The sequence below is a fragment of the Onychomys torridus genome, chromosome 6 (genome assembly GCF_903995425.1).
Source record: "Onychomys torridus chromosome 6, mOncTor1.1, whole genome shotgun sequence".
Classification (NCBI taxonomy): Eukaryota; Metazoa; Chordata; class Mammalia; order Rodentia; family Cricetidae; genus Onychomys; species Onychomys torridus.
In genome coordinates this window covers 15282777-15426955 of record NC_050448.1, presented here as the reverse complement: position 1 = coordinate 15426955, position 144179 = coordinate 15282777, and the positions used below count along the sequence as shown (strand labels likewise).

Sequence of the window (144179 nt, the reverse complement as noted above, 5' to 3'; positions counted from 1 at the left end):
GATTTCAATGAGGAATTTTCAGAATGATGAGGCCAGATTTAGCTGGGAGCAATTATTGGCACATTTCACATGAGCTCAGCATGAAGAATAACACTGAAGTAAGATTAAGTCTCAAATAGTAAGGGAGAGGGAGAAAGATGAAAAGAGAGGCCAAAAGGGTTTGAAAAGCAGGAAAGGCCCAGTTATCTGCAGGAAGCTGGTGTTCTTGTGTGAGATGTGTGCCACCTAGCCTGGGTTAGAATGTTATCACTATGTGATCTGCAGAATTTTCCTCTTGACTGTGGCAACTGCAGAAGCGTGAATTAAAGTCTTAAGGAAAAAAATCAATAAGAGGAAAGAAAAGATAAAAAGCAATAAGACTAGAGAGCATTTCAAAAACCAAGTAGAAGTCTCAGAAATGGCCGTGGAGGACCAACCAGGATTTATAAGGGTTTAACAGGAATCCCAATGGGAACAGATTTGTGGGTCACCCTAGGGGAACTGAAAGGCTTCTGTGTGGTTTATGGCATTACCTGGCTTTTCACTCCAGTGTGTGGCAGACGGGAACAGAGACTGACAGAAGAACTGTATGAAGCCAAATCTGGTTGCCAGGAACCTTGATGGCAAGAATTTTATTGGAAAGGAATTTTGAGAGCACCGGGGCAGTGCCGTGGGTGAAGCTGAGTCTGGGAGGGTGCCCCACGCTACTGCTTCTCTTTTATTTCTAAACTGGAAATTTCTTTGAACCTTAAGTTAGAAATAGGTGACACAGTCATTTAGTCTCAATAACAACAATGCTTCCTTTACTGTAGATGTAAAAACCTGTAAATGCTATCTTCTTGGATTATCACATATGAAATTCATTCCAAAGCCAGCCATCTTCTATTTAAATGAGAAGGCAGAGGAAATAAGAGTGAAAACATCAGTGAAAAGGGAGTGAGGCCTTTGGAGAAAATGGATGGAGGGTGTTCCTACCGGTCCTGCCATGTTAAGTAAATTCCAGAGTTGAGGAATCTAGATTTCAGGATGTTAACAGTAAAGGAAGTATTCTATGGGATAATGCTCTTGTACACTGTAAAGATTCATCGCTTAGACTGACCAGTAGCCAGGCAGGAAGTAGAGGCAGGGCGACCAGACTAGAAGAATGCTGGGAAGAGGAAGGGCAACGTCAGGAGTCACCAGCCAGGTGCAGAGGAAGCGAGATGAGAATGCTGCCATGCAGCTAAGCATAGGTAAGAATTGTGGGTTAATTTAAGTGTAAGAGCTAGTTACTAATAAGTCTGAGCTGCTTACATTTTTAAGTAATAGTAAGCCTCCGAGTCAATTATTTAAGAGACAGCTGCTGGGTATTTGGGAAGAGGCAGGTGGGAGAGAAACTTCCACTTAAAGAAGTAGCTATGACCTTCCCCTACAGGATCCATGCTGGGAGAACATTTGACACCACATGCATCTAACCAGGAGTTGATACATCTGTGAGTTCTGTCTTGAGTTTTCATCATGCCATATGTGCTCTTACTATGGAGAAACACTCAACGTGAAAATCTGCTAATACAACCATGAATATTCCTAAGCAGGAAGGAAAATGAAGTGTGTGTTATGAGGAAAGTTTAGTGTGAAGCTCGGCAGACTCCAGAGTCTAGACATCTACTCACGTGTTAGAAAATCATGCACCCATCACACCGCTAAAGAACAGCTGAGAAGCCCAAGCCTAGGGGAGGGAGAACATGATCAGGGAAGGGGGCTTTGGTTCTGACAGGTTGAGTAAGGTTGGCTCCCTCTGATGCTGCAGGAAGAACTGTGGGTGCCAGTTCCAGGGCTGCTGATAAGGGGGCTCTTGAGTGTCTGACTGTGCCCAGTAGAAGTGGGGAGGTACATAGATAATGCATTCTTCTCACACTTTCATCCCAGCACACTGTGCATTGTGTACTCAGACCCTCACCTCAAGGCTATTCCTACTCCAGGCATTCAGTGACCACAACTGGCCATCTGTGTAGTCTGTCTATTGAGCCAGTGCCCTTCTGGTGGCCTCTGAGCCCCTGTCTTCTTCTCTGCATGAAATCTTGTGTCAACAACCCATCTGTCCAGAATGAGCATCTGCACTGCTTTGACCAGCCCCACCTCCAGAGCAATGAGCATTCTACTCTTTGTTGGCTCCTCAGGGCAAAACCCTTCATTTATATTGCCTCCAATTTTCCCCACCACCTAAAAGGCTGTTATTCTCACTCACAAAGGAGGAATCCAGGGCTCAGTGGAATGAGCTGTACAATGAATCCAAAGCCATGAAACTCATGAAGATGAGATAAAATACAAACTCATCTCTATTTCTCCTTCCCTTCCTTCTAGTCCCACAGTTCTTCACTAGGAAACATGGATAACAGATAGCAAAGTATTCCTTCCGGGCTTTGGATCAGCACAGGTTCCTCCTTGCTCCTGGGAGGTGGCACACCTGAGCTCACACAAGTGATCATCTCACCTCTTTGCCAAGCACTTTGGCTAGGACACACTCCCCGTGACCTGACACACCTGAGAAGGCCTGCCCTCAGTATACATACACCCTTACCTAGAGGTTCCTCCACACATACCTGGTCTCCTCAGCTAGACTAATTTCACATGAAGACAACAGGCATGCCTACCCAGATTCTCTTAAAAATCCCCTAGAAAACTGAGATGTTCTTTTTGAATCATTTTTAAAAAATTGTGCTTTGGCCCAGATGACCACAGCTTAGGGAAAGTTTGTTGGTTTCTGATGTTTATGTGTGAACCTAATTCTGAGTCTTCATTTACTCATCTGAAAAAAAAAAAAATTAGGACCAGTAAGAAATCTTTTGGGGTTGCCGAAGGGGTTCAATGGGTTAACTGATGCTAATCCTTCAGAGAACATAGCATGAATCTGCTGGACACAGGGTGACTCCTGCCATTATCATGGTCGCCATTGTCATTTTCAGAACCATAGCATCAAGACAAGGAAAGTCTGCGGGGGAGGAGTGGTGAGAAGTCCCTCCTGACCTGGCCTGCAGCAGATGGTCTTCTTACGGGACCAGAGGAGGGGATGGGGCTGAGTGTTCAACAGGCCTGCATCATATTGCCTGCTCACTCACTAGCCCTTTTTCTCCCATTGTGTGTGCGCACACGCACTGGCATGTGCGAGCTTGTGTGTGCACGTGCACGTGCATATGGAGGATAAACAACAACCTCAGCTGCCATTTCTTAGGTGTCATTCACCGTGTTGTTTGAGACAGGGCCTCTCATTGGCCTGAAAGTCACTAAATAGGCTGAATCAGCAAGTTAGTAACCCCCAAGTCTGTCTCCACCTCCCCACTGCTAGAATTACAAGCACACACCACCACAACCTGCTTTTTCCTTTTCTGTGGTAAATTAATTACCTTTTTGTTGCTGGGACTAACTACCTAACAAAAAGACAACTTGCAGAAGAAAGGACTTATTTTGGCTCACAATTCATCATGGTTAGGGAGATGAGGCAGCTACTCATATTGCCTAGTGGAGAGATATGCATGCTTCTATTCAGCTAGGTTTTTTCTTTTTATCAGGTCTGAGCCCCAGACCATAGAATGATACTGTCTACATTTAAGGAGAGTCTTCCCTCCTCAATGGACCTAATCTAGGAACTCTCCCATGGACATGTCCATATTTGTTTCCATATTGTTCTAAATCCCTTCAAGTTGAAAATCGATATAACGTCTTGATTTCCTTGTGTTCTCTGGGCATAGATATGAGGGCTTTGTGTTTTATCAATCTCTTTGCCGTCTACAGTCTACAACTCAGCATGTTCACATTTGAAAACTCTGGGATGAATTACTGTCACTACTGCTTGGAGTTGGTGCTCACAGATCTCTGGACCCCTCCAATGTGTACTCTGTGATACTCAGGTGGAACAAGGAGAGAATGGAATTGGAGACATGGAGAGTAGCTTACCGAATTTGGGAATATGCATTTGCATCGGCTTTCCAAGGCTGACCCAACAAAGTTTGACAGTCAGGTGCCTTGTGCAAAAGAAATTGTTTCTCGTGGTCTAGAAACTGGGTATCTAAGACCCAGGAGACAGCAATATGGTTTCTCTTTGGTTGCCCTCCTTAGCTTACAGATACCACATTCACCATCTGTGTGTCCAGATTGCTTCTTATGCAGACACCCTTCAGATTGTCAGAAGCCATTCTAACCTCCTCTTTAACTTAATCACCTCTTGATTAGAACTGTCTCCAAACATCACCACTCTGAAATATTGTAGCTTGGCATTTGAACATTAAGAACCATAAGAATGTACACAGTCATATCTGGGAATGTATCCCAAGTGAACAGATGTGCTTAAGGTCCCCTAGCATGGCAGTCCTGTCTGAGCTTGAAGTATGTGTGAGGAGAAGAAAGCTCTCTGGACCACACTGTCAACACTCTCAGGCTGGGGAAGGGGCTTCTGGCAAAAGCTAAGGATATATTCTCGTGGCTTGGGAGCTTGTGGGTTAAGAAGCAAGATGTCTGAATGTATGGAACAAAGTAATACAAAATGTAAGTCACGAGTTAGGATTCTTCCAAATATAAATGAGAGTGCAGACTTCTTGTTAGGGTCACTGTCAGTTTCTGGAAGACATCATTGTGCTGAGAGAAAACTGGTAAGAAAAGCTGTGTCCTCCAACAGGAACCAGATCATTAGTGGATGATGGAAGCACCTGCCCCTGAGATGGTGTGAGGTTGAGAATCAGTATTAATGTGAAAGATGACAGAAATCACATTACTGCTCTTGACTAGATCTTGTCTATGCCTTAAGCTAGAGTCCTTGTCTATACCACAGGCTAGAGGCCCAAGGACATGCAAGTACTGTTTACATTGGGAAAGAGAAAAAAGAAAAAAAATAACAACTTCACACAAAGCAACCTGGTGGTCAATAATTAGAAGATAGATTTAGGAAAAGTATTCTATTTTTTTACAAATATACTACTAATAGTCTTAAGATTTTTATTATACAAGTCTTTCACTTGCTTGGTTGGAGTTATCCCAAGATATACATTTTAAATTATTGTAAAAGGTATTGTTTCTCTGATTTCTTTCTCAGCCTGCCATTTGTATATAGGAAGGGTACTGATTTTTGGGTGGTAATTTTGTATCCTGCTACTTTGATAAAAACATTTTTATCAGCTATAGACATTTCTTAGTGAAAAATTTTGGGTCATTTATGTATAAAATTGTATCATCTGCAAATCAACATACTTTGACTTATTCCTTTCCAATGTGTATCCTCTGGTCTCCTTCAATTGTCTTACTGATCCAGCTAAGACTTCAAGCACTACATTGAATAGGTGTGGAGAGAGTGAGCATCCTTGTCTTATTCCTCATTTAACTTTTATCATGAAGGGACATTGGATTCTTTTAAAGGCCTTTTCTACATCTAAAGAAAAAATCTTATAGGTTTTTTTTGTTGTTGTTGTTGTTTTGGGGTTGTTTTTGCTTTTTGTTGTTGTTTTTTTGGTCTTCAAGTCTGTTTATGTAGTAGATTATATTTATCAGTTTATGTATGTTGAACAATCCTTGCATCTCTGAGATGACGCCTACTTGATCATGGTGAATGATCTTCTTAATGTGTTCTTGAATATGGTTTGCAGGTATTTTATTGAGAATTTCTGTACTTATGTTCATAAGAGATATTGGTCTGTAACTTTCTTTGTTGGGTCTCTGTGTGCTTTAAGGCATTGAAGAAATTGAAAGGACATCAGAAGATGGAGAGATTTCCTATGCTCATAGATCAGTAACATTAATATAGGGAAAATGATTCAACACAATTCCCATGAAAACTCCAGCACAATATTTCATAGAACTTGAAAGGACAATTTTTAGTTTCATATGGAAACATGAAAAACTCAGGATAGCTAAAACAAACCAATCAACCAATAACACCCCCCCCAAAAAAAGCATAAATACAAAAATAATTGCTAGAAGTATCACCATGCCTAATTTCAAGCTGTACTACAGAGCTATAGTAATAAAAACAGCATGATATGGCATAAAAACAGACATACTGACCAATAAAATGAAATTGAAGATCTGGACATAAGCACTGGAACAACTGGTTTTTTGACAAAGACTCCAAGAAGAGATACTGCAACAAAGGCAGCATCTTCAACAAATGATGCTGGTCATACTAGATGGCCGCATGTAGCAGAATGTAAATAAATCCATACTAATCACCCTGCATAAAACTCAACTCCAGATGGATCAAAGACCTCAACATAAGGCCAGATACCCTGCATCTATTAGAAAAGCAAGTGAGGAATAGTCTTGAACTCATTGGCACAGGAAGAGACTAGATAGGATACAAATAGCATAGGCATTAAGACCAGAAATTAATAAATGGGACCTCATGCAACTGAAAAGTTTTAGTATGCCAAAGGGCACCACCATTTGGGCAAAGCAGTAGCCTACAGAGTGGGTAAAGATCTTGACCAATGAAGAATTAAGAAAAACTGGACATCAAAAAAAAATTCAGTGAAAAAATGGGGTATAGAGATAAGCAAAAGGTTCTCAAAAGAGAAAACACAAATGGCTGAGAAACATTTTTAAAATATTCAGCATTCTTTGTCATCAAAGCAATACAAGTCAAAACTATTATGAGATTTCATCTTATGCCAGACAGATGGCCAACGTCTATAATATAAATGATAGTGTGTACTGGTGAGGATGTTGGGTAAGGGGAACACTCCTGCATTGCTGGTAGGTGTGAAAACTTGTATGACCACTATGGAAATCAGTGATAGTGGTTCCTCAGGAACCTAAGAACAGATCTATCTCAAAATCCAGCTGTACCACTCTTAGGTATATACCCAAGGGACTCCACATTTTACTACAGAGATACTTGCTCATTCGTGGACATTGCTGCTTTACTCATAGTAGCCAGAAATTGTTAACAACATAGGTGTCCATTAATAGATGAATGGATGATGAAAAATGGTACATTTACATAATGGAATATCATTCAGCTGTTAAGAAAACAAAACATGAAATCATGAAATCTGTAGGTAAATGGTGGAAATAGGAAAAAAAAATATCATTCTGAGTGAGGTAACCCAGACACCAAAAGACAAGTGTTGTATGTTTCACTTACACACGAATGTTAGCTTTAGCTTTTAAGCATTCAGTGGGTATGCTACAATGCATATAAGCACAGAGATTAGGTAAAGAGTGAGGGACTAGAGGCAAAGGGAGGGTCTCCCAAGCAAGAGAAAACAGAATAGATAGTTTTAGAGAAACAAGAGGGAAACTGAAAGGGGAGAATTAAATGGGAAGAGGGAAAGAAGGAAGGGAATATGGGTTGGGGGTGGGGACAGTTAAAACTAAGGGCCCTTTGAGGAGTCATATGGAAACCTACTGCAGTTGAAGCTTCTTAAAGTACAAATACATATGAAAGAAATATAAATGGAGTCACCAGGTAATGCGGATACAAAGCCCCAAATGGACTTTTCTTTTTCCATGAAATGACACCTTCAGGGCCAGGAATGGGTTACAATTAGTTGAGCTGTTGGCCAAAGGGGCCTCATGGAAACCCCCAAACATCTCAGACTATTGCCAGAGCTATTGCTTTTTTTATTTTCCACAAACTGATGGCAAGTCCCTATTGCTGAAAACAATACTATCATATCTCATTGAACATGTAACAGTTGAATTAGTGCCTAACTAGAGCTTTACCCCAACTGACTAGTGTTCCTGGTTCTGAAAAGTACTCTGCAAGAAACTAGAGGAGAAGGGTAATCATCAATCAACCCAGCTACAAATTCTACAATCTACAGTGTCCTGCCTGTAAGATATTCTGGTGCAACAGAGGCATGAACGTTTGGGAGTCACCAACCACTCTCTGATGGGAATGAAGACCCACTCCATGAGGTAGAACCCATGCCTGCCACTGCTCAGGTGGCCAAGAACCAGAGTCTGGATAGGACATGGGCCCAGGGGAGAATTAAATACTATTGTTCTATTAAAGACACATCACAATGAAATGACACCTTTTGACCTTCTGGTATACCCATAGATCAGTGCCTTGCTCAACCATCATCAAAGAAGCTTCTTTGGGAGGTAGATGGGAACTAACAGAAACCCACAACTGAGGATGTGCAGAGCCTGAGATATTTGGGGACATTCAGTTCTAAACGGGATGTCTTCATCAACTGCTACCCTTCAGACTTGGAGAGCTATGAAAAAGAGGTGGAAAGATTGTAAGTGCCAGGGAGGACAGATGGCTCGAAGGAAACTGGGCCCTCCAGACACAACAGGACTGATGCACATACAAACTCTCAGAGACGGTGGCAGCTTTCATAGGCCTGAACACATTAGAGTCAGACATAGTCTCAGCTCTGGGATGGGACAGTGGACATGGGCTCCATCCCTAACCAAGAAGCTCTCCCCAATTCATATCTACTTGCAGAGGAAAAATTAGTTCTCTCCAAAGGAGTCTTACTGGGTATGTTAACTAACCTTAAGGGTAGACCCTTTTCCCAGCAGCAGATTCCAACCCAGAACAAACTCAATGATATTTTTGTAGACTTTTTGTCTCATACTGTAGCTAGTTTTCCTGCCTGGCCCACAGTCAGAACAAATCTCTCTCACCTGCCAGGCCCACAGTCCCTCAGACCCAACCAAGTAAACACACAGAAACTTATATTGCTTGCAAACTGTATGGCCATGGCAGGCTTTTTGCCATCTAGTTCTTCTATCTTAAATTAACCCATTTCTGTTCATCTATAAGTTGCCACGTGGCTCATGGCTTACCAGGACCTTACCTCTCACTTGTCATGGCAGCAGCTGGCAGGTCTCTCTCACCCAACCTTCCACTTCCCACCATTCTCCTCCTCCTTGTCCTGCCTACCCTATCCTTCCTGCCTGACTACTGGCCAATCAGCACTTTATTTATTTTAACCAATCAGAGCAACACATTTGACATACAGAACATCCCACAGCATCATACTGCTTTGTTTGGACATTGGGGGAGGGGCATGTTGTCCTTTTGCTCATATATTATGGTTTCTGATTTTGTGTTTTATGGATTTGTGTGTGTGTGTTTAATCTGCTTTTTCTTTTTCATTGTGTTTTTGTTTGTTTATGAGGGGAGAGAAAAAGAAAGAAGGCATGGAGTTGGGTGGGTGGGAAGATGGAGAGGATCTGGTAGGAGTTTGAGAAAGGAAAATTGTGTTCAAAATATATTGTATGAAAATTTACTTTCAAGAAAAACCCTCAAATATACTACTTCTGTGTACTATTAAAATTATATTTTAGAAGGATATGCATATAACATTCTTGAGAAGTATTCATGATATAGAGCTAATAGATGAATTATAGAATAATAATTTTGTTAATAGAAGTTATCAATTACCCATTAAAATGGCACATTGCATACATGATAAGCTGTGGCTATCTTTAGATGAGAGATTCAAATTATTTTTTTCTTACTGATTTTCTGTGCTTCCCCCCAAGTTTTCTTATGCTGCACATGGGTTATTTATAAAATCTGAATTTTAAGAAAGTTTAATAAAAGAACCCTAGCTCTGTGAAGATGGGAACCAGAGTGATAGCTATCATTAGACTGTCTATATGACGAGAGAGGGACTGTTTTCTTTTTCTTTTTGAAATTATCTTTCTTTCATTAAAATATCATTTTGAATAAGATGACAAAGATAGCAGATAGTAATTTAAAGTGCATTTACTTGGGAAAAGAGAAATGTGGTAACCCTTTGTCAACGCTATTCTTTAAAACATTTTCTCACATGTCTCCAAGATCCGGAAGTCTAGAATCAACTGCAGTAAATATTTTATAATTTACCATGAAAGTCTCACACATGCATCTGAAAAAGCCATGCTCTGAGTCTTCCCTCTGCTCTGTTGTGTTTTGGCTGGAGTTTTGTCATTATTTCTGCCCACAGGATCACCACAGCATCATGGACCTCTGCAGTGCCTTTGGGTGGTATTCCTGCCTGCCTCTGTGGTCGGCTCCATTACTGCATGCAGTCTCCATGTACTACTTGCATATTTCTATTGGTATAAGCATGTGCACCTGGACATCTATACAAATATATACATACTGCTTTTTAAGTGATATTATCGGAGAAGCCATTATAGAATAGTCCCAGTGCTCCTCTTCTACATTTGCGTATGAACAAGCATGTATGTATGTTTTAGAATATTATTTTAAGGTGTGTTACTTTTGTTTATGTTGCGTTTGTTTAAATCTGTGAAGCTGTGTTGCTGTGCCTGTCTAACACACCTGATGGTCTAATAAAGAACTGAACGGCCAGTAGCAAGGCAGGAGAAAGGGTTGGTGGGGATAGCAGACAGAGAGATTATATAGAAGGAGAAATCTGGGAGAGGGGAGATCTGGAGAAAAAAGAAGGAGGATCCAGAGAAGGAGGGGGACTCCAGAGGCCAGCCACCCAACTACACAATAAGCCACAGAGTAAGAGTAAGATTTGCAGAAGTAAGAGAACAGGAAAAGCCCTGAGGTAAAACATAGATGGTATAATTTAAGTTAAGGAGAGCTGGCAAGAAATAAGTCAAGCTAAGACTGGACATTTATAATTAAGATTAAACCTCTGTGTGTGATTTACTTGGGAGCTGGGTGGCAGACCCCACAAAAAGAACAACAACAACAATAAAAACCCCTAACAACATATGTATTTGTGTATTATTCATGTGTGATAAGTGTATCACTCTCTTTTATACTTAACCGATTTGGCTTTCACATATCTCACTTGTTTTTAACCTTCAACAAGACCTTTGTTGCCTTGTAAAGCTTACTGGAATGATCATATTTAATTTGATTCTTGGGTTTGAACTATAGACAATATTTGATCCATGAAAGTACTATCATGTCTTCTTCTTTATGAAACATGACTTAGGTCTCATTTTCTTCATTTATTCATCTAAAGCTCTGTTTCTACTCTAACTCTTCAATGTGTACTCTTCATGTTTTCCTGAATCTTGCTTTGTTATTTTTTTAATGAAAAGAAAACAACACTAAACCTGAGATGATAAGTGGAGTGCAGTAGTGCAGGCCTGTAGTCACAGAGCATGGGAGGGAGAGACAGAAAGAAGTTCAGTGCCAGCTCGGGCAACATGAGACTTTGTCTGAGAGAGAGAGAGAGAGAGAGAGAGAGAGAGAGAGAGAGAGAGAGAGAGAGAGAGATGAATGATTAATTTAAGCTGAATTCTTTGGAGAAAAGTTACATTCTCTTTTAATATATTATGAAAGATAATCATAACCAGGGCTAATTAAAATGTTGGATAGGATCTATAATTATATCTGATATGACAGAAAGAATTTCAATTTAAAAACCACAATAATTGATATTCAAAATGTATATGTTAAATATGTAATAGAGCGTTTTAACACAGTGTACCGTGTGTTAATCAAATAATGTGACCCTGTAGAGGTAGTAGGGTCTAGCAGAGAGGAGGTCAGACTCTGGGAAAAGAGAATGTTTTGCACAAGGCTCAGTAAAGGCTGAGTGTTCTGAGGTTCATGGACACAAGTGCACTAACCTTAGAAATTTACCAAAGGATGGGGTCAAGTTCTACCATAAGATGTGAGAGGATTAAGATTTGTTCACTTATGCTTTGCATGTGTGTGTGTGTGTGTGTGTGTGTGTGTGTGCACTCATGTGAATGCAGAAGCCACTGCATGGCATCTAGTATATTCCCTTACTGATCTTCACCTTATTCTTTGAGACAGGCTAGCTTGCTGAGTTGGAGTTTACCCTCCTGGCTTGACTGACTGGCCGTCTGTCTATGCCGTACCAACACCAGGATTTTAGTTGTGTGCAGACGCCTGGAATATGAACTCTGGTTCTCATGCATGCACAGCTACCCCTCTTACTCACTGAGCCATTTCCCAGCCCTAGTTTCCCTCAGCCAGGAGATGGAAAATAAGAATCCCTAAGGGTTTATCAGTCTTGGCTCTGATAGTATTTGATGTTTTTAATGTGACCTGGCTGCATAAGAGGAGAATTTCTCTACTGGAAAAAAGCTGTCCTTATTTTTCTATTTCATTACACTCAAAATCTCCTTCAGATCCCTAGGGACTCTGCTTCTTGGTGCAGACCAGAACTTGTTCCCACTGTCCCTGCAGTTTTCTCTCCATTCCAAGCAACAAGAACACTTGCTACCAGGGCTTCCTGAGTGGCGTCACTGGGTTAGGGCACAGGGAGGCAATGTTCACTTTGTTTCCTGTCCTCCTATTCCATCTCTCCAGACTTCCTCACAGTTCTGCTGCAGCCCGCCTGCAGGAGCTCCTACCCCACCTCCATTCTCTGGGGACTGCTTTTGGTGTGGACCCACGTTCCCCTAGTTCTTTCTTACTGACCTTCTCAGCCCTTCTACCTAGCCCATTTCCATCCCTTTTTGTCCCCCACTGACCTGCAAAAAACGCTCTCTACCAGGGTCCTCCCAGCCACCACACTTCTAGAGTGAGCAACAGCAAACAATGAACACAACACCCACTCACCAAAGACAAGACAGATACCTGCACATCTACACCAAGAAACATCCTGAATTTCATGACTCTAGATGCCTAAATAAAGTGCAAAAAACATAAAAACACGAACAACCAAGACAATATGCCTGCTTCAGAAGCCAGCAACCATATTGTGTTAACCCCGAGAAAAGCAATTTAGCTGAGGCACAAGACAAGGAATTCAAAGCAGTAATTACAAATATGTTCAAGGACCTTAAAGAGGACATGAATAAATGTCTTGACAAAGAATAGAAACAATTAAAAATGGCAAAAAAAATGAAATATAAAAGTAGAATGTAACAAGAAATAGACCTGCTAAAGAAAACCCAAACTGAAATCAAACTAGAAATGGAAAAACTTAGAATGGTAAACAAAAACCTCAGAGGTAGGCCTTACTAAGATGGTAAGACATAGAAGAGAAAATTTCATATCTTGAAGACAAAGTGGAAGAAATGGTTTGCTTACTCAGAGAAAATGTTAAATCTAAAAACATACAGGCACAAAACAACCAGGAAATTTGGAACACTATGAAAAGACCAAACCTACAAATAATAGTTATAGAGGAAGGAGAAGAAACTCTGGTCAAAATCACAGAAAATATTTTTGACAAGAGCATGGAAGAAAATTTTCCCAATCTAAAGAAGAAGATGTCTATCAAGGTACAAGAGGCATGCAGAGCACCAAGTAGACAAGAACAGAAAAGAAATTCCCCATAACACATAATCAAAACACTAAATGTACAAAACAAAGGAAAGATATTAGAAAAGGCAAGGAAAAAAATCAAGTAACATATAAAGACAGACCCATCAGAATGGCATCTGACATTTCAATGGAGACTGAAATCCAGACGATTGTATAAATAGATGCTCTACAAACTTGGAGAGACCACAGATGTCCACCCACTCTCCCACCCCCACATCCCACTGCCTACTATACCCAGCAAAACTGTCAATCACAATGAATAAAGAAGGAAAAGCATTTCCATGGTAAAACTAAGCAATTTCTACCTACCTATCCAGCCCTACAGAAGGCATTAGAGGGAAAACTTCAGTATGAGGAGGTTAACTAGAAGAAGATACAAGAAATAAATAATCCCAGACCAGTAAATCAAAAAGGGGTAGGGAGACACCCATACCCAAATAACAGCAATCAATAAAAAACTGCTCATTAATAACTCTTGATATTAATGATCTCCGCTCCCCAATAAAAAGACTAACAGATTAGATTACAAAACAGAATCAATCTTTATGCTGTCTTCAAGAAACATACCTTACCATCAAGGACTTTTTCCCCTCTGCTGTGGGATGTCATTCTGTATGCTGTGAATATGTGTTGTTCTGATTGGTTGGTAAATAAAATACTGATTGGCCAGTAGCCAGGCAGAAAGTATAGGCAGGATAAGTAGACAAGGAGAATTCTGGGAAGAGGAAGGCTGAGTCAGGAGTCGACAGCCCGACACAGAGGAAGCAAGATGACAAGGCAGAACTGAGAAAAGGTACCAAGCTATGTGGCGAAACATAGATAAGAATTATGGGTTAATTTAACTGTAAGAGCTAGTCAGTAATAAGTCTGAGCTAATGTCTGAGCAGTTATAATTAATATAAGCTTCTGAGTGATTACTTTATAAGTGGGCCACAGGACTATGGGGACCTGGTGGAACTGTAGAAACATACAACTACATCCCTCAGGATAAAAGGGTAGAAAAGGTTATTCCAAGCAAATGAACCCAAGAAGCAAACAGATGTACTAGCGATTGTAATATCTGACAAATAGACTTCATCCCAAAACTAATTACAAAAGATATGGAAAGATACTACATACTCATTAATGAAAAATCCATAGAATATTAAAATTCTAAACATTTATGCACCAAATACAAAGACACAGGGCCCTACAGCTGAATAATGTGGAGGGTAAGAGATTGTGAAACATTCTGTCCTAAATGGAATGTCTTCATGAAACCACTTCCTTTGAGGCTCGGGGATCTGCATGGAAAAGGTGGCCAGAGTGTAAGGACATGAAGTAATAGATGGATCCAAGACAACAGGTGTCCTCCAGGCACAACAGGGCCAATACCCACATGAACCCCCAGAGACCATGGCAGCATGCACAAGACCTGCACAGGTTCAAGCCAGATCCCAGCACTGAGGAGGGAAGTTAGACAGGCCTCCTGCCCCTAGCACAGAAGCTATTTGTGATTAATACTTGCTGGCAAAGTTGTATTGAATGGTGTGCCATTAAGTACAACAACCACACTCCAGGGCAGGCCCCATGTCCGGATGAGGTAGCCACAGAAAACAAAGGACGTCTTATTGTGGACTTTTGCTTCATTTTGGGACTTTTTGTCAGTCTCTTGCTTGTTTGTCTTGATTTTTGTTTGTTTTTTTGTGGGTTTTGTTTTTGTTTTGACAGAGAAAAAAGAACATACAGGTGGGTTAGCAGGGATGTGGGGGAAATCCTGGAGTAGCTGCAGAGGGGAAAAACATAACAAAACATATTCTATGAAAATTTTAAATTAAGGAAAACCCAGAGATATCCTTCAGATTTATGTAGATTTGGCGTATTTTTCTGTTTCTTTTCAAGTCTTCAGTAGTTGTTCAATACATTTGACTGGGTTAACAACTAAAAATGAATGGTGTTTCAAACTTAAAATCTACTACAAAGAATTTCAAACATGGTAAGAGACTATTAAAGGAAATTCTCATGTGTGCCAATTGCTCAGTTTCAACATCTAGTCACTGTATTATTTTTCCAATTGCCAAGACAAAATAACTTGCAAGAGAAACATAAGGGAAGAGGGGTTTACTGTGGTGGATGGTTGGAGAAGATAAAGTACATCGTTACAGGGAAGGCATACTGCAACTGGTTACATTACTGATAGTCAGGACGCCAAGGAGATGCATGCTGGGATTCAACCCCCTTTTTATGCACCCTGAGATCCCAGCCCAAGAGATGGTGTCACTCACAGTTAAGCAGGGTCTTTCTTAGCTGCTTTTTTTGACCACCCTCCATAGTCCCCCAGAGGTATCTCTCCTGGGTGGTCACCTGGTTCCCTTGGTTATTTTGTTAAAGCAAATCCAGATATCCTATTATGTTATCTGTGGATATTTGAATATGTGTTTCAGGAAAAAATTAGGGCCATAACTGCCCAACATAATTGTCACTCTTGAACCTCTGGTCAAGGATGTCAGAGCTGTGGGATGTGTAAGGTAGAATCCTAATAGTGTCCACAAGCTGCAACTGAAAATCACTCAATCCACATTCGCCTTGAGCTTTTTTCTTTTCACGTTTTGTTGGTTAAAATTCTTTCTGTATAAATCTTCAGGCATGAATACAGCTGTTTGTGTGTCCTGAGTGTTAACTGGGATGGTTTCTGGTCCCTGTTTTCCTGTAAATTGATAGTTTGACAGACAGGCTTGATCAGATCCAGGTTTAATTCTCCTCTGTGAGATTGTTCCCTAAGTGGCACTGTGTGTGTCCATCAGGAGACACGAAATGCCTGGTTGTCTCTCTTTCTGAGATGTTAGCAAGAATCAATGATCCTTGCCAAGTCCCATTAATTAATTAAAAGCATCAGAATCCACTGTTCTATTTTTCCTTCTTTGTTTACCAGCTTGAATATATCTCTAAAGAAATATTCCTCATCAACTCTTATTTACTTTGGGGTAGTCCCTGTAATTAAGGTTGAACACACATTAACTCTTTCTCTTTTTAACCAGTTTCTAGAATAATGCACTGCATTTCTATTGTTCTCCAAAGGGAGTTGATGAGTTTCTTAAAGTGTCATTATTGACTGGAAGATTTACGTATAGCTGCTAAGTTTCAACACATCACATGTTTTCCTGTATTGCTGCTCTACCCTCAGCCAGTGGCCCCAAAGACCTCTGCCTGGGCAGCAGGGGTGGCTCTTGCTTCTGAACTGGACACTGCTTTTCAGTGGTCTGAGATGAGGAATGAGATTTTTTCCCCCACAGCAGTTCACTCTACTCACAGTTCAAAGTTAGGATGGCAAGGGTTGCTTGCTTGCTTTTTTAATTTAAACTCTCCTTATATTGTGTTTCTTTGTTTCACAAATACAAAAACAAGCCAAAAATACTTGTTCTTTGTAGTTTTCTTGATCATTCAAGTATATCTAGAAGAAATGAATATTCAAAATATTGCATTTTAAATGTATGAGTGAATTTTCTTTTCTGCAACAGGTACCTGGTAGTGTCTCTCATACACCCACGTGTGCGTGCGTGCGCGCGCGCACACACACACACACACACACACACACACACGAATACTCACACACTTCTATTACTATACATTTTCTTTCCCCCTTGCCCTTCTACCTAGCATTGTATACTGAACAGAACCCCACAATCCCTACGGCATATTTCACATTCCTTTCTACTGCTCCATTGTGTAACCATGTCATACTTTATTTACCTCTTCCAGGTTGGTCTTGGCTGTTGACAGTAGTTTGCATTTTCTAATGCTTTTACAAACCAAGCAAAAGAGTAGTTCTGTGCATTCTGTGTGTTTGAATGTCATATTTTGCTCACGTATACTTGTGATAGATATTTATGGGGAGGGGGCTTGTGTCAATGAGTAAATGCACTGGAATGCATATTGTTGAGATACTTGCCTGCAATCTTTCTTTCTCATGACTAAAGTATGAAAATACCTTAGCTTACTCTCAGCCAAAGGTTATGTTGTCCAACAACTCAGAGCAGATTTAACTGGCTTTTTGTGTATGAGTGTGTAATGAAGGAGGCTGAACATACTTTCATACAACTTAGGACCAATTATGTGTTGTTTTGGCAGAAACCAGCTAGTCTGTTTTTCCATAAAGTTGGAGCTTGCAACTTCTCAGGTGTTAGAAGTATTTTATATATTGGGTTACTAACTCTTTGTTAGGTTAGTGGCAACCTCTGTACTCAGTTTGCCACTGGAAACTTTATTTTTCCTGCTTTTATTTTCCAGACAGGGTCTCATATAGCCTAGACTGGCCTGGAACTGGCTGTGTAGCTGAGGATGACTTTGAACTTCTGCTATTCCTACCTTCACTTCCCAATCACTGGTGCTACAGGTTGTATCGATCAGCCTAGCTTAGTTTTGCTTGCTTGTTTGCTTGTTTTATTACTACTTTTCTGTCTTTTTAAAGATTTTTAAAAGTATATGTATGCATGAGTGTGTGTGTGTGTGTGTGTGTGTGTGTGTGTGAATAGACACTTAAGTGCAGGTACCCACAAGAGGGAGGGGTGGTCAGGGCAATTAGAGATGCTCAGCAGGAACACTAGAAGTCAAACTCAGGTCTCTAGTTCCAGATATTTTATTTTTCCTAAAGTGCTTATTTTGCTATAGAAATTTTGAAAATTTTATTCCTTTGTTTAAAAATTGAAAATAGATTTTTCTCTCATACAATTTATATTGACCACAATTCCCCCTCCCTATACTCCTCCCATCTCCTCCTCACCTTCCCTCTCCCCTAGATCCACTCTCCCCTGCAGGCCCCATACTTGCCAGTTCAGTCTCTGTGAGCCCATGGGAGCCCAGTTTAGTTGATTAGATAGATCATGTTCTCCTGGTGTCCTCCATCTCCTCTGACTCCTACAGGCTTTCCACCTCCCCTCCACAGGGATTCCCTGAGCTCTGAGGGGAGAGACCCAATGAAGACATCCAACTTAGACTATTTCTGCACATAATGTCTGCCATTTATCTGCTCCCATCTGCTGCCAGAGGAAGCCTCTCTGACAACAACTGAACAAGGCACCAATCTTGAGTATTGTAGAATATCATTAGGAGTCATTTCATTGATACTTATTTATTTATAGACCAGTCATGTTTGGTTCTACCCTAAATTTCTGGGATATTTAGTCTCCTGTTCTTGGCCAGCTGAGCAGTATTGGGTATGGACTCCCTCTCATGGAGTGGGCCTCAAGTTAAATCAGACATTGGTTGACTGATCCCACCAGTTCTGTGTTGCCATTGCTCCAGCACATCTTGAAGGCAGAACAGATTGTAGATCAAAGATTTTATGGCTAGATTGGTGTCCACATTTCTCTTTTGATAGCCTGCAGAGTATCTTTCTTATAGGAGGGCACATAGGCTTCCTAGTGAGAACTTACTCAGGGTCAGAGAATCTGAGCTTACTTTATCCAGAAGGGCTGCAAAAGAAGATGATCTGACCACAAGTGTGTTTACCAGGTGTTTGGAAGGGTCTACACTTGGCTGTACAGGTGCTTTGATCTTTCAAGGGAGGGGGGTGTCTTTTTCCTCTCCTCTTGGCATATTATAAAAAGCCCTTTTGAACAAATGAGGAGGCTGTTGGGTATTGATCCAGGCCCTCCCGAAGCTATCCTGTGTTTCTGTCTTTCTTCTCATTTGTCTAGGCCTATAATTCTACCTGATATTTTCTTATCCTCTCCTTCACCTAAGACCCCTTCAAAAGATAGGAGCTGGACTCTCACACTTAAGAGACTAGAACATAGGGGTGAAGGCTCCATGAAGGCACTAGCTCAACCTCTCCGTGTCAATGAGCTGTGCAGATGTTGTCCTCAGCGATGCCCCACCATCACTTTGTGAAGAGCAACTCTGATGTCCTATCATCAGCCTGGGATGTTAGGAAATCTATATGGTGATAGGATCTCTAGCCATGCCCCATGACCCCGTATTGACCGGCAAGGTGCTTAGTCATTTCCAGGGCCATATGTCCTAAGTAATCCGTGCACTGCGTGGTTGCATAATTTGCATGCAGCATGACCATGTAATCATAGCATGTGTGGCATAGCTATGTAAGCTCATATGCACATGTGCAGGTGAGTCCATAAAAGGCAGATCCCATATACCCTCCTCCTTTTCCTGCACATGTCTTCTAAACAGGCCTAAGCACATTCTTTTCTGTCCTTCCCTTCTCCTAATAAACTTTTATCGTGCTTCTGTTGTGCCTCATGACTTTTCTCACAGGGTAAACAGCACTGCACAAAACTAACACATGGGACACCCCACACCCTCTGCCAACAACTAAGCTGAGTGCAACAATGGCCCACCACTGGGAGCCTTGCCTGGCTAGAAGAGATGGCCCGTTGAGACTCCTGATAGCCCATTACTAGGAGTACTCACTAGGATCACCCCCATAGAATCGAGGAAGTTCCCACTGAACTAGGTTTCCATACCATCCCCTAAGCTCCCAGTCCTAGCTGTCTCTCTCTGCATTCTCTCTTCATCCCATCTCCATCCTACCTCCCACTTTACCTGATCCCTCCTGCTCCTGTCCCCATTCGACCTGAGTCTATCTGCAAAATCTATTCTATTTCCCATTCCCCTGGAGATCCATGCACCTTCCCTAGAACTCCTCCTTACCTAACTCTCTGGGTCTATGGATTTTGGCTTGGTTATCGTTTATTAACAGCTAATATGCACTAATAAGTGAATATATCCCATACTTATCTTTCTGGGTCTAGGTTACCTCACTCAGGATGATTTTTTTCTAGTTGCCTCCATTTGCCTGCAAATTTCATGACATCATTTTTAAACAGCTGAGTAAATACTCTATTGTGTAAATGTACCAATTTTTTTTTACCCATTCATTCCTCAGTTGAGGGACATCTATGTTTTTTCCAGGTCCTCGCTATTACAAATAATGCTGCTATGAACATAGTTGAGCAAGTGCCCTTGTGGTTGGATGGAATGTCCTTTGGGTATATGCCCAGGAGTGGTACAGCTGGGTCTTGAGATAGATCAATTCCCAGTTTTCTGAAGAACCACCATATTGATTTCCAAAGTAGCTGTACAAGTTTACACTTCCACCAGCAGTGGAGGAGTATTCTTGCTCTACATCCTTGCCAGCATGAGCTGTCACTTGTATTATTGTTCTTAGCCATTCTGACAGGTGTAAGATTACCGGGCCCCACCCAACTATTAAACAATCCTTTAAGGGAGGAGTGAGGACTGAGAAATAATAGATATGAAAAATAGAGAAGTAGACATAAAATAGAAAGACAGAGACACAGGATAGCATCAGGAGGGCTGTGGATCAATACCACAGTTGCCCCAAGTTTATTTCTCATGGGCTTTTTATACACCAGCAAGGGGAGAGGCAAAAGACTTCCCCCTCTCAAGGACAAAGTACAGACAAGTGTAAACACTTCCTTAGTTCTCAAAACATCTAGTAGCCACACCTTATGGCAAAATATCCCATAATTAGGCCTTGAAGTATAAGACACCTGGTAACCATGCCTTTGGCCCAAACATCTTATTATGCAGCCTTGTGGGGCAAAACAAGCTCGGATTCTCTGACCTTGAATCAAGATGGAATAAGGCCACACTATGGAGTCTCTGTGGGCCCCCACTTAAGATGAAATCTCAAAGTAGTTTTGATTTGCATTTCCCTGATGGCTAAGGATATTGAATATTTTAGTTTGTTTGTTTGCTTGTTTTTCTTTTTGTGTTTCAAGACAGAGTTTCTCTGTGTAACAGCCCTGGCAGTCCTGGATCTCACTTTGTATACCAGGTGACCTCAAACTCACAGAGATCTGCCTGCCTCTGTCTACCTCATCCCCACATTTGAATATTTTTTAACGTATTTCTCAACTATTTGAGATATCTCTATTTAGAAGTATGTATTCCTCGCCTGTCCTTCCCTGTCCCCAAGTACTACCACAATGGCAGCCATCACCCTATTACGAGCGACGCCCCGCTTCAGCGGTCTCTGCGCCAGCCTGACCCGGGCATTGCCCTTCTTGTGTTGCGGTCTAGCCGTTGAGGCCAAGACCTACGTGCGCAAGCCCCATGTGAATGTGGGCACCATCGGTCATGTGGACCACGGCAAGACCACCCTGACAGCGGCCATCACGAACATTCTAGCCAAGGGAGGTGGAGCTAAGTTCAAGAAGTACGAGGAGATAGACAATGCCCCTGAGGAGCGAGCTCGGGGTATCACCATCAATGCAGCTCACGTGGAGTATAGCACTGCTGCCCGCCACTATGCCCACACAGACTGCCCTGGTCATGCAGATTATGTTAAGAATATGATCACAGGCACTGCACCTCTGGATGGCTGCATCCTGGTGGTGGTGGCAGCTAATGATGGCCCCACGCCCCAGACCCGAGAGCACTTAGTACTGGCTAAACAGATAGGAGTGGAGCATGTTGTGATCCACGTGAACAAGGCAGATGCTGTCCGGGACTCAGAGATGGTGGAACTAGGGGAGCTGGAGATCCGGGAACTTCTCACTGAATTGCAACATAAAGGAGAGGAGGCCCTGGTCATCGTAGGCTCTGTTCTCTATGCCCTTGAGCAACGTGACCCTGAGCTAGGTGTGAAGTCAGTGCAGAAGCTCCTGGATGCTGTGGACACATCCCAGTGCCCACCCGGAACCTGGAGAAGCCCTTTCTGCTTCCTGTAGAGTCAGTTTATTCTATTCCTGGCCAGGGCACAGTGGTGACAGGTACACTGGAGCGTGTCATTTTGAAGAAGGCGATGAGTGTGAGTTGCTGGGACATAACAAGAACATTCGCATTGTGGTGACAGGCATCGAGATGTTCCACAAGAGCCTGGAGAGGGCTGAGGCAGGGGATAACCTGGGCGCTCTGGTCCCAGGCCTGAAGCAGGAGGTTTGAGGCGTGGCTTGGTCATGGTCAAGCCAGGCTCCATACAGCCCCACCAGAAGTTGGAGGCCCAGGTTGACATCCTCAGCAAGGAGGAGGGTGGCCTCCACAAACCATTTGTATCTCACTTCATGCCTGTCATGTTCTCCCTGACCTGGGACATGGCCTGCCGAGTCATCTTACCTCCAGGGAAGGAACTTGCCATGCCTGGAGAGGACTTGAAGCTCAGCCTCATCTTGCGGCAGCCCATAATCTTAGAGAAAAGCCAGCGTTTCACTTTGAGGGACGGTAACAACACCATTGGCTCTGGCATCGTCACTGACTTACCAGCCATGACCGAAGAGGACAAGAACATCAAGTGGAGCTGAGTCTGGACTTCTGCTCAGGTCATTGAGCTTAGAGCTGCCTTGGCCAGAGTCCCTCCTGTGGACACAGCTGCACCAAAGCAGAGTACAGCTATGAACACTTCTGTTCAGGAGTGGCCTGTCGGGAGAGGTAGGCAAATAAACTGTTCTGTCAATACAAAACAAAGTATGTATTCCTTTTAAAAATTATTATTAGTAGTTTGTTTTACATACTAACTGCAGTTTTCCCTCCTCTCCTCTCACCTCCCCCCTCTCACCTCCCACCCTGCTGCATTCATTCCTTCTCTGTTTCTATTCAGAAAAGGACAAGCCTCTAACAGGTATCAACCAAACATGGCACATAAAGTTGCAGTAAGACTGCATACCTCCCCTAGTGTTAAGGCTGGATAAAGCAACCCAGTATGAGGAATAGAGTGCTAAAAGCCTTCAAAAGAGTCAAAGACAGTTCCTGCTGCTGGGGATTTTTTGTATGATGTGAATGTGTTGCTCTAATTGATTGATAAATAAAATGCTGATTAGCCAGTAGCCAGGCAGGAAGTATAATATACATAGGACAAGAGAGAGGAGAATTCTGGGAAGTGTAAGGCTGAGTCAGGAGATGCTGCCAGCTGCCACTGCCATGAAAAGTAAGATGTAAAGTACTGGTAAGCCACGATCCACATGGCAACTTATAGATTAATAGAAATGGGTTAATTTAAAGTATAAGAACTAGATAGTAGCCAGGTGGTGGTGGTGCACACCTTTAATCCCAGCACTCAGGAGGCAGAGCCAGGCAGATCTCTGTGAGTTCGAGGCCAGCCTGGGCTACCAAGTGAGTTCCAGGAAAGGCTCAAAGCTACACAGAGAAACCCTGTCTCGAAAAACAAAAACAAACAAACAAACAATAAGAACTAGATAGCAAGAGGCCTGCCAAGTCCATACAGTTTATAAGTAATATGAGTCTCTGTATTTACTTGGGTCTGAGTGGCTACAGGAGCTGGGTGGACACAGAAAAACTCCAACTACACCCTGCTCCCACTGTTAGAGTCCCACAGGAGACCAAGTTAGACAACTGTAATATATATGCAGAAGACCTAGGTCAGTCCCATGCAGGCTCTCTAGTTGTAGGTTCAGTCTCCGTGAGCACCTATGAGTTCAGGTTTGTTGATTCTGTGAGTTTTCTTGTGGTGTCCTTGACCCCTCTGGTTCCTATAATCCTTCTTACCCCTCTTCCACAGGATTCCCTGATCTCTTCCTAATGTTTGGCTGTGGGTCTTTGCATCTGTTTCCATTGATTGCTGGATGAAGCCTCTCTGCTGACAAGAGGGTTATGTATTCTTAAGTTATGAGTTCCTTCTGGATAACAAGATTTTTTGGAGATGGGTGCCCTTCCAGATCTAAGGCATGTTTTCCCCTTTTCACGAACCTCACTTCTAGTGCTTGTGTAGCTCATTAAACAGCAATATTCAAATCTAACATATCAGAATTTTCCTCTGTGTGAGATATGAGGAAGGGGTCAAATGTTATCCTTTCCCATTTTGCCATTTGCTGATGCCAAACCCATGGCTAGGACAGTGTGCCTATCCCTGAAGGTCTGGAAGATTCTGTCCCTCATTGCTGTGTCAGAATGATTGGCTCCCTGCTGTGTTTTCTGTCTCACTGTCCCACCTGTCTAATTGCAGTGAGATGATTCATTCTCTTCAAGTCCATTGTCTTTCCATGTGGCTGTCGCAGGGATCTTCTCCATACCACCTGGTGTGATTGCACCCATGGAGTTTGTTGATCTCTGGATGATGATTTTATGATCTGATACTTTACTAAATTTAGTTATTGTTCTAAAAAGCTTTTTCATTTGTTACTTTGGATTTCTCCATGGATATAGTCATATAATTTCCATTTACTTATTTATTTAGAATCAAGATGCTTGAGGTTTTTTTTGCCTCTATTAGGGTAAGTTATATTTTTTTAGAAAATATGTTTTACCTGGGGCTAAAATGCTTTTTTAGTGTGTTGCACAAAATGGACTCATTTTCCAAAAGTTTGCTTAAATTTGATAACTATTTCCCACTTATTAACTTTGTGTATTTATGTTTTCTTAATTTTCTACTTAATAAATCATTTTTCATTATGCATATGTACATTATGCAGAAAGAACATGTGTTGTTCATATGCATCACAATGAATTCTCACTGTTAGCACATCTGTGTAGCCTTACAGACATCAAGAAACTGAGCACTTCTGGAAATGCTACATGCAGAAACCAAAATGTGTCCCTTGCTGGTCATCATAGTCATCTCTCTGTGATTAGCATGACTGTCCAAGCTTTTCACCTGTTGCTTAGATTCATTCACTTTCTTTCACTCAGTGTATTTGTGAGATTCTCTCATGTTCCTATACATAACAAGTTCATTAATTTTCACTGATGAATAAAACTCCCCTTATTAATATTCCCCAACAGAATAACTCTGTGGCTGTCAGTACACAGTTCCCAGCTGGGGCTCTTGATGACAGTACCACCCTGAGCGTTCTTATTAACAATCTGATACACGTGTGAGCGTGTGAGTGTTTCAGTGTGGTTCGGCCTGTGAGGTTCTGTGTGCCGATGTGACTGATGCTTTCAAGTTTTAGGAATGGTTATTGTAACTTGCACCCTGCCCCCAACAGCAAGGCAGTTGTATTAGAAACTTAGTTTTATCCATTGTACTAACTCTGACTACAATTGTTTAAAGACCCGTGTTTTGCGGTAAGGATCATTTTCTCATGTCTATTTGGATAAATTATCTTTGTAAAAATTCTGTTTGAGTTTTTTGTCCACATGCCGATTAGATTTTTCTTTCTTTTTCTGTTCTTACTGGCTGAAATCAGTTCTCTGTGTGTTCTACATCTTTGTCATATACAAAGATATGTAGATAGGGACTACTTTCTTGCATTTTGCCTTTTAACTCTCTGGGCCTTTTAAGGAGAGGGTCTTAATTTTCCTACAGTGTCATTTTCCAATTTCTCTGTATAACTGGTGATTTTTTGAAACAGTGAAAATGATTACCACATAAAATGTACATTACTTTAATCAATCTTCTGACCCTCTGTCTCCCTCTCTTCCATTCCTTCTTTCCCTCCTCTGTCTCTCCTTCTCTCTCTCCATCCTTCTCCTTCCTTTTATTTAGAAGTAGGTATAGGAGGAACTTGTTATGGATTAAAAATTTAACTAGGACAAAAATTTTAGAATTGGAATTTTCCTTCTTTGGAGGAAGTCTAGCAGGAGCTGGTTTTCTAATAAGACACACATACCTTATCATGTGCTGGGTGTATATGCGGAGAAACTGTGGCAGAAGATCCTGGTGTCCTGCTCAGATCTTCTCTCAGACAGTCCACCAAGAGCCCTCAACTCTTGAATTGGTGTAACACTCATTTGAAGTCTGCTCCTGGTGAATACATTATCCTGAGCCTTAGACACATCTTGTCTGGGACTATGAAGAGCTGAGAGTCACGGGTGTCATAAAAATAATTGTGTCTTCAACATGGCTATTGCCATCCTGGACTAGTCAATGCTTTCTACAGAAAAACTTGTGATAGTTTGAATGGAGTTGGCCCCATAAGCACATAGGGATAGTACTACTAGGAGGTGTGGCTTTGTTGGAGGAAGTGTGTCAGTGTGAGGGTGGGTTTTGAGGTTTCCTATGTTCAAGATACTGCCCAGTGTCTCACTCAACTTCCGGTTGCCTGCAAGATGTAAGACTCTCAGCTGTTCCACCAGCACCATGTCTGCCTGCAAACCACCATGCTCCCTGCCATGATGATAATGGACTGAACCTCTGAAACTATAAGCTACTACTTCAATTAAATGTTTTCCTTTACAAGAGTAGCCGTGGTCATGGTGTCTCTTCACAGCTGTTCATATGTGTGTGTGTGTGTGTGTGTGTGTGTGTGTGTGTGTGTGTGTGTATGTGTGTATGTATGTGTATATATATATATGTATATATATACATATATATATATATATCAGTATGTATATATGTATGTGTATATAGGTATGTCTATATATATACATACAAAACACTAAATGTAAAGAACAAAGAAAAGTATTAAAAACTGCAAGGGGAAAAGGCCAAGTAACATATAAAGGCAGATCCATTAGAAAAACATTTTACTTCTCAATGGAGACTAAAAGCCAGAAGGGTATGGACAGATATTCTGCAAACTCTAAGAAATCACAGATACCAGCCCAGACTACTATATTCAGCAAAACTATTAATTAAAATTGATGGAGAAAGAAAAATATTCCATGATAAAACTAAATTGAAGCAATTTCTATAAGTCACTAGAAGGAAAACTTCAGTCTAAAGAGGTTAACCACACCCAAAAAGACACAAGGAATAAATAAATCGAAAGGGAAGACCCACATAATAACAATAAAATACCAGGACTTATTATACACCAAATACAAGGCACTAAAGTTCATAAAAGAAACACTACTAGAGCTAAAAATAACTATACACAAAATAATATAATATACACACATAAAATAACATTGTAAGTCAAATAGATCTTGCAATTGTTAACAGAAACTTTCTCTGAAATACAAAAGAGTATACTTCCTTCTTAGCACCTCATAGAAATTTCTCCAAAATTGATCACATACTTGGACACAAAGCAAGTCTCAACAGATACACAAAAATTTGAAATACCTCATTGCACCTTATCTGACCTCTGTGGGTTAAAGTTGGATATGAATGGTTCAGCAGTTAAGAGTACTGCTCTTCCAGAGGACCTGGGTTCAACTCCCAGAACCCATATGGCAGCTCACAACTGTCTGTAACTCCAAGATTTGACACCCTCACACAGATGTACATGCAGGCAAAATACCAATGCATATAAAACAGTTGGATATCAATAATAACAAAAAAGTATAAAAGGTCATAGAAACTGGATAGCTCACTACTGAACAAAAAAAATGGTTCAAGGCAGAAATGAAAACTTTTAGAATTGAATGAAAACAAAAACACAATATACCCAAACCTATGGAGTTATTAGGGTAGTTCTACAAGGCAAGTTCATAGCACTAAGCACCTATACTTAAAAATATATATATTGGAAAGATCTCATACTAACAGGTTAGGCACATCTGAAACCTCTAGTGTAACAAGAAGAAATAATACCCCCCCAACAAAAAACAGATGATAAGAAATAATCAAACTCAGGGCTGAAGCCAATGAAATAGAAACAACATGAACAACAACAAAAAAGAAAAGTTGGTTCTTTTAGAAAATCTTAAAGATTGACAAATAAGCAGCCAAATTAACTAAAAGATGGAGAGAGAAAAATCCAAATTAATAAATGAAAAGGAGGGACTTTACAACAGACATGGAAGAATTTCAGAGAATCATGAGGACACACTTTGAAAATTTATACTCCACTAAACTTAAAAAATCTAAAATAAATAGAAGAATTTCTTTATAAATATAACCTACCAAAGTTAAATAAATACCAAATAAGCAATTTAAATAGACCATAACCCTTTGTGAATAAAAGCAGTAAGTAAGTAAGTAAGTAAGTAAATAAATAAATAAATAAATAAATAAATGTATAAATAAGAAACACAGGGTCAAGCATAGAAATTTACAGATCTTGAGATAACAACGAACATCAAATACTCATTAAATTTTCTACAAAATAGGAACTGTAGGATTGTTTTCTATTCTTTTATAAGGCCATAATCACCGTGACATTGAAACCAAACAAAGACCCAACACAAAAATAAAATTATAGACCAATATCCCTTATAAAAACATGCAGAAATTCTCAGTGAAATATTTGCAAACTGCATTCAAGAACACATTGAAAGATTATCCACCATGATCAAAATTGGCTACATCCCAGAGATGCAGGAAAATTGTTCAACACATCTAAATAGATAAACATAATCTACCACATAAACAGATTGGAAGACAAAAAACCACATGATCATTTCATTAGATGCAGAAAAATCCTTTAACAAAATCAACATCTCTTCATCATGTTTCAACTTCATATGGAAACACAAACTATCAGGACAGCTAAAGCAATCCTGGGTAATAAAAGAACTACTTGGAGGTATCATCATCCCTGATTTCAAGCTGTACTACAGAACATATAAGTAGTGAAAATTGTCATGGTATTAATGTAACCAACATTTTGACCAATGGAAATGGATTGAAGACCCAGACATAAGTCCACACACCATTGGACACCAGACTTTTGACAATTAAGACCTAAATATACACTGGAGAAAAGACAACCTCTTTCAACAAATGGTGCTGATCAAACAGAATGGTTGTATGTAGAAGAATGCAAATAGATCCAAATGCATCACTCTGCCAGAACCTCAACCCCAAATGGATCAAGAACCTTGACATAAAGCAGATAGACTAGAAATCTATTAGAATCTGAATAGCCTTGAACTCATTGCCACAGGAGACAACTTTCTGAACAGAATACTGATGGCAAGGCACTAAGAGCAACAACTAATAAGTGGAACCTCATGAAACTGAAAAGCTTCTGTAAAGCAAAGGACACCATTATTCAGGCAACATGGCAGCCTATAGAGTAGGAAAAGTTCTTTGCCAATAACGCATCCAATAGAGTGTTTATATCTAAAATGTATACAGAACTAAAAATACTGGAATCAAGAAAACAAATAACCCAATTAAAAAGTGGAGTAAAGTGCTAGATAGAAAGTTCTCAAAACACACACACACACACACACACACACACACACACACACACACACACACACACAATCACTGGGAAAACCTGAAAAATACATTCAACATCTTTAGTCATCAGGGAAATGCAAATCAAAACTACTTTGAGATTTCAACTTTTACCAGCCATAATGGCCAAGATCAATAAAGCAAATGACAGCTCATACTGGCTAGGATATGGACTAAAAGGAGCACTCATCCATTGCTGATGGGAGTGAAAACTTGTATAGCTACTATGGAAATCAATGTGGTGGTTCCTCAGGAAGCAAGGAATAGGTCTACCTCAAGATTCAGAGGTACCTCTTGGGCATATACCCAAAGTTCTATACATCCTTCTATGGAGACACTTGATCATTCATGGTCATTGCTGCTCTATTCATAGTAGTTAGAAATTGCTAACAGCTTCAATGTCCATCAATGGATGAAGAATATATGATGAGAATGTGGTATATTTGTACCCTGGAATATTATTCAGCTGTTAAAAAAGATGAAATTTGTAGGTAAGTGGATGAAGTTAGAATTTAAAAAAAAATGCTTAGTGAGTAAACTCAGACCTAAAATGACAAATATTGTATGTACCTCTTACATATGGATGTTAGCTTTTAAGTATTTGATAGTTTGCTACAATCCATACTAACACAGAGGTTAGATGTAGAGTAAGGGACTAGGAGAGAGTGGAGAATCTCATAAGGAAGGGGAAATAAATTATAAAGCTGCAGCAAGAGAGGGGGTGGTTAGAGCTGGAGGATTAAACGGGAAGGGAAATGGAAGAGGTGGGTAAGGGAGGGGATGCAGGAAAGGACAGCTAACACTAAGGGCCATCTGCAGGCTTAAATGGAAACTTAGTACTGTAGACGTTCTTAAAATATAGCCATATGTAAAAGGAATCTAGATGGAGCCACCAAATAATGGGGGATACAAAGGCCCAACAAAACATCTATCACCACCAAATAAAACCTCCAGTGCCAGGAATGGGATACAACTAGTTGAGTAGTTGGCCAAAGGGGCCCCATAGAACCCCCCTCCAAAAAGAAATCTCAGGCTATTTCCACTGCTGTTGGTTGCTCTCCACAAACTCATGGTAAGGACTATTGCTGAACACACACTAACATCTCATTAAATATGGCCACTACCACAAACAAGCAATTCTCAGCTACAAACCCAGTGATTCTTAGTGGTGACCTGCCTGCATGATATGCTGGTGCAATCATGGCACAAGTATTATGGAGACAACCAACCACTCTCTGATTGGATTTGAGGCCCGTGTTATGAGATGGAACCCATGCCCGACACTGCTTGGGTGGCCATAGGCCATGAGCCCAGGAGAAAATCAAATACTGTTATTCTGCAAAAGGATCATAGTAATAAAATTACTCCTAATGACATCCTGATGTTTGCATAGATAAGTGATGATAGCTCAGCCATCATCAGTGACATTTCCTTTTGCAGTATTTGGGAACTAAAACAGAGATCCACAGTAGGACAATATGCAGAGACTGAGAGGTTTTGGAGCACTCAGTCCTAGTGGGATATCAAACTCTTCCCCACAAGGCTCAGGAAACTATGCAGAAGAGGGGACAGAAATATTTTAAGAGCCCTAAGTGTTATATGACTTCAAGGAAACAGAGTCTTTCAGATACAATAGGACTGATGTAATATAAACTCACATAGATTATGGTAGCATGCACAGGTCCCACACAGGTTCAGATGGGGTCTCAGTGCTGAGAGAGGAAAGGGACCATGAGCTACCACTCCTAACCAAGAAGCTATCTCCAAATGACATTCACCTTGCAAAGGAAAAAATTATTTCTCTCCAATGACCATTTTGTTCATGGGCCCATTGGAATGTTTGGAGAAAGAGTCTGGCTATCCACAGAATGAGTGAAACTACCTGCTTAATTATTGAACTCCTCTTCTAATAAAGTCACATTTTGATGAGCATTTACATGGAACACAAGCATCTTCATATCTTTTACCCATTCAAACAGATATATCCACATACTTCTTCCTCAGATATCTTTCTCATCAATTTTATAATCATGCTCTTCCTAATTCCCTGATCAACCAGCTAGTATATTTGCTACAGTCCATTAACTGGTAACAATCACATATTTGGCCATTTCTCCTTTGAAGCAAAAATGTATTAGCAGGTGTACTACCCTAAGTTCTGCCCAAGAAGATTTCCCTTTTACCAGTGTCTTTCAGGGTTATCCAGAAAAGTGTTCCAATGCTGCAGCTATCCATTTCTTTATAGAATGCAGACCCATCAGTAAAACAAGCCCAATTTTTCTCTCCCTCAGTCAGCTGATCATTGGGCGTATCCCATGATGCTATAGGTGTATGTTTGGGAACAAACAACATTTTAGTGGGAGTATAAATCATAGACATTTGAGAAACCTCTTCATGTAACTTGACTATGCCTCAGGAAGAACCTGCTCAGGCCCAATCACATATATACTACTTCCATCTGATAGTGGATTACTTCTGTGCATGTCCTACTTTATGGCTTGGTGGGACAGATAATACCCACCTCATGATGAGCAGTTCATATTGCATGGTAACTTGATGGCCCATTGTGTAATATTCAGTTTCCACTAAGTCCCAATAGCTGTCTGTCAAAGGGAGAATAGTTGTCTCCACGTAATGGTAAGATCTTTCTCAAAATTCCAAGGGTCTCCTCTGTAACTCATCTATTGGGAACTGCCAAAGGATCCATACAACATCCCTTAAGTGCAATTGGGTCTGCTGGATTATATGGTCAATGTGGTAGAGCAGCCTGTACAGCAGCCCGGACCTGCTGAAAAGACTTTTCCTGTTTCAGACCCTACACAGAGCTAGCAGCTTTCCAAATCACCTGGTTTATGGGCCAGAGTACCACACCCAAGTGAGGAATGTGCCATCTCCAGAATCCAAATATTCCCACTAGGTGTTGTCTTTCTTTGTTAGTGGTGGGAGGAGCCAAGTGCAATAACTTATTCTTTAACTTTGAAAGAATATCTCTGCATGCCCCACACTACTGGACTCCTAGAAATTGCATTGAAGAAGAAGGGTCGCGTATTTTGGTTAGATTTATCTGCCATCCTCTGATGGCTATGTACATTACCAACAAGCCTAAAGTGGTTGCTAGCTCCAGCTCACTTAGTCCCATCATCACAATGTCATGGACGTAGTGGATTAATGTAATATTTTGTAGATTTATATGATTAAGATCCATTTGAACTAAGTTATGACAGGGCTGGAAAGTTAATATATCCCTGAGGTAAATCTCTAAAAGTATATTGCTGGCATTGCCAACTGAAAGCGAATTTCTTCTGGTGGTCCTTATAGATAGACAGCAAGAAAAAGGCATTTGCTAGATCAATAGCTGCATAGCATGTACCAGTAGATGTATTAATCTGCTCAAGCAAGGATAGCACATCTGGTCCAGTGGCTGCAATCAAAGTCAGTACTTGTTTAAGTTTATGATAGTTAACTGCCATTCTCCACCATTCAGCTATCTTTTAAACAGGCTGGAGAGGAGAGTTCATGGGAGATGTGGGGACCACCACCCCTGCATCTTTCAAGTCCTGGCACTAATTTCTGCAATTCTTCCCAGGATTTGATACTGGTTTTGGTTCCCAGATAAAGGCAACTTCAATGGCTTCCATTTGGTTTTTCCAACCATAACACCCCTGAATCCACAGGTCAGGGAACCAATGTACAAAGTCTGTCAACTTCCAAGTCTATCTATCCCAATTACACATTCAGAATTATGGAAATAACTACAGGATTAATTCAAGGACCCACTGGACCCATTGGATTTCAGCCAAAACTCCATTAATCACCTGACCTCCGCAAACCCCTACTTTAACTGGGGGCCACAGTGATTTGGGGAGTCTCCTAGAACCAGTGTTAGTTCAGAACTAGTATCCAATAGGTTCCAGAAAGTCTGATTGTTTCCTTTCCACACTGTACAGTTATCTTTGAATGCCAAAAGGCTAACAGTAAAACTGATGCATTTTAGGAAGGTCCTTCCTCATTCAAGGGGTTCTGGGTCTGTAAACTTGCTCAAGTCTGGAAATTGGTTCATTGGCCAAGATTTCCTGTTGCTGCTTTCCTTTCATCTGTTTGAGAATTTTTTTTCTGGTTTTCAAATGGAACAAAAACATAATAGCTTTCTTATCTATTTAATTGTCGGAAACCCATGACTGATTAGCTAGTACCAGAGATCTGTATCAGTCATGCCATCATCAAAATCACTCTGCCTGTGTTGCTCATTATGGGTTGGCCCATTATAGACGTTACTTTGCCTGCATTTCCTATGAAAGCTACAGTCGTCTTGCCTTTAACCATTCCGTGTGGCCACCTGGCCCCTGCTATTTCGGGGCCCTATTAAGCACATCAGATTTAATTCATCTGCAGTGTCTCGGTCCTGCTGGTGCAATGAGAAGAACAATAACAAGGATCTTTAAATGTGCTAGTACCTCCCTCATCATTTTGTGTCATACAGCGTTTGTGACTTAGCATGTCTTCTGGGCCTTCCAGTCGTGGAGGATTAGGTTTTACAATGTGCCCTCTCTTCCACTTCATTTTCCCTGAGCCTTAAAATCCCTTCATCAACACTAAGCCAAGGGATATCAGACATCTCCAGCTCCTTTTCAGTAGGCCTTATAACAAACACTTCAGCCAACCATTCACACCAACTTGACTCCTTAAGTGTATGAGCTTTCATATTCAACCTAGCATCTCCATTCCATAGGCCAATATTGATAAGCTCAACGTATTTATAAGACTTCAATTAAGGAATAGTAATACCCATGGGTAGACAAGACCCATGTACTATTTTTAATAGCATGGTTGAATCAAGTGCCTCCTTCTTGTACTTGCCTCTAACTGTCAATGTGCCCTTTGCTCCACCATCAGGGATGGGCTTGCCTATCAGAGTGAGCTTGCTCTTATAGTATCAAATGAACACACTTGTACTCTGTCAACACCAGAGATGTCCCTTCTGCTTCACACTTTATACAACTGCTGCTTTGAAGTGTTTGATTACTTAATGTTTACAAGCCAATGTTGCATGGTTCTAACTTTATTTCTCCATTTTTCACCAAAACCATCTTTTCTTTTGTTTCTAGGAAAAGATGCTTTTATTTGAGTCTGTGGAACAGATTCCCATGTACTTTCCTTTATGCAGTTTCCTGCTTAACTCACATTGTATCTGACTTTTAGGAAGGTATTTTTTTAAAAAGTCTAAAGATGAACTTGGCCTGCAATTTAGGTGTTTTTTTTTTTTATTGCCCTTGTTATTTCTTTTCATGCCAACATCTTCTTAGCAGAGAGGCCTGTCTCCCTTTCTGAAAGGACCTGGTAATTGGTTATTGAGATTATTAACAATTGATTCATTTCTTGCCATTGTTAAGATCCATTTAAAAGGTCAATAATTACTGCATTAGTTTGAGTCAGTTTTGGGGGGAGTGGTACATTTCTTTATAGTGAGTGCATATTTAGCCTGAAGAATTTAAACAAATATATGACCTGTGCAACACACATTCATAAAGACAGAACATTTCATGACTTTAGAAAGTTCTCCTGCAGAGGCCCTTCCCTTGACCTCTGAGAACCTTTGTTCTATTGTTATTGCTATACGTAGTCTTGCTAAGCTTGGATTTCATATAAACAAAATTATGTGGTATGTAAGTGTAGATTCTTAATCACTGTCTGATATTACTTCATAATGCTGCATTTATAAATAGTTTTGTTGCTGGGTAGTAGTCCATTGAATGCATGTTCTAGAATATTCTGTTTTTTTCTACTGTCACATGTTTTTGTTTCTTATTATTCCTTTTTTCTTGGGGATTATAACATAATTACATATTTCCCCCATACTCTCTCCCCTCCAAACCATCCTATAATGGCCCTTCTTGCTCTTTTTAAGATTCATTCCCTCTTTTTTTTATTACTCGTTGATACATATCATACCACATAACACTCAATATATGGATAATGAGACTATATATTGAATATAATATATATCTATTAACCAGGTGATGTGTTCATCACCCCTCATCAAAGAAGCTTCTCTTTGTAACAGAGACCATTTCAAAAAAGCACAACCAATCAAAATGCAGAGTTGTGGAGCTCAGCCCCATTGGATACACCTGCAACACAACTCTAGCTCCTAAGACTCAGGGACCATTGTAGAAGAGGGGGTGGAAAGACTGTAAGAGCCGGAGGGGCAGGAACTATGCTGTGAGTTTGTGGTTCCTAGCTATGTCAGAAGTCTCACCATCATGACTACCTAAACATGACCTCAACATGCCTGTATGGGGGGAAGCCAAAGAGGTCCCAACCCACACAGTGTCTCTATGTTCTGACAGTTACAAACTGTTGCCATGAAACTTTTTTTTTTACAAGTCTCTGTGTGTTTATGTAATTTTTAGTGAAAAAGTAGCTGAAAGCAGAATTGTTGGGTCATGGAGTAGGTGAGTAACAAACTTGGCAAAAGATGCTTGTGAACTTCTCCAAACTGGTTTTTATTACTTTAAATTTCACCAGAAATCTGTGAATTCTGTAAGCATTATCAAATGACACATCCATGTATTCTCAGCAGTGGGTCTGTATGGAGTTATCAAGCTTTTCAGCTTTAGCAGAATATACTAATAGCTCGTTTCCTGGTGATACCATCTTGTGTTTCTGGGCTGGTTAGTGTTTGTCCCTGTCACCAGTTAGTCACCCAGAGAGAGAGAATCTCAACTGAGGAACTGCCTAGATCAGGTTGGCCTGTAGGCACCAGTGTGGAACATTTTCTTAATTAATAATTGATGTGAGAGAGTCCAGCCCACGAGGGACAGCCGTGGGTAGGTGGTCTCGGTTGTAAAAGAAAGCAGGCTGAGCAAGCCGTGGGGAATCCAGTAAGCAGCATTGCAATGTGATCAGTTCTTCAGTTCCTGCCACCAAGTTTGTGCTGTGGATATCGCTCTGTGTAAATAAAGTTCTGATTGGCCAGTGGCCAGGCAGGAAGTATAGGCGGGACAAGAGAGTAGAGAATTCTGGGAAGTAGAAGGCTGGAGAGACACCGCCAGCCGCCGCCATGAGAAGCAACATGTAAAGACACTGGTAAGCCACAAGCCATGTGGCAAAGTATAGACTAACAGAAATGGGTTAATTTAAGATAGAAAAGGTAGATAACAAGCAGCGTGCCATGGCCATACAGTTTGTAAGCAATATAAGTTTCTGTGTGCTTTCTTGGTTGGGTCTGAGCGACTGTGGGACTGGCGGGTAAGAGAGATTTGTCCTGACTGTGGGCCAGGCAAGAAAACTCTAACTACAAGTTTGTGCCTGGAGCTCCTGCCCTGGCTTTGCTCAATGACAGACTATAGCCTGTAAGATGAATAAGCCCTTTCTCTCCCAAGTGTGTTTATCAGGGCTTTTTACCACAGCAACAGGAAGCAAACTAATACAGTATCCCTGATGATTAGTGACTTTATTGAGTACATTCTTGTGTGAGTGATTATCATTTGTTTATCTTTTATGGTATATCAATCTTTTTTATTTCAGCTTTACTTTAAAAAATTTTTTTATTCATTTTACATACTAACCACAGTTCCTCTCCCTTTCCTCCTCCCACTTACCCCACATCACCACCCTACCTACCCTTGCTGAGCAAGGCATCCCACCATAGGTATGGGCTCCAAAAAGCCAGCTTATGCACCAGGGATAGATCCTGGTACCACAGCTAGGGGCTCCACAAACAGAGCAAGCCACACAACTGTCACTCACATATAGAGGGTCTAGTTCAGTCCCATGCAGGCTCCCCAGCTGTTGGTCCAGAGTACATGAGGTCCCACAAGCATGGGTCAACTGTCTCTGTGGGTTTTTCCAGCATGATCTTGACCTCCCCTTGTTCATGTAATCCCTCCTCCCTCTCTTTGACTGGACTCCTGGAGCTGGGTCCAGTGCTTACCTGTGGATCTCTGCATCTGCTTCCCTCAGTTACTGGATGAAGATCCTACAATGACAATTAGGGTAGTCACCAATCTGATTACAGGGAAAGGCCAGTTCAGTTACCTTCTCCACTATTGCTAAAAGTTTTAGCTGAGGTCATCCTTGTGGATTCCTGTGAATTTCCCTAGAACCAGGTTTCTCCCTAACCCCATAATGGCTCCCCCATCAAGATATCTCTTTCCAGGCGGTGGTAGTGCACGCCTTTAATCCCAGCACTCGGGAGGCAGAGGCAGAGGCTGGCAGATCTCTGTGAGTTCGAGGCCAGCCTGGTCTACCAAGCGAGTTCCAGGCCAGGCACCAAAGCTACACAGAGAAACCCTGTCTGGAAAAACAAAAATAAATAAATAAATAAATAAATAAATAAATAGACAAACAAATAAATAAACAAATAAATAAATAAAATAAAAGATAGCTCTTTCCTTGCTCTCCCCCTCTCTCCTAACTCGACCATCCCATTCCCTCATGTTCTCATCCTCTACTCCCTTCTCTCTATCCCCTCCCCTCACCCCCAGTTTACCCAGGAAATCTCTTGTAGTTCTCCTTCCTAGGGTAATCCATGTATCCCTCTTAGGGTCCTCCTTGTTACCTAGCTTCTCTGGAGCTATGAATTGCAGCCAGGTTATCCTTTGCTTTTCATGTAATACCTACTTATGAGTGAGTATATACCTCATGTTTGTCTTTCTGGGTTTGGGTTACCTCACTCAGGATGATTTTTTTCTAGTTCATTCCATTTGCCTATGAATTTCATAATGTCATTGTTTTTTACAGCTGACTAATACTCCATTGCGTAAATGTACCATATTTTCTTTATCCATTCTTTGGTTGAGGGGTAACTAGGTTGTTTCTAGATCACCATCCCCAACTTCAAGCTCTACTATAGAGATATAATAATAAAAAAAAAAGCTTGGTATTGGCATAAAAACAGATAAGTGGATCAATGGAATCAATCAAACACCCTGAAATAAATCCACATACCTATTAACACCTGATTTTTGACAAAGAAGCCAAAAGTATACAATAAAAAAAGAAAGCGTCTTCAACAAATGGTGCTGGCATAATTGAATTGTGGCATGTAGAACAATGCAAGTAGATCTGTATCTCTCGCCCCACAAATGGATCAAAGACCTCAACATAAACCAAGTTACACTGAACTAGATAGAAGAAAATGTGGGAAGTAGCCTTGAATGCATTGGCACAGGAGACCACTTCCTAACTATAACACCAGTAGCACAGACACTGAGATTGACAATTAATAAATAGGACCTTCTGCAAGGCAAAGGACACTGTCAATAAGACAAAATGACAGCTTACACAATGGCAAAAGATCTTCAGCAACCCCACATCTGAAGAGGGCTGATCTCCAAAATATATAAAGAACTCAAGAAACTAGACATCAAAATGCTAAATAATTCAATTAAAAATAGGGTACAGCTCTAGACAGAAAATTCACAACCGAAGAATCTCAAATGGCTGAAAGTCATTTAAGGAATTGCTCAACAACCTTAGTCATCAGGGAAATGCAAATCAAAATGACTCTGAGATACCATCTTACTTACACCTGTCAGAATGGCTAAGATCAAAAACACTGATGACAGCTTATGTTGGAGAGGATATGGAGTAAGGGGAACACTCCTCCACTGCTGGTGGGAGTGCAAACTTGTACAGCCACTTTGGAAATCAGTATGATGATTTCTCAGAAAATAGAGAATCAATCTACCTCAAGACCCAGTGATAACATTCTTGGGCATATACCCAAAGGATGCTCAATCATACCACAAAGACACTTGCTCAAATGTGTTCATAGCAGCATTATTCATAATAGCCAGAACCTGGAAACAACCTAGATCCCCTTAACTTCAACTGAAGAATGGCATATCAATCTTTTACCCATTTCAAATTTTGGTTGTTTTTTTTTCTCTTGAGTTTAGTTCTTTGTATTTTATGTATGCACTCCTATGGTTAGAAATACATATTCTTTTGGCTTATGACTTGTTCTTTACTATGTTAGTTATGCCTTTTGATGTGCACAAGTTCTTAATTTAGCTGCTGTACAATTCATAAAATTTGTTATATTGGTGTTTTTGTGTTTTAAGGAACCCTTTCTGTCCCAAGACAGTCAATATATCCTCCACTGTGTTCTGTTAGATTTGTAATGTTGGCTTTTCCATCTGGGTATACTATCCATCTTGAATTGTATTACTGCTGGTTTTTCCTACACTGTTGGAAAATCATGGTTTTTTTTTTTTTTTTTCATGATACTTACTTAACAGTTGGAACAATCCTTCTCTAATGCAAATCTGGTCTGTTCCCATATTTATATCAAATCAGAATGAGACTCCAAATTCCTTGTGACAGTCTCACTGCTTAAGACACTCTGTCATCTGACTGTTGATCTCTTCCTCCACTTGTTTTTACCCTCATTTCTCACTTGTCTCTTGTTGGTGGGCAGCCAATAACATTGGTCTCATCCACATTTCCCAAGCCCTTTGTCCAGACTACTTCCTGAATCTGAACACTGATCTGATGTCCCATTAATTCAGTGGTTCTCAGCCTTTCTAATGCTGTGACCCTTTGCTACAGTTCCTCATGTTGTGGTGACTCCCTCCCTCTCACCATACAATTATTTTTCTGCTACTTCATAATAGTAACTTTGCTATTATGAATCATAATGTAAATATCTGATATGTAGCATACCTGATTTGTGACCCCTGTGGGGGTCATTACCCACAGATTGAGAACAACAGCCTTAGTTTATTTACTTCACTTAGACCTACATTTAGATGTTCTCACTGCAGGAAAATACTTCCACTGTCCACCTTAGAACAGCACCTTCACCCTGTCTTTCCTTTCTTGATGTCATAGTTAGCTTTAGCTGTCAAATACAAACCTAGAGTCACCTGAGAAGAGGGTACCTCAGCTGAAGCATTGTCCAGATCAGATTTGCCTCAGGACACGTCTGTGAGGCAGTTTCTTGATTCTAATTGACATAGAAGGGCCAGGCCACTGTGGGCAGTACCATCCCTAGGCAGGTAAGCCTGGGGTATATAAGAGAGACAGCTGAGCAACCCTGAGGTAGCAAATTCCTCAGTGTTTCTGCTTCAAGCTCCTGCTCAACTGTAGCTGCCCTCACTTCCCTCAATAATGGACTGTAACTGTAAGCTGGGGTAATCTCTCTCCTCCTTGCCGTTGGTCATGGTGTTCATCACAACAGCAGAAACCAAAGTAGGAGAGAGAATAGTACTGAGGAGTTGAGTAGTGCCAGGAAGAACCTGACCATGTTGTTTTCAGGATGAATGTGGAAGACTTTGGATTAGAAAAGCAGTTGAATGCAGTAGTAGAGCTTAATGGGATGTTCTGGTAGGAGCCCAGAAGACAGTGCTGAGAACAGTGTGTATCGTAGAGGCCTGGCTCAGGAGTCTCAGAGGGGAACATAGATTTTCTTAGTAACTGGGCTGGAAGTTCTTAATGTGCTGTTCTGGCAAAGGCTCAGGCTACTTTCTGCCTGTGTCCTAAGGACTTTCCCTAGCCTAAATTTAAAAAGTACAAACTAATTTCCTTAGTGGAGGCAATTCCAAGACAACATAACATTGAGTCTGCAGCATGGTTGTTACTGATCACCCTTATGCAATTTATGGTGAAAAGGAGCAAGCAGGGCAGGAAGAAATACAAAATGTACAGTTTAGAGGGAGAAAGAGAAATACCAGGACCTCAATGTTACAGTCAAAACATGTGCTGAGGCTGACTGTTAAAGAGAGCAGAGAGATGTCTCAGTGGTTAAGCAACTGACTGTTTTTGCAGAGGACCCAGATTCAGTTCCCAGCACCCACATGTGGCTCACAACCATCTGTGGTTCCAATTCCAGGGACTCCAACACCTGCTTCTGTTCTTCACATGTGGTATATATACAATCATATAGGTAAAATGCTCACACTCATTTAAAAAAAAAAAAAAACTTCAAAGGGAAGAGGCCTCCTGCTCTGCACTGGAATAATTGGCAGGATATCTCCAACTCAGGGAAGGACCCCCACCCAGTTAAGCTTCCAACTTGTGAAAAGAGAAATCCTAAGGGGTCACTCACCCCTAGAAAGCAATTGTTTCAACATAGAAAGGCTGCTGCTGTGGGAGGACAAGGGTCTATCCCGAGTACCCCAGCACCAAGTATGATACTAGCTTCAGAAGCATAAAGGATGAAAGAGTTGGGGAGTCGGGGATTCTTCCTCCACAGTGTTAGAGAAGTGCTGAGACAGAAAGCTGCTGTGAGAAAGCCTTTCAGAGTACTGGGTGGAAGCAAAATGGGTTGTGGTGGAAACTCCAATGAGTTAGAGATGCCAGAGCTGTGAGATTTATGCCAAGGAGAGATGCATGGAGTAGAACAAAGTTAAGCAAGATGATGTATGTTCCAGGCTCCAAAGCTGGAGGGCCACAGCTATCTAAGGCCCTTTAAACTAAGCCCCAAGGACCATACATGTAGCTAAAGGATTTAGTATTAGTCCTGCTGTGGTTTGTTCCTATAGGTCATCACTGTGCCCCCACTCCTCCCTTTTGGAGTGGGAATATTTATTCTGTGTTATTGTCTATTTATATGTAACACTGGTTTTAATTTTTTTAATTTTATGATTAATTTAATTTTACATATCAGCCACAGATTCCCCTGCCCTCCCTCCTCCTGCCCCCCAACCCTCCCCCCAGTCCTTCCCCCATTCCCACCTCCTCCAGGGCAAGGATTCCCCTGGGGATTCAGCTCAGCCTGGTAGATTCAGTGAGGCAGGTCCAGTCCCCTCCTCCCTTCACCTAGGCTGAGCAAAGTGTCCTTGCATATACCCCAGGTTCCAAAAAGCCAGCTCATGCACTAAGGACAGGTCCTGGTCTCACTGCCTGGGGGCCTCCCAAACAGTTCAAGCAAATCGACTGTCTCACTTGTCCAAAGAGCCTGATCCAGTTCCATGGGGATGTGGCATGGTTGTTACATGGTTGTTACAATAGCTGAGGAGCTATTGGTTCACAGTTCATGTGTTTCCACTAGTTTGGTTATTTGTCCCTGTGCTTTTTCCAATCATGGTCTCAACATTCTTGCTAATACAATCCCTCCTCTCTCTTGCTGTTTGGACTCCTGGAGCTCCACCTGGGGCCTGGCCATGGATCTCTGCATCTGCTTCCATCAGTCATTGGATGAGAGTTCTATCATGACAGTTAGGGTGTTTGACCATCTGATCACCAGAGGGGAGTCACACTTAAGAATTACCTTGAGTCTCAGAAGAGACTTTAGACCTTAGCCCTGAGAACAGTGTTGAAACTCCCCAAAACTATAAAGACAATTAAAATTTGACTAATTGCATTTTTTCTTTTTCTTTCTTTCTTTTTTTTTTTTTGTTTTTTGTTTTTTGTTTTTGTTTTTCGAGACAGGGTTTCTCTGTGTAGCTTTGCGCCTTTCCTGGAACTCACTCTGTAAACCAGGCTGGCCTCAAACTCACAAAGATCCACCTGGCTCTGCCTCCCGAGTCCTGGGATTAAAGGTGTGTGCCACCACCACCCGGCTTTAATTGCATTTTTCATCATGAGAGAGCCATGAGTCTGCAGGAGCAGGGAGAGGAATGTGTTATTTTGAATGAAAGGTGTTCCCCATGTGCACACTTGGTCCTGAGTTGGTGTTGCTGTTTGGGGAGATTTCAGAAGTTTTAGGACACAGAGGTTTGCTGAAGGAAGTATGCCGTTGGACAGGTACTGAGAATTTACAGCCTGGGTCTACTTTGAGTTCACTGTATGTAATCTAGATCGCAGCAGGTGTATGTAAGTATACTCATTTATGCTCAGACAACAACCAAATTACCTGACAATCATTCATCAGAATGAATCCCATGGAGAAATGACTTCACTTCTAGTCATGTGACTCTCAGCGTGTTACTTATCTTTACATTTGTAGAGGGGCTTCCATAACAGCCTCTGCATTGTGACAAGTTATGTGTATGAACACAACATGTACAAGATGGTGGGGAAGTAGCAGTTACAGGAACCACCTAAAATTTGTTTTTGAACCCACATCACCCAAATGCTAACAGACTTCTTAAGAAGTAGTTCTTTCTGAACTACTACATATACATATACATATACATATACATGTCCACTATCAACTTTTTAGGCACATACACAAAGGTTCACAACAAAATATGTCTCCAAACATAAAAAGATGTAGATTTCTCATCTCTCATTCCAGAGACAATGTGTTTTTGTTCTGTTAGTACCCTGCATGTCAGATAGTTTTTGTTTTTTGTTTTTTGAGACATCTCTGTATAGCTCAGGATGGCCTTGAACTTGTAATGTAGCTGAGAATGACCTTGAACTCCTGAGTCTCCTGCCTCAGCCTTCCTAGTTCTGGGAGGTGCATACCTCCCTCCCTGGTTTATGCTGAATGTAGAGCTCAAGGCTTCCCACATGCTAGGTAAACACTCTGCCAACCAAGCCACATCCCATCTCTAGCTAGAGTTTCATCATGTCTTTGGAGTTCTTTGCATTTTTGTTTGTTAGGACACCATCCTGTCAACTGATGCCCACATTCCCTCCCAGCTAAAACCTCCCTCTGTTTATAGTGATGGCAAGATTCAGATCCTGGGTTTTAGGAATTATGGATTCCCATTGCAAAGCTGCCACCTCAGATGCAAATCTGTGGCAGATGGTTGAAGACTGGACGTCTCAAGAGTGGAGATTTTCTATCTTCAGCAGGAAGCTCTGTTGAAATATTTACAAATATTTACAAACCCAAAGAATGCAGGACCTCTAAAGATGCCTCTGATCTGAAAACTAGGAAATATCTAAAGCCAGCTGTGGTGGCTCACACTTGCAACCTCACTCCTTGGGATACTGAGGCAGGAGGATTGCCATGAGTTTAAGAATAGCCTGAGTTAGAAAGACTGTGTCTCAAAAACAAAAATAAAAACAAAAAGAAAAAAGAAAATAAACACAGTTATGTGGTCATTGCCAGTGATTCTTTAGTTTCCTTTTCAAAACCCAACTACTGGAGACCACCAGCCTTTGCTCCTTGGCAATCTTTCCCACGTTGTAGGGGGTAGGGTTGAGGTGGAGGAGTAGGGGAGAATCCTGGTCTCAGTGAGCAACAGGCGGTGTCTACCACACAGATGGTCAGGATGGCACAGTTCATGCCACGGCAAGCCTTGGATCTGGAAAGGCCGAGGGGTGTGTTGGGAAAAGTTCAAATCTGCCACTTTAGAAGTGGCTTAGAGGGGACATGGGAGAACAAGCAGGACGGGACTCTGCAGCCTCTCAAGGTGGCATGCTCACCTCTGCTTCCCCAGTGGCTGTCACAAGCACACAAGGGGACACTGGACTGCAATTTGCCTTGAGTGAGCTGAGTACTTGCCTGGGTGCTCAACTTGATCTTGAGTCAGTATTTCACATTAATCATCTCATTTCCTTTTTAAATAGAAAGCCATGTGCACTACTTTGAGAGCTAGAGAGATTCCTCACCTGGTGAACAAGGTGATGTTCCCTGCATGCTTGCACGTCATCATCATCTGTTCCTCTGCTAAGTACCCAGGCCATTGTTTCTCCAAGGGTAGGATAGATAGGTTTCTTAACTTCTCTCAGCCTCAGTTTCCCTGTCTAAAGCATGTCTTCATTCTTGTGTAGAGGTGTTGCTGAGCTAGTCAAGACCAGCAATGATACAAACTCCATCCCTAGCACACTAAGAAGTACTGTCCTGTCATTCCTACCAACCTGTTGACTGCTAGAAAATCAAAACCTGTTGCTTGTTTCTCTATACAATTTAGATAGGTCTCTGCATCTGATTTTGGTTTAAGAATACCAACTTGGGTTTTTATAGTTATCTCCTGAAAGTAACACGTTTAATATCTCACCTCCATAGCTCCCCTTCCCAGGGCTCTCCCCCAGATCCCAAGCATTGCTCAGCCAGGCCCACTGGAGTCAGGAAAGCCAAGAGCAGGGTTCGATGCAGATCTGAAGGACTCATGTGTTCAGCTTTCTGGTCTTCAGCTAGGGAGGAGCTCAGCCAGCTCTGGAGGTGGAGGTGCTCCCAGCATAAGGGTGCAGGAAGGGGTGTGTGCCACCCTGGGGAGGAAAACAGCTCAGCCTCGGCCGGCCAGCAGCTCAATGAGGTACTGTGAGCAATTAGAGATTCATTACAGTCCCACAGTTTGTATCATGGCTCTGGGTCAGCACCGGGTCACTGCACATGGCAAACTTAGGAAGCTGCCTCTACAGCACTGACGCCAGCCTGTGGTGCTGTGGGGCAAGGCGGCCAGCATGAGGAGCCAGCATGGCGGGCAGGTGCACTGGGGGAGGGAGGGAAGGAGGGGACTGGCAGGTGGGGGCACGGGATGCAGATTGCTCCCTGGCCAGCTGCAAACAGAACACAGCCCTCAGGGCAACACCAGCTCCCCATTGCCTCCTAGCCACCTCCCAATCAGCCTTCCAGACCTGCAGGCCCTGGAGACTCCCACGTCACCCACCAGTCCAATCTCGAAACATAATTGGGGCCTGACATAGAGGAAGGCCACTGAAAACAAACAAAACTGGTGTCATCCTCGATCACATCATCGCAGAAGAGAAAGGAGATTTTTACACCAACTAACGCAAGAAGGACCAAATCGCAGGGTAAATGACAGTCATCTAAATTTAATTAATTTAGCTCACCAACTCGTGGTTGTTTTTTCTCATTACCACGAAGACTTGAGAAGACTCTCTCTGCCTGGCTTCAGGCTTTTCCCTGATGACTTTTTCTACAGTGGCAGAATGAAAAGCACAGTTATGTAGACAATATTTTTAAATTTTTTACTTTATTATTAAAAAATACTGGAAAGAAATAAAAACATCACACACCCAAATTAACCAGACCAAAGACCAGAAAACAGAGTGAACTTGCATACAGATAGAATTGCATTCAAGACAAAAGTTTTACATTAAGTTTTAGACTTTCAGTGGAGTATATTTTATGTGCTTATATACCAACAAAATCCATGACAGAGAAATGAGAGAAACGTTTAGCTTTGTGTATATAAACTTGAACCCACTGCCTATGTTTGCTCCCTCCTCATCCCCTTTACTTAGCCTTTCTTGTTCTCCTTTCTTTGTGGAATGCGGCACCTACATGTACCCTTGCTTACACAGATACACACATTGTTGGTTAGATTCTGCACGTGAATCTGCATATGCTTTACATCCTTCTATGGAGACTATTGGCAGAGATATAATAACACATGCTGTGCACTCGAGTAAGAAAATTAGTTTCCATTCTCTTATCCATTCCATAATCACCCCTTCCAGTCCTGTAGAAGAAGAGAAAAGACAGAAAGGGCAGGAAAGAGAAAGGGAAGCTCCCTGGAAAGCTGTGTGGTTAGGATGCTACTCCAAGCTGTGTGAGAACGTTCTGAGGCTTTAACGAGGGCTCATTCACTGAGTTTTCCTGGTAAAGTCATGTAGCTATGATGATTGTCTTACCTGCTCTTTATTTGTGAAGGACCTTAGCATTTATGACATCACTTAAACCATCCTGTCACTGCTCTACATTACCAGCATCGCCAGTAAACTGAAGGTAAGATGGTCCAGCTTTACACGAGCAGCAGACAGTGGAGAGAGGATGCAGGCTACACTGTCTTTTTGCCAGGTTCCAAGTTCTTTCACTTCATTGAAGAATAAGGGGAAATGGAAGCATCTTCACTGCTTCTCCCAGGCTCATTCCATTTCCCGAACCAAAATCATCACATTGTAGGAGAGCCCTCTAAAGAACCAGAAGTTAAATGAGGCTAGCCCCCAAATGAAAAGCCATATCATGCTTCAAGCCACTCTGGTTACCGAGCATGGGTCTTCTCCAACAGATACAGTTGAGGCCATGTGGTCATATTCAAAGAACCTGCTCTTCTGGGTGGCTGGGCTGTTCAAAGGGAGAACACCGAAAGCCTTCCCTTAACAGAACAAAAGTGCCAGTACCTTGCCTGTAGCCAACATTATATTTGTAACATTAGATTTTCTCCACTTTAAAGAGCATCTTTGTACTGCATTTTGTTCCACCAAATTAACTAATTTCACTGAACACTAATTTGTCTCATTCAAGCAGCTAGAAGTGGTGAGCAGGAGGCTGTGGGCCAAGGAGACTGTGGTTTGGGGGAGACAGGTGGCCTGCGTCACCCACGGCTGCAGGTGGCTCTGGTACCTGCAGAGGCTGAGGGGCACCAGGGGGACTTGCAACTTCCTGGGCACTGGAGACGCCTCCTGTCCATGACATCTGCCCCAGACCTGGCTGGGCCCTCATCTAGCACAGCCGAGGCTCTCCTTGAATTCTTTGTCAGCTCCCAGCACAGCCATGTGACCAACACAGTCTCGTCACCAGCAGGAAGGGAATTCCCGGCAAGACAAGCTTTGGTTTTAGGGGTTACCTTGCCTAGGAAACTGTGGAGGGCTTTGTGCCCTGCTTTGCCACAAAGAAAAGACCGGTTCTGAGTGGACTGGAACTGGTCGCTTCTTTCATCTTAAAAATTGTAGAAAATGGAAGGAATTGCTTAATTTACTATTTTCTGTGCTAAATATGCAAGTGGGTCTTGTTTGCCTGATTAATAGAGTGAAGATGTGATTCCAGTTAACTCTTAACTCTGGATTAAAAGCAATCTCTCATACAAATTCAAGTAAGTGTTGAGTCTGAGTTAATGGGAACACACCAGTGTTAATTCCTGGTTCTGACACAGACCACAGTCTTGTTCGGGGTCATTGGTGGAAACTAGTGAAGGTTACATGAAAATGCAGTTTTGGGGGATGCTTAAACTATTACAAAATCAAAGTGCTCTATTATTTTTAGCGTTTCATGTAGCTCTCTCCTGGTAAGCTAAGAAACAAGGAAGAAGTCCAAAACAGGAAAGGAATGGGTAAGTGACTCACAGTGTACCCCATCCTCAGAATCAGGGGAGGCTTTGGCTCTGTGTTGTTTTGGCTCTAGATAGTTCTGTAATCTTTATAAAAATGCCTCCTGCTTTGTTTCTATATTCCTCTTTCTTCAGATATCCTGTTTGTTGTGCATATTCATTCCACTAAACTTCATTCATTCCTCCATCCATTCATTCATGTCTCATTCATCCAGCAAACATTCACAGTGTCAAACCTGTGTGGGACCCCACAGACTACTGAGCTGAATCGCAAAGAATCATGTCCAGCCCCCATGGAGATATACACAAAAGTAGTCAAATGCTTTAAACATTAAAACAAGCTTTTTAAAGTAAGAAAATGGGCAGCTGGGGGCTGGAGGAGCAAGGGGAGGTGAGATGGGGAAGGAGAGGGCTATTTCTGCTGTGCTCTTAGGCACAGACAGAAAGAAGCACAGGGCACAGGCCTGAAGCTACAGGTGTGGTGCCCTGAGGGAGGGGTGCGGCAGGAGGGAGGAGGCACAGGTGGGAAAGACGTCCAGTGGGGCTGGTCAGGAGCTGGGTTTATATTAATCATGGTGAGAAGCCACTCCAAAACCACCCAGTCAGACTGACCTCTGAAAAGAATTACTCAGTCTAGAGACTGCCCATAGGGGCCAGGCTGAAGCTAAAAGATCATGAAGGCCAGGCTGGGGCTTGGAGGGAGACAAGAGTTTTCATATAACTTTGGCTCAAAGACCTATGACTTCCTGACAGCAATTTCTAATATTGGACACAATTGGGCTTAACAATGTAGGGATTCCAACTTGCCAAAACTGTGGCACAGAACAAACAACACATTTTGTATTCTGGGTGTCCCGGGGAACGGGGGAAAACATGCCAGACAGCAAGGATCAAAGGCTGTGGCAGTATTCTGCAATCAACTCTAAGTGGCAGTGAGCACTGCTTGCCCGGCCCCCTTAGCCCTGGGAGAGCTTTACATCATTGCAACTGGCTCTTCTGCACAGCCTCCTCTTAAGGAGATATGTCCTTTCTTTCTAGAAATGCTAGTGGCTCCCACAAGGAAAATTCTGTGTTGATAAGCCTAGAACCCGACTGCAACATAATGGATGTTTAAAATGCACTTTAGAAATGAGTTCATATTTTAAAAATTGAATAGAGGCAACGGAATATGGAATTTATTTAGTAAAGCTGAGAGTGAGGAAATGCCCAGGTTCCGGGGAGCATCTCCTGGTTTATTGCAGCTCTTTCAAAGGATACTCTGCAGCCAGTGTGCTGGAGGGTGTTAGAAAGTGTGACCTGAAAATAAGGCTTTGCTGTCTGATTTTTTCTGGCTTGGGGAGTCTGGGGAATGAAAGCCTTCTCCTTGTAGGATTTCTAGTGTTATCTCATGTTAATACCTGTTGCTAAGGGAAAAAAAGAGAGACACAATTTGCAGACTTTCCCCCTTCTCAGACCACAGAATCCCCCCCCCACACACACACCCCAACACCATCTGTTTCTATGTTTTAGAGACAAGAGCAGTTTAGACTCAGCCCTGTGTTCCAGGCTGGACTTGAACTTATGATCTTCCTGTCTCAGCCTTTTGAATCTGGGATTGCAATTGGACACCACCATACCTAGCCATTTCCCTTCCTTTCTTCCTTCCTTCCTTCCTTCCTTCCTTCCTTCCTTCCTTCCTTCCTTCTTCCCTCCCTCCCTCCTTCCCTCTCCCTCCTCCCTCCCTCTCTTCCTCCTCCCTCCCTCCTCCCCTTCCCTTTCTTTTCCTTCTTTCTTTCTTTCTTTCTTTCTTTCTTTCTTTCTTTCTTTCTTTCTTTCTTTTTCTTTCTTTCTTCTTTCCTTCCTTCCTTCCTTCCTTCCTCCCTCCCTTCCTCCTTTCTTTCTTTCTCTGTTCCTTTTTCATCATTAAGAGAAAATGTCTTAGACTACAGTTATGAAAACACATTATTTTCAAAAGCTTTCAGTGGAAATCCTGCAGAAGATACAGAGAATGGGCTTTTTTTCCTGATTGCTATAAATAAAACCAAAGCCTACAAGAGAGGTGGAGCAATCAGCAAAGGCTTGAGTTGTCCTTTTCAAATAGAACCTCCTTGGGAAGATGGTATTTAAATATACTTCCTTCTCTAATCTTAGTGAAATGCTGAGCTAGCTGTCCATCTGGAGAGAAATGCACAATTCACTCACTCCACAGTTTTGTATCTGAATCTATTGTGTATTTGTTGGTGTTGTAAGAAAGGGCTTCCTTCACTAATCATTCCCCCTATGAAATTTCATCAAAAGCCAAGTGTTTCTAAAAGGAAGACCCTATACCAGAGCTTGCTGTAGAAACTGAAATTTGCTAATTCATAGCTAATGTTATTTTCAAACTTGACCTTTTAGAGTGTCACCTGGACTTGGAAATAACCAGCCTGATCCAGTTTTGCTTGCCTTTGTGATCACATGACCAGAAAGCTGAGCAAGCAGACTGCATTCATTGCTCAGTGGTCACAGTGTCAGGGTGGGATGCTGGAAAGAATCCTTCTGGATCATTGTGGGCTGAGAGGTTTATCCAAGAATACCGCAGTTAGGAATCTGGTCTGTTCGGGAATCAAAAGCAACGAGGAATCATTTCTCACTAGAATTGATCTTGTGTTATAACCTGAGCTCAGACAGCCTGAGCCTGCTCTTCCATGACCTGCCATCAATGCCTGGATAAAATAGTGGGTGAATGGAAGGCACAGGGCTTCTCAGTCCTGTGAGGAGAGTTCCTGAGGAGAAGCTGGGTCTGACTAGAACTGCGGTGCTATGGAGAGTCTGGAACGGTTCAGGTCCAGAGGCCACTCACCTTAGCCTGAGCTAGCTTTGGTCCCATAGAAAGCCATTCCTTGCCTGTCTCCTGTCAGAACTAACAACCTGTGAATAGCAGGTAGAAAATCTTCTGGAATCCATTAACATAGAAGACCACTAGCTTCCTGCAACCCAAATGCTAAGAATGCCACCAGGAAGCATGGGAGACACAGAGCTTCCAGCTCTCTGGTGTATCCACCAGTGTGTTCTACACTTGCCCTGATTTATGTCTTTCTCTGCTCTGTACAACCATGGAACTACTTCCATGTTGGCACATGGAATTTGGGGTTATCCTAAATCTGTGTTCTCAGGCCATGGGCACTCAGAATGGCACCAGAAGAAACTGTCTTTTATTTCATTTAAGGTGAGAGCTTTTGGAGACTGAGGGAAGAGCAGTGCCTGGCAGCCCTCTGAGGTCTCTCTGAGGAGCCTGAGAGACTCAATGGAGCCTTCAAGGAGAGACACAGTGGCAGAGGACGAGCCTGCAGAGTTCACAGTATCCTCTGAACAACTGAAAAAAGACAGGTCTCTGGGGAGGTGCTTTTATAAAGTGGTTTCTTCAGGGAATTGGAATAGTTTAGTTTCTGGATTAAATCTCCTCAAAAGACTTCCATGGTCCATGGTGCTGTCAGAGGCCATGTTGATGTCTATGGTCTGTGTTGCCTCTAGAAACTGTGTTGATGTCTATGGTATGTGCTTCCTCTGGAAACCATGTTGTGGTCCCTGATCTGCTGCAACTGAAAGTGATGTCAATGTCCATGATCCGTGCTGCTGCCGGAAACCATATAGAAGTCCACGACCCCTGCGGCCACCAGCTGTTATGGGCAGGGAAGCTTCTTTTGCAGAGGTGTTGATGACGACAGACTCATAATTGAGAATAAGAGACATCGAAGGCTTCTGTGCCAACCCCTTCTCCCAAAAAAAGAAACAGACCAGAGAGAAGCTATTGTGATGAGGATGCTGAAGTGTAGCTCCCCACAGTTAAGGGCTTCTGGTGTGGTGCAGGTGGGCAAGGACTCGGTTTTCTTTTGGAGGCTGGCCACTGGGAGTCTGACCATGCTCCAATGAGTATATATGGGCAACAGAAATTGAACTTGGTGTTTTCTAATTTTTTTTTCTATTTCTTTTTTGGGGTGGCAGGGAGAGCCCAAGGGTGGAGGTGTAGATCTGGGAGGAATGGGAAGTGAGTGTGATGGAGATACATTGTATGAAATTCCCAAATAATTAATAAAGATATTATGTTGGGGAGAAAGATGAGAGCCGTGTCTCTTGCACAACAGGACTATCCTGAAGGAACTCAAGGAAGCCAGATAGCACAAGGGGAACTCAGGCCCCTCTTTGGGTTCCTGGTCTCATTTGTAAAAGAAGTTGAGAATGAATTCAGATGGAAGCTCAAGGACAGTTTCATCAGAGTTGAAAAGAAAAACCCAGGGCAGACAGGCTGTGAACCTCGGCAGTGCCCAGAGGACGGGATGAAGGAAAGAAGGGAAAACAGCATGTCAGCTGACATGGAGGACAGGCACGGACTGACAGACAAACAGCAACAGGGCAGGAGTGGAGGCTTTAGAGAAAGTAAGGAAGTCCAAAGTGTTGGGAATGCTTTCCTAAAAGGAGAAAAAGAAGAGGAAGTCGTAAGTGGGCAGACTTCCAGCCCTACCTGGCTGTTAGCTGCTGTATTAGGAGCAAGGATTCTGGGAAGGAGCAAGTTCAGTATCTCATTAAAGAACTAAATAGTCTGCCTAACTTTAGCATGGCCCAAAACCAGCCTGCCTTACTGGGGTAGGCTGAGGGGTGGGCTGGGGTGGGCTGAGTGAGCAACATCGCCTAAGTAAAATACCAGGTCTACAGGCAAAGCCAGAGAACCTGTTCTCTTCACCAGGAGTTGTTCTCTCTAACATTAGCAAAGAGGGCTTTCTTTATACCCTAAGAAGCCAAGAGGCAGATGAGTTTAATTTAGAAGACATAGACAATCTTTGGTGCCAGTTGCTAAAGCTTATTCTCATTATATCTCTATTAAGAAATGAGGGCTGTGGCTCACAGTTTGGCTATTATTGGGCTAACTTTAACACACGTTATTTGGAGAATATTAACTGCTAAGTTGGTGTTTATAAGTGTAGCATTTACTCTCTTGTAATAGATTAGTAATGTATTCTGTGGCTGTTTCTTTTTTCCTTTTGGTCAGTTGCACAATATCAGAGAATGGAACACGCGTTTGCCAGCAAAGCTTTGGGACAGAAAAGTCCTTGGTTCTCAGACCATTCTGGACATAGAGAAATCAAACTGCCAATGGGCAGAGGCCTCCTCATGCTGTGGTGACCCCCAACCATAAAATTATTCCCTTTGCTTCATCATAACTGTAATTTTGCTACTGTTACGAGTCATAATGAAAATATCTGATATGCAGGATTTCTGATATGTGACCCCTGTGAAAGGGTCTTTTTTCCCCAAAGGTTTGAGAGCCGTTGGCCTGGACTCTGCCTGGATGCACACCTGACTTTGGCTCCATTGAGTGACGCCTTACTGTCGACAGCATTCGGGGGTTCTGCTGTGACTGTGTCCACGGCCTCGTCTCCTCTGCTGTGTTTCCTGAGTTCCGACTGTCATGAAGTGCAAATTCTGGATCTGGCTTCTCTACGGCTTTCTGCTCCCCACTTTGGCACAGACTTCCTTCAGGGACTTCATGTGCCCAGGCTCGCCTCCTCACCTAACCTCGACCTTCCCACTGAGCTTCAACCACCCACCCCCTACTTTCTCTTGGTGCCTCTCTTCTTTTCCAAGGGTTTCCATAGCAATCTCTCTTGAAATCACTTATTCCCCTTAATTCATAACACTTATGACACGTGTATCACATTCAGATATACCACTCACATGTATACCTTACATACACATATGATACACATCTCTTATATACATCACCACACACATATATATATCACACAAATGTATGTCACTTATACATATCAAGTACATATATGTCACAAACATACAACATTCACATATAACACAGGTATCATATGCATACATTTCACACATATGCATTTTACCATATGCATATCACCACACACAAATAAATACATTTATGTCATACACATAGGTATCACACACACATATAGTATATATATATTATAAAGCACATGTACCCATGCACATCACACATGTATCACACACATATTATATAATACAAATTACAGACATGAATAGCATACCCAGACATCCACATATTCATCTTACACATTCATCTGTATCACGTGTATGCATAACACACATATGTATAATATAGATGCCCATCACCACACACATGTTACATGTAGCACACATATACTTCCTATGCATTCCATACACATATGTGTCTATAAACACATATCACATGTTACACACATGACACACACATACATGCATGCCCTTGGATAATTACTTCTGCCCACTGTGCACTGTTTAATGCTTGTCATCCGCAGCAGTCCCTGAGCTACTTGCAAACCTGCCTCCGATTGCTTCTTTGCTGCCTCGTCCTTTGTACCTGTCGCTGTACCAGGAAAACAGTCAGTTGATTAAGGAGCGTACGAAGGAGCACACAGTCTGTGACAGTCCAGATGCCTCTTGTCGGTTTTCCTCTGCCTTGATTAAAAGTGAACATACTAAGTTGATAAAAAAAGAAAAAGAAAAAGAAAATGAACAGTAACGGTTAGTAATTGGTCATACATATCAATAACAGGTAATCAGTCTAAGATTATGCACTGTCTGGCAATTTTTCTGAATCACAAATTTAATCGCATGATTTGTGCACTTTGGTTGTGGAAGTAGGTCACACTAAAGTTTTCTCTACCTATTATTTAACACAAGTCTAAAGAAGTCATTACAAGTAAATTTTGCTTCTGAGTGCAACAACCTCCAATAGAGATTAGACTTTCAGTGAGTGTAGCCAAGGCAGAGTTACTCAGTCTTGTGCTGGCTTCCCTGGGCTCCCTGCCCTGTGAGCTCTGCTGGAGGAGTCAGGCCAAATGCAGGCATCATGTAGAGGACATGCCATGTTCACGACAGAATGAGGTGGGACATCTCATGGTGACAGTGGACAATGGCCAAAGAGACCCTTGAGCAGGTTTACACTGTTTTAAAGTATTCAGAGCAGACAGCTCTCCCAGGATAGATTTCCTGTCAGGTGATTGACAGGCCCATTCGAAGGACCTTTTACAGAAGTGGAACAGGATGTCATTGTCCTGTGTCAGTTTCCTGCTAGATAGTAATCTTATAAGGTTCAGAGCTCCTGGAGTCAGGTCTAGATAGTTATCAATGGATGACCTTCTGGCCAGTTCAGAACGATATATCTCCTTCCAGGGCTAGAGATGTGACTCAGGTCCCATCCCTCTGACCAATAATTAGAGTTCTAAGTGCCAGACCTCAGCTTCACAGGCTGCCGCTGCTGAGGGAGGCCCAATCCCAGCATCCTCCAATCCTGCTAATGCTTGTTTAGTTGTCTAACAGCAGTAAATTCATGATTTTGAAATATCCAGGGCCATGTTCAAATGTTCACATTTCCTCATGGGAGTTTAGGAACTTGGGAGTATGATAAATATTGGAACTCTCACATAAACATATGTGTTAGCATTTTACTGTAACTTATTAGTTATATCAGCCATGGATGAATGTTACCACCACTCATTCATTAAATTAACACATCTGAATGTTCTGCTGTGCTTGAGCACATAACACACACACACACATACACACACACACACACACACACACACACACACACACACACACGGACTGGAAATGGCGTGGACAACAAGCTATGAGTTTGTGAAGAACATTTTGAATGTTCTAACAAACGCCTAGAATTAACCATTTGGTGAGAATAAGATGAGTACCAACTGGAATGACGTGCTGTACGTTTGTCCAGTACGTTTGTCCAGTTCCTTCTGGTAATACACCGCTCCAGTGGGTCTCTTGCTTCCCACTCAGTCTCTGAACTCATGTTTGTTAAGTGAATGCAATGCGGTGACAGGACTGGAGTGTGCACACAGGAAACGTGCACACTATCTGCAGTGTCTTCTCTTCCCACTCTCAAGAAGGATTTCTGATGCTCTAGAAGTCCGATCTTTTGGGGATCCCTCAGGGATATGAAGGGGCTCAGTGAACAGAATGAGAATCCCAACTGCCAAATAAAAGTCATGTTCTTCTGAGAAACAAAACTGAAAGATCCCCAGCTCAGTATTGAAGGGATGGTGGGAAGAGAAGGAAAAGAGGGGGTGACCCAGGACTCCCTTTTTTTCCTGTTCATCCTTGCTCATCAGCTGGCCAAAGGAAGTAGCAGAATGGGCTCACAGGAAAAAGCAAATGAAAAACAATTGGAACCAGTTTCTGTTCTTGTCAGAATAAAACACATGTATGAGTTTCAAAAGCCGAGTTGTGTCTTGTCAATGACACTATAGCTAAATTCAATGTCATTTTATGAAACACACTTTGCACAAAGCAAAGATGAATGGAAGTCTTTATGTTTTGAATTTTGTTCTCAAACTAGAAAGAGTAGTATGGTTGTGTGTGTGTGTGTGTGTGTGTGTGTGTGTGTGTGTGTGTGTAAATGTATGTGTTCAAGTGTGTGTGCATGTAGTGGAAGCCGGAGCTCACCTTGGGTGTTGTTCCATAGGTGCATACACATTTCATTTGAAACAGTGTCTCTCATTGACACTAAAAGTTGCCAACTAGGCTGGATGAACTAGTAAGCGAGTACCAAGGATCCACCAGTCTCCAGTTCCATGGTGCTGGCATTACAAATGCATCCCAGGCATGCTTTTTTAAATGTGGGATCTGAGGATCAAACTTAGGTCTCCTTGCTTGGATTCCAAGCACTTTACTGACTGAGCTATCCCCATACCTCTGGAAAGACTTTAAATAGCAATTTCAAGTCCCTAGAGCAAGTCAAGGGGAGTCATGGGGGGGTGCTTTGTTTTAACACTTTGAATTGCATATTTTTGATCAAATGAATCCACATTTCAGTTCTCTCTGCAAATGTGCTGCTTGCTCTAAACCCTGCCCAAGTCTCTCTGCTGAAAGCCACTGCGGCTGGTGGAATCTCAGATCATACTCCCATTCCCAGGCCCTTTGCCCTGTAGAGGATCCCTGATTAGGGCTTTATGTGCTCAGCTGGTGTGGAGGGGACCTCGCTGAGCCAGGGAGGCCAGGTGTATCCACTGCCGTGGTTTAAAAACCCCAAACAGCATGCTGGTGGTAAGTATGCTACTAGCCATTATTCTCGTGCTTTGCCTGAAATTACCAACACCTTGGAAACTGCTTAATGATACATAAAATTCTATTTTTTCTGTGTGGAATGGCACTGGGCAAGTGGGCATTGCTTATAGATGTATAAATATTGTGCATATTAGCATGAAGAGTCACTTACAAGTCAATAAGCTTTCTAACTATAAAAGAACAAAAGAGAAGAAAACCACAGAGAAACAATTTCACAGGATTTGGTTCATAATTTCTTAACCTTGGGAAAGCAAAACATTTCTATAAAAGAGTAACTTTAATTTTATTTTGAAGGTAATACAAAGGCAACATTAAATTAGTTTTCCACTTTACCATTTGGCCTTGAAAGAAGACAAAACAAACAAACAAACAAACAAACAAACAAACAAAAAACCCCTATCTTCTTTGTAGAGTCCCGAGCAGAGCAGTGGCTGAGAACAAAACGACACTGTCCCCTGTCAGGTCTCAGCATCCCTCACGTCGCTCCTCAGACCCGCTGTGTGCATCGTTCCTGCAACGATGGTATGGACACATTACAGGGCTGCCAGTGAGGAGTGGGGCTCCCTCCATAGCCCCCATTTGTTAGCTGCGGGGTCACCCTGGGCTAGCCTTGGCCTTCAGCTCCAGTGCCAGGGGTGAGCCTAGTGTGGCTTGCTTGATGGTGTTCTTTCTCTGCCTCTATGACAGTGTGCCACAGAAACGTGTACAGAGATTCTGAAACCTGAAAAGTTGGGGTGAATCTGTATATATGTAGCTTTTTGAATTTACAGTTATTTATGTTTTGTGCACATGTGCTTATGTGTGAGCACAAGTTACAGTGTGCATTTGGAGGTCAGAGGACAACTTGGAGGAACCAGTTTGCACAGCAGCCTTTAGTCACAGTTTCTGACTGTTAAATGTTCTACACCATCACATTGTAACTTTGTTGTTAATCAGCTTTTGGAGTTTCAGGTTTTTATTCCAAACATAGCATCGGTGCGAATACATGCACAGCCTTGTCCTCTAGTGGAGTATCCAGGAAGGTACATCCCCAAGCTGCTTTGCTGGTCTAGCATGTGGTTGTCTTTAACATTGGTTCTTTCCTTTATTATTGAATGGCTGTGGATTTATTATGCGGTGAGGGGCATGAGTGTGCCATGGAGTACATGGGGAGACCAGAGGACAACTTGGGCAAGTCTGTTTTCTCATACTGTGCCTGCTGAGCCATCTTACCAGGCCAACTTTAATTCTCTGTGTGTCGTCTAGCTCCTCTTCATTGATAAATCCCTCTAGTCTTTTCAAAAGTCCTAATCTAAATCATCTACAGCAGTCTTCAACTTGTGGGTTGCGAGCCCTTTGGGTGGGGGGGGTCTGATGACCCTATCACAGGAGTCACATATCAGGTATTTACATTATAATTCACAGAGTAGCAAAATTACAGTTATAAAATAGCAAAGAAATAATTTTATAGTTGGAGGCCACCACAACGTAAGGGACTGTATTAAAGGGTCACAGCATTAGGAAGGTTGAGAACCACTGGTCTACAGTAATGTTTTGATATGGTAGTAATAACAGTGTTTTTCTACCAGTTACTTTTTAGGGTTGTCGCAAAGAACTAACAGAATAAATGCTCTTGATGGAAGCTTATACTAGCTAGTTAATTTTGGAAATCAATATTAGAAGTAATGATTTTATTTATTTATTTTTTTTTTTTTTTTTTTTTTTGCATTTTCGAGACAGGGTTTCTCTGTATAGTTTTGTGCCTTTCCTGGACCTCTCTCTGAAGACCAGGCTGGCCTGGAATTCATAGAGATCTGCCTGCCTCTGCCTCCCAAATGCTGAGTGCTGGGATTAAAAACGTGCACAACCACTGCCTGGCAAGAAGTGATGATTTTCATTGTGGTATGTGTGTGTATGTGTATGTGTGTTTGTGTGTGTGGTGTGTATAATTTTGTATATGTGTGTGGAATGTGTATGTGTGTATAATATATGTATGTGTGTATGGTAGGTGTAAGCACGTGCGCAAGTGTGTGTGTGTGTGTGTGTGTGTGTGTGTGTGTGTGTGTATTGTGTGGTGTGTGTGTATATGCAGAGGCAAAATTACCAAGTAGCATCCACATCATTTTTATTTATTTGTTTGTTTGTTTGTTTTTGGGAGACAGGGTATCTGGGTAGCCCTGGCTGTCCTGAACTCGATCTGTAAGATCAGGCTGGCCTTGAACTCAGAGATCCACCTGTCTCTGCCTGGGATTAAAGGCATGTACCACCAATTCTAGCATTTTAAATTATTTATTTAAATTTTCTTTTATCCACCTTATTTTTTGAGATGAGGTTTCTCATTGGCTTGGGACTCATCAGGTATGGAGGCTAGCCTGCCAGCAAGCCTCCCCTTGTATGAGACCTGCCATCACACTGGATTTTTTTTTCTTACAGGTGTTCCAGCTTCATTTCTGTTGCTGTGCTGAGAAAATGCTTTGTTCATGTGTTCCATATCCCATCCTGTGTCCCTTTCCCATCCTGAGATCTCTCTTCTCTTTCATTCCCCTCCAGTTTCATCATACACACAAAAATTTGAATCTAGGTTCTCATATGAAGAAACATGTCATTTGTCTTTATGAATTTGATTTGTTTAGCTTAACATAGCGATATCCCAATAGTAATTTGTAGTTCCATTCATTTCTCTGAAAATGTCCCAATTTCATTTTTTTCACAGCTGAATAAAATTCTACAGCATTCCTGAACTGCATTTTCTTTGTTTACTCATCCATTGGTGAACATTTAAGGTGGTTCCATCTCCTTGCTGTTGTGAATAAACAGTGTATGTGCAAGTATCTCTGCGGTTGGAAGCATGGTGCTTTCAGGACACACAATGGCAGTAGGGAGTTCTGTTTTCACTTCACTAATACACTTCCACACTGATTTCCTGAGTGGTGGGACCAGCTTACATTCCCACCTGCCTTGAATAAACTTCTTTCTTAGCATCTTTTCTCATTGTCCTTTGTTTTCTTAATGATAGCCATTTTGACTGGAGCAAGATGGGGACAGAGTGCTTTAATTTGCATTTCCCTGATGGAATTGAGGACTTTGGAAACCTTTAGCCGAATATATTGGCCATGGTGTTTTTCTTTCAAGAACTTTCTAATCAGTTCATTAAAACATTCATTGATTGGATGATTTATTTTGGAGGAAAATGCTTAATTTTTTGAGTTTTTGAAAACTATATTCTAGATTTAAAACTCCCACTTGATATATAGTTGGCGAGATTTGTCCATTATGCACCTGTGTCTTCATTCTGGCTGTTACTTCCTTGGCTGTGCAGAATCTTTTAATTTTGTGTAATCCCATTTCCCAGTGGTATTTTTTGAAGCCATTGTTAATAGGCTATTCCAGAGTTTTCAAGTAGTTGTGTAGTTTTCTTGATGTGAATTCCACTGTCTTCTTTTTTTTCATTTTTTTATTATATTTGCGTTTTAATTTTACACATCAGCCATTAGTTCCCCTGTCCTCCCCCCTCCCGCCCCCACCCCCACCTTCCCCCCACCCCCTCCCCTCCATTCCCATCTCCTCTAGGGCCAAGACTCCCCTGGGGATTCATTTAAACCTGTCCACTGTCTTCTTATCAACACAAGAATTGGCTTCAACCCTTTTGCATTTGTTAAGACTTTGTGGGCTAGCATGTAGTCTATGTTATAGAATGAGGCAAAGGCATGTGTACTCTGCACCCAGTCAATGGAATCTTCTGTGGGTCTCTGTGAACTCCATCTGCTTTAAGGTCTAGCTGAACTTACTTTTGACAAATTATCTAAATGAAGGTGAGATATTGCAGTGCCCCACCTTTGTTGTGTTTGGAATTCTGTGACCTTTTGTGCTCACTAGTGCTTATATACGAAGTTGGGTGCCATTACTCAGGACATGCTATCTGTAAGTGTTTTGTCTCCTCATGGTTTGTTCCCATCGATATCAAATTGAGCACATCTCATTTATCTCTCATGACTAATTTTGGTTTGAAATTTACTTTATTCACTATTGATACTAAATAAGTTGTAACTTCATAATACATTTTATATTAATTTTGTCTTTTTGTTTTATAGTCATTGGTGATACAGTAATGGCTTTAGTTAATTTTAAGTGTATATCTTTGTCTTGTAGAGTTTCATGTTGTTACTGATACAAAATTGTTTTTTTCTTCTCTAATCATATTGAGGATTGAGCACTCAAGGGAAAGTTATGCAATAAGAGAATAAGACACAACATGAGATGTAAGAAACATGAAAAGTCAAGGCAGCATAACTCTTCCAAAAGACCATAATTCCTCAGCTGTTGAATTTGAGGATACAGAAAGAGGTTAAAACTATGGACAAAGATTTCAAAATTTTGCTAGCTAAATGATCGTTGACTTCAAAAGGGATGAAAACAAGCAGCTGAACTCCATCCGAGGCCTGGAGAGGACAGGCAGCTACACACACAGGCCACAGGGTAAGCAGAATGGGTTGTGGAAGACAAATTAAGCAAGGAGGTTGAGACTTGGGGGAGATTAAAAGTGAGAAGTTCAAACCTTAATGAATACGTAAAGCCAAGGAAAAGGATCACCAATAGACTTGATCAATTAGAATAAAGAAGGGCAGGAGTGAAGGACAAGGTCAAAGCATGTTCAAACATTACAAAGATGTTTCATGGCAAACACGTACATATATTACATGAATTTAAAATTTAAGATAAAGCCAAGGTGCATAGTAGAATGCAAACATGGACAAAAGAGGGTAAAAAGAAGAAAAAAGAGAGGAGAGGAAAAATGATTGCTCAATAATAAAGTGTGCATAAAGAAAATTAGAAAATTTTATGAAAGGGAATCACAAAAAATTGTTTTTTTTTTTTAGTTCAGTAATGTAAAAAAATAAAATATATGTAAAAATGGAGATACACAGGACAACAGAAAGGAATGAAGGAAGAAGGGAGAGAGGAGGGAGAAGGGAAGGAGAAGGAACACAGGATGAAGGAGGGGGAGGAAGGCGGTGAAGCTGGAGAGGAGCCTCCCTTGCCAGGTCTTTGAGATTGGAGGCGCAGTCATCACATGAGGAGGGGACTGGAGCTGGCCTTCAGGACTTTGGGTTTGAGTAGTGTTAAACCTACACTGGCCCCATGTCTGGCATCCCACCAGATCTGTCTTCTCTTTAGTAATGCCCCTTCTTGCACATCAGGGTGTTCTGTCGGCCACACTTAGCTTTGCAGTCTGTGAGCTGGTCGGTTCTCTCACCCTCTCAATTCCCTTAAACTGGCTAGTGTTCCAGTTGGGAAGCATCTCCCAGGTGTGATACAAGTATGAGGCAAAAGCATGGTACTGACATCTGTACAAGGACCCATTTTCACACCCTCAAGATCCCCGAGTAGTCTCCTGTAGGGATGCAGCCGTAGGCTCGTCCTTCAGAGTTGGGGCTCTCCAGCAGTGACTGGCACAGAGATGCTCCAGAGGATCCACCCTCTGACTCAGGCTGTGGGAGTCCAGAGTTATTCTCAGGGGATGAAATCTGTTCCTTGTCACTGAGGATAGGACTACCACTGCCCAAACCACCACCACCACCACCACCACTACCACCACCACCACCACCACCACCACCACCACCACCACCATCACTACCCACCATCACAATCATCACCACTACTACCACCACCTCATAATCACCACTACCACCACCACCACCACCACCACCACCACCATCACCACCACCACCACCACCACCACCACCACCACCACCACCACCACTGCTTTCAATTCTGAACCTGTCCTGTTGCTATCTATCTGTACTCTTTGACTTGTCAGCATCCAGCTTTCCTGCTCACACAGCTGCTCTCCTCGGGCATCTCATGCCTGAGACTGGAGTAGCTGCCTTCCCGCCTGTTGGTTGTCCCTGGTCCTCAGGTCTCCAGTGTGGTTTCCTTTAAGAATTGCGCCCAGCCACTGCCCTGTGATTCACAAACAAAGGTGGTGCTGGATCCCTTTCCACAGCTGCCTCATCCCTGGGAGGAATTTAAAGCAGGCTTGTGAGGACTGTAGGCTTGTCCTGAGGACAGGCTTGCAACTCTCCTCACCAGGGGTGCCTGGCTTACCTTTTGGATAAGCCTTCTGCATGGGCACCCTGCCTGTTAGGGCGCCACACAACCAGTGCTGTTTGGCTAGGCTTACTGTCTGTCTCCTGTATTTTTTAATTATCTCCCACTACCCTTGAGAAGTTCTCAAGCTCGCTTCTTTTTTCGTTCTTCGGAACAGTCTGGTTTTCTCTTCTGACTCCTCTTTACTGGTCCACAGAAGCAGCACCTAGTCTATGTTATCCAGAAATCCTTAGCGTTGGTTGTTTGCATAAAACTGTGTGTAGTTTAAAGTCAGGATAAGTGATAAGGAACCTTATCACTAGTTATCAAGTACAAGGTCATGAGTTGAGTTTTAGAAGTGTGGAGGGAGGTCCTAGAAGCTTAGAGGAGCTCTGAGGTCACCTGGCAAGTATGGACGCCTGCTCTTTCATTGCATGTTAGTGATGGGAGTCAGGCTTGACCTGCTAGGCCAGCACTGTATGACTGCACTATGCCTGGATGTCCACTGTTGAATGCTAAGGCCACACACTCTATTCCATCTCTTGGATCCTCATCATTGAACCTGTGCTGGGTCCTACACATACAAACCCGACTGAAGAGGCCAGAAGGAATTCCTTCCCTACCAGGCCTTCAGTAGCTTTATGCCACTTGTCACAAAGAGAGATACTCAATGTTTTTCTCAGACTTGGTAAACTTCCCTAAGTGGCATTAGATGCTCACAGCAGACAATTTCCTGATTGTCTCTAAGAGTCAGCCTTCCTAAGAGTGTTGTTACTGCAGATTGAGTCTTAGCCTTGTGTTTTACTGAATCTTTATAGGCACAGCCTAGATCCAAGGAAAATATAGAGGCATGGTCTAAGGCGGACCGGTCTTACCTGTAAGGAAATTCAGCCACTATTCACCTGCTGCTCAGAGAAACAAAGCAAGCCTTTTATCCCTCTGTCTCCCCAACAGTCTTCACTGTGTCTGCCTTGTCTCTAAATGGCTTCCTCCACACAGGAAGTACTGACATGGCACGGTGAGTTTCAGAATATTCCTTGTTTTCATTTGATTGGGTGACACCAAGTATCTGAGTCCATAGCAGGGAGAAGGTCATAATCACCCACACAATGACGTAGATGGCTTATTGATCCTCTCTTGAGTGAGCTCATGCAACTGTAATGATGTTACAAAGGTGGCCATGTGCCCTCAAGTCAAATTTACCTTAAGAGCTCTTTGGTGAGTGTTCATAAATAGGTAGGTAAAGAATGTCACCCCTAGCTGGGCAGTGGTGGAACATGCCTGTAATCCCAGCACTCGGGAGGTAGAGGCAGGTGGATCTCTGTGAGTTCAAGGCCAGCCTAGTCTACAGAGCTAGCCCAGGACAGGCTCAAAGCTACAGAGAAACCTTGTCTGGAAAAAAGCAAAAAACAAAAAAACAAAAAAACCAACAACAAAAAAGAATGTCACCCCTGTTTCTCCCAAATATCTTGGTCTCCTTGGTAAATAAAATAGCTGTAGTGTATTCCATGCTTGTAATGTGCCGACCTCTTTGTGTGCAGAATCTCCGAGTTCTTCAGGTCTCAAAGGTGAAGATTATCCCATCCATTTATAGACGAGGAAGCAGAAGATTGGGGGAGATTAGAGTCATATGCAAAGTTGTTTAGCAAGGTGAAACTCAAATTCCAGGGTTTTCCACCACAGAAGACCGTCTCTCAGATATGAAAGTACCTATGCCTGGCTAGAGATGCAGTTTTAATACTTACCGTTTGACCCCAGAGTAAACATTTTCTCTATAATCATTGATCTCAGGAAACTGGCTTCCTTTTCCCTCCATGTCCCACTAACCTCAAGAAATCATACTACATCACCCTGTGCCTTCACCATTTCATCAGAGGAAGCAGATGGGGAGATCCCCACACTGGAAGGAAGCATTGAGAACTACTGACTTGGGTCTTAGGCTACGGGCATGTGTGCATTCTTCTCTGCTAGCATAACCTCCAAACATAGGTAGAGGCCATCTGGGTCGATAGAAACCAAGCTGTGGAGTAAGGGCCTATGTGGATGCAGCAGACAGCAGTGAAAGAGAGATCCCAGAGGACAGAGGAAACTGGCCTTGTGTGTCACAACTGTCCCAAGCCTGAGGTCACACGCCATTGGGTGAGTGTGGCTTACAACCAAGTACACTGTGCCTTTGGGCCAATCCCCTGGCTTGGATGGCCACTGACACTCTGGTCTTCGGGGTATTTTACTAACAGTACTGTGTGTTCTCTGGTCACAAATCTTGGGTCACAGATCACTATTAGTCTACTCTAATTATCCTAACTACTAAGGTGTATTTGATGGGGATAATACCAGTATGGCAGCTGGCATCATATACAAATGTGATGCCATGTCTCAGCCAGGAAAGTTCCATTTAAATCTATCCATGCAAAGGTATGAACAGATGTTGGGGCTTCTCTCATTATGGTTACCGTGTTTTAGCTAATGTGAGTCTGCCAATCCCAATTGAATGGTAGGAGTTTTGATAGACAACGCTCAGCAGCTGCTCTCCAGCCTCAGTCTTCCCTTAAGGGGTTCTACCCTGGGAGTGCACACTAAGAGCCACTTCCCCAAAGCATCAACTATGGGGAGAGCTCTTGCTATATAGCTATCAGTTCCACCCCAATGGCTAACACTTGGTTGGCCATGAGTCATGCAAGGTCTATCCCTCACTGTAACCTATTAGGGGAGGCATTCCCTGGATGACGGAAATCCTATACTCCCCCATGCCTACCATTGCCGCTCTTCTATATGCAAAGCCCTCTTGACATGTGTGCCTCCCACCACCCCAGGTCTCAGCATCTGTCTCCATTTCTCAGCTTTATCTCTCTCCACATGGGATGGCAGAGACTGCTGGCCAGGACCCGTATATCTCCAGTTCCCTGATCTTAGACACTCATTTGTTTAGTGGGGTATCTTCATGCTGAAGCCATCCTCCCCTTCCAGCTGGTATAAGCAGCACTGGTCCTCCTCCTGCTAGGTGTTGCCCCTCATCTTGATCACACCCTAGCATGGAGTGACCCAATATAGATACTTAAAACGTGATGAAACACTCTGACACTCCTCAACAATGAATCTAATAAAGAAACATTTCTAAATTCCTTGAAAATTCGATTTCTTTGGATTTGACTGAAGACTGGTGGTATCTCTGGGAAAGCCACTGACTCGATGTTTACACATTCCTCGGGCAGGAAAGGGGACTGAGTGGAGAGCCTGCTCCCTCCACACAGAGTGGCTTTGTTTGCCATCTGGCTCTTTGCCACCTTGAAGCATCCTCTGAGCCCCAAGGAGACGGGATGGAGAATGAATGCGTGGCTGTGGGTTCCTGGAGGCCTGTGTCTGCCCTTTGCGCCGTGCCTCTCTGGATCTAGGATGTGGCAGGTGTCTGACGAACTTTCCTAACAGTGGAAAGAAAGGATTGGAGTGTCTGGCACTCCCTGAGCATTTTCTGTAGGGGATGGAACAGGATTTGGGGGGCTGGGGCATGGCAGCGTGAAGGGTTCATCGTGAGTGGCCCCTGGATGTACCTTTCGGGAAAACTAAAGCTTGCCAGAAACTTGTTTTTGTTCAGTGAAAGCAAAATTCCTACAGTGTCACTGGCTCACAGATGCCAAGGGCCTGATGCAAAGTGGTTTATTCCCTGCCCCACTCTGGTTGAAATGATTTCATTTCAGAAATATGTGGGTTTTTCCAAACCACCTGCTGCTTGTCTTGGCTCTCTTTGTTCCTGTTGCCTTTCTGATCTAGGAGATGCTGACTTCTCCAGGGCTCAGCACAGGGCCCTGGGATCCATCTCCTCACCTCACCTCCTTTCCTGTTCTTATCAGTGTGAGTATAGCTTTTTCCCACTGCCTACCACCATTCCTCTATCTCCGTAAACCAAGGACTTGATCTACTTCACACTGGCGCTCCTAAAATGTGCCAACACCTGCACACCCTGCTGGTCCTCAATAGAGGTTTGTGCAGCAGGCCGAATTGTGGCCGTCACACGGCTGAACTGCTAAGTGTTAACTATCAACCCAGTGCTCTGCAGCCTCCCTTGTTAGAGGCTGGATTTAGGCAGCTTCTTGTGAATATATTTATTTATAGTTAGAATGAAGATTTTCTGAAAAAAGAACACTTAATTTTAGTTTATTCAGCCTCCCTTTTCAGTCCCCCCTTAATTCAGCCCCCTGAATAGTTTTATGGAAGGGTGGCACCTCAGAGCTGAGATCAAAGATAATTGTACCTGTCTTAGAGACCAACAGGTTATTTTTAAATAAAACAAAATGGGATGATTAGAAAAGATTATGTTTGGAAATATAATGATTTCCTAACATCTGAGCACATGCCTTTGGAGCATCTCTCTGAACACATGCACTGACAAATACCCCATTAAAGGGTAGACGTGTTTATAACAGAAACACGGCAGTGCAGGAAGGTTCCCACACGGCAGTTTTCTTATGCTGTGTGATAATTATATACTATAACCCTAAAAATTTACAACTACAAAAAAAAATCCCACACATGAATTGTAGTTTCAAAAGCCTATATGTTAAAATGTCCAATTTAATATAATATGGACCAAAAATAGCATGTCAAAACTGTGAAGTTGCATTACTGACTTCTGGAGAAAGGGACCAATAGGATGAAAAAATTAGAAACATCAACAGTGTCGTCTCCAACCATGAAGGAATGGAGTTACATATGCTTTACCAGAGGCTTAGTTGCACAGCCACTGGCTAACTGCCAAAGAAGCCTCAAGTCTCATTTCAGAAATGTAAAAAAGATGACCCATCTTTCATGAGAATAAAGAGACAGGAAGATAGACTCACCCTGAGTCATGTCAAGGATGGTCGGTTATTTTTTTCCTCATCCTTCCAAAGGTAGGGATCTGTAGTAACTCCACATCACTACCTAAGCTCCATTCAGAGGCTGTCAGTAGCTGGAAGAGAAGACACACAGGTTGAAGGCTGCAAGGACCTGTCCAGAAAACCCATTAATTATGAACCGTGCCAACTGTATTCAAAAGTTCTAGAACAAGACTGGGGTTACAGCTCAGTTGGTAGAGTACATACCTAACATGCATAAGGTCCTGGGTTCAATCCTCAGCACTGCATAAAACTGTATGGTGATGTATGTCTGACACTCAGAGGGTGGAACCAGGACAATCAGAAGTTCATGATCATCCTTGACTACCTGGAGAATCCAAGGCCAAACTGTGAAACAGGAGAATCTGTCTCAAAATAAGTAAGTACATACATAAATAAATGTTCTAAAATAAAGAAATCGACAGCTGAGTTCCTCTGAGGTTCCCACCTTAACCTGCCTCTATGGGCTGTTAAAGGGATGTGAGAGGATCTGAGTTAATTCAATAAGCACCTCTTGGGCATCCATCTGGTCTTTACACTATGCAAGATGACTGCCTGGTTCTTGCCCTGTTCCAACTTGAGTGTTAATTTAGGAGACACTATTTATACATAAATTTTTATTTCAAGAAAAGAAAATGTAATGCATCCTCAAAAAGTGTCTTGGAGGTTTAGGAAGAATAAACCAAGAGGTTCTGGAGAAAGAAAAGAGGGGTCAGCTTTCCTGCCTGCTTGGGACGCATTTCCAGATCACAGGCATTGTGAGTACAGACTGCAGGATTCACATGTGCTCGGTGTTCTGATGAAACCCTTGATTTCAGAGGCAAACCTTCCTGGGTGCAGCTGATAAGGTTGATTGAATGGTGCCAAATGCTCCTTTTGGTTCCATTTTGATCCAGAAACCACTTGCCTCAGAATGGCAAGAACTTGGGCCTTTAAAAAAATACTCTTGGCAAATGGACTTTGCTCTGTTCTGCCAAAAATAGGAAAATGGAAGGGCTACCAGGCATTTCATATGGGAGAACTGAGTTGAGAAAAACACATTTGAAGATGAGATTTTTAACTGCCAAGTTTGAGAGAGGATGCTCAAACAGGGCCGATTTCAGAGTTTCCGGGAATATGCCTCATCTGGAAGCTAACTGGGAACCTGGAAAGATCAAGACTGCTGGAGAAATTGCTGAGTCTGCTCAGTTTCGTGGGAGGCAAAGAAAATACAGGCATTCTCTCCATCTTGACACTACTATTGAAGGTATTCCAAGACAGACATGAATTCAAATGCACAACCTTTAAGAACAAACACAACAGTCATGGGATCTCATCCGAAGACTTACTCTTCCATTGGAACAGCGGGGCTGTGTTCCAGGACTTCCTGCACTTAGCTGTTTCCTCATTGACATTCTGCCAGGCACTCCGCTGAAGTCAGTGTATGGGGGAGTGGAGTACATGAGGCCCAGGCTGAGAGTTCCCACCAAGAAAAGGTTGCCATGGTGCACTCCCACTGCCTTTTGAAGAAGGGAGTGTTTGCTTACCGGATGTCAGGCTTTTTGATTCTAAGAATCCCCTTCTCTCTTCATTGGAGAATAGCTGACATTTCTTCATCCTACAATTTGAGACAAAAAAAAAAAAAAAAGAAAAAGAAAAAGAAAAAAAGAAAAAGGAGGGAAAATGGGAAAGAACTTTTTACAACATCTTTTATAAATTGTGACAATTGCATCTTGGTAATTATTTATATAGTCCCGAGGCTTCAGGAGTTCAAACAGCTGAAGCATGATTCATAAAATTAAAATAGTAGCAGGTAAAGTCAGACTATGCCAGGGAGCAGGAGGCCATGGCACAGTCAGAGATTGTTGGATCACGAAGCAGAGAGCCATAACTAATTGAAATAGCTGGAACTTCAGAACAGGGCCTTGCTCAGGTTTTCAAATTCTCTCAAATTTTTACTTAGTACATTTGAGAGATAAACTGAGAGATGCAACTTAAGTAAATAAAAATTGTTAATAGGGCACATGACATGGATGTTGGGTCCAGAGAAGCAAGAAAAAAATATTTATTATAATCCACAAGGGCAGGACAGAAAACGATCCAATATAACTTTGATGACAACATACACAAGAACTACACATGTCCATACTCTTCCAGGGCAAACATCCACATAATTCTTGAGATGACTCTAGGAGGTGACTACTATTGGCACATGGGACACTGACTGATGTGTGCAGGGTTTACCTTGTCTGGACTGAGACCCAAACTCCTAGTTTTTAGCTGTAGAGTCTAAATTCTGAGTGGCAGGCCATGGCATGTGCCAGGTGGAGACCACTGTAGGTGACCATGCTTTATAGAGGCAAGCACTACTGGACTAGTCATGGGAAGAACAGGAGCATCCGGAAGACGGGAGAAACAGGGAGAGCAAGAGACAGGCAATGAGCAAGTGAGCCAAAGTAACAGAGGAGGGAGAAGACAGATGTGGTCCATGTCCCAACACCATGGGGCTAATGTAGGCTGGGTTTGGGAAGCTTGGCTTTATGCTGCTGTGCAGCTGCCTTCCTGAAGGTGATTAACCAGCAGAGCCCCTCACTGTGGCCAGGGCAGCACTTAGAGTGCAGATACATTATTTGTTACTCCCAGTTCCTGCTGCCCTGGACTCTTGCTCTTTCTCTCCACACACCCCAACTATCTTCATCCTTCAGGATCCATCCCAGTCCCTCTGGTCTTGCCAACCATTTTCTGACTATTTCCAATTTTTACAACTCTCAGTATGGGAGCATGGGAGTTTAGAATCTGAACTTGGCACATTCTGTATCTCAAACCACCATTCTATAAAGACATCTAGAGAAGATGGCTGTATACACCCAAGGACACTAGTTAGATATGGCAAGGGCAGGTGTTATCTCAGTTCCCTACCTACACCATGTGACCTGCATTTCACAGGCTCATAGTGACTTCTTGCTAGCAGAACAGCCACTCTCAAGAGTGTCCAGAGGCCTCCCTTGAGTTTGATCCTTTCTGCTTCACCCAGTACCGGCTTGTCCAAGGCACCATCAATGGTTGGCTAGAGTGAGTGCATTTCTCTTTGGAAATCAATACTGTTTAGAAATCATAACATTAAAGAGAGATGATCATCTATGCTATACTGCAGAATAAATATTTTTCTAGCCTTCACCTAGGAGCCATTACAGCTCATACATGTAGAGCTAATCTTCAATTTTTGAAAGTATACATGTCTTTTAATAGTAACCTAAACCAGCGCATCCTCATTAGCCCTTCTTGTGTTCTGTTATGCAAATAGAATACTTGTCTCATTCTCAGGGCAGCAGGAATCTCACTGAGTGACAACATACATGAATTTTCCTTTCTTAGATTCTCTACCAATGGTAAATAGAGCAAAGGATCATCCTAAACTCCACCAACAAAGGCACTCATTAGACGCTTGTTGGCAATTGATCAAGATTAATGTGTGGGTATGCTCACTGGACAAAGGGCAAGGAAGGCTCTTACTTATTAAACATAACAAATTGCAAGGGAATAAATTGGTTCATTACCTTTAATTGGAGCATCTCCAACTGGCCACATTACAGGGTCAAAGAAAACAAACAGATAGGAACTTGGAGCAAATATTGTTTTAGGCTACACATTTATCAGTTATTGTGATAGTTGGATTAATAACCACTGATAATCAGATTCTGAAAACCCTCACAGCATTGGGAAATAAGAAATCACAAGAAAAGGCAGGAGGATAAGATCAGCCAAAGAAACATGGAAGGCTCAGAAATCCCCAGTTCCCATGGATACTTGTTCTCTGGGATCTTTCAAAAGAGGGGGGAGGCATGAGGTAGGCAGTGGGAAGCCAGCCAGCCACCAACATGTACCAAGTTCCATGGGGTGTCATTCATTACATCATTTTGCTCCATTTTTTCAACCTGGTTTTACATGCTAAAATTGGGGGAAGTTAAGTTGTCTGCTTTTGCAAATGTTGGACCTGAAGATTCAAAGCCAGACTTGTATGATTGCACATGTAATGACGGGCATGGTTATGCATGGGCAGCATCCACAGTGGCTCATCTTTGCACTTCTTTGCTTGCACAACAAAGTTACTGGGAGCTGTGTGTTTTGGTGGCGCCAACACTTCATCCCAGCACGAGGAAGTTACTCTTGTGGAACCACTGATCTCTTGGCCACTGATTGGCTCAACAGCAGACAAAGATAAAAATCCAGCCACAGAAATTCAAGGGCCAGCTGCTCTAGATACTATTGGAAGGATCTCTCTAGCTTTTAAAGATAGGTCCAGAGAAGAGTGGACCTCTTTGACATCTAGACACTGTTACCACCGGTAAGACAAGTACAACTGATCTAAATTTTCCATGAGACTATTGAGTTACTAGACTCACAGACCTAAGACTTCCTTGTCTATAACCTTCAGGTTATGTGGAATAAAACATTTTCTTTTTGGAGAGACCACGTTTAGCTCTGTAGCCCCAAACATCTTCCCAGATACCAGTCCCATGGCTTTTCAACAAAATACCATTGCCCAAGAGGACTCAGACAGACTTCAGGGTTCCAAGGCCCGTGACAGAATGACTGTCTCAAAGGAAGAAGGCATAGATCAAGGGGATAGGACAATGGTATGGTGGCCATGATTGTACAACCAAGGTCAAACAAAGCCTTAGCCCAGAGAGTATAGTTCACCTACTGTGACACCTCCCCTCCAATAAGCTTAACATGGGCTCAGAGGTGAGGAAGTCTTTGATGAATAGATTCTCTTTGGTCCTTTCGTTCTTTTCACAGAAGGTGGGAAGCCTTTTGGAAGGAGTCTGACCTTGAAGAAAGAAGTAAGAATTGACCAAACAGGAAATACATCTTGTTATTCCTTCCTTCCGGTCCAACTCCGTGGTCTATGTGAATTGCCCAAACTGCAGAGTAAATAAAATAACCATTATTTAGAATGGTTCTTGGAAAACCAGTCTTGTGAGTTGATGGTCACAGTATTGCAACACTTTTAACTAAAGTGAGTACTCTTTGGCATGGCTACAGAGAAGCCAGGGTGTGTGGAGAAAGTACTGGGGCTTAGAGCTGACCAGCATTGTAAAGTATTGGAGCTGTAGAACAACCCAAAATTTAGGAGAAATTAGACTTGAATATAATAGCAAGGGAACCCACTAAAAAGCTCAGTAAGTGTAGGCTGAAATTAATGGAAAAGAATAAAGATCATGTAGACATTTAGTCATTTAGTAGATGGGAGTCCTGCCCCACCCCCCACCACTGTACTGCAGCTCTGAGACCTTTGAAAATGTGTGCAGACCTTTTCCAGTTTCTGTGTTCCCACCTGGTGAACGCTGAGGGGCTTTCTCAGCAGTGTTCTGAGGCTTGCTGATATCATGGCTCATGTCCTGAACCCTTACATAGTACTGCAGTCCTCACAAGCACTGTGTTGACACAGGCAGGGATTATACCAGTCAAGTCCCACAACTATCAGGGGGCAGATACTGGTTTTTCCTTTTCCCATGCTGCAGACTGGGTAAATGAGAAACAGCTTTCTGAAAGCCACACAGTTTGTCACAGATGGAAGCAGAAGCTGAATAACTTAGTTTTCTCTAGCACTGCCTAGCCATTGCTCTTTCACAGGTAGACTTCCTTTCCAGTCCAGGGACTCTGTCAGCAGCTTCCTGAGGAGCCTCTTTCCTAGGACCTGCCGCCGCCCTCAACAGTGTATTTCTGATCACTGAGACAATCTTCCACTCATTATTTTTTGTTTTTCCACAATCAGACCCTAAACTAAAACTGATAGAGCCAGGCCTGTAATATCAACACCCGGGATGCTGATGCAGGAGGACGGCTACTGGAATTGCTATGGAAGCGCACCTTAAGATTTGCTGTGGTGGGAAAATCAGTCCTAGATGTGGGGTGTGATCACCTCATGGGATAGAATCCTGACCCAAGCAAAGCTGAGCCAGCATTTATTTCTCTCTGCTCCCTAATCGCGGACGCGACGTGAACAACACCTCCTGCTGCTGTCACGGGGACCTCCCCACCGTGATGGCTGTACCTCCAACTGCAGCCAGAGGAACTCCTTCCCTCCTTCTCGGAGACTGTTGTCCAGGGCTTTGTCACAAGGACAAGACAGATAACTAAATGCAAAGAGATTTCCTCTGCTGGTGAGGTCATCAGTTACTTCCAGGTGTGACGTCACTTTGCAGGTGTGACAGAGTCTGCTTGCAGTTCCAGAGACCTGGAATCTGCACTCAACCTGAGAAAACAAGGAGGGATCTCATCTCAAAACCACAGAAACAAACAAACAAAAAAATATTTCATGCTGAAGCCACTAGCACGTGGTGGAGTCATAGGACCTGAAGGAATTGTCCAATCACAGTTCTTCTGTGTGCTAGGATGAGGTGCCTTTTCCCATAGCTAGTCTGCCTGCCTACGTGCCTTGCTACAGGGCAAAAGGTGACCTGAAACCAAGTGCTATACTTGGTTTCCCAAAATGCAGACTCCAACCAGCAGCCCATGAGGCCAGTCATTTGGATGTGATGCTACCAGAAGACACAGAAGTGAGGTGCCCTGCCCCATACAGTTAAGCACATAATACCACATGAGCGTAGAAAGCACTTGGTGCCAACAGGGACATGGCCATCCCTTCCTAGCACAGGCATCCTGGGAATGACCTATGCAGACAAAAAGATAAGGTCTGGGAAGTATCTAGACATCCATATCAATTGCCTGTAGGGCCAGATGGAAGAAAATTGATCCAGGAAACTCCTTCCCTATCCCTTACCTCGTGGGTGGGTTGGCCCTGACCACTACAGAGTGGCTGCCAGGAGATTTTTTTCACATTGTAGGCTAATCACACCTTCAGAAAATATATATTTTCTGGCCCTGCAAATGTCCTTTCTCACCAAACATATATTTACAGGGTGTTATTCCTGGTCACTGTCTTCATTCCTGGGTTAATATTCATGATCAGCTGCAGCCATCCTTCCTCACCTTTCCCAATAAGAGGGAGATCCTGTGTAAAGAACTGGATATGAACATCCCTGTGTCCCTAGTGCCAGGACACTGCTGGGCATGTAATAACTGAACAGTAACATGTTTGCTGAGTCGCTAAATGAATGAAGTAGACCAATGAACTCTCTTCAGAAAATGCTAGCTTAATTTAATTTCCCTTCCTTCTTTTTGAAAGGAGATGGTTGACCATAGCAACGCACAACTGGGAAAAGTGATGACAAAAAAAAAAAAAAAAGCGATACAAAATTAGCATCAGGCTTATTAATGGCAGATGTGCTAAAGCATTTTATTTGGAAACTCGTAAATGATTCATGTCCAACAGACCACCAAAGAATAAAGGTTCTCTTACTTTTTAAAGGGAGACTGTCAGGTAGACATACATATCTGCATTCCTTGCTATGGGTCTTAATTCTGGAGGATTTGGGTTGACAAGCACGTCATAAGCAATGCCCCAAATGCCAACAAATTATAAAAATGAATGAGGGCATTTAAATCATAGCCAAAGAAAGAATTGCTGAGGTTAGACGGGCCTGGGTGTGGCTTGGTGGTTGAACACTTGCCTTGACCACACAGGGGCCTGACTGGATTCCCAGCACCACAAAGAATGTTCGTGTACTATGTGCTCCTCCTGTGTTCCTGGACTGTGCTGTGTCATGCAAAGCCTCCTTCTCTGCTCATGCCGCTCCCTCTTATCCAGTCAGCTGTCTCTTTCTAGCTCTCCACATGGATTTTTAATATCTGCTTTTTCATAATCCTTAAGCTCCTTTACCAAACATGTTTCCAGAGGAATTATCTCTGAAGATGTCTCTTCCAGATCAACTAATAAACAGGCAGAGCATCTTACACACCTCCCTCCGGCCAGCAAGTTGCCAGGCATGACTGTTTTTCTTAGCTCATGGATGGTGTTCCTCTGGGAACAATCCCAGAATTTGGTCCAGGAAAACTGTGAAGGGACTTTTAGGACCTCTGTAATAGATGCGACCAGTGGCCACATTTTATCTTGGTTTCCTTGGGAGAAAGCAACCATGCACTTCTTTCAGACAGGCAAGCCAAGTTCTCTTTCTGATGCCAAACTGGCAAGAACCACGGTGCTCGGTGTTGGTCTGGGGATGGGAAAAAGCATCAGAGAGAGTTTCTGACTTTTTGCATCTTTTGAAAATGAGCAGCTGATACATTAATTTTTTTGTCAGAGAACAAGCATCAGATTGCATAAAAACTCATTTGAGCAGAAATCACCTCACAGTCACTCAGCCCTCTGGCAGTTAACAAAAAGGGTTTAAGATAGAAACTGGACTATTTAGCCTTCATTAATCATTCATACTGTTCAAACACATCACACAGTAACTGAAGAGGGGTTAATGGTAGCTAAGCTTGAGTCTGTTGTCGAAAGTAAGTTTAACTTTCTATGAACTCACTGGACACAAAGAATGTCCCCTGCTTACTATTCCAAATGTCACCAGCTAGAAGCAAACGGATGATTACAAATGGTAATGAAATACCTCTGAAGCCGTTTGTACAATAACAAAGAGTTACTGTCAGAACTTGAATAAGGTCCATCTGCCCATTCTCAAAGAATGTCAACATTATATAAGCGATAAAGTAGACAGCAACGGTTAAATAAATACACAAACAAATAAGTTTGGTAATAACGTTTCTCTAGATGACCACACTTTTCTTCAGTCTTCTCTTGGAAAAATGAGAAATCGGTGAAAATATTTCACGTTCTTAAATTGTTTCAACCCCACAGTGGCCCATGCAGGAATTAGAAGGTTTTTAGAAGTTCTTTCACCGTAGTCTGGATTTGGGGGGAGAGGGGTGCTCCTGGGATGAGTTTCTATGACTGACTTCATTTGCTCTCATCTTCTTAAGCGAAGCAGAAAAGAAAGGAAAAAAAAAAAAAAAAGGGTAAAATTTTCTGTGTTTTGTCCGTAGGACATAGTAGCACAACAATTGCTGCTTCTTGGAGGGAGTAGTTGGCAACCCAGGAATTCCTTGGTGGGCTCCTCTCTAGATGTTGCTCAGGCCCAGGACTGTGGCTTCTCCTGGGCTTCAGCTGCGGCTCTTCCTGGGTCTGCATCTTTGTGTTGTGATAAGACACCACACTGTGTGAAGGGGCCAAACAATGAATACTCAATCACGTTTGAACTGGACCTGAAATGACAGGGCAGCAAGATAAAACTGTGTGAAATGTCTTAAAAGGGAGTCTTCATTCGTCAACCTACGAAGGGGCCATTTCCTCTGAAGATATGAGTTTCATCTGGTGCATTTTAAGGTCTTTAGTGGAGCTCTTTGCCAGGAGGAGAACAACGGACGGTTTCGTTTAGTCCTAATGAGAAAGAAAAGAGGCAGATGTGGTCGAAGCTGTTACAGGAGAAGTGATGGGTGGGGAGAATGCAGACATGGACACTCTCATGTATGCTTAAGGCTGTGTTGGAAAAGAAGGAAAAAGGATCTTGAAGGCACAGAAGTCAGTGCTAAGAAAAAGGGGTGTGTAGAATCTAAAACAACATCCTGTATCAGTTAAATCATTTCTTTTTTTTCCTTTTGAATAATAGAAGATGCTCAAAAGAAGGGGGATTCCATTTGATGTGTGTTCTGAGAAGTCTAGAGTTTAGGACAAGCATCTTGGAGGAATTTGTCAGGCTTAAGAGTGTACCTATGATCCCAGCAATCTCACTGCTCTGCCTTCTGCTCATGGTACAAACTTCATTCTAAGCTTGCCCCTCCACATGGTTGTAAGGTAGCCACTCACAGTGTCTGGACAGTCTGGACAGTGTGTCTCCTCCTCCTGCCCCTCCTCCTCCTGTTCCTCCTCCTCCTCCTCCTTTTTCCTCTTCCTCTTCCTCCTCCTCCTCCTCCTCTTCCTCCTTTTTCCTCTTCCTCCTCCTCCTGGTTTTTGGAGACAGGGTTTCTCTGTGTAACAGCCTTGCTTGGCTGGCCTCGAACTCACAGAGATCTACCTGCCTTTGCCTCCTGAGTGCTGGGATTACAATCATGTGCCACCACTACCCAGCTAGTGTGTTTTCCTGCATTTAGGCTAAAAAGCCAGGGTGGGGAAAGAGATGAATGTCTTTCTCCCAGACAAAGTCCTGTGTTTCACTCTGAAATGTACTTACCTTGGCAGTAGGTGTGGGCTTAAGTCAGTGATTCAGCGCTCACTCCTGGAATCAAAACAAAATGGGCTGGTGTGGAAGGGAATGATGTAGCCAAGGTGGCCAGGCTGTCCACAATGAGTGTGGACCCACACACAGCTTGATGTGTAGTGTCCATCAAGCAAACCTTCCCTGTAACAGCTACCTGGGAAACACTTATCACTAGTTCTCAGGAGCAGTTCATGGACCCAAACTGCAAAAAGATGGTTTAAATAAAGACCCCTAGATCCTTCAGAATTTCTTCAAGTGACCATAGTTCATGTTTTTAGCAAGTTCCTGAGTGGCTTTCATGTCCATCAAAATTTAGAGATCGTCTACTCTGTAGAAATGTAATGCTCAAAGGTTAAAATTTCAGGAGCCTGTGTGCTTGCTGTGGGGAGATTTGAGAGTTAAGTTCACAGTACCTTTACAAACTGTCCTGGACATAGTAGCTATCAATGGTCCCACCTAAGAAACACTTCAAATTACCGTGGACTTGACTTTAGAGTACAGAAATATAGACGTCTCTTGCTGAAACTGTTTACAAAGTGACTTGTAGTGCATATTTTCATGATCCATGAGTGAATCCAGCACTTCAGCATACTGCGACTCAAAGAATTAGCCATTGCAGTTCTCTCCTATTTTATGTACAAGTTTTATGTGTGCAGGTGTGTATGTGTGTCTAGATGACCTGCACATGTGTGCACATGGATGTGAAGGCCAGAGAACAAGCTTAGGTATCATTCTTTAGGCCCTACTTCCCACCCCTCTTTGAGACAGGATCTTTCATTGTCTTGTAACTCACCAAGTAAGCTTACATGGCTAGCCAAAGAGCCCCAAGGATATGTCTATGTCCATCTCCCAAGTGCTGTGATCACAAATGCAGAAATGCTGTTTTCTTTTCCCAACTGCTTTATATGCATTCTGGGGACCAAAGTAAGGACTTCAGGCTTGCAAGGCATTTTACTGACTGAGCCATCTCCCTAACCCACATATCTCTCCTTTCAAAGGATGTTTCTGAAATGATCCACATAAACTATGTCTTAATTTCTTCCTGGTCATAGTGGTGGATAATGCCATATTACAAGCATTTAGCATAAGAAATAGTTCACCACCGAATTTAGGAATGTGTTGAGAGAGGGCAAATAGCATATAATTAATTCACTTAGCTCATTTATAATCTAGTAACAATTCATTTTCTTCAAGGGAGAAAGATTAAAAGTTAAATTTTTTGTCTTTTAGATGACCAGTGACTCATAGGTAAAATTTTCTCCAAGTATTTGTCTTGATTTTTTTTCATATGTAGAGGTTGGTAACTTATTTTATCTTTATTACCATTCTGTATCATTCTACTGCTGAGAGTGGGCTGCAAAGCAGAAGGAACTTGAGTGAGTTGTTCCAAAGGTGATACCTTAGAGACAGGATTCCAGATTATATACACAGATCCATTCGAGAGCATCACTGTGTAGCTGCTTATTAGCAGACCCCAGCTAGGCAACAAGATGGAGTTAACAAAACACACCTGGCCTTGATGCATGGGTCTGTGATGAGGGCTACTGCCCAGAGCAGTAACACCTAACCATCTATCCATCCTCAAATCTAATGAAGTTCTCAGGGGCATCAGCCACATTTTAGATGTTTAACAGCCACATACAAGCACTGTGTCTACTGGACAGCACAGGTGCAGGGAGTTTCATCATCATGGACGATGTGCACACAATAGTGATGGAATAATTGGACGTGCTAGTGTTTGGCTAGCTTAGTGTGTAAGAGACTCTGGACTGAAATAAAGGAAAACAACCTGCATCCAAATCAGATCTATGCATTTATTCTCTGTATGAAGGAACCAAATTACTTAATTGCTCTGAACCTCTAAATTATAATTTGCGAAGTAGGGATAAGAGGCTGACAGAGCCGTGCTAACAGTGAGGACTACCTGTGGTGGTATTGGGACACTTTTAGCAAGCAGTCACATGTCTGATGTTTAATGGCTACATGTGGATCACAACTGCTACATAGATGTGCTTTCATGGAGCTAGAATAGCTCAGAATGCAGGCCAAAGTACAACTGTAAACTCTCTTCAAACAGGAGGGTTTTTGCAATCTAGTGGTATAGTTCTGGGGCATAGACACTGCTGTGGGATGTCTTTCTGTATGCCGTGAATATGTATTGCTCCCATTGGCTAATAAATAAAGCTGTTTTGGCCTGTGGCAGGGCAGCTTAGAGGCAGGTGGGAAATCCAAGCAGAGATGGAGAGAAGAAAGGAGAGGAGGAGGAGATGTCAGGCACCACCCAAGGAGAAGCAAGATGACAGCAGACTGGTAACACCATGGCCAGGCAGCAAAACACAGATTAATAGAAATGGGTTAATTTAAGATGAAAGAGCTAGCTAGCAAGAAGCCTGATATAGGCCATGAAATTTATAAATAATATTAAACCTCTGAATGATTATTTTGTATGCAGCTGTGGGACCACAGGGCCAGGCAGGACGTGGGGACCGGGCAGGACCGAAGAAACCTTCCAGCTATGAGACACTGTCCAAATGTTGGATTTCCCCCCACTCCCCAAGTGGAAAGATATTTGGAAAGAAAAGAATTCGTGGTGGTTTCTGGGAGATATTTGAATGATGCCAAGAAAGGCCCAGCCATGCATCAGTTTTGACCCACACTTTCTCTCCCAACTTTTCTTCATCACAGAGTTGGGTGTTGGGCTGCACCCACTGTCTTTTTCCTGTAAAGATCTTGGGGATGAAAGGAAAAGTCTTTTCAGTGATCCTGTCACCCAGGCTACATTCTAGAGGGTTCCAAGGAGGTACTTTTAGTTATGTGCCCATTTACCTGTAGTGTGAGCCTCAGAGTGTCTCAAACTAGTCTTTCAATATATTATGCTGGATCTAAGCATGGAGAATTTTGAAAAACATTAAGCTCTTTCTTCTGTGACTTACAGATACTGTTTTTATTATTGTTGTAGTTCTGTTTTGTTTTGTTTTTTATAATATTGTAGGAAGCAGACACAGCAAATTGAATGACTAGTTATCAATATTATGAGTAAAGTTACCTTTATTTTCAGGACCAATTCCAGTCCATTGATAGAGACTTTGGAGCTTTGGAGGAGGACTGAGGGCTTTAAAGGATGACACCACGGCAAGAAAGGATCTATCCATGATGCCTGCCTTGGGCTGGAATTAGAAGTCAGGCACCCACTTTACATATTTATTAACCGTTTTGAAAGCATAGGTTTTTTTGTTGTAAGTTACCATTGCTAACTGCTGTCTTTTTTGTGGAGTGAAATTTATGTACCTAAGGTCTAAACCATCTCTGGCCTATTTTATTTAGAATTCAATCCCATGAACCTCTGGTGTCAGCATCTGAAATAGGCAGGTCTTTTAAACCGGCAATTGCAAGCTGAGAGTGGGGTCCTGCCTTATACCACAGTCCATTGGCAAGATCCAGTAATAACAAGGCTGAGACAGTGGCTTCTGACACAACCTAGCTTCCCACTGAATGAGAAGGGGAGGGAATTAATGAATGTCACAAAACCCTTCAGCTTTTTCCCCAGAAGCCGGTGACTCTCGGAGCCTATGCGCTGGCCTCTGTTCCGGTCTGTCCTGCAGTTCTCCAGCCTATCTTGGTGGCTTTATTCTCACATTTCCCAGTGGCAGCAGTCTACTTCAGTGTATAGTGCACTGCTTTCTCCTCTAGTGGTGCTACACACATTGTCTTGATTGTCTCAGCCAGGTCATCTGCACAGTAAAACTCTTCTAAACTTCCCCATGTGAGGATAACAGTACCAGCTGTCACTGGGTAGCCAGATTCTTAATGACAGGGGCTTTTGTAGCTTCACTAGGCACAATGAGGATTTGTGAGTCCTGCCACTTTGTCACATTTTCTTTCTCTTTTAAAATTTTCTTTTTCTTCCTCTCTCTTCCCCTCCCTCCCTTCTTTCCTCCCTCCCCCTTTTCTTTCTTCCTTCCTTCCTCCCTCTTTCTTTCCACCCTCCATTCACCACTTGGTTTTGTACTTGGGTTTGAATTCCAGTGGAGATTACCTCTGCAGCCCCTTTCACCTTTTTTTCTGAAACAAGATCTCACTGAGTTTCTCGGGTTGGTCTTGAACTTACTCTGTAGCTCAGACAGAGCTTGAACTGTCGTTGTCCAGCCTCTGCGTCCCCAGTACCAGTTGACCGGCCTGCAAGAGCATGCCTGGCTCTTTTGATTTTGCCCTAACTAATGCTGTGAAAATTTTAAAGGAAAAAAAATAAAGAAATGGTGGATATAGATAAAAGTAAGCATTAATTCTACTAGTAAATTAGGTTAACATAGGAAATGTGAAATATAAAAGAGAAAACTTGGTTTAGCTACAACTAATGGGTAGATCAGAATTGCAATTTTCTAATATTGTAGATTTTGAAGAAAATTAACTTTACTGACACACTTAAATCAGTATAGGAATAAATGAGTCAAGTCACAACAATATGGAAATGTGTGACTCATGCTCTCTTCTCCTTCCCACACCCAAATTCACCTGATTATATTGTGCATCATTCAGAACTGTATCTCTACACTAAAACTCCAACACAGGAGCAGAAAGAAGTCTGGGGAGGGGAAACAATTGCCACATGGAGTTGGAGCAGGCCAGATAAGCACACAGTGTGCGGAGCATTTGTTTGGATGGATAAATGTCAAGTGTGTTTGGTCTCTTCCCCAGCAGGACAATATCTGAGTACTAGAATCCTACATAGGAGGAGTACTGGGCTTCAGTCTTGACCTAGGCATTTGGTACTGCCCCAGCTCAAATGTAGTGCGCCTATGTCCTCTATATGGAAGCACCCTCCTTCAAGAGGGAATCCCAAAAGACTCAGGAAGCTCATGAAGGCTCCGAGACTCTTCCCTTGTTATACAAATAGTAACAAATGTTGGAAAGAAGAGACTCTAGCAAGCCTCCTGCAATTGTCCAGGGAGGTGCAAAGATGTAGCTTTTTTTGTGAGTTGTCACCCAGGCAAGAGTAGGATTTTTGGTGATACCAGTGCCTCTGAGTCACCCACACTCTTGTAAGGAATCATGAGAAATCCATTAGTTCTCAAGCTACATTTGGGTATCGTTGTTTCTTTGGTTTATTGTTGAGTCTTATCTGGGCTGAATAGATGTCTGTTCAACAGTCACCTGTTGTGTCTTACTGCTCATGACGCTTCTCTTGCTTGTCCCAACTTGGTAACTTGTACTTACTCATGAGGGCTTAAAAAAATCTAAACTACACACACTCCCATATGCACGTGCACGTACATACACATGCACACACTTCTAGTAAAAAGAGCATTCCTTGACTAGTTAGTAAACTAGTTACTGGAGAGTGTCCATGTTCTGTGGTCCAGTTTCCTTTGGAAAGTCCCTTGGTACACAGGAGTCTGGGACTGGTATGGGAGCTGCTTCTTTCCCAGGGACTTGGCCATTGTTTCTTCAAACCCACCCTCCTCTCAGGGGAACTCTGCAGCATTGCCTTGTGTACTCCAACACATACACATGTGTCTAACAACATCCAGACATGACCACAAGCAGATTAGGAGGCACAAAGGACACGGCCTTCCAGTGCAGCAGCAGTGTAAAGCAGCTAGCAGAAACCCACCAGAGAACAAAGCAGGAAAAACCAAATGACTAATGGACAGGACAGGAACCCAAACCAGCAAAACAAACAGGCAGAGAAAACAACTGCTGATCAAACAAAGAGGCAGAGTGAGCTCCTGGGCCCACCTGCTGAGCAGGTGAAGGAGGCAGCCCTGGCTACATCCTTTTATGGTCCAGTTCCTTCCCTTGCACACCCTGAATCAGGTAGGGTGTGGTAACTAGAAAAGCTAGGCCTGTGCTTTTCACTTGATCGAAAACACACAAATATTTTGTTATCAAGAGCCCATAGACAGGGCCAGTGGTTAAAACAAAACAAAGGCACAGAAGGATGGACTTGAATGCAGAACTGTAATTCTTGTCACATTAAAATAAAGCTGGCTGTGAAGCTAGGATTGCACATTCAAGGTGAAGTGGCCTGAGTGATTATAAGTTAATATTTGTGATTTTTTTCAATAAAAATAATCCCTCCACACCATACAACAGGGCCCACATGGGAGGTTTATTGAGGGGATGGGAGAGAAGGGGCAAAGAAGGGGCATAGAAGAGAGCAGAGACCAGTACCTGGGAACAAGAGTGAAGGAAGAGAAAGAGAGGTAACTGCTTTTTTAAGTATGTTTGAGAACGTGTCACCCAGACACCTACAAGATTAAGGATAACACTGAAGATCACTGACCTCCATTTAGTAACAGTAGCATGCCAGCTAAGCATTTTCATTCTCACAATCCTATTCATGCTGGACCAGTACCTACTTCTCAGGAGTGGCTCTGTGCAACATTTTTTTGCCTCCTGAAATTCATTTATCCCCCTTTGAAGATAACTTAAAATTTGTGAGTCTGAATGTAGCCATTATGAGACCATTAGTTCTGCTGCCTATTTTTCCTTTATGGTTCTTAGTTGTTCTTTTGCGGAGCTGCCAGCTTGGGTCATGCTGGGATCAAGAATAATGGGCCTAGGTAGTTCGTGTTCCTGGAGTTGTGCCCATGCTAATGGATACCCACACTCTCCAGAAGAGAATTTGACATCACTGCTGCTGTTGTTGCTGTTATAACAGTGACAACCACCACTACTACTGTTTCTAGGATTGCCATTTCATAACTGGTTACTTCAGCTAGCACAGTGGAGACCCTGGCAGCAAAAGTAGCTACCACAGTTAACTAATTTTTCATTCTATTGGGCATGACAAATTTAAATCAATAGTTATATACATTTCGATTGGCTTTAAAAGTTATAAATTTACAAACTCAAGTTCCATTTGCTCTCGGGATACCATCTTACAAGGACTCCAATTTACAGTAAAGCTCGTTAAGGAAGGGAATGGCTCAGCTGCCTTTAGCCTACCGGCTATGGGTGGGTTAAGACTTCTGTTGGTCTTTTCTGTGTTGATCACACAGATTGCAAGCCCAGCACCACTTAGAGAGAGACCTTTGGCAACAGTTAACTCTACAGCTCTCACACGATTGAGCCTGTATGATAATGAGTATTCAGAGATGGGTAATACCTGTGGGGCACTCACCAACCTAAGACAGAATGCCTGTGTGGCCTGGACAGGTGTCTCCATGATGGGTAAGGTGACCTCCCGATGTCCCACACAACCTAAGTCAGAAGCTCAATTTTTTAGTAAAAGGGGGGACTTGTAGGGCCCTGGCCCCCATTTTGGGTAACTATTGCCTTGCTTGTCGACCTTGACCTTGATATCCTCTCTATGCTAATTCCCTGCGAGATTCCATCCTCCTGAATGCTTAAGGGAAGCTCCTTGTCTGTGTATCCAGCATATTGGGTGTTAACAGCTTAGATGCAAGATTGTAAAACATCAAGAGTTGGGGTGGGGATTTAGCTCAATGGTAGAGTGCTTGCCTAGCAAGCAAAAGGCCTGGGGTTTGATCCTCAGCTCCAAAAAAAAAAAAAAAAAAAAACCAAAAAAAAACAAAAAACATCAGAAGCGAACTTCTGCCCTCCAGGGTTCTCCCATTGTGCTATAAGCCTGTATTTAAGACCTCCTCCCTCCTTCACTAAACAGCATTAGGCATTCAAAAAAAAAAACAAAACAAAAACAGAAGAAGAAAAAGAAGAAGAAGAAGAAGAAGAAGAAGAAGAAGAAGAAGAAGAAGAAGAAGAAGAAGGAGTAGAAGAAGAAGAAGGAGTAGAAGAAGAAGAGATCAAGATCTTTATGGGGAAACCCACAGAGACAGCTGACCGGTGCTAGTTGGAGCTCACTGACTCTGGACTGACAGCTCGGGAACCTGCATGGGACTGAACTAGGCCCGCTGAATGTGGGTGACAGTTGTGTGGCTTGATCTGTTTGTAGGGCCCCTGGCAGCAGGGCCAGGACTTATCCCAGGTGCATGAACTGACTTTTTGGAACCCATTCCCTGTGGTGGGATACATTGCTCAGCCTTGATACAATGGGGAGGGGCTAGGCTCTCCTTCAACTTGGTATGCCAGACTTTGTTGACTACCATGGGAGGCCTTACCCACTCTGAGGAGTGGATGGGGGTAGAGTGGGAGGGAGGTGAGGAGGCAGGAGAAGGGGAGGGAGGGGGAACTGGAGTTGACATGTAAAATGAAAAAAAATTTAATAAATAAATATATTAAAAAATAATCCTCCCTAGGGCTAGGAATTTAGTTCAGCTAGTAGTGCAGGAGGAAGCCCTCGGTTTCGCGTCCAACACTGAATTATGCTCATGATCTCAACACTGGAGAAGGGGAGGCAGGGGAGGGTCAGGAGATCAGTGAAGCAGTCTTTGTTTGCCAGGTGAGTTCTAAGCCAGTCTGGGTTACATGAAATCCTGTCTCAAAAAAAAAAGAAGGAGAAAGAGAAGAAGGAGGAGGAGAAGGAGAGGGAGGGAGGGAAGGAGAGAGGGGGAAAAAGAAAAAAGTAAAAAAAGAAAGAAAGAGAAGGAAAGATCCTGCCTTTGGAACTCAGTGTAAATGGACACACAGCAACAAATGTTTACTGGGTAGTTATCTAAGCAAGGAGCTGTGGTCTGACAAGTGCTGTGTAATGTATAGATTCAATATGTTATAGTAGAGAGCCACAGCTTGATAGTGGTGCTTTGTGTGTAAACATGGCCATACAGACAAGGTGTATTAACATGTTTCCAAAATGCTTATTCAAGACAACTTGGGATAGGATGGAAGCATGGGTAGCAAACTGTTCCAAGGACTGATCTCTTAAAACAAACAAACAAAAACACTAATACAATGAATTTGTCTTTTTCTGATTCATCTTCAGGTTTAAAAAAAAAATAGTAGTGGCAAATAAATTTCATTTGCCTAATGAAATTATATTGTCCTTTCAAATTATTTTAAATTAAACAACTTATAGAATCATTTCTATACTGTTCAAATTTAGCTTGTTCTGCAGATGAACTTTGTCTTGTGGCTACTGGGCCAGGAGGGAGGCTAATCCAGGAAACTTGGCCATGTAATCTGTGTGTTTCCAAGAAGAGAGGCACAGGCCATTTCTTGCAACAAATGCAAAGAGGGAAATGGTGGCTTATAAGACACAGTACATACATGGAAGCGAAATCAAAGAACCATGGTGCCTGAGGCCAGGAGCCTTGGTCCACCACCACTGCTCTTAAAGCATGGTGGGAAGTGGGTCTAACAATACCTGCATCTCACCCTTTCGGTAAATGCTTTTGCTTCAGTTTTTATTTTAAATTTCAACTAGGTCGGGGATGAGAGATGGCTCAGTGATTAAGAGTACTTGCTGCTCTTTCCAAGGACCTCTTTCCACAGCCACCTGTAACTCCAGCTCCAGGGGATCTGACTTCCTCTTCTGTATGCATGTATAACTGTGCACTATATACACATAAAAAATAGATCTTAACTTTAAGATACCATGATGAGTTGTTGCTTGCAAGCCTGGAAAGAGGTAAGTAACGCAGAGCCATGTGCAATCTACACACAGAATCAGAGGGTGGAAAAACAAGCTCCTGGGAACACACACACACACACACACACACACACACACACACACACACACACACTTTACAACTCAGCACTAGCTGCTCTTGATTTGAGAAACCTTGAAAATACTTTCTTTATTCTACAAAGAAAAGTCTTTTCAGGTTTCTGTACCAGGAAATTACAAAGCAGTGGCTTTCTTGGCCCTGAGAGTTCTGAGCCCACCTCTACAGATGCTCATGACAAGGGGCCAGGTCCATCTCTGTCCATTCATGTTGACCTTTGCACGGAGCACACCAGAAAGAGGAGCTGGGAGACTGTGCTGATTAAAAATATTGCCCTGTCCTTCCTTTGGGCATTCACTGCTTTCCCAGGCCTGCCTTGTGCTTCCTCACCATAGCTGTTTGACTCAAGTCAATGTCTTCCCCAAATGCTCCCTCCACCCTGTGTGCACAAAGACGTCCTGTGCATATTTTCCAGGTCAATCCACACAATACTTTGTGCAGAAAGCCTGCTCCAATTACCCAGATGCAGCCACTCCTATCCAACCTCTCAGTGTCAGTTCACACAGCACAAGATGGCTCCTGTGCTGCATTGTAGACACCTATAGATAACCATTATTTTCCAACTTAAATTAAAATTTCCCTTACTATTTTTGTAACTTCCTATGAACTGCAATTATTTCAAAATAAAGTGTTCAGTTAAAAAATCATTAATACATCTTGCTTCTTAATGTTTTATTGATATAAAAAAATCCTTTAAAAGGAAGGAAGCAAGCATGTCCATCCCTAGGAGTTTTCATTTTTTAACGTAAACACCTGCAATCCATGGGTTGCAAGCCTCCATGAAGGCTGTGGGTTGCGCATCCATACATACATGCAAGTGAGTAGAGAAGAGGACTTAAGCCTTAGGTTTGGCTCTCAGTTGTCCTTCCAGGACAAATCATTTAGTTTTGTTAAATCTCCATTTTTTTATTTGTTAACAGGCAGTAAGTCACTCTGGTGGGCTACTGTGAGAATTGAGTGATACAGTGAATGTGTTTGTAGTTCATGAATCATTGGTATTATGCCTGTGGTGGTTGTTATGGCAGTGGTGAAACAAATATACAAACAGCCTTTGAGGGTGCTCAGGACAGGGGTTGCAGGGTTTCACTCCAGATCAACATCCTGTTTTCAACTTGTCACACTTTCAGATGTCCTAGAAGCATTCTTCTCTCTCTCTCTCTCTCTCTCTCTCTCTCTCTCTCTCTCTCTCTCTCTCTCTCACTCACACACACACACACACACACACACACACACACACACACACACACAAACACACACACCAGTGATAAGACACACAACCACTTAGCAGGACAGAAAACTGAATCACTGTCATGAAGCCCGACCCCAGGGAGTTTGGAACATTTGCTTTGTATTCGTAATCAAACGTTTTCAATTGGATCTACATATGTTCTGATCACTGCTTGTGTGGAAGCTGCTTCTGACTGAGAAATGTTAACTCATGAACAAGGAGCTGAGACGTGAGGCACGGTGAACTCAGACATGTGTAGGCTCAGTGGAGAAAGCCAAATGGGAGGGACTTGAGGAACCTTACAGGGACAAACTTCACAAGCCAATGGATGGGTAGTGAGATGGATCCAGGGGACCTGGTGATGGTTCTGAGCCTTCCTCAATGATTCCCCGACTGAGGCACTACCCTCTAACAAAGAGGAGAGGTATGGAGGAGCTAGGTGTCCCCTGTGATAGAGATCAAAGCATGGCCAGAGGATTTGTTGTCCCCCACAGCAGGAGCTAAACTGACCTGGAGTCCCAGTGAGAAGCAGAGGTGTCCTCTGTGCCCAAGCCATTGTGACTCTGTGACGTGTCCTGTCATTGCTGAGACTGAGTTGAGATGGAGTGGACCTGCTCTCTGTCTGACCCTCAAGACACCCCAAACTTGAGAGGGTGGAGCTGTCAGTGCTATGAAGGGAGAATCTAGCCACACACGCAGTATGTACTTTTGTTACCGTGCCCCTCTCCAACTGCTCACCAAGATCACAGCTTGGTAAACAGCATGTCCTTAACACCATCAACCCACTTTTCCTCAGAATCCAACCTCCCCGTACTACTGTGCCACCAGGATGGCCATAGGGACATGCTAGCCCAGAGTCACCTCCTTTCCTCTAGGAGAGAAGCTCAGTTAGTACTGGTTGGATTAAGGAATGCAAACTAGGGGACTTAGGGTTTAGCCACACAGCCTCAACTTCAGTAGTCTTTCCCTGCGCTCAGACACAATGTTTCCCTCATGTACAAGTTTCTCACCACTAAATTTGACCACACATTGGCCCTTCTTCTTTGATACATTAAAATATGAAGATAATTAACACCATTTCCCTTAATTTGGTTAGAGGCATGGTGGTGGCATTTTTCTTCCATCTTCCCTGAGCTCAGTAGTTAAGATATGATTTATTTTGCACTAAAAATAACCAAGATAGTATTTGGAAGAAATCAGAATGGATGGGCTGATAAATTATTTATAGGAATTTTAAGTAGCCTGCCAATCTGTTTTAAATGTAGTAGAATCTTAATTTTTAATGCAGAAATCTATGAAAATCAGCTGGGTGAAAACCACGACCTCTGAATGATGCTGCAGGAGCCGGGCCTGAACTGGGCTCTTCCCATGGTCTCCCATGCTTTTACCTCTACCCTCCAGCTGACCCTCCCTGGGCCAGGTTAGAGAGGCTGTCTGGGGCAAAACCTGACTAAGACAGGAAAGGTGGAGTGAGGGAGAAGCCAGATCTGAATGACAGTTAAAACAAACCACCTTTGGGAGCCATTGTTACTGTCTCAAATGTCTGTTTTGACTCATGTGCAGAGCTATTCAGCCTCGCATCCTCAGTCTACTGCGTCTGTTCTCAATAACAATAAAACAAAATGGGTGGACATTTAGGGACAGTGAGAGAGAATTCATGAATGTAAGTAAGTGAGAGATGAGAGCAGCCCTGTGGCAGGCAGGCAATGGGAAGGACACCTCTGAATAGCAACAGGTCCACCTCCTTACCAGCTGCTTCAGCCCAATGCACCAGACTTAACACGGTTTGGCCTGTTGACTCACTCCCCAGATTGGTAAGGGGCCTTTTGTTACTGAGAGAAATCTGACATGCTCCTCCCAGTACACCAAGACCCCTTCACTTCCTTGTTAAGAAAACAAAAGACAAAACCCAGAAATATTTCGCAGATTTTTCTTATTCTTTTTGAGATGCTAGGGATTGAACTCAGGCCATGGGCATGCTGGGCGAGCATTCTGTCACTCACTTGCATTGCTGGCCCATCTTATGGACTTTTTATTAATTTTCTCCAAAGGCTTTATGGAAAATTTTAATAGTTTCAAATCAAATATGCCCATAAAGGAAAGGTTATAGTATTTCATTCACTTATTCAACATTTTTATATAACTACAGTACTCCTACAGTTAGTAAAACAGGGTTGAAAGTGTTTGATTTAGGTGTTATATAGCTTACTCTTTGAGTTGTTCACCATTAGAATTTATTAGAGTCTTGGAAATCATTTGCTTTGATGCCCTCATTATGCACTTGGGGAAAATGAGGCTCAGAAATGTTAAGTGGCTCATTTGAGGTCACACGATCCATATCCTTGGAATGGGCGTCAGGATTTCTCCTCACCCACAGAGACCTCCACACACAAGCCTAGGTGACCAGTGTTCCTGAGCGAAGGCTGATCCTAATCCACTCTCTTCCTCCATACCCTCGTGTCCTGATCAGGAAAGGCCTTACATCCACAAACTGTGGGATGCTCCAGGTAGCTAAAGGCGGCATGCTTTGACAGTGGACTCTTTAGTGTGGTGGGAAAGTGTGATACATGTAAAGAAGCATGGGCCAATTTGCCTGAGGAGGAGTGAGGGCTGACCTGCAGCCTTTACTTCCCCCCTAGAGCAAAAAGCCAGACTTCTTGGGAGGAATGGGAAGATATCTCCTTCACTTGTGCAAAACACAGGTCCTTTGACTGAGCAGGCAGAGGCTATGAGTCACTGGGCTGGTAGAAGGCAAAACTCGGTTTCAGACTCATAATTAGAAAATTGTGTTAGAAATTGCTCGTGTAAAATAAACATTCTGCAGTGTTGCAACATGGTAGAGAGACAGGTAGACATGGCTTGAAAATTCTTAATGGTCTAAATACCTTCAGCTTTTGCAGGAAGCTTTGTAAATTGAAATCTAAATCTATGATCCCGTTCCTACCTCGACACGCACAGAGGCTCACTGGATAATGATCTCCTCTCAGGAGCTGTCAGTTATGTTGATAATGTTGTAAATTGGGCCTTCATTAAATACAAGCTTGTTTTAGGATGTCACTGCCAGCTCTGGGTTTTGCCATTACCGAGGAAGTGCTGAGAAATGAGGAGAACAAATAAAAGAACCATTTTCTATGGAGTGAGACAGGATACAAATACAAAATCAAATTATTTTAGGTCATCAAAGTAATTTTTGCACTTGTATTGTGCAGACTGTCAAAGCCACAGTGAAGCAAGTGTGGTTCTCATGAGCAGCTGCACCACCATACAGGTGTGGGAATGTACAACATCGCCTACGCTTGTTCCATACACTTTGCTTTTTAGTGAAGATTCTAAAGTAAGCCCTACACATCAGGGATTTCACCTTTAAACATTCCTAGTAGGAGTATTTACTGAGAATATTTTTATGTAACAATTCCAGGGTTACAACTAATATAATTGAGATATATTTTCTAAATATCTTCTAAATCTCAAGTCTTACACAACTTCCCCAATATATGTTTGATAACTGGGTTTGTTTAAGACAAGATCCAGTTGAATCCACACATAACCCTTGGCTACCTTGACTTAAAATTTCACACGATAAACCAGTCCCACCACCTCCTCTTTAACATCTCCTCACAGGATCGAGGACAGTGGTCTCTTTTCCTAAATCTGTGTCCAATTATGTTTTGGTAACGATTTAACTTTTTTTCTTTCCTTCTATTTCCAGGAAATTGTAAGTTGAACTTGAAGAGTAGATTTGAGTCAAATTTATGAAAATTTGGGGAATATGTCATAGAAGACCTAAAAATTCCAATTATGATATGTACTCAAGACAAAACACAGCATTTGAACATGAAGACCTGTGGCCAGAATCTCAAGCAGGATTCATTTATCCTCATTCCAAGCTTATAATCACTCCAAATTGGAAATAATCCAAATATCTGTCAACAGGGGGACAGAGAAACAAAATGCACAGTAGAATACTACTTAACACTTAAAACAGAACTAACAAGCATTAAAGACAATACAGGAAATCTTATAAGCATCGTATTGAGAGAAACTGTCCTCCAAAACGTGAATATTATAAAATACAAATTATTTCAATTTTTAAGGACTGTCAAGTTAACTTATAATGTTAGAGATAAGAACGTGCAGCTTGGGCACTGGCTATGGGGATCTGGAGGGTTCTGTGGTGATGAAGAGTCTATGGATTGACTCAAGAGTTGGAACATGGGTACACACTCTTCAGAATTCGTTGAACTACTTTGACCTTTATACTGGTTACATGACCCTCTGATAAAAGAGTAGTGCATTGACATACCTAATATTGTGCTGCCTTGGACACTTTTTTGAAAACAGTATGATTTGGGGGGGGGGGGCACAAATTATGCTGAGCCCTCTGAAAACTCAAAGGCTGTTTTCTTCTCCAGTGAAGACAAAAGATGATTTACTGGGAATGGATGATCCGGAAGGGAAATCTTGTTGCACCAAAAGGAATAAAGAGACTGGAATAAAGGAAGGCAAGAAACTTAGACAAGAAGGAAAAAGCCAGGAGAACTTGCCCACTGACAGCTGCCCAAACCCCTCAATGCTTTCTGCCCAGGTAAGACAGCTGGCTTTCCTCGGCGAAGCAGAGGCTGCCGAGGCAAGGAGCTTGTCTCCTTCTAAGGCTTGGCAGCAATTTCTGCAGCACAGGTCTTCCTTTAGTCTCCTCCTCAGAACAACCACTGCAGCTATACACCCTGATTCCTGAGAGGGCAGCTGAGGCAGAGGATGGACAGGCAGCGTGGAAAGTTCTAGGCACTTGTCATCACTCAGCTCTGTGAGCTCAGCACCCCAACAGCACCATCACAGGAGGTGAATACAGGAAACTCATACAAGGTCTTGTCCTCATGATCACCAGAAGGACCACTGTGTCGCTGACACCAAGGTCAGCATTCCATGTAGCGAAAACTGCAACTCAGAGGTATAACTAACGACCTGACTTCTCTATATTGGTACTGTCTCCACAGGAAGCCAGAAATGCCAAGTCCAGAGCCTTAAAGCCTGTCTTGGCTCTGTTGGTGAGATGAATGACGCCATCAAGGTGTGCTTCACTTCACTCCATAAGTGGCCCACAACAGATATCTTTAAACCATCCCTTTCAGAAAGATCTGGACTGTCCAACTTCCTCCCTCTCTGGGAGACCCTGGGTCCCATTTCACACTGTACATATATGTTTGGAGATGAGCCTAATTCATGTGACCCCATGGTGAGCACTTTCTATGAAGTCATCTTTCTGTGAGGCATTTCAGGGTTGGAGCTCTAGTCCTCCCAAAGCTCAGAGACTTTCTGAATTAAAGCCTATCCTGAGGTTAAACAAGAAATCAAATGAGTAGGATGTTATTTCACCATAAACCAATGATTGAAAGAAGGGACCAGTTTCATGTGCTTCCAGCCATTCAGTCTCTTGGTTTACTCATCTATTTTTTTAGTTTCTACTTTATCCAGAGTATATTTGAAGAGGCTTAAAAATACAATTTCATGGGAGAAAAATAAAGAGCTGGACAAATACAGAAGAAAGAGAAGGAGAAAAAAATCGGAGAGGCGGACGCTAGTTTAATGTCCTAGAGTAGTAAGGTAAGAGTGGTAGGCACAGATGCAGTTCTCAACCTACAGTGACCTCCTGCTCCAAAGAAAAACACACCAGAGTCCCAGGGACCAACAGTCAAGTGCTCAGCAGGCCTCCCTGTGGTTCCTTAGAAGGATGGGGGGGGCAGTAATAGAGAGGCACAGCTTGTCTAGTGAATTGGAACCCCATCTAACTCCTTCCCATTGACACGCCAAGAGTGTGGCAAAGTCTGGAATTGAATTTAATCAAAGCAATCACAGAAGAACCCCCATGTCCTCCCAAAAAGTGTAGACTACTCTCATCTCAGATTTTTTTCCTTGGGTATTTTTCATTCGTATATTTGTTAAGATATGGAGAGCAGAGGTTTTTTTAAGGTTATATTCTTTGGCAAGAAACAATACGAAAGCTCATCTTTATAGAGTACTTAGTGTGTACCAGGCATTCTAAGCACTGGCTGTGTACCATTAGCCAATGTAATCTCTATGGAAACCATGTGATACCATTCTCCTCATTCCTGAAGATGAGACAGGTGAGGGAGCAAATGAAACTGAAGGTCAGATAGTTATGGAGACCAAAGAACTAAAATTTATGCTGTCCAGTTCTGCTGTGTTGTGGTGATTTTAGGAATGATCTCTGTGTGTCCTTGATTGGGGCCAGTCATAGACTAGGAAAGCTTACAGTTCCTTGGATTCAACAGATAACTCTACACTCACCACATATAGGCAGCTCTAAATGGTCTTATTGCTTTTTCTGTTTTTGAGCACATGATGTTGTGGTGGGGAGTGGTAGAAAAGAAAGGAAAATAATTAAATGGAAGGAAATGAGACAGGGTAGATTTGATCAGAATGAATTATATACATGAAATTCTCAACAAAAATAATTATGAAAAGGCAATAGCCCTACAGTGGTATACAACTGAAACAACACAACTATTAGGTAGTGGAAAACTACACAGGTCAATAATTGCCACCAATATTCAGTGACACCCTGGCACCCTCTGTTCCTTTCAACCCAGCATCTACTGAATCTTTCTCCATGTCCTCTCCAGAAGCAGTAGAAGTTGAAATTGGGTGATCCCAGCTTCATATGATCAACCTCCTCAAAAACTGTGCATGAGGTTGTGTAGACTTTGTCAGGCTATCTCACTTAACACCATGATCTCTAGATCTCCATGTTGTCACACATGTCCAGAGTTCACTTTTTATGGCTGAATAGTATTCCACTTCGTACACATACCACATGTTTTGTGTGTTCATCAGCTGGTGGGCCACTAGGTTGTTTCCCTTTATTAATATAGCAAATTGGTCCATTTTCAATCATTACCAAACATCTGTCAGAAAAAATTCCAGGAAGATATATGCAAGGAGAAGAGAGCTTTCTGAATACAGAAGTCTTTCTATAGTGTGGAGAAAACGAGAATATTCCCAAAGAGCTGTCATATGGCCTGGGGCACAACCTCAAGAATTTCCGGTTAACTTAAAAAAATGCAGAGAAGGGCCCATTGTTAAAGTATTTGTATTAGTCTTCCATCCATTAAGAGGGTTTGAGCCCTAACTCTGCTTCTCAGAGTACAGCACTTGTATCAGTAGTATCTTTTTTTCTTCAGGAGTTTACCTGGAAATTCTGGACTGAGTCTTGGACCTCTAAGGCCTAGGACAGACCTAGGTGACTCCAGTGTGTGCTAAGGTCTTCAAGTGTTGTAAAGCCACTAGAAGACCAGAAGCAGGATATAACCAACACCCCTGAGAAGTCACAGAGTGATCGGGGGTGGGGGGTGGGGAATGGGGGTGGCCGTAGTAGCGATCTCCTAGATAGGGCTCTACTCCTGTAAGTCAGGATCATCCCACTGTCAGCCTGAGAGATAGGAGAACCTATAACAAATACAAATAGAGGTCTGTCCCCGCCAACATCTCATGTGTCCATCCCTGAGCTGTGGCCTGCTAGACAAATCTGCCATCACCCTGGAATCTTGAGGAAACTTCACAATCTGGGCCAAGTGAAGGAGGGTTTCTAGAAAGAACATCAAGCTATTGTCACCAAAAGGAGCTGGAATAGATTTTAGGAGAACCAGTGAGCCAAGAGACAGCCATTACAGGAAACTACACTCTGTGGAAGCTGAGGCTTGAGGAAGTCCACACAGCTCACAGAGGAAATGCCCTGGCTCTGAGTTTTTCCAGCTCCAGGTCTTAGCTGGTTCTCCTGGGAGGGTGGTTTTTCAGTACGATTTTCCCCCCATTCTCTTCTGTGCTGTCTCCATGGGCAGAAGCTACTGTGGCGCTGCTGTGTTGGACACCTTGAGTCTAGTCACTACTTACATGGGAGTAACCTGAGAAAACCAGGGAGCTCAATCTACTTTGGGGTGAGGTGGGAACCAAGAAAATGGGAATGGGAGTGAGGGAATGAGAGTGGGGTGGGGGTGGAGCCAGAGCCAGGGAATGGGAGTGAGGGAGTGAGGGTGGGGTGGGGGTGGAGCCAGAGCCAGGGAATGGGAGTGAGGGAGTGGGGGTGGGACCCAGGGAGTGGGGGTCTTGGGTGAGGGGATAGAGGGAGCCAGGGAGCAAGGGTGGGGTGAGGCAGTGGGTGTGGAGGTTGTCATACTTAGGCAGACTCTTGCTCCAACTTGAAAGTGTACCAACCCAGTGACTATGGGAACCATTGACTCCTGGTTATTTGAATGATGTTAAAAAACTCTAAGACAAACTGACATCCCTAACTCCAAGGCACTCAGAGGAGGCAGAAATGCTGGGTGATCCCTCCTAGATTTCTAACTCTGAGATTTCCAGAATCTTTAAGCACCCATAAACACCAAATGACAAGTTACCTAACTTGTGCCTTGCTGTCCTTGTCTTAAAAAAAAAAAAAAGTCCCTGAAGGAAATATCAGGCAAAGTTCAAAGTTTGGTGATGTGGCATGTTGTAACTAACTGACGGCTCATTCTGCTCATTCATTCCCTCTTTCCTGGTCTTGTTGGCCTTAGTGTCTGACTAGGTGATGTGAGGTACTCTGTGATTACTGATGATGTCTAAGATCTAACTTAGGAGCAGCTCACCAGCATCCTGCAAGTGACTAGCTGACATCTATAATTATCCCTGTGACTGACCTGGGGCCTTGTCCTGACTTATGCTCATCAGTCTCACACTTCCTTCCTCCAGGCTTCATGCTGCAAAAGAAGAGCAGAGGATTGGCCTTCCCAACAAGAGCCTTCTTCTGGGCTTGGAAGTGGCCTGGCGATGCACTGGCTCCTAGCATACCTTCAGAAGGCTCAGCAGACTCAAGGCATTTCAGGCCGGCAGTCAGGCTGCACACTAAATAGCTTTGCACTGGTGCATTTTGAATAAGCAGTAAACTTAGAGGTGAAAAAAATGCTTTATGGTTGCTCAGATTTTACAACACTGAGACATGAATTTCATATTTTAACATCTATTTTGCAACATCTATGCCCCACTGAGGTGGCCACCAGGCAGGCTTCTGTGAGTTTCTCTTTTTCTGGTTACAGATGTCATGTTTCTAGGAAGTGATGTTGCCCACATGTGTGGTCTGCCTGACCCAAGCCCGGTCCCGCAGTCATTATCAAGTGACTAATAGTCCCATCTCAGCCTGTCGAATCGAGATAATCAAAGCATTCACAACAGAGACCACTGAACCAACACCTGTGGAATGTACTCTCACTCCCCACTGGGTGGCCGAGAATCCAGTGGCTGGACACCTGCCCTGTGTCACAAAGACAGGTGTTCCTAAGTGTCATTTTGTGATGTGTGCATTTTAAGAAAAGTACCCTAAACATGTTTCAAAGCTTTTCCTCTGGATTGTGCACTCATTCGATTATTTAAAGGCTGGTGCTCTCTACCCAAACACCAGGTCAATCTCAGCAGCTTCTGCCTCTTCACCACGTCAATACACTTCCCCCCAAAAGAATATAACCTACAGAAAGGCAGTAGAAATGGATGGTTATTCGACTCCAGGAGACCCAGGGAAAGCAAATCACCTTTGCGAGGGTTAACTTTCTCAGAATCAGATATTGGTCCAGGCTACAGCTACAGTTTCAGGTCCCCCTCAGGCCGCCAGCAGGGCAGTGTGAGAGAGAAGGATGATGCAGAGATAGCCTGTGCTTTCTCATGCAGTTCTGTTTACCTCCAGTGTGGCTCGGATTCGTGGGGTGGCTCATCTGCTTGTTTCCCAGGGGTGTCCTCTCCTCTTCAGGTACAAGCGACTTGTTGTTCCTCCAACCCGTCTGCCTCCTTGGTGACAGACAGATGAGAACTGTGCCCTGTGCTCTGGGACTCTAATGTGATCTGGGTTGAGCTGGGTGGTGGGAGGGGAGAAGGGGGGTATGAGTTGGGGGAACGAGGGGAGGCTAGCGCTAGGAAAACAGTCTTTCTCAGGAAAGAAAGTGTGCTTGTGTTCTGGGGATCACGGCTTGCTCTCACAGCTGTTAGAATGTTGATCTAGTCACAATGCGGGAGATGTTAGCACCGCTCTCCTCAGTAGGAAAGAGAGCCGAGGAAGTGAAGAACTCCAAATTTTTCTTCTGATGAAACTAAATAGTACCAAGAGGGTGGAGGAAGGGCTGTTCTATTTTTCTTGAAAGTAGGGGAGGTTCCAGACTTGGGGCTTTTAGAGCTCACTCTAGCCAAGGACTTGGAAGCTGGACTGTGTACTTACTAAAATCTTTACCGAGAGAGGCGATCTCCAGATACATAATTAAACAGGAGGAAATTGAGGTGAGGAGATCAACAGCTTGCCTAGATTCCCGTGCTAATGCTGTGGTGGGGCCGGGAACTCCTAGGACCTCTCCTGTCTCCTGACCTGCAGCTTGCACGGCCAGTCGCTTCACAGACACTCTGTTGACACTTTGAACTCGGCTCTCAGCTTGAGACATTTCTATTGCCCACGCTCGGCCACACCTGGAGTGTTGCAAGAAGTCTCCGAATCTAACAAGCATGTCTTCTAGAGACGTGTATCTGCTCTGTGTACTCTAAGCACAGTGTTTCTGATGCTTGCCTAGCCCTGCCCAGTAGGAGTTAGCTGCTGAATTAGAAGAAGCTAAGGACTACAGATTCAAGGAGCCTGCCCACAGAGGAGAAGGGAGCTCTCTGAGAAAGCCTGTGTCCTGGAGCCCCCAACTGAGCTCTGTCTGGTTCCCAGAGCTGGATTCATTTTAAGTCAAGCTCCTTCCTTTTAGCCTTTTCCCAGGGAGAACCTAATCCAGCCCATCTTGGCTTGGTAAATTTACCAGAGACAAGCAGAAGCCAACTTGTCTTGCAAATTCAGAGGGGAGAAATAAGACAAGAAAGGGTCCGGCTGTGGGTTTGAGGAAGCTGGGACAGAGGAGAAGTGGGATACCACCTTGGCCTCATTCACAGTCTCACCAGGTCTCTTTCTAAGTGAGGCTGCCATCACCTGCGACAGTATTCAGCTTTCTAGGCACCAGCCTGTTCAAGAGAGAAGGCCCGACTGTTCCATTCTCTGACTGCAGCCTTTTCTGGGTAGACACCTTCATAGGCATTCAGTGGTGCTCCTTCAAGCCTCCCCATCATTCCACTGACTTCTAGACTCTGCTCCACTCTGAGGCAGGCGTGCAGTCTAGTCATGCCCGTGCCACCTGAGCAGTGTCCCGATGCACACAAGGAAGAGCATTCACGCAGTGTTTGTGTATTGTGTGGGAGGGTGATTGTCGCATCACTGCTGATGGCTACATTTCTTGCAGTTGTCTTCACCACCGTGACCTGAAGGAGATGGAGAAATTGGTGTTGGAGAAGGCAGAGTAATGAGGCCTGGTCTTTGCACCTAACTGATGCAGGTGGCAAGTCTTTATCAAGGGCCTATGGTGGGTACCCTTGTGGGGACATGAAGATTTGGAAATTCTCATGGAGCTGACAATGTAGTTGAGATACAAAGATAGGGAACAACTCGTGGTTGAAATCAAGGCACCTAAGCAAAGGACTGAGTTCAGAGATGATGCAGTAGGATGACTGGAAAGGCAATATAAGAAATGATGAGGAAGAAGCTCCATGTGGCCTTGGCTTTGAAGGGTGAGGGAGCAGGAAGGCGACTGGGAGGGAACAATTTGGCAAGAAGGAACAGTATGAGTAAGGTTAACCAGAGGTAACTTTGTTTAGCTAGATAAATGAAACAATGCCCGGGAGACCGGGATGCAGCTCAGTGGGCAGAGCACTTGCCCGGCATGTGGGGAACCCTGGGTTTGACCCCTAGCACGGTGTTAGTTGGGTGTGCTGGGATACACCTATAGCCTCAGCACTGGAGGCAGGACAACCAGGAGTTCAAGGCCAGCCTCAGCTGCAATATGGAGCTTGAGACTAGTCTGAGCTACATAAGATCCTGTCTTACAAACAAATAAATGAAACAAAGCAAATGCATGTGCAGATACAGTGGGAGATAAGATAAAGTAGTTTATGGGGATGCTTAAGCTTTTGTAGAAAAGAGGAGAGCCAGTGGAGAGCTTTGAGGAGGGGAGCCCAGAGATCAGGCATGTTTCATAATCACTGTGGATGCCCTGGAAAGCAAATTGTGCCGTGGAAGCAGGCAAGGTAAGTGATTTCATGACTATTTTCTTTGATCCCGGAGTAAGAGTCCTTCGAAGCCTTTATCTTGCAGAGGCCATAAAACCACATCAAGACGAATCACACACTGTCACCTTCTGAGCCTCTGGCTCCGGTGGCCTGATGCAATGCTGAGCTTTACTGAAACTTCAGGTTACCCGCGCGGGAGAAAAATCATTTTAGCAAACACCAGCCATTTGCATGGAACTCCAGATCGACCCACAATCATGTCTGTATCGAGGAGAGGAGAGGAGAGACTCGCAAGCAGCTGCCCAGAACCCTCCTGTACCCAGTAAGCTTTGCCAGGCTGTGTGGGGGTCCATTGTGTCTCACCCAGGATGGTCATGGCTTGAGACACCTTCTGCAGGGGGTCGTGGAACCTTAGCCGTGCACACCTCTCCTGGTTGAGGTGGTTTGTGTTTTTGTCCTCGGCATAATGCAGCCTGGCACTTAGAGGCACATTTTCAGCACAGTGTGTAGGGATTTAGCCACACACCTCCCATTCGAGTTAATGGAAATCCTGCCAGGAAATCTCCATGCTGGGCTACACTGAAAATTCACCCCTGATTGTTCTGTTTGATTTGTTTCTCCTATGTCTTCCTCTGTTCAGGGGCGCTGAGGATCTTTGCTGCCCTCCTTAGTGGCAGCCTGAGCTCAGGGCTGGGTCTTAACTCCATGCAGAGGTGAAGGGCCACAGCAGAGCCAACAGCTCAGGGACTCACTGGGAGGGCCTGTCCGGGGGCTGAAGGGTTCTGTTTGAAGCTATATTGCTTCCCAGCAAGCCAATCATCTCCAGGATGTGGCTCTTTGGGCAGAAATGCTGGTATGTTCAGAGTTTAGTTTTCTCGTGTTCCATTCAGAGTGTTAAAAAAAAAAAAAAAAAAAAAAAAAAAGTAGCAGCTCCTCTAACTTGGGAGGCCCTGAGCCAACACCTGCACATCAGGACACAGAGGAGTCCAGTCCTGTCAAGTCTCCATACCTGGGGAGGGCCCAAAGTCTCTCTCCTTCCTGTGTAGGCCTTGAGAACATGACTACTGTTCACATGACATACACTGTAGGGAGGGCAGAGATTGCCCCTAGAGGGTCTGCATAGTGGAAGATTTTTCTCTAGGCTCCAGTTTAACAGCCCCCTTCACATTGGCCTGATTTGCCTTGCCGGGTGCATCATGCCATGCTCATTACTGGATTTCTCCCTTTGTGAGACTGGGATGTGCTTGGCAGCAGTGACGCCAGGACTCAGCTGGTAAGTTGCTTCTGTCACTGGCCACCATCACATATCCGCTGTGGTATTCACGCTCATCAAGGGCCGCTTGGCTATCTGCCCTTTCACATGCTTCTGAGTGTTAATCAACAAATAAGACCAGAGTGGGGAACCCCAACTCTTCCCTTAGCACCCTCATGTTATCTACTTATTCATGAGCTTGGAAAGTTGATTTTGGATTCAGGTTAGAACTTGCTTTACGGCCTCCTCATAAACAGTGTGCTTAAGAGTGTGTGCTTCAGAGTCAGGTTGCCAGGGCTGGTAGCCACCATGAGCCCGAGCAGATTAGTCAGCCCCTTTGATTTCTAGGCCTTTGTTTACCACCTCTGTAGACGATTATAGTACTGAGAGACAGGCAGTGGCGTAAAACTCAAGTGATAGAGTACATGCAGGAAAAAAATGCTTCTGTGTTTCCCTTGCAAAACAGGCTCAAAACCGTCATTACTTGCAACTCCCTAAAGGGCAGTGTTTATATACCGCGGCAAAAGCCGTGTAGAAGGAACTCTGCTATTTTCCATTCTGTGTGTTGTCTGGCTCTTTATAATATATGTTCTTTAAAAATGAGCTTGTGTGTTAACTAAAAAATTAATTCTATTCTTTAAATTTAGCATGTGTGCACAGCATCCCAGATCTCACTTCTAGCAACCATGAGAGAGGCATCAATGGTACGCTGTTCTAAGATCACATGATGTCCTAATGGCATATCCTAAAACTAAGTCTCTGGATGGTAAATGGCTTCCCATGTCACATAGCTAGTGTGTCTTGAGACTGATATTTTCATTGTATTTCAAATATAGTATATTTTATACTTGTAGGGAAAATTTATAATGGAGAGAAACAGTGATAGAATTTCTGAGAAAAAGAAAAAAATAATAATCTTGAAAGTCTGGTAGAGTTCACTCACAGAAGAAGTCATGCACTGTCCTTCTGGTGCACCATCAAGCCAATGGCTTGGGACTTGCAGTCAGTTATCTGGAGATGGTTTGGGCAAATGCAGTTCTCACTCCTAAGTGCATTTATTCTCCTAGCAGAAACTGCATCTCAAAGTCTACCGAGAAGATAGAAACTCTAGAATCCTACCTTTGTCTTCCTGAGAAGTGTTTGCTCATCATCATAGATTATTTACTTATTAAGAAACCAATTCTGTGTAGAGGTATGCTAAAAAGAAGGAGGAAGAGGAAAAAGAAAAAGAAGAAAAAAACCTGTCTGAACAGATCACCGACCTTCTAGAACTCAGCTTTGTCTCTGCAAGTTAAGGACTTAATGCAGCTCCGCAATTGGAATACATACACAAAAACAATAATGTGAAGCCAAGTGATGTAACACTGAGGAAGTTATAGCTCCAAATTGAGTCTCTGTGATTCTGTGGGGGCCTTGATTGTTCAAGCTGCCAAGGTTGACCATGTGTGACCTCTGACTTAGGAAAAATGCTGTCTGTGAAGCGATGGGGAGGATCTGAAGACCAGTCCAGGCACCCATCACAGACCTGTCACATCGTGGTCACCTGGGACATGGCAGGTAGATAAAATGGGTTGAATCAGGTGAGATGAAATGACAGGTACACAATAAGTTGGGGCCATAGTGGTGGTAGGGAATTTTCTAAAATATCCTGAATGGCTCTACGGCAGTGGTAGCTGTATTTAACCAAGGACCTTGACTATAATGTGACTTCAAGGAAGATCCCACCATCTAAATTAAGATGGGAAGGAGTAGGAAGTAAAGACCCTTGAAGAAAACTGACCCTCCTTTCCCCCGAGGCTGTCAGCTGTCCATAGCACCCTAGTTAGGAGGGAGGGCTCATGAGCTCAATCTATTTTTATTAAATTGAATTTTGCCCTTGTTCTACTGTGTCCCAGCTATAAGAATACCAGAGCCAGACCACTCAAAACCATCAATTTCTTTCTTGCAGCTCTGGAAGTTGAGAAGTCCAAACCTACATTAAGACCCTAGCTCACAACTAGCCTTTCTCACCAGACTCCACTTCCCAAGCCACCAAGTTCGGATTGTCACACAGAGATTCTGGGGGCCAAGCTGTGATCTCACAGGACAGTCCCTATCTGTCATCATGGTCTCAGCACCCACAAATTTGCTCTCAGTTCTCCTTTGAGCTCTCAGCCAACTCCTTAACCTGCCTGACACATTTCCAGCTTCAGAATTCCTGTAGCCAATGGCTTGCTGCAACTGTCAGTAGTCAGGTGGATGTGACTTTTGTTCTGAGTTCTCTGTCCCTGCCTACAACCTTCCTGTCACCTGTCATGGGCCTATTAAACACTTCAGTCATTTTGAGTATCTCCCTTTTCAAAATTCTTTTCCCCCATCCAAGAAAAAAAGCAAAGCTTTTGTAAACACACTATCACACGTCTCATATTTTAACATTCATCCCTCCCTTTAAGATACATGTGTGGAGGACCTGCTCTATGTTAGGCACCATTCCAGGCACAGGAGGATGAACAAGGCCATCCTGTGAGAAGATAGAGAGGATGAGGAGGGAGGAAGTCCATGTAAAGAAGAACTCTGGTTACCCTAAAAGACCATGTCTTCATGAAGGAAAGGTTGAAACCAATATCCCGCTACCATCTCAGCACATATGAGGCAGAGGTGGATTTCCACAAGTCTGAGGCCAGTCTACTCTGCACAGCCATTTCCAGGTGAACCAGGTCTACGTAGGGAGAGCCTGTCTCAAAACTCACAAACCTTCACCCACAGCCATTGGACTCAGTGGAATATTAAAAATAAAAGAGCAGCCGGGCGGTGGTGGCACATGCCTTTAATCCCAGCACTTAGGAAGCAGAGGCAGGGGAATCTCCAGAGTGTGAGGCCAGCCTGGTCTACAGAGTGAGTTCCAGGACAGCCAGGGCTAAAAGGAGAAACACTGTATTGAAAAACTAAAAAATAAAATAATAAAAAAATCAGTAGAAAGCTGTGCTCACTCCAGGAATGCACCCAGTCTCTCTCCTTAGTCCCTGCCTCTCCCTTCTTTCCAGAGGTACCATGATGGTTAGGTTAGTTTTCATCATCAACTTAAAACAACCTGGAATCATCTGTGAAGAAAGTCTAAGATTGTCTAGATCAGGTGGACCTGTGGCCATGTCTGTGGAAGTTGGTCGCCATTACAGTGGGGTAAGAAGGTCCACCCTGGGTTAGTTCTAGATTGTGTATATGTGGAGAGGGAACTGAGCTCCAGTAAGTATGCACGGTTTACGCTCTCCCTCTGTTCTTGACTGTGGGTTCTAGATGCTTCAAGATCCTGCTATGGCTTTCCTGCAGTGATGGACTATAACCTGGAATTGTAACTAAAGTAAACCCCTCTCTGCCTCTCCCCTCCCCTCCCACCTTTATTTCTCTCTTTCTCAAACACAAAACCCCATCAAAACCATAAATCAAACCAATGAAGTAATATCCAATATACAGGTGGGCATACAATAGATAACATAAAGACCTGGCTGACAATGAGTTGACCTGCCATCTTGGGCACATCTTTGGTACCTTCCTTCCTACTTCCAAGAATTCCTACTTCCAAGAAGGTTCTGCTGATGTTCCCCACTGAATTTTTAATGGCCTCTGGCTATTATTCTATGAAAAACTATTGCACAGTGTCTCTTGTCTTACAGGTTCTCTGGGCAATGAATTGAATCCATAGGCCTGGGCAGGTCAGTACAGCGCCTGAGGTCAGGAGACACTCTGGGTTTATTGTACTGAGAGGCATGTGGATCCTACATGTAGGAATTGTAGGAAGCACTTTGAACATTCTCGTTTCAGCCTACCTAATGGATCAGTACCACCAGGTGGGGATTTGGGCTTTCCACCTGGATCTCTCCACAGAGCAGGAGATAAGCAACAGCCTGTTTTGAGCAGCATCTCTGATGGAGCTGAGCAAAGTCATGAGTTGATCTGGAGCCCCATTGGGTGGAGTCTCCGTGAGCTGCAGCTGCATGCAGAACACAGCACAGGAAAGAACCAAACCGGCCCAGCTGCTTGAAGCTAAGACTTGCAGCAACTCCCTCAGGCTCCAAAACATGGAAGAAGAAACTAAGTAGTGCACTTTTATATATATATAACTTCTTTAGCATCAGAGTTAGCCCCCTCCTTTCCTTTGGCCCTGAAGCAGGTAAAATGAACATGGCATCGGAGAGAGGGCTGCAAACACCGGTTCCCATGAAAGAAACGTGAAGTGCTTCTGACATTGCCAGCGGTTTCCTGACACACATCTTTCCTACGGTGTTTTAACAAGCGAGACTATTTTTAGGGAAATTCTTTGCCTTGAACTAAATTTATGGCCTTAAAGTCTTTTTTTCTATTTCTCATGTGTGCATGCTCCAATGGTCCAATTTATAACTGGCACCTCTACTACCCACCGGCATATCGGTTTCATCTCCCAGAGGAAGAGAAAACCAGACCCTGTGACTAGTGAACTGCATTGAAAATCTAGTCTAATGCTGACAGATAAATGCACTAATTTTCTTCTGCAACCGGTTCTGCATTGCAGGGTGAGCCTGCTTCTAACAACTCCCTCAAAAGGCTCTGTAACCCGTCCAAAAGATGATGTCAAGTGCTACAAGGACCCAGGTCAGCCTGCATCATAGGTAACAGTTACCTCAGTGATAAAGTTACCAGGCAGGTTTTGAATGAGATTGTGTTTTTAAATGAAAGGCTGGCTGGAAACGCAGACTTGGACCAAGCATTATTAGGGGAAAATTTGAGACAAACAGGGGTTGGCATTTGGTTTCTTTGTGGTGTTCAACAAAGGTCAGGGAAGGTTCTAGTACAGAAGGGACCCAAGTTTCCATCGAAGAGTCATGGTGCTCCACTAATACGCCAATGTGTAGTTTAGACAGAGTGAACTCTAGGCTTAGACAGGAGCAATTTCATGACATGGAGGCCCTAGTCAGTCAACTGGAACTCGTCCCTTAATTCGGGTAACTCCCCAGGCAGTTGAAGTTATGTGTAATTTTATTCTGAGGAAGAGGTAAACCCCCTTCCACTACCACCCTGATGCCAGCTGTTCGAACCAAAGGCGGGTGGGTGGTACTTGAACAGCAGACAGGGAACCTGGAGAGCCCTGAACTAAACTTTCTGTCCCTTACCTTTGTCAGCAGAGCCATGGCTGTGGGGGCAGCTCATGAATCCACCAGAGCCCGAACGGCAACCTCGCTCCCATTATCCATCTGCTCTGCTTCCTCACAAAGGTTTAAGTACAAGATTGATTACGCATGTCGGACAATGTGAAGTACCTCAGAGTGAGGACAGGAGGGGCCATCTCTCACTCTGGACAAAAGAAAGAAGTTGGACACCCACAAGATAAATGGGGAAAACTCAAGCACGAAGTATGCAGCAGATACCTGTGGTGTTTCATTGTGGTTTTTGATTTTTCTTGTTTTTAAAGAAAATATGGTAAACTCTAGATTTGAAATATTTAAAGTACCTATACAAGTTGATTTTTAAAATAATTACATTAAGTACACTTCAAAATTAACATGACTAATAGTTAACTATGTCCCACCAAAAGCTGGCTTTATACAAAGTGGAAGAATTTAAGCAGCATACATCTAAGATGATATTATTTGCTACAAAAAGACAATATGAGATCATTTGTCCAAATGAAGAGTTTATCATTGCTGGCAAAACAAACTTAAAACATCTCCAGCTTTAAAAAAACAAAAACAAAAAACAGAGGCCTTGGGCCTGTAGTGTAACTGGTACTGAAAAGTGGGTTATGCACAGGGTAGGCCACACATGCTATTTGCAAGATGGCCTGCCTGAGGGTCCTTTCTGTGCTCAGCTGTGTAGGGATTCTTGCAGAGAGAGCTGGTTCCTCTGGGGCAAAGCCCCCACCCTGCAGCCTTCCCAGGAACCTGTGACCCTTTGCAACAGGAAAGAGCACTGCTTTGTCAATCACCCCCACCCAGAGCACTGTGGAAAGGTTCTTTTCCCTCCTTCTTCAGCCTGACCAGGAATCACTTTCAATGCCCCCAGCAGCAAGTCGGAAAGCTCCCTCACCATGCTGTACCTGCAGCAGGCCGTCCTGAGGAGCCTCTCTCCAGGCTTCTCTGGCACTGTGAGGGGAACAGGTATTCGTAACCCACGTCTATCCCATGATCCTGATGACAACCCCAAGTCTCAGAGAGGTTGAGGTTTGCCCAAGCTCACACTGCTGGGGAGAAAGCACCAAGCCAGGGACTCTAGAGACCTCAGTCTGTGGTTTCTACAAAATGCATAGCTTTTACACTATGAACACTCCACAGAGATCTGAGGGGTGTACCGATGACAACAGTCCTGCGATTGTTTTCTGTGTATATTGTTGCTGCTGCTTTATTGTCGCATTCCAAAGGGATTTGTTTACTATTTGTTTCGTTGAGAGGCAGGCAATTATGTTTTTAGATGGGTTTTCATTTATGTAACTATAGCCTTACCGTGGACTCATGGATAGAAATAGAGACATCAGTCATAGATGAATGACATGGGTAAATGGCAAACAATCCTAGACGTACTTTTGGTATTGACAGTAATACATTCATTTTTATTTGTTTTCTAAAGAAATCATTTTAGTTGATGACTTTATAAGTTTTTTTATGTCTCATTCTAAACTTACTCAAATTGTTCATTTAAAAAAAATTCAAATCAAGTTTAGCAAGAAATCTGGATTGTCATGCACCCTGAATCTTCAGTGATTTTAAAGTTTCACCAGGGGGCGCTCCCACTTCACAGCCCAGAGGCAGGAAGGACAAAGGACCACAGCAGTCTCATGTTTAACTTGAGGCATACACTGTCTGGTTTTTTATTTCCAACTCTTTCTCCTTTTCTCTCTCACACACTGCATTAAAAAAAAAAAAACCCGTGAGATTATGCATGCCTCCTAGAAACATCCGAGCACAAACTAACACTACCACAAAATTAGCAAACACAGACAGTCGTGAATTACATTGCTCCTGGCACAGGCCGCTGAGTTATTTGAAATCTGCATTGAATTTTTGGTTGTCAACATCAGTCTAAGAGTACATTAACTTAGGATATCAAGAAATATGCCTGTGTTGGGCCACCCTGGGACGAAGCCTGTGGTTGCTCTGCATTGGTCTCTGGGTGGGAGAAGCTTTGTCACCCTCTGTGGCAAATCTTTTGGTAAGCCCAAGTCCTAAGAAAATGCAGAGTCAGGAAACAGACTAATTAAAGAAAAATCTCCAGGGACAACTCAATGACATTGCTTGAGAAGAAATTATTCCCAAAGCCACTTTTCAGTTCATGTACAAGTTTCATATACTAAACAGTCTGAAGATCGTTCTAAACACACAATTTAGGCAAACAATAAATAGAGCATTTCTTGTGGGAGGGAACTAAGGTATTTCAAAGTCAGAAGGGACAGTGCCAGTTTGCCAAGTGTAGAACCCCACAGAGCCCTCTAGCCTGAAGTTTCAAACTGATCCAAACCCTTTGGGGGTTTCAATTTCTTTGCTGTTGGCAAAACACAATCCCTGCTTCAAAGAGAACCAGCATTAGGAAGGCCTGTTACAGAAGACTGAAAAGACATCTTGGGCACCAAATCACTCTTACAAAACACCATTTTGATGAGTTTAGTGCAGAATAATGAAAAACATATGGATTAAGTTTTTCTTTAAAATTATATTGGTTTATAAAGGGAGTGAAAGGAACTGTTAAAATACATCCCCAGCCTTGCAGGGCTCCCAAACATGTTAGCAGTGGGTCGGGTTGCTGAGGAACCCAGGAAGCAAGCAGGGCGTCCCCTGCAGATACTGCTGTCTGCCATTGCTGTCCTAGAGGGACACAGACTCTGCTCTCCACTGCCGGCTTTGCAGACACCAGTGGTCAACTGATTCGAACCTAGGTGTTTATTCCACAAGGACGCAAACCTCGCTTTACTCACATGTCTTGGAAGGCTTTGTGCTGTTTAAATGGAAGGCAGCACCTCTCAGGGAGCTGAGAACTTCTCCAGAAATGCATGACAAACAACTAATTATTGGAATTAAGTACTTCTCTGAGGGCCCCAGAAGGAAGATATATCTGTTCCAAAGACTGACATGGCCATCGAATCAGAAAGACCCTCCCTACAATGGCAGCTATCACAGTGTCCTCATTGTCAATCACTAAAGCCCAAAAGCAAAGCAACGCTTAAACACATGGTGACTGGACCACCAGCAACCCAAGAGAGTCCAGAGTCTGTGACGGAGACCACCGGGATCAGGCAGGCTCCTGCTGAGTGTGCTTTGCTCTTCAGCAAGGAATTATTCAGAAACGAAGCATAATAGACAAAATGCAAAAGGTGGGGTATAGCTAAGGGCTCTTATAAGGCATGAAATGAAATGCCGCACCACCTGCCGGAAGTATGCTACCTTTGGAACAGTGTGTGTGTGTGTGTGTGTGTGTGTGTGTGTAAGTAGGTAGACATTTTTATCCTTATAAGCAGTAAACAATCATTTGCAATGTAACTACACAAATTTAAGAAGTCTTATCTTTAGAAATATTTCTAATAAACTCTGTCATTGTTTGTAGCTAAATGTAAATTATTTCCTCAGTGATCATAGCGTCTCAGTACCAAACACGTCTAATTGGTTTTCGACCTTATGTTGGATTTAGTCCTATACCATGAGCAAAGGTAGCTCTGTTATGGCCCGGGCAGGCCTGTTCCTAACGTGCATTACCTAGTCAGACGGTCTCCAGCACTCCAGCAGCGCTGTCCCTGTCAAATGGTCATTGTTTTCCTGTCCTGCCAGCAGCAGCAACAGTTATTGCAGTTTGGGCTGGACTTCAGGTCAGGCCACACCGCATTCGTGACGTCAAGGATAAGGGGATAAATGTCCTTTAAGACGCTTGTTAGTTTGAAAGATGAACGAGTTTGCTTTCTCTGGAGAGAACCACAGTTGTCTATCTCCCCAGGGAATGGCCCTAAGTGAGAACGGGAACACATAAGTAAAGCTTCGGCATCCACTGCCTCTTCCTGTATGGTCTGACGATGTCAGTCATGGAGGGCTTTCTGGAGGCCTTAGGGCTGACGCTCCTTCAGTAGGAACAATGAGCACACTGCTAAGGGGGACTGTTCATGCTTCATACACTATGTGCTGGAGAAATTGTCGCTGAGTTTCTAGAAATTCTGTAGAGATCCTTTAAGGGGTCCCCAAAAGACAGAGTGGGGTGCACATTCCACCTGATCCCCAGTGCTCCACGGCCACAGAGTAAGAATACAAACAAGGCAAGACTGAAGGACCAGCCTCACCAACACTACTGGTATTCCGAGGAAGACACTAACGAGCCAAAAATCCAGGGGACACACCAGCATGCCGCAGCGATCTCACGGAAGCCCGTGAATGAACTGAACAACGGAGCCATTTACTTTCCTGTACCAGAGAAGAAAAGCAAAAACAAAACAAACAAACAGAAAGGGAAATGCTTGCATTAACATTAGAGTCTGCATTTGTTTTAAGACTGATACCCATCCAATGGAGCAGGCCCTCTCTTGGGCAGGAAAGAGGACTCCTCTTTACATCATTCACGTGTGGATGGCCATGATTTTCAGGCAGTCACCGTTTTCTAAACAGCAGTCACCCATGCATCTGAATGACACAAAAGAGCAGGGAACATTTTGATGTGTTGAGGAAGTTGTTTTGACAAATGTCAGTGCCTGGGTCTTGCGGGCTGAGGCCTGTCGTTACGTTTCCCAGGCTGTTTGAGTGCTGCAGCCCAGGACTTCTGTGGGAAATTGGACATATCCAGCACAATTCCATTTCCATTTCTCTACAACGTTACAAGCTTCCTTGGCAGCAAAATCACATATTCTTATCACAAAAATAAATGAGAGAAAAGAAGACATACATTTCTGTCAAAGTTGTGTCAAGACATATTTGGTATGTGTTTCATTTCACTGCCACTGACGGCAAAGATGTCACACGCTCCCAACACACGGTAAAGAAGTATTTTCCCTTCTCCCACCAGGCATCAATTTCATTTTATTCACATATAAGTGCCAATGACAGGAAGGTGTCTTTTTGAAACAAAGCTTTCAGAGGGGAGGGGGAGAAGAGTTTTGTGTGTTGCTGGCTTTCTGAATGGACATATTGTGTGAATCTAGCCTGACAATATCGTAACAACTGCAATAATAGCCGTCCATCAGCACTTATTACCCATTTCTACAGCACAGGATCCTTGTTCTGATTTACTCCTTCCCGTGAATGTGATGGATAGAGCTCATGGGGGCGGGGCTTGCGTTCTCTCAAAGGTACTAATGGAATAAGAAACTTAAAAAGGAGATTAAAACGGCAAAAGAAAGAGAGGGGAGGGAAAGAAAGAGAAATTGATAAAAGAAAAAGAAAGATGGGAGGTAGGAAGGAAGGGAAAGAGAGTAAGCAGAGAAGGGGGGCGGAACAAAGGGGAAGGGGAAGAAAAATGGAAGGAATCGGGGAGAGGAAGGAAAGAAAAAGTGGAAGGGTGGGACGTAAAGGAGAGAAGAAAAGGAAATTAACTCGCTCTAAAAGAGAAACAGACCCTTAACACAAGTAACAAATAAGGATGCTGAAATGTCAGGTGCTGGAGAGGGCTAACACTACGGTGGCCTCTGAGGGTCCTGTGAGTGCCTGGATTTCACCTGTGTCATCATGCTCTGCTCAGTTTGGGTTTTTTGGCAGATACACAAGAGTTCAGCTCAGCAGAAGGTGCTTCACCATCAGCAAAAGGGTAGAGCCACATTCAGCTAACCAGTGGCTCAGCACGGATGGTCTCCAGGGCCAGTCTCACGCCTGTCCTCGGGAGGAGCATCCCCAGGAAGGTTTTGTTGGTTCTTGTATTTATAACACTTGTAATCCATAGAATTTAGGAGTTGATAGTTCAGAGATTCGTAAGACAACCTCGTTTATGGCTGAGATAGAAAATTCAGTGCAATTGAGGAAACAAATCTGTATACAAGCTAGGCAGAGATCAGTGTGTGATCGAGGACTGTGGGAGATCTCTGGGTGCTAAAGAAATATGAAAAAAAGTAACAGGTATACACCACTCTTTGCCAGACTTCTGAGGTTCACAAAACAGTTTTGAGACTCCCCTAGCCAGTACACATCACCAAACATGGGGAGACAAATGGGCAACCTTTCTTGTCTACCAGCGTAACAGACAGACGCATAGCAGCCACTGATTAAGTATTTATTAAAACTCCTAAGAGTGGTATTTTTTGCACGAAAAAGTTTTTAAACTCTCAATTTAAAAAACAAAACAAAATAAAACCATTGGAACTCCTGATACTTCCTGGACATCCTAGGCCAGAGGCCTGGGGTGAGCCCAAGTTTGGAAGGCACCAGCTTAGTTTACTGCTCCTGTTTCTGGAGAGAGCTGGTGATCTGAGCCAGGCTTCACAGGTTCAGTTCACTCCCCTCACACAAATAAGGGAATCATTACAGGAACTTCATGTCTTACTAGTCACTAGAAGAGTTAAATGGGAATTTAAGTGTGAAAACATCCACTTCAGCCATAAAGTTCTGTGAAGGGATTACCTATGTCCCTCTACCGGCAACTGCACCTTGGCTGTGGAGCACACACACACCGCACACATGCTTACACTCCTACATTGTGGTTCACAATGACACTTTCCAGGGAGTAGGTGCATGAATTCATTTGTCCCTTCCTTCGTTCATTAATTCATTCATTCATTCATTCATTCATTCATTCCTTTACCATGATCGTGACTTTCAGATATTTGGTAAATATCTATGATGTTAACTTAAATACCTTGCTCGAGAAGGCCAAGAATAGAAGAAGTAAGGGCAGCAGGAAACAGAAGGCATATGTGGGAAATAATGGCCGGAAGTACACATGTACAATGAAGAGCAGTGTGACCTGAAGAATGTTACAGACGAGAAGTGAACAGATTCCAGTAGATCAGGAAAAAAGCTTGGTGAGGACCAAAATTCACTTCAAATAAGAAAACTTCTTCCTTTTTTCTTGAAGCTCCATTGTGGTTTACACTGGTCCTGTTCAATTTTAATTTGTATTTGGTTGTCCTAGATTTTATTTGCATTAATTTCACATTTTAAAACTATTGCGATAAAGTAGCATTGACCTTGATTATGAGTGCTTGTCTCCCCTGCCCTGACTCCTGTTGCTCCTTAGATGTTGTGTCAAAGACTATGCTGCCTTGGTCTCAAGAAAATCTCTTGGCTAGGGCTATAGGCCAGTAGCAGAGTATTTGCTTAGCATGTGGGAAATCCTGAGTTCTAGCCTGGGAGGGAGAAAGGGGAGAAACAAGTGATAGAACCTGCTCATCCGGCTGCAGAGTCAGCCTAAGGAGAGACAGGCCCCTTACAGTTGGGTTTTAGAGCTTCAACTGGACTCTGACGGGGGCTGCTGTTTGCAATCTTAGCAAATGCTCCCACTTCCCCAGCCCTCTTGTTTCGTTGAGACAGTGTTTCACTGCTTGTCCAGGTGGACCTTGAACTTGCAATCCCCCTGCCTCTGCCTTCTGAGGAGCTGAGGTTACAGGCTGGTGCCACTGGGCTTAACTGAACTTCAGGTGAATTTCTTGATGTGACTTATTTACAAAACAGAAAGTAATTCTGTTTTGTTGTTTGTTGTATATACCATTTTTATTGGAAACAAAATACACAGAATTCTTCTCTATCAGTGGCTGTTCATTTCTCCCTGTCTCCACACCCCACTTTACCATAAGAGAACGTTGGAAATGAGCAGATTCATCAGCTGAGAGAGGAAAGATGAGGCGTGAGCATGAGTGACGTAACCAAGGGCCAGGAGACCCGAGGGTGGGAAGCTCGGGAAGTCATGTTTTATTCGAACTGGAGAGATGGCTCAGTGGTCACAAGAGCTGCTGCTCAAGGATCTGGGTTCCCAGTACACACACTGGCTCTCAGCTGCCTGTGACTCCAATTCCAGAGCTTCCTCTTCTTGAGTCCTCAGGCACTGCATGCACATGGGGCACATATGCACAAAGTAAATAAAGATGGTTTTTAAAGTCGTGTTTTGAATCTTCCCATAACAAGGCTAAGTAAAATCTGCCTTTAGGCTAAAATAATTGGTTTTTTTTCCATAAAGTCTCCAGCTGTAGCAGTGTAAGGGAATTCCAATGAATTTTAGAGCACTTTCAAAAATACTACACCTTATAGTGCATAAAAATGAAAATACTCACCTTAGGCAAGAAAACACAAATGAGCTCTAACTGTAGCATCCAGGGATGACCAAGGCTCTATACTATTATAATCCCCCTTCAGCTTTATTGCCATTCACTTCTCACTCAGTATTTGTAATCCTGAATTCCTTTTATTTACTTTATGTCTTAAGCAATTTTTCATATCTTTAAAGTTTAAAGCATTATTTTAAATAACTGTATAATATTTTACTGTATAGATTTAGCAAGTTCTTTTGCTAGATACAGAATTTGTTTTCAATTATTACTATTAAAATAACTCAATAGTAAGTGTCTTTGTGCATACTAATTGGTTTACTATTAGTTTGGACTAGCTGGACTCCTAAAGGTAAAATTCTTTTGAAAATGTCTTTTTAAGAGCATATGGAGTTTTCACTCTGGTTTTCAATCATTTTTAGTTAAGCACCATTTTATATTTTATTACATATGCACTCTAGTCCCCCTGATGACTTACTGAGAAATGCCCTGGTTCTTATAATAATTTTCAGAGTGTATGATTGAAAACATTAATAGGAGATTTTTTTCAGCTTGAATGTTCCTGAGCTGGGCACAGTGGCATATGCCTGTGACCCCAGCACTGTGAGGCAGAGGCAGGAGGCTGAGGACATTAGGGCTTTGTAGTGAGACCTTATCTCAAGTGATGGAACAAAAAATATTGCCTGTTCTTTCTGATGCTTTCCACCTGGGTCTCTCATTCATCAGACATTTCCATGCATAATGCTTCAGGAAGAAGCCCAGCCTCTTCTGCATTTCTGCTCTGGTTTTCTCAGGTAGAGCTGGCACTCCAGACAGGCAGAATCTGAGGCTACGACCATATTTTCTTTTCTTCCCGAGTCTAGCTAGTCTGGTATGTTTGAAAAGTGATTGTGCAGACACATTTCTAAGCATTCATTATTGCACACTGAGGTACTTGCTTTCACAGGCGGCCAGCTGAGGCTTCCCTAAGTAGCTCAGGCCCTTCTTGCCCTGTGGTCTGACCAGTCACATGATAGCCACATCTCTCAAATCCATGAGCAGAAGATGGACACAGACCTGCAAGAATTTCTCCAGAACCACTGTGGGTGACTGTGACATTTTGATTGCTCAGAGTGAACCAGAGGCATCTATGAATTTACCCAATAACAGATTCCACATCCCTCCTCCTGCCTAGTTCTGAAAGTGGTGTGTGAGAATCTTCTTGTTTTAGAGCTGCAGACATTTGTACTTTCTAAACATCTGTCCACCCTCAAGACAACATCATGAAGTTACAGTGACTGATTTTTTAAATTGTTGTTTGAGCTGATGTGTTTAACAACAACAAAAAAAATCATTAAATGAATTTTGGTTTTGGATTAAGACATAATTTTTCATAATTTCTGAAAGGGCCTGAGACATATAAAATTTCCTCAGGTGAAAAGGGGTAATGAGTTGATAAAGTTTAAATTAACTGTTGTTATTTTCACTTCCCATATAAGGACACTGAACACCAAAGGACCCGGAGTTCAGACCTCCAGAACCCAGGAAGCCATTATCCTGTGTGACATACATTATCTCAAATCTAGCTTCTATTTTCTGGACAGACAACATTTGCAAGGTGCTCATGGTGAACTAAAGCAAGAGCCAGAGGCCAAAGGTTCCTCTTTGGGATGTAGAGATGGGGTGGGGAAAACCAACAGCAAAATGGAGTCACCACTCACCTCCTAGAAGCATTTCTGTCTCCATGTAGATACCTCTATGCTGAGAGCTTAACATTTTCTCAGTCTCGGGGTTGCCCAAGGGCTCACTCAGGAAAGTGCTTTCTGTCCACCAGCTCTGGAGACCAGAGAGGAGGCTCCTTTTCCCAGCTCACCACAGACACCTCTGCACCCATTGGTGACTCAGCTTAGTGTTCACAAAGGGGCAGATAGTGTTGTGGTCTGCCACACACAACTGCTGTCCTTGTCCATGCAACTGCAGGACTAGATGACAATGATGAACACTAGGCTTCTTGCCCTGGACTTGCCATTTGTCATGGATTCACCAGACATTCTGCAAACAATTGCTAAGGACCAGAACTGTCTAGATGCCAGCATCTTAGACTTCTGTAGGGCACCTCATATGAGGTTATATAACTAAATGGGGAATGGGAACCAGGAGAAATTTGGTAAAGAAATTCTAAATGTACAAGGTCCAAAACTGAATTCAAAATGGAATACATAATAAATCTGTTTCTGGCAGCTTTCGCCTGTGTTATATCACGCAACCTCACTGCAGCCTGAGTTCCAAACACAAATGTGTGCTTTGTCATATACCATAGATGACATCATACCATGAACACCAAGGAACACAGCCTGAAAACCCATACATGCTCAGATTTAAGATTATTACGTTGTAAACTGCAGTGATTTCACTGTGCATATGAAGTTTTATGCAGAAACTAAGTTTTAATTATGGAAAACAAAATGTTTTCCTATTCCAGCACGGAAATAAAAAATTAGCACGCCTTTGAATGTTACTGTGTTACAGTGATTGATTTTCTAAATTGTTGTTTGAGTTGTTGATGTGCTTAACAAAAAAATCATTAAGTGAATTTTGGTTTTGGATTAAGACAGAAGTTCTCATAATTTCTGAAAGGGCCTGAAACATATAAAATTTTCTCAGGTGGAAAGGGGTAATGAGTTGATAAAGTTTAAAGGGCCCTGGCCCGGACCAAGGAAAAGAAACCTAAGTAAAAACAATTTCTCCTTGAGAAGCTCAGGCAGTTGCACCAAAACCCAGACCAAGCAGACTTGCTAGAATTTCAGTTTCCCACCAGTAACTTAAGGTAGCATCCTGTCCCGCTCCCACTTGGCCAGCGGTTCTTAGCTGCCAACAGTGTGCTTTAAAGCACAGCCCTGCTGGTGCTACTTTTCTTGCTTAGGGTGACAGTGGCTTCCTGTTACCTGTCTCACTGGCCTGCTGTGCCAGGTCCTGTCTGGATAGACACCTGCCGTCCGTCATACTTCTACTGTCTGTCCCCACATGTCCCTGCATGTAGCCATGTCTGCATGCTGCTGTAGTCTCTGCCAGCAGGAATCTGTCCCCAAAGCTCCCTCCTTGAAGGTCCCTCAGTGTCCCAGGCTTACTTCTTCCAGCTCTTCTGTCTTCTCTCCTTGACTGTGAGCTTCTAAGAAAGAAACCTACTTCTCACAGAGTCTAACTCCTCATAGGTACCTAATAATGGACACTTAAAAGAAAAAGGGATGGCCTGCAAGATAGTTCAGTGAGCAAAATGCTTTCTGTACAAGCCGGAGGGCCTGACTTCAATCCCTGGCACTCATGTAGAAAGCCAATCATGGTGGCTCTCATGTGTGATCCCAGCATTAGTGAAATAGAGACAGGAAAATCTCTGGGGCTGGCTGGACAGCCAGCCTAACCTAGTCAGCGAGTCCCAGGTTCCTCTGAGAGACCTCTGGCCTCCACCCACACATGCACACATGTGTATGACACCCCAAAAACACACACAAAAAGAGGGAAGATCCCCCAAATAATAGTCAAACTGTGTGACAAGGTTGTGTACCAGCAACTTGCTCTCCTCAGCGAACCATGGACACTCACAGCAGAGCATCTGGTTGGGTGTGTCCTGTGCCTGGGATGGGCTCAAGCAATCACTGTCCTCTCTTACCCTTCCTTTCTGTCATTAAAAGAACATTTGTAATTGCAGTAGATACCTTCCGGGATACTGTAACTCGAAGGTGATCACCAATCAGTGAGCTTGCATTAGTCTACAAGATAGTTTCAAATGATTCTATCAAAAATTACAGATTTAGAAGACTCAGCCCTCTCCCTTCCCAGCTCCAGCATACAGAGAAACCCCCAGCAGGACAACAGGTGACTCCAGTCAACAAAGTAGGGATGACCTGACGGGAACTAGACCTGACGGGAACTAGACTAAGCCATGGAGGTTTGAGTCTCGAACGGTATCTTTCAGCCAAATCCAGAAATGTCCCTCTGTCCTTCACTCCTACCCCACCTATTGCCTGGACCATTGCTATTGGGGGGTGGGGGGACACATGGAGCCAAATCTTTCTTTTCCTGGACAATTCCAAAGAGAGAGCCTCAATCAGAGAACTGACTCACGTAGCCTCCTCTGGCACCAGGTCCGACTCTGGTTTGTCCCACTAGCCTATGAAGTTTTTCCTTCAAATGTGAAGACTAAATCCACAGCTGACGCCTGTCCTGTCAGGCAGCTCTCCAAAGCCCCATTTAGGAGTTGTTGACCTTCAGAGCCTCCCACACCATGGGCCTTCATAGCTGCCTCTGATGGACCGTGCCAGCCTCATAGCCAGTGTGACCACCTGCTACCTTGGTGGAAAAGAGTAGAGATGATGGCCTCCAATGAATTCCTCTCTGAAACTTGACCAAACTTTATAACCATATTTTCCTGCTATATTATATATAGTGCATTACTAAGTATTACTATGTTCTTTGACTCAGCTCTCAGCTCCACTTCCCCTCCACACACACTGCTCTCCTTTGCTCCCTACTGTTAAACATTTGTTCATATTAAATGCATGCTTAGGACTTAGCTGGGTCACGCTCTTCCTTCACACTCATATGTTCCTCAATCCAAACCCATTTTTAGCCCTCATTACATATTTTGAAATTGTAGACTAATGTGTTTTCCCCTGTTGGCCTCTAAGCTCCATATAGCCTGTGACCTACTCGGCTTCATCTCAGGACTGGGATCATGGCAGAGGCAGCAAACACCAGCCAAGTCCAACACTGCCATGGGCCATGGAACTTTCTTTGACCTCAGTCATAGTGGTTCCTGTCTTTGTTGAACCCCAGTTGCGTGACTCAGGGCATCTAAGCTCAAACAGACTGTTCTTAATGTGGTCCCTAGTCTAGCAGTTCACTCAGGTCCATTAGCCTACAGATGAAACTACAGGCCCCTTCTGTCAATCAGAGCATGGTACCTAGAAGTGCTGTCTGGAGAGGAACACAAAAGCAGAGCTGTAAGTTGTTTGTTTTCTAAGAAAAGGGGATGGTTAAAACCTGATCATGCACCACAGCAAACACCCTATTTTCTAGCAGTAGACCTGCCCTGGTCAAAGGTGATGGAGACTGGTCTCTGTAATCAACTCCCATTTATCCTAGGTTTTCTGCAAGCCAACAATGTTACATACATGAACACTTACTTCTCAGGGTAGATTTTTTTGTCCTCATGAGAGGACACATGATAAAGCAGAAAGTAAGGTTCAGTGACTCCCCAGGGTCACCTAGCTCTTTTAAAAGTCCCACAAGCAATACTGGGAGATCTGTACATTGTCTGTATTCTTCCATCACTGTAGAGCTCAGGCAGGGTGGGGACTCTCGAGGCCTTCTTTCCTATACTACCTTAGTTATGGCACAGGTCCACCACGTCTCCCTTGGGGATCAGAGAACTGAGGAGCCAAGTTGGGCTCGACTTTTATGTGTGAGTGCATTTCTGTTGACAGTCCCGGATGTCATCTTGGGGCTTGGGAAAGCCCAGAGGCACCTGAAGCAATCTGGTTTACCCAGACTTGAGAGCTTAGAATGACCTAGGGCCAGCAAGGAGGCCCCCAAGGGTCAGTGCTAATTGGGGCCGATTCCCCAGGGGTACACAGCCCAGACTGTTCCCAAGGAGTTCAGCTGGAACCAGAGAGCTTCAGGAATGTGAGCCAGGCAAACAACTGCTCAATTGTTTGAGCCCCCGCGCTTGGTCCCCAGGCTGCTTCCCAGCTAAATGTAGGCCAACAAGATTGCTGAAAACTGTTGGCAAAGCTAAACGCAACACTTCCTTCATTTGCATTTAAAAATTAAAGCTCAGCCTTGAAGTGGGCATTAGGCAAACCCTCCCCAAATGAATACTGAACAAGTGTATGAGATCACCCTGGCTCCCCAAGCATTCTGCTCCCCAACTCATGTGAGCAGAGGGTGATTTTTTTCCCTAAGTCTCTTTCTCTATCACACTCAAGTCCTTGAAGCTGCAACCTATCTTCTAAGACAAAATGTTTTAACTGAGGGCCTCACGGGTAACTGTGGGCCTTCTCTTTACCATCGCTGTTGAGACTGGATCTTGAATTGCCTATGTTGAACACATATCCAGCATCAAGCCCCCATGTATGTCTGGCATTTAAGCTTAAGGCAGATTCCTGAGATGAGCATGGAAACATTCAAGGGCGGTCAGAAGAGGCCAAGAAGTCCTCCACTCAGCCTGTCTGCTAACCCTTCTCACTCCCAGGCAGCCTACACTGTGGATTTGGTTAAGATTTTTTGGTTAATTTACTGGGCTCTTGAGAAAGTGAACGTTTCTCTGCTTCTAGTCCTCCACATCTCTTGCATGAAGGGCACTCTAAAACCACAGTAATGGTATCAGAATAGTCAAAGTTGACAAATGTCATCCTGTCATCAGATGTCTGCTTTTTAAAGTCAATCTCCTTTCAGAAGTACATCAGCAGGGCATTCCAGGCTCCACCCCTGTGGAAACAAGTCTGCAAGCAAACTTGACTTGTACTGATTACCATTTCTAGGTCTCTTTTGAGGCTTTATTGGATCTTACCTACCCTCATGGACTTTATCCATATACATCTTATCCTTACACAGATAAGACATCACCATCGACTTGACTGGGCCGACAGGATAGATATGGCCAGACAGCCCTGGTCAAGACATGGCCAAAATGATTATAAATTAAATCATAGAGACAGTGTATTTTCCCTCCAGCTTAAAATGTCCTCTTCCTCCTGAACCTTGTGTCTCTGATCCCATGGGATGGGTATCTCAAGGGAGCCTCATCCCGGCAATGTTCTGACATTAGCTCACTAAACAAAACTGCTATGGCTCACTGGCTTAAATGCATGCAGAGTTTCTGTGTGTGAGTGTGTTTGTTTAGAGAGGCCATTTTTATTTGGGGAGGGGGGGTCTCCCAAGAAGCTTTGTTTGTTTTCTGTGTACTTATAAACATCACATATTTGTTATTTATTTGAATTTTTGTTGGATGGACACACACACACACACACACACACACACACACACACACACACACACACAATGAATCCACCAAAAGCTTCATTTTAAATCATGTGAGTCTATGAACCATTTCCACCAAAGCAAGGTAAAATGCAGAAGTTGGCAGTTCGGTTCCGCTCAGCCTTTCAAGAAGGCAGACCCAGAGAAGCCTGGCTTGTTTGTGTCGGGGATGATGCTCATCAGTGGGCCCAAGTCGGACTCTGTGGGCTTGCCCTTGTTCTGCAGCACTGTTGTTTCTGAACCCTCATCCTCTCTCTCTCTCTCTCTCTCTCTCTCTCTCTCTCTCTCTCTCTTTCTCTCTCTCTCTCTCTTTAATCACAGCAGAAGTTTCTTAAGAGCTTAACTTACAGCCAAGTGCCAGCTCCCCCTTTAATTTGTCCTGCTTCTCTAGTACTTGTCATCTGTGCTCAGGCAGAGGTGAGGCCAGTTCTCAGGGCCCAGCCCTCTGGACACCCTCAATGATGACCTCATTAGAGGCACAGATGTTTGCTGCACTTTGGGAGATGTGGAAAAAACAGAGCAGTAAACTAGGCCAGCTTGCAATAAGGCCGTTACCCACAATTCAAGATAAAATGCCGGATAGTTCCCACTAGGTTCTGGTCGGCTAGGAGACGGCAACTTATTAATCTTCTGTCAGAGAGCCAGCTGCAGCATGGCAGTTACCATATTTCACCACCAACCCTATGTCTGGACAGCCATTGTCTTTTTTTATGAAAAAACTCTACAAATCAGCTGCGTTCTCTCTGCCTCTCTCTCCTCTCCTCCTTAGCTCGGCAAAGCCCCCCACTTGTCCCCTTTGGAGAGTCGGGGTGCACCCTCCAGCCTGGGCCTGGTTTACTAATTCACTTTCTAACTTTAATGATATTCCCTCAGCGTAGCACTTTGGTTGCTTGGCGACCGGATTTGAGCTAGGCCTCTCATTTGATTCCCACACATCAGACCCTGAAAAGCACTTTTTCCCCGTCCCTCGGCTTTTGATTCTTTCTGCTCTGAAACCCTTCCCCCGCGGTGTCAGTATGGGTGGGCAGAGCACTGGTGAAGGAGGCCAAGGGTGAAGGGCGGCCCATAGTGCACTGGTTACACATCAAGGCCTCTAGACAAAGCCCCCGGGAACCCTCCCTGACCAACACAAATTCCCCTCAGAAAAAGCAAATTTGGCTTTCCCTCATAGTGTGGGTGTCGTTTTGAGACTTTGCTTAGATACTTTATTAAATCTGATGCTTCGCATTGTTTTTTTCTGATGTTTCTCCCCAGAGACTTCCCATATCAACAAGTTGCTGTAGGCATAAGCAAACAGATTATGAAGAACTGAAATCAACCAACAGACAGCAGGCTGGTCCCCATGCTTCTGATGGCTTCCAATTAAATCATAGTGACTGCTAGTGAAGAATTCATGCTATCTTCATGTTCAGGAGAATGTGCTGTTTACCTCCCTCATGAGGAAATATTTTATGCTAAAATCTGTGTGTGAACATACACAGTGCTACTGGCAAAAGATGATGGAAAATTTACTCTTTTTGGTCTTTTTAAAGAAACATAGAGATGCTTTATCTATTGTTGAAAGGCTCCACTGTGGGGAAAAAAAAAAAAAAAAAACCAAAACACAAAAACAAGGCATTGAGCGTACCTCTGTGTTTTCTGTTAAGGCTCTAATACAGGAGGAGGACGGGAAAAGAAGGACTAGAAATGATGGGCGCTTGACTTTGCCTATACTGTTGTTTCGGTGAAATTACATCACACAACTGTGTCATTAAAAAGCACACGACACACACATGGTCACAAAGAGAAATGGGCTGTTTCACGACTAAGGCAGTGAACAGTCATACTTCTACATACAGACTTCAGACATACAGGAGTGTGTTTTTACACATATGTAGATGTCTATACATTTAGACAAATACAGTCTACTACACAGGACGATGTGTAGTCTATTATATGTATAATTTATTATGCAGTCAGACACACAGGAGTCTGTTTCATGCATGTATGTATACTTGTCTATACCTTTAGACATGTATATATTGGTCTGTCAAAGAATGTAGTTCAGATATTCTTGTTTATTTTCTCACAAATCCCTAAGGACTTGCTCACATAAAACGCCTACTCTCACATGCCAATCCTGTGTACTGATGGAAGTGTGATCTTTCCACCCCACACCATACCTGAAGGCTGAATTCTTAGCCTTTGTTGACATGTTGGACTTACATGAGGCTGAACAAAGTCTGTTACCGCCTTCCCAGCGATGATTAATACAGTGTGCATAGTTCTTGCCCTCCACTCATGTTCTCTGGATCATCCCCATGGATTCACGCTAGCCTGCTCTGTTTCCTGCACCCACAGGAACTGCAGACTACCTTCACAGCTGTGAGGTGAGAGAGGAGTCAGGTTCGTACAGTATATTCCTAGTCTGACATGCAAGGATGCATCTAGATTGATGTTTCAACTTTTTTTCTGTCTAAAGTTTTAATCCATACATTATTTGCATTTTAGCTGCACAGATGGGCGAATCAGATTGGTTATTCAATGACAAAGTCTATTGGTCATTCAAATATATGGTAGCTTTCTACTTTGTGTATGCCAGAAACATTTTAGTTTAGGGAAATGCAGGCCCTGGCTACACCAGTCGATAGTTGATGACTACTGTATAAACTATCCATGAGAATACTAGTAATGCAGTAGAACTACCTGTCCTTCAGTTTTACATCTGTCTTCTGAATAGAATGGTTGGTGGATAATAGCAAGAAGACAATGTTAGAATTCAGCTTAACCACAGACATGCCTACACTTGGTCTGTGTGTGAGGAGGCAGAGGGACAAGTAAGAGGGGAATAGAATTCTTCACAGGGTATGAAGAGTCATCCAGATACCTGATGCAGAATTAGTGACACTGCTGAGGCAGCTTGGGGATCCTTCAAGAGGCCCAACCACTCCCGTGTTGAAATCCCCAATTGTTGATCTGAGTTTTTGTGGCTTCTTGTAAATAACCTGTTAATAATAAAGAACAATTACAACCTTCTCTCAACTTGATGCAAAGCATAATTGTTACTTCGTCTGTTTTTCTACTTACTACTACCTCACTCTAACTTGATCCCAACTAAAACTAAAAACTCAAAAGAACAGAAATACCTTAAGAATGATTTCCTTAAAAATAGTTTTAATCTTCCCCATATCAAATTTCTAAACTCCTGCAATGGAAACCTGATCGTGTTCCGCTCCTGTTCTGTGCTGCTGCCCCTGGGAGGATATGTGCTTCTGGAAGCTTGCCTAAGCTGCTGGGTGCACATTCCCACTACCAAGGGCAACCGCTCACCCTGCAGGCTCGTCATGCTTCTAGACCCATCTGTGCAACAGGGGCAGAAGACACGTGTAAGAAATGGCTGCCTTACTCTCTATGTCTGTGGAGGACAGGAGAAAGTTGAGTCCAAATGTGGATGGAGACAGGCTCACTGTTCTCATAAACGAATGGATGGCTGGCCGTGAGAAATAAGATTATTTATTGAGTGTTAGTAATGGGCATGGCAACAAGGCAAATCTTACAAGAGATAATAGGGAGAAATAAAAATAGCTTTGATCTATAACCGTGGAACCCAAAGAGTGCTTCACTTTCCAGAACTGCCCAGCGCAGCTTTTGCTGTCTTTAGTGTTGACCTGTACGAAGTGCGGTTCCCAATTGTACCCGGGACTTGTACATTTGTTCCTCTTATAAACAACACCACAGAAGAGTTGTGTAGTAAAGAAAGGTACAGGGGAGTGGAAGAATCCAGAGATGTGTCTTCATCCTTGCCATGGTACCTGGAGCCTCAGCTTCCTTAGATGCAAAACCAGGGAGGCAGGCACACAGAGTGCCAAGCAGCCCTTCATATTTGGTTCTGACTACGTGGTCCTGTGATCTCTGGGAAGAAAGAGCTTAATGGTGGTTCCTATCTATATGTGATGGAGAGAAAAGGCCTGCCCACCCACACATGCATTTATGTGTCATGGAGATAAAAGAAAGTTCCATTGGATCTATGTGTGTGTGCATGTGCTTGGTATGTGATGTGTAGTATATATAGTGTCTCTGTGTGGTGTGTGTGTGTGTGTGTGTGTGTGTGTACACGTAAGATATGTGTGGTGTGTACGCTGGATGCTCAGTATGTGTGCATGGATATGTGTGTCACATAGTCACCTAGTCTTCCCACTCTGATACTACTGAATGATGTACATGAGCACAGCTTCAAAAAAAAAAGGCTCGGGAAAGGTAGAGTGAAGCAATCATTATCTAATGAGCCCCTGGAAGAAATCAGAAACCCCTCAATTTACAGTTCTTGTGCATCGAAAGCTTTTAAAAGTCAAAACTGATTCTTTTTGAACATTTCTAGTGGACCTCACTGCTCCTGTTGCATGCATGAAGTTTTAAATTCTCGGCACAGATGAACACTGCCCAGCGGAAGTTCTAATCCGCAGAAAGTAGACAAATAACAGGGAACTCCAATGGCCCCTTAATACAACTGAGCTCTCAGGCCTCCCCAGGATGCGGGATTCTGAGGAGTGCCCAGAGCTGGAGTTGCTATTTTGTTTGTCCCCATGAGCCCCACCTCAGCATGCCTATGCACTGATGTAAGAATTCCAAATGAGCTGCTCAGAAGAGCCCAGATTAGCAGGGTTGCTAGGCTCTGGCCATTCCAACCCCCTTTTCCACTTCAGTGGACTGAGCTTTTGACACTATGAAAAGCACCATTTAAAATTAATTAAAGCTTCTTATTTGGTACCAAATCTCATCACTGCTGACTACATTTAATATGTTTTATGTGTGGCGTTAAGTCCCTGTCACATCATGTGTTGTATGATCCTCCGATGGAGCAGCTGGAGTTAAAAACACAGAAACGACACAAATTCAGCTCTCTTCTATTTTATCTGGAATGGGAGGTAAATCGCAGAGCTAGCCTGTCTCCAGGTCATGCAAATTTTATAAAGTGACAAAATGGTGTCCTCAGGAATGGAAGGTGCAGGAACCCATGTTCTAGGTCTGCTCAGTGATGAGTCTGTGGCCAGAACTGGAGCAATGGGGAACTGATTTTTCCAATTCCAGTCCCTGTGTCTGCAGGGAAGGGCCTCACGCAGCCTCAGATATATTTCCAGCTGAAAGGATTCAGAAAGACACTTTGTAGGTTAGAACTACCAGCCTGGGGGTCAGACAGACTTGGGGTTCACCTGCTCCACAGTACTGGGCAAGTGACTAGGCTGTCTAACTTCAGTTAGCCCCTCTTTACCCACCAGGCTCTTTCTGAAGGTAAGTGAGAGAATGCTAAAAAGTGACCAACCCAGAGTTGTGCACATGAGTGAAGCCGACGGCTAGTGTGAGCCGTGCTGCTCCTGGGACAGTGGGGGAGAGTCATTGTCACTGAGTTGTTGTCCCTGAGATTCAAGGTCATCAGCCACCATGCCAGTCCTCTAGTCCTGAAAATCTGCTGGACACTGATCTGCAAATTAAAGACATTTGTCACTCAGCAGAGCTGCGGGTTATTCTTCATCCTATTAGCTGTAAATGAGTTTTAACTTTCTCTAAAAATTAAACCAACTTGTCCATCCTCAGCCCTTTTGTTTTTCAATAAATGTCCCTTGTCTTCTACCCCTCCCTACAGCAGCTAACGGCTACTGGGAGAGGAGAGACATTTACTTCATGATGTAACCACAGGTAAGGTGTTCATGTTTCTATACATAGCTCTTCATCCATGTTCCTGATAAAACTTACTGGTACACACACTTACACACACACACACACACATACATATACACATATATATACACACATACATACACACATACACACACATGAATACGCATAGATACACACATACATACACATATACACATACACATGAATATATATATACACATAGATATACACAGACATACACACACACATAGATATACACACACGAATACACACAGACACATATACACATATATACACATATACACACACATGAATACACATATACATACACACATATACACAAACACATACGTACTCACATATGTACCAAATGCATTCTCATATACACACATACACACCATGAATGTAGAGAGGAGACTGGGAAGAGGAAGAGGATTAGCAGAATTGAGAAGGGATAAGAAAGCATGACCTGAGTGACTCTGATCAAAATACACGTGTAGGAAAATATTATAATGGAGCACATTATCATGCATTATTAATTTATGCTAGTAAAACATAAATCTCCTAAGTCAATTAGATTAAACAATAGTAGTAACTAGATAAAAGACACTTTAAGGTTCAGAAAAGACTTATGGTCGAGCAAAAAGAGGCAAAGCCACTCAGATTGTGACAAAGATATTGGAGTCGTCTCCTTGTTCCAGCCCACTCTGAGGTTTCGCCCACCTCCTGGGTCCTTTGTGTCTCATGGTGCCATGTTTCATCGGTTTGTTTGTGCCTGAGTCTATTGTGGCCCCATCCCTTCCTGACCTGTTTGCACTTTTGGTTAAGAGGGCAGAAAAGCAAAGTGTGAGGGGAATAAAAATTCTCTTGAATCACATCCTGAAGACTTCTTTGGTGAAAAGGAAGGTGTTTCTTTATTGCCTGGAAATACAAGATATATGCGCTTACACAGCACCCACAGGCATGTCAATAGCCTGTTTCTCAAAGATGAAACAAAACAGTTGACAGTACTACTCATGGAAAACTCGACATTTAAACCATAACGTGCTTCTGAAATACCTTCTTTTTTTTCCTTGTTCACACCCTGAAATTGTTTTCAAAATAACAACTGCTCAATGTGGAGAAACCAGATGGATACCCGCAGTCAGCAGGGAGTCTGCCCCACTCACCTGCCAAAGGAGCACCATCAGGGTCATCCCAGGTGTTAAACAAGAGATGGATTCAAACAGGAAAATTCTCTGGTTACTATTACTTGATGAACTGTCCTGAGCAAAAGTGCTCTTCAGCGTGCTCCAGAAAACAGAAACTTCTGTTTTCCCATAGCAATTGGCAAGCCGATCAGATTTATCTGATGTCTTCACTCTAAAATCTGTTGGCAAGCTACTCTCCCAGAGTCCCAGTTTCAGATTTAAAATGAGACACACAACCGCCTGTGGCTTGTGAGAGCATGCTGGGTGGCCGTTTTCACCATGCATTTGCATTTTCTGGGATGTGTGTAGAGCCTTGCCCCATGGCAGATCATTTTAAAAGTTTCTGGCACGATGATTGCTGTGGGACACGAAATGTCACAAAGTGGATCAGTTCAGAGCCATCCCCATGAACCTTGTGTAGAGTCTGGCTTAATAAGAAGTCGTAATAAAACCCCATGGCTCAGAAATTACCAGAATGGTTTTCTCAGTGTAGGAGTACCAGGAGCACAACAAGTTCCTTGGAGAACCAAACAATGCTATTCCTTGCACAGAACTCGTCCTACAATCTAAGAGTCAGTACAGAGCCACTTCCAAAAGAAAGCCTCCATATCCTGGACCTTCTTTTTCCTGAGCATGACTGAGATAAACAGAAAGATAAGCAGACTTGTGATCAATTACTACTCCCTTCCAACATGGCTGTGTGCAACTTCCAAAAAAAGCTTGTGTATTTGTGTGGGCCTCTTTCTAAACAAGAGTCTCACTTAAATAAGTGAATAACTAATGAAAAAGCTGAACAGAAGTGAAGGGTGAGAGCTACTCAGTTCTTAGGAAAACTTAAAAAGAAATACTAAGATGTTTGTTCCCCCAATGGGGAACAGCAAAATACTCATTAAATTTAAATTGCATTTGTGTGTATGTCTTTGTGTTTTAATCTCTGAGTTTTATCATAAAATATTTTAGGAAATCCAACTTGAATGTTAAGTGTTTTCACTAACAAAAGGTGTGTTGTGTTTCTGACCACATGGTCCTAACGATTTGGTAGCAGTAGAGAGCAACTGTAGATAAGAGATTAGAAAAGAGAAGTTAAAGTACTTCTCCTGAGAGAACATTGTGTTGCCAGATCGCCTATAGAATTAGAATCGCTATGAATGTGAGCGCCCATCCCAACACAAGCACAGTCTGATGTACCGCTCACCTAGCATGACACACAGAGATGTGCTCACTTCTTTCTTTTCTTTAGCTGCCAAAAAAAGTCTTACACCAATAAAGGACAATGGGTTTACTCAAGGTCAATTAGCAAACTCCGGGTAACTGCTTCCACCTCCAACCCCAGTGTCTAATAAACCCAGGGGTAATTAATGTCTAAGCAACAATGCTTTGGTCAGCAACTGGAGAAAGGAATATATTTCTCATAAGTCCGGTTTAAAAAAACAACAACACACAAGTCATAAACTCTCTAACAGCTGGCAAACATCCCCTTCAAATAATCTCTAACACAGGGGTTCTGATCAGTAGCCATGCTGACAGAAGATTCAGTCTTTTCTAGGTGAAAACGCAACAGCGCCGTCTCTTTGCTAACCATACACCAATGATGTCACTGTGGTCTGGATGAAGCAAGGACTCTAATCCACCACTTCCACATGTTCAACCTGTGCTGTTTATTAAAGTGAAAATGATCTGTTGTAACTATGACTAACAACCCCCAAGGGGTCCAAAATCAAATGCTAATTTGATGTGAAAGTGATCAAATTTTAATTCCTACAATGTATTGTATACCACTCACATGTATGCTATTTCATCTTGGTTAAATCCCATTGTGAACAAAGATTTGCCTCAAATAAATGATTGAGAAGAAAACCAATGTAAGACTATGTTCTCCCTTCTGTCAGGATAAAATCTCTAAGGGCATACTGCCCTGGTACAGTTTGTTTGTTTGTTTGTTTGTTTGTTTGTTTGAATTCTCCTACACTTCCTTCCTCCCAGGAAGAATAAGAACATTTGCTTCTGTCGTTTTTCCTAAATAACTCTTTGAAAAGCATCAGTCCTAGTCCTGTGGGATCTAGGAAGTCTGTGATCTGTCTAGGAGCTGGCCCAGGAGTCAGCAGCCCCTTCCTGAAGGCTGAGCAAAACCCTCCGACTCAACACTTGCCATTGAAAGATAACTGTGTATTGGGAACTGATAAGTCAAATCAGATCCCATCTTTGGGTTGCCAAAGTAATGTCTACTTTGTGACAACAGGCAAGTGACTCTTTACTATTAGAATAACCACATTAGGCTGAAATTTCCTGGTCTCTAAGTGCAGAACCACCCCTTAACTTGAATTTAGTGTGCATAATGAAGGCTCATCTCAAATGATGAGAATTTGGAAGTGGTAAAGAATTGCAGTGATTTCACATTTAGAAGTCATTGAAAGACTTCAGATTTGAGAAGAGGCTTGCTTCCTGTGAGTTTGGATCTTTTCTAGCTGTCATGAGAAAACTGTTCTACTGTGGGAAAAGAGAGAGGAATGCCACATAGCAATAATATGATGTCAAATCTGAAGCCATGGGAACATTTCACCTGCACTGAGAGAGGAAAATTCCCTGATTTGTCCAAGAGGACCAAATTTGGGTCTGATAGTTAATTAGGCAGTTAATACCAATTGTTTGAAACAGAGAGTTCCAGGGGAATCCTTCAGACCAAGTGTAGCAGGGTGTGCATCCAATGACTCAGGAAGTTTCTATAAGGAACTAAAGGAAAAACTGAGTATTTTTAATTTTGTGTACTTGGTCTCTATAGAAATACAAACAATAAATGTGATTTCTGATAAATAAATATTCTAGTGTCTTTTAATTTTATTAAGACAATGTATTGTAATAAACAACAAGAAAGGAGTCCATCCAAAACAAACAAACAAACAAAAAAACACAACTCAACCCCCCCCCCCCCAGCTTCCTTCTGTAGTGGACCGTCTTGACGGAGCAGGAAGAATGTTGTGTTCCCAATATCCTCATGACCTAGCCCCTGACTCTGGAGACTCACATGTTTCCTCTCACTGCAGAGTAAACTCCAAAATCATTCTTCTTTACATCATACGTGGTATTTCCTACCAATCAGAAGGAAGGTCACCGTACCATCATGATGTACGTAGGATGAATTTGTCTCTTCTTATGGGATGGCATTTGATCACAAAATTAAAACAGAGTTGATGACATGTAACCTGGGGGAAATGTAGTGAATGTAGGGGAAATAGCTTTCAAAGTGTAAAGTATGCTGCCTGCCATCTAAGGGATTACTCCACACCTCTCTTTGTTTTCAGTGTTTATTTTCACTGTGAAAGAAAGCCTTGAAGAGGAGCTTCTCATGTTGTGCTAATTAGCCGATTGTCTTTTATTCTGAAGTAAGGAAGATAAGAAATATGCTCTTGAATAAAAAATGAGAGAAAAATAAAGTTAGCTGTCAGTGATGTCATGTGGAATCGAAAATTCTTTGCAGGAATTCTGAATTCTACAGTGACCAGAGTTGCCTGGTATGAGCTCTGGTTGATATCACAATAAATGGCTGGGGAATTGGCTTTCTGAAATGAAGTTGATTTGCTTAGAAGGAAATCACTAAAATCAAAGGCCAAGTGTGTGGCTATCACATATGGAGAGTAGACAGTGAGGCACATTTCTTCAAACCACCCAGAATCCTCATCAATAGTGTCCTCAATATAGACAAGAAAACAGAAGACCTCCCCTTAGCCTCAACTTAATTCTGTTTAATTCTGCATATTTTATCAAAATGTTTAATGTACAGGTAATAATTTGGTTTGAAGATAGATGTTGAGATACACCTGATGTGTTAAAAAAGTTGATACCAGAAATGTGGAGTGTCAGTGAGGCTCAGGAGAACGCCGGGAGGACTGGCCGTCTAATGGTGATTAAGTGTGCTATAAATTTACGTCTTTGAAATACTTGTTGAGATTTATTCAGGCAGACAAACAAAGATAACAAAAGTCTTTTGTGTGTTTGTCAGTCAGCTCCACTCTTCTGTTGTGGTGGTGTCAAATAATGTCAGTTATTTAAGGGCAATTACTGTAATTTTAAATTCTCAACAAATTAAACTATAAAGCATAGAAGTCCAAGAAGGACCCTGCTCAGCTTTCAGCTCTCTTCGCAGCTTCCATTTTTAAAGGTGTTTTAATTGCCTGAATATTTAGAAAGGAAAAAAATTGTCCTTTTTGTCTCTTGGTGCTTTTTTTCTTTCTTTTAAACAGCAATGTTGCAGTATTTCTTTTTCATTGAGTTTGGTTTTATTAAAAAATATTTAATGATATCATGGTTCCTCAGATGTGTGAATGAACTTGTTTTTCATTAGACTTTATTTGTTTTTATATGGTAGCAGCTATCTTTTTAGCATTCACATATTCAATGAACACTCATGAGCCTAGCATTCAAAAGAGAGATAAAATGTTCAGGAAATCAAAAATGAGACTCAAGATAAGTAAGAAAAGTCTACACTCATGTGGTCTTTGACAACAGAATGTTCTAGCAATGAAACTGAAACGTGTCATCATGAATTTGAACAGGACTGTTAAATCATTTAGTAAATAACCTAAGTGAAGCAATACAAACATTTTTTTGCCACAATCTTTAAGCTGTGTTGACTATATAACTTAAGAGGAAGGATTTGGTACATCTTACATTTAATGATTTTGTTTTTATGATTTAGTGCAGCATCTAGAATTTCTGCATAGTAATGAAGACAATGACCTATTATGTTCTTCTGTTACTAATGATTCTGTAAAGATAATTAGAAAGGGTGAAACCTAATTCTATTAAGCAGAACTCTGCTCAGACAGAATGAAATTTTGCTGTGATGTTGAAGACTCTGAAACCAACGGAAAAGCTTTTACACAGACAGAGCCAATGGTTTGGTCAAAGTCATTCTTACCCACAGAGAGCATCTTTAGACAGGCTATGGTGGGATTGTATCAGCTCCTGGTGCATTTCCAGTGTCCAGTTAACATGAACATTTGTATTGTCTGCTTCCCCTTTCTAAAATACAAAGTAATAGATGCAGACACTTTAAGCTTCCAGAGTTCTTCATTTATTCAAGAATTATTTTGTGTGACTGATGATTATGTCTCAGCCTGAATTTTGGATCAAGGTTAGTTGTACTTTTCTATGAGTAATATCTTAAGAATATACTCATTTGGCCCCTAAAATAAAGAAGGTCCCAGCCCCATCTCCTTTCTCCTCTCATGGATGAGGAAGTTTATAATTCTATGTCCCCTGAGGATAACCATGACATCTCAACCCCTGAATCTCATGAGGCTGCTCGTCAGCTGGTCTTGGGAGAGAGATGGAACCAGGACACCCCACAGGGTCCTTGTGAATGAAGGAAGATAAGATGAAGAGATTAGCACAAGGCAGCCTTAGGCAGACATGGTGGGCTTTAAAGTGGGACGATGAAGCTCATCACTTGTGGCAGCTCATCACCTGTGGCAGCTCATCACCTGTGGAAGCTGGACTAGGCAGATGGAGGAGTGTGTCCAGAACCTCCACAGGTGAGCAGCTGGCACAAGGTTGGCACAGTGAGTCCATTTCATATTTTACATCTGGAAGTGTAAGATGAGACACACATGTCATCTTAAGCCACCAGGTTGATTATAATTTGACATTACACTGTCGCCTTGCCCATACAGGGAAGCCGACACACAATGGACCCTGCAGACAGGCAGCAGGCTCTGAGATGCTGCTACTGATGCCAACCATCTCCAGGAAGAAAGGCTAAATGTGCCTTTAAAAAGAGTCCAACTAACGAATGCTGGAAGTAGAGGAATGCCCTTTAGAAGGCCATGGGAGCAATTGCTTCAGGATAGATCAAGTAACTGTTGAGCCTGGTGCAGGGAACTCAGTGAGGAATGAAAATCAGGATAGCCTAAATGTCCCCATCCCAAACACTCGCTCGTTAATGGACAGTTTCAATGTCTGCACAGAGGCTTTGGTGTTCCTGCATCTAAGAGGTGGGTGGACATTGGTGTCCTCCTCTATGAGTGTTAGTTGAATTTAAGGCCTTGATTCTAAGAACTTATCAGAAAAAGAAAAAAGTGGCAACTTTGGGGAAAGAACTCAAACCAACTGACATTTTGCAAAATGCTTGACCAGTAATCTTCAAACAGTGTCAAGGTTGGGCTGGCAAGATGGTCCTTCAGGTTAAGGAACTTACCACTAAACATAACTACCTGGTTTGGCTCCCCAGAACCCACATGATTGGGGAGAGAGCACCCCTAGATCCTCTTCTGGCTTCCATATGAGCACCATAATGTGCACCCACAAAGCCACACACAAAGAAATAAGTGTAATATAAAAGAATGGCTCTAAGTGCCACGGTTATAATAATGAAGCATCTACTAAAACAATCTCAAACTGAAGGCCAGGAAAGCAGCCTGATGTAAATGCCTCTGATGTACTGCACTGATCATTGGAAGAGAAGGATAACATTGAGGGAAAAGACGCTAATGAGATCTGAATGAAATCTATAGATTGGTTAAATCGTCGTGGACCCATGTTAATCTTGGCAGCCATATGTGGACATTCCTCAGCCTAGCTTTGTAAGTATATCACAAAGAAAAAAGTAAAAAATAAAGGTTAAAATATAAACAAATTCCAACTCGCAAGACAGACTGAGGAAAATGTTTAATGTGATTTGGCAAGGAAAAAAAATGATTGATAACTTTGCCAATAACAACGGGCCCTACAAACCCCCTGAAATATGAGAAAAGGAAAGGGAAAACAGTTTATGTTGAGAAATACAATTATGAGATCACAGCATTGGGATCCTCAGCCACCATGCACCAAAGACAGAGCAAGGAAACCATTCACCTCTCCTCAGATTAATTAGTACAAACTGTAAAAAGGCTGCACTGTCTCCTAGAGGCTATGGAAAGAATTAATGTTTCCATACAGATCTGCTGGAAATACAAATTGATTTAAATTTGTGGTTAGTCAAATAAATAATTATACACAATGAAGATTACAAAGGCAGAAAAATGCTACTGAAGTCAAATTTTCAATGACTCTCAAAGAGGCCCTCAATATTCTGTGAGGTACAAAGAGCCCTGGTTAAACAGTCACTGTGATGGGCTTTATTTCATAGAAAGCATGCTTTTTAAAAGACAGGAAGGACAGATACCAAAATTTTAATGGTGCATATTTTTGTCTGGTGGGTTCAATCCCTATCAATAACTGTGTAATGGTGTATGATAGCACACATCCGTAACTGCTTAAAAAGTGTGTGATAGCACATGTCCAGAACTACTTAAACAATAGTGTGTGATAGCACATCTAAACCCTCATAATAAAACAGTGGAAGCAGATCAGAAGTCATCCTCATCCACATTTCGACTTTGAGGCCAACCTGCACTACATGAGATTGGTCTCCACAAATAAAATAAAAGTAAAAAATCTATCAACCAACCAATGAAAATAGGAAAGAATGCAGTCAGCATGTCTCAATATTATTTTTCCTGAAGATAGTGCATTCCTGTCTGTCTCCTGGTGCTCCTCTGCCCATCTCCAGGCTCTTGGGATGCCCACGTGTGTCCCTGTCTTGGTGATCTGATTTTGGAAAGACCATGGTCATTCCAAGCCCACAAGCTTTAGGGAGCAGGCTTTGAACTGGCACTGGTCCTGGGTAGGAGCAGCAACAAAACTTTTGTTGGGAACACTATTTGTGTTGACATGATGATCTTCCAAAGACACTCAGCAGAAGGTGCAATCCAGATACTGGGGGGTCGGGGAGTGGTGGGAGGGTGAAGGTTCTTTTTCCATTTTCCCAAAACCATTGGCAAATCATTGTTCAACTGTTAACTTAAAAAAAAAAAACTGATAAAATTCAAATTCAAAGGTGTACCAACTCATGAAGGCACAGGACAGACCACAAAAGCTCTAGGTATCTGTCCCAGAATAGTGGTGACACCTCAGTGGTTCCCTAGTGCAAGTCTCAGAAAAAGAGGTTCCTGGAGAAACACCTGCTGCCAGACACAGAGCAAGCTCCTGGAAGCATCTGTTAAACTTGAGCATTTGAAGTCCTACATACAAAGCAAGAATGATGGCAGAGGATCTTAGTCACAGCTGTGTTTGAAATTGGTGTGATCACCTTTTTCCTAAGCAGTCATTGGCAGTGACCTGCCCTGAAACAAACATGAATTCAACCCAGAGCAGTGGTCCCCAATAAGAAAAATCTTTCAGGCATGGCCAGAGTGGGGTGTCTAGACAGAATGTGCAGGAAACTTGCAGGGAAGATTGATAGCCAAGGTCTGCTTCAGAGCTGAGGAGGAGACATGTTTTTGCCCAAACATCCCTCTCTCCACAATGGCCACGGGTACTGGACTTAACCCCAGGAAGCTGAGGGATATCATGACGACGACTTTCTCCTTTTTGCCAGATCCTTTCTCCCTACTTTCAGCACGTGGGAGCCATCTAAAAGCAAATGCACTGAATGGAGAGTTGTCACCAGTCAGCACTGTGACTTCAGACAGTGCCCTAACCTCTTTGTGGTCCTTAATCTGCTCATCTATAGTCTGTAGATCAAGGACTTTCAGGAAGGAATTCCTCCTGGAGTGGCTACAAAGTGGTGGCAGATCACATGACAGGCACCCCTGAGACGGCTGTCATCACTATGACCCTCCCACACATGGGCTGGCTGTCCATCTGAAAATATGGCTCCTGACACCTGCCCTGAAATATTTAAAAGCAGCCAGCATGGAGCAGGGGCATGAGATACTTTTCTCTGTGATGTAAAAGAACGAAACAGCCAAGTCTAAACAGTCCTGGCAACACCAACAGGACATTCTAGTGACCCTGCACTGTCTGGCTAGAGATGTGGAAAATTCTTCCTGTGATGAATTTTTAACAGTGAAATCTGACTTGCATCTTGTGCTCCACTGCCTAAAATGCATTTGGGGAACAAGTGGAGCATCAATAAATAAACAGTCCACTCTTCCCTGGATGTTTGGGGGGAAAGCAGATGGTGAATGAGAGGACACAATGATGGTGTGTTGTGTCCTGTTAGCAGAATGAGGGTAAGTTGGGAAGCCACACTATCCCTGGCCTGCCTCCTTCCTCAGTTGTTCCCTTTCTTGTACACTTCCCTGTAGTGGAACATTATTTTAAGGTGTGTTACTTTTGTTCATGTTGCATTTGTTTAACTCTGTGAAGCTGTGTTACTTTGCCTGTTTAAAATACCTGATTGTCTAATAAAGAGCTGAACAGCCAATAGCAAGGCAGGAGAAAGAATAGGTGGGTCTGGCAGGCAGGAAGAATAGATAGAAGGAGAAATCTTGGAGGAGAGATCAAGCAACAAGAGAAGAGGAGGAGGACATCAGGGGCCAGCCATCCAGTTACACAGCAAGCCACAGAGTAAGAGTAAGATTTACAGAAGTAAGAGAATGGGAAAAGCCCAGAGGCAAAAGGTAGATGGGATAATTTAAAGTTAAAGAAAGCTGTCAAGAAACAAGCCAAGCTAAGGCCAGGCATTTATAATTAAGAAAAAGCCTCTGTGTGTGATTTATTTGGGAACTGGGTGGTAGACCTCCCAAAAAGAGCAGAAATAAACAACACCACCTCCCTTTCTATTTCTGTATGAATTCCATATTGTATGCTGGCCTCTACTTTGACTTGAGAAATCTTTCCTTGTTGATCTTCCCCTCTTCCACTTGGTCTGTCTTCTTGTTGGTCCCTGTGGGTTTTTGTTGGTACTGGCAGTGGTGATGTTTGTTGGTTTTTTTTTTTCTATCCCCTGTTATTGGAGGTTCTGTGGTCTTGTGTTGGCATGTGATACAAACATCCCAGCTCTTCTCTCCACACTAGCCTTACATGTGTGTTTCTCATCAGTTAGTTGGAAGCAACCCACAAGGACACCTTGGAGGACTCTGCCTGCCAAGTTAGTTCTCCTTTTAGCAGCCCTGGCAGAACATTCCACACGAGCTCAGAGCTGATGCAGGGTGCCTAAGAATACCACCCACTTCCCAGTGCCCTCTGCTTGGACCAGCAGGCCTCTCTCAGGGCCAGCAGCCTCCAATACTGAATATGAATGAGGAAATGTGCTACCATCTATGTTAGCGATGAATTATTGGGCAAAGTAGAGGCATTAAAGAAAACAAACATTAGAAACCTTAACATGGAAAGCAACAACAATAACAACACAACAAAAATGGAAGACAAACAAACAAAAGACAAAGAAAGAGCACTCACATTCATGTTTTCAAAACATTTCAGTTGTGTTTTGAGTTCACATGGGAAGGAAACACCACTAACTTTCCAGAATATGAGGCCCCCTTGATTCCTAGGTTTGTGGCCTCTGTTTGACCCTAATGAAGGAAGTTTTAATTAACTAGTTTTGGGGAGAGATGAGGTTTCATACAGTCCAGGATAGCCTTAAACTCCTGATCTTCCTATTCTGTCACCCAAGTGCTGAGATTACAGGTGTGTACCACCAGCCTCAGTTTGTGGGTGCTGGGGATTAACTCAGAGCCTCCAGGCACTCTACCAACTGACCTACAACCTCAGCTCCTTAGGAACAAGTCTTAAGTGAGGTATGAAGTCCTCCCTACAGCCATGCTCAGCAGCAACTGTGCATCTGCATGTTTTAGATGAAAGTCTAGAGAATGCTCACATGTACACATATAACACACACACACACACACACACACACACACACACACACATTTATACTTGATAATTTAGTGGATGGTTTTGTGGGCTTTGAGCTCAGGACAAACCTTTGTATTAAACTTGGTGAGATTGTTTGCTGTGTTTTAATATTGAAGTCTCTTACTATGCATCAGAAATGTTTTTAAGTACCTCACCTTCCCTTTGTGCATTTCAAGTCAGCTTTTTGTTTCACTTTTTAAATAGATGTTCCAAGAAGCCAAGACATACTCATGGACAGAATTCTGCTGTCAGAGTCCTTTGTCACCAGATGCCAAAGGTCGACAGAACAAAATCTCAACTGATTCTGAGACAGCAACTCTACCTGACTCATATCACTAATATTCATTGAGGGCTAAACCTAAATTTAGAAAGAGGGGGTGTGTATCCACCCTACAACTTATCTTTGAATCTGCATTCTTGAGACATAAAAGATATGTGTGAAGAAAACAAACCTGTGAGACTGTTTGACCATATGTGGGAAAGTGGGCAGACCACTCTGGGGAGCCTCTCCATGTTCCTGCACTCTGCCTTTGGTATGCATTGCCTGTTGATTTGGCAGGATCCTCAAGCAGCTGATTCCTGAGAAGATCAATGCTGTTCCCACTCTGGCTGTTGCTCCCTCCTGACTCTGTGTCTTCTGTGTTTTCAGCTGTTTATTAAGCTCTGGTTGTTTTATGGATAATGTATTGAGAGTACAGAGCCTTTCTGTACACACTGCTGGCTTTGGTTGCTTGTTCTAGGACGGTGGTTCTCAACCTTCCTAGTGCTGTGACCCTTAAATATTGTTCCTCATGTTGTAGTAACCCTGACCATAAGATTATTCTCATTGCTACTTTATAACTGTAATTTTGCTATTGTCATGAATTGAAATCTAAATATCTGTGTTTTTCCGTAGTCTTAAGCGATCCCTGTAGGAAGATCATTGGACACTTCTCCAATGGGGTCACAACCAACAGGTTAAGAAACACTGTTCAGTGAATGAACATTGCTTGTGTAGTTATAAGCAGCTAACTCGACTAATATTTGAGTTTGCTCTAATAATATATCAAATAACTGGCTGGCATTGTTGGGTACTCCATGTGAGATATAAGATACATAATTCATTGTTGTGATTGTGGTAATGCTGCTCTGTTCATCCCAGTGACTAAGTATAGAGGCCTTGGGCACACCAAATATATAGGAAAAACAGTGATTCTTTGACACAATAAAGTCATGAATGTTTTAAAATAGAAAACAAAGGTATTATTCTGTATTTCACACAGGAGAAAGAGTAATTGAGAAGGGATGAATGATTTGACCAAATTCATAGTCAGTTATTCTACTACATTCATGCCCACCTAGCAACTCTGAAACCAAGGTTTGTGCTAATTTGCACTCCATGCATGTGCCTATAGCTTATCATTGCCCCACCAAGCAATCACCAAAAGAGATTTTTCCAGGGGGATGGGAGACTCAAAGGGAGCAATTTGGTCTTTGCTCCATTGTGCCTTTTGGGAACAATAATCTGGTGTCTGTCACAATTGATATTTGTCTTTCTGTAAAGATCAGAATGAGCACATATGTGCCCTTTAACATACTAAGACTGTGCCTTTGGTTTTGCTGTCCCTGTGGCCACAGTGATGTCCAATCTGTGTGGGTTCCTGTCAGCTCCTTTGCAGACAGTTCCTGTTACTGACTGAACATTATGTGTTAGGGGTCTAGACCTTTGGAAAGTTACTGGGGTCAGAAGACAACATGGGGCTGTGTTCCTGATGAAATTAGTGCCCTTATTGGAAGAGACTTCTCTCTCTGTGTCTATCTCCCTCCCCACTGACACCCCCCCCCCCCCCCCCCCGCTTCGTTTGAGGATATAGCGATGGCTGCCCGCAAGACAAAGAAGCCAGTCCCTTCAGGATTTTTTTTGGCCACACCTTGAACTTGAACTTGAACTTGCAATGTCTGGACTGTGAGAGTTCTATTGCTGCTGAGTTATCACATCTCTTGGTCTATGATATTTCACGATAGCACCCAGACTGCGACTGGACTCTGAAAGGAAACAGCACAGAGAACTCAGCAGCATGCTCAGAGTCACACAGCTGGGATTTGGGCAGGGCTTGTCCGACTGGCTTTCTGTCTGTGCTAACCTGTTTCTGGCTCTTGCTCTCTGAAAAGGTGGTGAAATAGAAAGCCGCACCCCACTGCAGAAACATTTGAGTTAACAAAGGTCAAAGAGTGCTGGTTCTAGGTGGGAAGTACATTAAGGTGTGAAATTACTGATGGGAGAGCTGTGAAACCTGACTTGTGGGCAACCTGGGACTCTTGTACTGAGTCAAAGATGCTGAAGGTATTGGTACTTTCTGTTTTTCTCCCACGTCTGACCATCACGGAGGAAGGAAGTTTGTTATGGGATGAAAGTTGTTTCTGGAGAAACTGACAGCTCTGCAATGTGGACAAAAGCTTCCTGAGAACTCCAGCCACCAAAATGCTTTGCCAGGTCACCATCTGGCCATTACTAACCAAATTACAGACCTGAAGATCAGCAACTCGACGCTTATGCTTTCCCTCTCTCCTTGGTGTGTGAAGTGACTCTGGAAAGCCACTATCTCCGGGTCACATCACTCATGTCCAAAGTGGGAAATCTCCTGGAAACTTTCCTGAAAGAAATAGCCAAGGCTGGTTCTTAGAAATGAGTGAGACCTAGGTTTGCAGAGCTGTGATAGATGCTAAAGTCTGTCTGCTGGTTAAAGAGTCTCCAAGAGCATGGCACTGGCACATGCCTGTTTTCCTATCACACAAGAGGCAGAGGCAAGAGGATTGTTATAAGCAGCCAGCTAGTTGGATGACATCTCAATACCCCTGTTCTCTCTAAAAACAACCCCAGAAATACTTGTGGTGAAAAACCCAGCCTCAGGCTTGGCTAGGGCACCATTCTGCCCTTTCCCAGCCTGGAACTTTGGGATATGTTACTTAGTCTGGAGGTGTGCCTCAGTTATGTCCCTCATATAAAACAGCAATATGGAGAACTGACTCTGAGCACATAGGAGGATTGCACCTGGTCTCCTTGTGTCTGGCATTTGCTAGTGTGCACAGACTTTGCAAATGCTTTTTTTTTTTTTAATTTTGTTTTGTTTTATTTTAAACTTAGACACAAAGATGGGTCTTTCTTGGTGACATATTTTTCTTTAGAAAAAAATAACAGAACATGCTTTTAACATCAACTTGAGTCTGGCTTCTTTTTTATAAGAATAGACAGGATAAAGCTGCAGAAATATTCTAGAATTTTCTTGAGTGAGCTCTATTAGTATGCATGAAAGAAGAAAAAAGAAACACCTTCACTATAGACTGAGAAGGAAGAAAAAGGGAGAAACTTGCCTCTTTCAATAATGAGGGATAGATATATTTTGTCAGTAAGTTAAAGAGGCTTTTCTTATGCAAACAGTACTATTCGCTGGTCAGTACCCAGGTTTTTCCTTTTGATGTACATTTTAAATTAAAAGGAATATTCTTAGAAAGACACCTGCACCTGGGTGAGTCACATTTGATCAATCCTGTGAACCAGGGTTTCAGGGGATGTGCAATTATTTGCTCAGTTAGGCTTAAACTTTTTATTTATCTAATCACCCCCTGTAATGCTTTGATCTGAACTCCCAAAGCCCATTTTTCAACCACTTTAGCTACATATTTTAAGTCTTATGGTCTAATCAGCCCCAGCCCATAAAACATGCAATGTCCTGTTCAGTGGATCCTATCAGGAAATCAGCCGCCACATGCATGCTATAATCCTCCACTTTGTGATGGTGAGCTATTTGGAAGTGTCCTTGTTGTCATTATTCTGGGCGAGCTAGAGCCAACCGGCAGGCAAGCGCATCCTCCCATCCAGGCTGGCTTCTCCTTGCTTGCATTTGCAGCGTGACTCAGTGGTGAGTCACTGGTTTCTGCAGGTGTATGCTTGGAGTCCTGGAAGCCTTCCACCTCCCAGCAGGGCAAATGTTTACTTCATCAGTTCATGGGGTTACACAGCAGTTCCAGCCAACTTCAGCTGACTGTTCAGCAGTTTAAAAATTACATGGGGATGCATGCATGTGCTTTTTGATTTATGTCTCAGGAGAGCACAGCCACTTAGAAGTTGAAACAAATTTTTG

At 42.9% G+C, this 144179-nt stretch overlaps 2 long non-coding RNA genes and 1 pseudogene across 8 annotated transcripts; 2 read left to right on the top strand and 1 right to left on the bottom strand.

Annotated features, from left to right (window-relative positions):
• Positions 1 to 21126: 21126 nt before the first annotated feature.
• Positions 21127 to 22454, top strand: LOC118586326 (annotated as a pseudogene).
• A 42101-nt stretch (positions 22455 to 64555) lies between these two features.
• On the bottom strand, positions 64556 to 99142 carry LOC118585986. 6 transcript variants are annotated; one of them, XR_004945263.1, is made up of 8 exons: positions 98704 to 99142; positions 91924 to 92072; positions 75873 to 77175; positions 74066 to 74266; positions 72839 to 72932; positions 69357 to 69625; positions 68236 to 68376; positions 64556 to 68102 (listed from the first exon to the last, which is right to left on the bottom strand). It is a non-coding gene; the product is annotated as an uncharacterized LOC118585986 (long non-coding RNA). The 6 variants fall into 6 exon arrangements; XR_004945259.1 differs by lacking the exon at positions 91924 to 92072 and having other exon boundaries at positions 69357 to 69438; positions 69555 to 69625; positions 98704 to 99139; XR_004945260.1 differs by lacking the exon at positions 91924 to 92072 and having other exon boundaries at positions 75873 to 77350; positions 98704 to 99141.
• A 91-nt stretch (positions 99143 to 99233) lies between these two features.
• Positions 99234 to 107753, top strand: LOC118585869. 2 transcript variants are annotated; one of them, XR_004945245.1, is made up of 4 exons: positions 99234 to 99293; positions 100280 to 100399; positions 106880 to 106959; positions 107487 to 107753. It is a non-coding gene; the product is annotated as an uncharacterized LOC118585869 (long non-coding RNA). The 2 variants fall into 2 exon arrangements; XR_004945244.1 differs by having other exon boundaries at positions 106880 to 106976.
• The last annotated feature ends 36426 nt before the right edge of the window (positions 107754 to 144179 follow it).